Source organism: Oryctolagus cuniculus (assembly GCF_964237555.1).
Source record: "Oryctolagus cuniculus chromosome 16 unlocalized genomic scaffold, mOryCun1.1 SUPER_16_unloc_1, whole genome shotgun sequence".
In the NCBI taxonomy this organism is placed as follows: Eukaryota; Metazoa; Chordata; class Mammalia; order Lagomorpha; family Leporidae; genus Oryctolagus; species Oryctolagus cuniculus.
The window spans coordinates 1639754-1783932 of NW_027208201.1; the positions used below are offsets into that span (position 1 = coordinate 1639754).

Consider the following 144179-nt stretch of genomic DNA (forward strand, 5'->3'; position numbering starts at 1 on the left):
GAGCAAGTCCTACAGTTTATTGGTTGAACTGGAGGCAGCTGGGTAGAAGCTGTTTTCTCCTCTCCCAGCGCCATATTGTGGGAGAGCAGATGCACAGAATAAGTCTTAATTCCAGTAACTTAGTCTAGTCCGAGCTGCTCCCCACAGAGGAGAGCAGATGCATAGAATAAGTCCTAATTCCAGTAACTCAGTCTAGTCCGAGCTGCTCCCCACAGCATTCCAAGTTATAAAGTAATTGATTCAGCTTTACCACCTTATGAACAGCATTCACTTCTCTGTTAAAAAAAAAAGTTTGTTTATTATATATATATATATATGTATGTATGTTAGTGTGTGTGTATATATATATGAAAGGCAGAGGTAGAGAAAGGGGAGAGAAAGAGAGACCTTCCCTCCAGTGCTTCACTCCCCATATGACTGCAGTGGCCCAGCCTTGGGTCAGGCCAAAGCTAGGAGCTTCATCTGAGTCTTCATGATGGGTTTCAGGGGCCCAAACATCTTAAGCCAACTATTGCTGCTTTCCCCATGTCTTTGGCAGGGAGCTGGATCAGAAGTAAAGCAACAGGGCCATTAACTGGTGCCTATTTGGGATGCTGGCATTGTAGGTGGCAATTTGCCACCATTCCAGAACACTTACCCCAATTTATCTCTCTTTTTTAAAAATAATGCTGTGTATAATGTTCTCAGTCAGACTTTATGCTCACAAACACAAACCCCATCTCAGGTAAAGACTCTTACAACTTCATTTCTACTAGTTTCTATATTTTGCTTGTCAACTGGTAGACACTTAAATATTCATATTTTAATAAAATGAATTTACAAGATTGTTTCCTGTTTCATTTTTCCTCCTTTAGAGTTTATAATAAAAAGATTTATTATCTAGTTGGAATTGGCCGGCACCCCAGCTCAATAGGATAATCCTCCACCTGCAGTGCTGGCACACTGGGTTCTAGTCCCGGTCGGAGCACTGGATTCTGTCCCAGTCGCTCCTCTTCCAGTCCAGCTCTCTGCTGTGGCCCAGGAGTGCAGTGGAGGATGGTGCAAGTGGTTGGGCCCTGCACCCGCATGGGAGACGAGGAGAAGCACCTGGCTCCTGGCTTCAGATCAGCGTGGTGCACCGGCCACAGTACACCTGCCACAGTAGCCATTGGGGGGTGAACCAACAGAAAAGGAAGACTTTTCTCTCTGTCTCTCTCACTGTCCACTCTGCCTGTCAAAAAAATATAGTTGTGTCGCTCCCCGTCTTTGTGGAGGAACGACACAGGACCCTGCGCTGTTCTTTTGTCTGCTCGGCCCTCCCCGGGTTTGCTGCTGGTTCTTCCCGGGTTGGCTACCGACCCTTCCACCTCCGTGGAAGGGCAGTTCCCCCTGCCACTTTCCCCACTTCCGCGGGGGAGCGGCACACCACCGGCCGGCTCTCTCGGGGGCTGCTCAGGTGTTCCTTCAGATAGATGTTCCTGGTGCATGTTGTCTCTCTCCTCCTTTATAGTCCTCTTCCACCAATCCCAACTCTGCTACCCACACGCCGAGCATGCTCCTCTCCTCCAATCAGGAGCAAGATCAGCTCCTGCAGGTCATCACTCAAGTTGGCGAGAGGCAGCTGCGTAGAAGTTGTTACTCCCTTCTCAGTGCCATATTGTGGGAGAGCAGATGCATAGAATAAGTCTTAATTCCAGTAACAGTCTAGTCCGAGTTGCTCCCCACAATTCCCCCTTTCTTTTTATTTTTTGGCATTGATACACGCCTGTCTTCTGTGTCTTGTGGCACACACTCTGCTCTGCTTGCTAGAGTTGCCCACAGGTGCTTACAAGCCCTACCAATCAGGCAAACCAAATCTGCGTCCTCTCTTCACCATGTTCTGAGGAGGTTTTTAGGCGCTGATGCGTGCCTGTGTTCGGTGCCCTGCAGTACATGCTCTGCGCTGCTAGAACTGCCTGCAGGTGCTTACAAGCCCTACCAATCAGGCAAACCGAATCCAAGCCTTCTCATTGCCGTATTGTGGGTAGACTTATTGGTGTTGATAACGTGCCTGTCTTCCACCCGCTAGCAGCGGGTAAGCTGCTAGTCGCCAGCAGGTGCTTATCATCTTACTAATCAGGCAGACCGAATCCAAGCTTTCTCATTGCTGTGTTGTGGGGAGGCCTTATTTTTCTCTATTTCTCTATCTCCGGGCATTCCTATCTCTCCTATTTTACTTCTATATGCCAGCATTCCTATTTCTCTCATTTTACTTCTAAACTTCTGTTTCTCTTATCCCTGCTTCCTGGTGCCCGCCCTGAGGCTGCTTCTCAGCGCCTCACCCTGCGGCGGCTTCCTGGCTCTGCGCTCCTCTCATCTGCGCGGCTTCCTGGCTTCGTGCGCACTCTGCGGTCTCTGCGCCCTTTGCGCCCCCACCACGGCCTTCGCGCCAGCCCCGCGTTTCCCTATCTACTTGCGCCCCGTGTGCTCTCTCTGCACGAGGCGGCTTCCGCGAATCACACAGCCTAGCTCACATTTCTGCCACCGGTTGGTTTAGTTTTCAGTCTAAGTTCCCCGGGCTAACCTGACGAAATGCAACCTATAGCTTACGTCTCCGCTCCCAGTTTGGCTTCCCGTCTTTTGCTCCCCGGGCTAATCTGACGGATTCCAACCTGGCTTACATCTCCGCCTCTGGTTTTAGCCTTTCACCTTTTGCTTCCCGGGCTGACTTGAAGAATTCCAACCTGGCTTACGTCTCTGCCTCAGCCTGCCCCCGCGGCTTCATCCTCCCTAACTTTTCTTCCAACAATATTCCCCTCTCATTTCTCCTGGCTTCTCCCCACAGTCCGTATCCGAGTCTAAGTTTCTTCTAGGTTTCACTTTCGCTTTCAATCTCCTAGCTTCCCCACCATAGTCCGTATCCGAGTCTAAATTTCTTCTTGCTTTCACTTTCACTTTCAATCCTAATTTCTTTCCCACAGTCCATATCCGAGTCTATGCCTAGGCTTTCAATAGCTTCTTCCGGCAACTTTTCCATCCGGCTTTTCCCTAGGCTCTTCTAGTCTCTCTCTCCAGTATTTTCCCACTTCTTCCCGCTTCTTCCTTCCTAAGTTTCCTATCCGAGTCAAGACACCATTATGCCGCTCCCCCTCTTCGTGGAGGAACGACACTAAACCCTGCCTAGGCTTCCTATCTGAGTCACGGCACCATTATGTCGCTCCCCCTCTTCACGGAAGAATGACACAGACCCTGCCTAGGCTTCCTATCTGAGTCACGGCACCATTATGTCGCTCCCCGTCTTCGTGGAGGAATGACACAGGACCCTGCACTGTTCTTTTGTCTGCTCGGCCCTCCCCGGGTTTGCTGCTGGTTCTTCCCGGGTTGGCTGCCGACCCTTCTACCTCCATAGAAGGGTGGTTCCCCCTGCCACTTTCCCCACTTCTGCGGGGGAGCGGCACACCGCCAGCTGGCTCTCTCGGGGGCTGCTCAGGTGTTCCTTCAGATAGATGTTCCTGGTGCATGTTGTCTCTCTCCTCCTTTATAGTCCTCTTCCACCAATCCCAACTCTGCTACCCACACGCCGAGCATGCTGCTCTCCTCCAATCAGGAGCAAGATCAGCTCCTGCAGGTCATCACTCAAGCTGGCGAGAGGCAGCTGCATAGAAGTTGTTACTCCCATCTCAGTGCCATATTGTGGGAGAGCAGATGCATAGAATAAGTCTTAATTCCAGTAACAGTCTAGTCCGAGTTGCTCCCCACAAGTTGGAATTTTTTCAGTGCTGTAATTGGTCATGTTAAATCATGTTTCCCTGACTGTTGATGAGCAACTTAATATGTTATCCCTCTTAGTATTTTTTTGGTTTGTTCTACTTAATACATTTAGTTGAATACTGCAATCAATACAAAATTCTTCTTAAGTGCTGAAACTAACTGAAAAGTGATCGCTGTAAAATATATGAGTGGGAATAAGAGAGGGAAGAGATGTGCAATTTGGGACATGCTCAAGCTGACTTACCTCAAATGGTAGAGTTAGAAACATACTGGGGATTCCAATTCAATCCCATCAAAGTGGCATGTACCAATGCCATCTTACTAGTTCCAGTGATCAATTTCTGTTCACAATTGATCGTAATGATAGGACTAAGAACCAAAGAGATCACATAAACAAGACTAGTGTCTGCAAATACTAGCTGATAGAATAAAAAAGGGAGAGAATGAACCAACATGGGAAGTGAGATACACAGCAGACCCATAGAATGGCAAATGTCCTAACAGCACTCTGGCCTCAGAATCAGCCCTTAAGGCATGCAGATCTGGCTGAAAAGCCCATGAGAGTATTTCAGGCATGGAAAGCCAAGACACTCTGGGAAAAAAAAAAAACTAAATAAAAGATCTCCATGAGTGAGAGCCCAGTGGAAAGAATGACTCATCAAAGAAGGAGGTACCTTTCTCTGAAGGGAGGAGAGAAATTCCACTTTGACCATGGCCTTGTCTAAAAATTATCAGAGTCAGTGAACTCAGGGGGCTTCCATAGCCTTGGCAGCTCATGATAAGAGCCTAGGGTGATTACTGAGGCCATAAACAAGAGTGTGGCATTGTTAGGTCAACAACAGGAGTCACTGTGCACTTACTCCTCATGTAGGATTTTTGTCCTTAGTGTGCTGTACATTGAGATGTAATGCTATAACTAGTACTCAAACAGTGTTTTTCACTTTGTGTTTCTATGTGAGAGCAAACTGTTGAAATCTTTACTTAATGTATGCTAAACTGATCTTCTGTATATAAAAAGAATTGAAAATGAATCTTGATGTGAATGGAAGGGGAGAGGGAGTGGATAAGGGGAGGGTTGCAGGTTGGAGGGATGTTATGGAGGGAAGACATTGTAATCCATATTCTGTACTTTGGAAATTTATATTCATTAAATAAAAGTTTAAAAAAGTAAATAAATCATGTTTCATATGTTTACAACATTGTCACAAACCCCTTAATTATGTATCACTTTCAGATTTGAAATGCTGTAATTATTGCACATCAATTTTTTATATGTAGCAGAGTATACAAACTTGTATTCCATTTGCTTATTGCTTTTTATTTTGCCTTTAGGTTTTCTGTTGCCAATTCCAGACTTAAAAAATTGGTTTTTACTTTTGAGGTGAAATTAATACAACAAAAGAGTAACCATTTTAGATTGTACTAATTGCATGCGTGGCATTCACTGTTTTGTGCAACCATCATTTTTGTCAAGTTCTAAAATACTGTCATCCCCAAAATCAACGTCTTTATTCTGTGGTCACTCAATTCCTGCGTCTCACAATCAGACAACCACCCTCTGCTTTGTGTTTCTGGACTTGACAATGCTGAGTGTTCCATACAAATGAAATCCTGCACTGTGCAGACTGGTTTGGTGGCCCTTTTTCACTTAGCATACTGTTTCAAAGCATCATCCAAATTATAGTACGTATGCATTATGTTCATGACAAACTATTATTTCTTTGAATTGATTCATTGAATTTTTAAAAGATTTAGCTTTTTATTTGAAAGGAAGAGTTGGAGCAATACAGAGAGAGAGCTTATATTCATTGGTTCACTCCAAATGGCTACTGTGGCTGGAGTTGACCCAATTTGAAGCCAGGAGCCTCTTCTGGGTCTCTCGAGTGGGTGCAGGGTTCCAAGGACATGGTCAATCCTGTGATGCTTTCCAAAGCACCTTTGCAGGAGCTAGAAGGGAAGTGGAGTAGCTGGGACCTGAACTGGTACCCGTATGAAATGCTGGTGCTGCAAGTGGCAGCTTTACCTGCTACACCGCAGCACTGGCCCCTAATTCATTGAATTTTGTTTCAGAGATAGAACATGATTTGTCACAAACTTTGACTGTTTGGAATAGACAACTGTGAACACTGATGTACAAGGGGTTGTTTGTTTATTTTCAGTTATGTTGATTTTACTCCTAGGAGTGGAATGGTTTGATTATGTATGAATTACTTTTTAAAAAAGCTTTATTTATTTGAAAGAGTTACAGAGAGAAGAAGGAGAGGGAGGGGGAGGGAGAGGGAGAGTTCTTCCATCTGCTGGTTCACTCCCCACAAACTAACAGCTGGAGATGGGCTGATGCAAAACCAGGATCCAGGAGTCTTCTCCTGGTCTTCCATGCTTGTCTAGGGGACCAAGGACTTGAGCCATCTTGTACTGATTTCCCAGGCCACAGAAGACAGCTGGATCATAAGTAGAGCAACCAGGATTTGAACTGCTGCCCATATGGGCTGCTGATGCTGTTGACCAGGGCTTTAACCCAATACGATACAGCACAGGCTCTGATGAGCATGCTTTGTAATGCTTTTTGGTCTCATTTTTATCTATGCAAAAATGTCCATTCAATTTGTATCCCCATTATGTTGATTCTGTTTGTATTTTTGTTGTTCCTATCTGCTTTTTTTATGAGTGATTTTCTTTCTTTTTTTAACTTTTATTTAATGAATATAAATTTCCAAAGTACAGCTTATGGATTACAATGCCTTCCCCCCCATAAAGTCCCTCCCACCCGCAACCCTCCCCTTATCCACTCCCTCTCCCCTTCCATTCACATCAAGATTCATTTTCAATTTTTTTATATACAGAAGATCAGTTTAGCATACATTAAGTAAAGATTTCAACAATTTGCTCCCACATAGAAACACAAAGTGAAAAATACTGTTTGAGTACTAGTTATAGCATTACATCTCAATGTACAGCACACTAAGGACAAAGATCCTACATGAGGAGTAAGTGCACAGTGACTCCTGTTGTTGACTTAACAATTCGCCACTCTTGTTTATGGCCTCATGGGCTTTTCAGCCATATCCGAATGCCTTAAGGGCTGATTCTGAGGCCAGAGTGCTGTTTAGGACATCTGCCATTCTAAGGGTCTGCTGTGTTTCTCACTTCCCATGTTGGATCATTCTCTCGTTTTTTCATTCTATCAGCTAGTATTTGCAGACACTAGTCTTGTTTATGTGATCTCTTTGGTTCTTAGTCCTATCATTATGATCAATTGTGAACAGAATTTGATCACTTGGACTAGTGAGATGGTATTGGTACATGCCACCTCGATTGGATTGAATTCAAATCCCCTGGTATGTTTCTAACTCTACCGTTTGAGGTAAGTCAGCTTGAGCATGTCCCAAATTGCACATCTCTTCCCTCTCTTATTCCCACTCATATATTTTTTTTAACTTTTATTTAATGAATATACGTTTCCAAACTACGAATAATGGATTACTATGGCTTCCCCCCCATACCGTCCCTCCCACCCACAACCCTCCCCTTTCCCACTCCCTCTCCCCTTCCATTCACATCAAGATTCATTTTCGATTATCTTAATATACAGAAGATCAGCTTAGTATACATTAAGTAAGGATTTCAACAGTTTGCTCCCACACAGAAACATAAAGTGAAAAATAATAGATGATTTTTTTTAATGATGATGAAATCAGATCAGACCTATTGTCATGTTTAATCCCAGTGAGAGTCAAGTTGGGAGTTGATAGTTTCTTTTCTTTTCTTTTCTTTTTTTTTTTTTTTTTTTTTTTTTTTTACAGAGGATCAGTTTAGTATACATTAAGTAAAGATTTCAACAGTTTGCACCCCCATAGAAACACAAAGTGAAATATATTATTTGAGTACTCGTTATAGCATTAAATCTCAATGCACAGCACATTAAGGACAGAGATCCTACATGAGGAGTAAGTGCACAGTGACTCCTGTTGTTGACTTTACCAATTTACACTCCTGTCTATGGCATCAGTAATCTCCCTATGCTCCAGTCATGAGTTTCCAAGGCTATGGAAGCCCTCTGAGTTCTCCGACTCTTATCTTGTTTAGACAAGGTCATAGTCAAAGTGGAGGTTCTCTCCTCCCTTCAGAGAAAGGTACCTCCTTCTTTGAAGACCTGTTCTTTCCACTGAGATCTCACTCACAGAGATCTTTTGCCAGAGTGTCTTGGATTTCCATGCCTAAAATACTCTCATGGGCTTTTCAGCCAGATCCGAATATCTTTAGGGCTGATTCTGAGGCCAGAGTGCTATTTAGGACATCTGCCATTCTATGAGTCTGCTGAGTATCTCACTTCCCATGTTGGATCACTCTCCCCTTTATTTATTCTATCGGTTAGTGTTAGCAGGTACTAGACTTGCTTATGTGCTCCCTTTGACTCTTAGTCCTTTCATTATGATCAGTTGCGAACTGAAATTGATCACTTGGACTAGTGAGATGGCATTGGTACATGCCACCTTGATGGGATTAAATTGGAGTCCCCTGGTATGTTTCTAACTCTACCATTTGGGGCAAGTCAGCTTGAGCATGTCCCAAATTATATATCTCTTCCCTCTCTTATTCCTACTCTTATGTTTAACAGGGATCACATTTCAGTTAAATTTCAACACTTAAGAATAACTGTGTATTAATTACAGAATTAAACCAGTCATATTAAGTAGAACAGACAAAAAAACTACTAAGAGGGATAATGTATTAAGTTGTTCATTAACAGTCAGGGCTATGCTGATCAAGTCACCGTTTCCCATAGTGTCCATTTCACTTCAACAGGTTTCCTTTTTGGTGTTCAGTCAGTTGTCACCGATCAGGGAGAACATATGGTATTTGTCCCTTTGGGACTGGCTTACTTCACTCAGCATGATGTGTTCCAGATTCCTCCATTTTGTTGCAAATGACTGGATTTCATTGTTTCTTACTGCAGTATAGTATTCTAAAGAGTACATATCCCATAATTTCTTTATCCAGTCTACCGTTGATGGGCATTTAGGTTGGTTCCAGGTCTTAGCTATTGTGAATTGAGCTGCAATTAACATTAGGCTGCAGACCGTTTTTTTGTTTGCCAATTTAAATTCCTTTGGGTAAATTCCAAGGAGTGGGATGGCTGGGTCGAACGGTAGGGTTATCTTCAGGTTTCTGAGGAATCTCCAGACTGACTTCCATAGTGGCTTGACCAGTTTGCATTCCCACCAACAGTGGGTGAGTGTCCCTTTTTCCCCACATCCTCACCAGCATCTGTTGTTGGTAGATTTCTGAATGTGAGCCATTCTAACCGGGGTGAGGTGGAACCTCATTGTGGTTTTGATTTGCATTTCTCTGATTGCTAATGACCTTGAACATTTTTTCATGTGCCTGTTGGCCATTTGGATTTCCTCTTTTGAAAAATGTCTATTGAGGTCCTTGGCCCATGTCTTAAGTGGGTTGTTGGTTTTGTTTTTGTGGAGTTTCTTGATCTCTTTGTAGATTCTGGTTATTAACCCTTTATCTGTTGCATAGTTTGCAAATATTTTTTCCCATTCTGACGGTTGTCTCTTCACTCTCCTGACTGTTTCTTTTGCAGTACAGAAACTTCTCAATTTGATGCAATCCCAAATGTTAATTTTGGCTTTGACTGCCTGTGCCTCCCGGGTCTTTTCCAGATACTCTTTGCCTGTGCCAATATCTTGAAGGTTTCTCCAATGTTCTCTAGTAACTTGATGGTGTCAGGTCGTAGATTTAGGTCTTTAATCCATGTTGAGTGGATTTTTGTGTAAGGTGTAAGGTAGGGGTCTTGCTTCATGATTCTGCACGTGGAAATCCAATTTTCCCAGCACCATTTATTGAATAGACTGTCCTTGCTCAAGGAATTAGTTTTAGATCCTTGATCAAATATAAGTTGGCTGTAGATGTTTGGGTTGATTTCTGGTATTTCAATTCTTTTCCATTGGTCTATCCATCTGTTTCTGTACCAGTACCATGCTGTTTTGATTGCAACTGCCCTGTAGTATGTCCTGAAATCTGGTATTGTGATGCCTCCGGCTTTGTTTTTGTTGTACAAGATTGCTTTAGCTATTCGAGGTCTCTTGCACCTCCATATAAATTTCAGCACCAATTTTTCCAGATCTGAGAAGAAGGTCTTCGGTATCTTGATTGGTATTGCATTGAATCTATAAATTGCTTTTGGGAGAATGGACATTTTGATGATATTGATTCTTCCAATCCATGAGCATGGAAGATTTTTCCATTTCTTGGTATCCTCTTCTATTTCTTTCTTTAAGGTTTTGTAATTTTCATCGTAGAGATCTTTAACGTCCTTGGTTAAGTTTATTCCAAGGTATTTGATTGTTTTTGTAGCTATTGTGAATGGGATTGATCTTAGAAGTTCTTCCTCAGCCATGGCATTGTCTGTGTATACAAAGGCTGTTGATTTTTGTGCATTGATTTTATACCCTGCTACTTTGCCAAACTCTTCTATGAGTTCCAATAGTCTCTTAGTAGAGTTCTTCGGATCCCCTAAATAAAGAATCATGTCATCTGCAAAGAGGGATAGTTTGAGTTCTTCCTTCCCAATTTGTATCCCTTTAATTTCTTTTTCTTGCCTAATAGCTCTGGCTAGAACCTCCAGAACTATATTGAATAGCAGTGGTGAGAGTGGACATCCCTGTCTGGTCCCAGATCTCAGTGGAAATGCTTCCAACTTTTCCCCATTCAATAGGATGTTGGCTGTGGGTTTTTCATAGATTGCTTTGATTGTATTGAGGAATGTTCCTTCCAAACCCAGTTTGCTTAGAGTTTTCATCATGAACGGCTGTTGTATTTTATCAAATGCTTTCTTGGCATCTATTGAGATAATCATATGGTTTTTCTTCTGCAGTCTGTTAATGTGGTGTATCACATTGATTGTCTTGCGCACATTAAACCATCCCTGCATACCAGGGATAAATCCCACTTGGTCTGGGTGGATGATCTTTCTGATGTGTTGTTGCATTCTATTGGTGAGAATTTTATTGAGGATTTTTGCATCTATGTTCATCAGGGATATTGGTCTGTAATTCTCTTTCAGTGCTGCATCTTTTTCCGGCTTAGGAATTAAGGTGATGCTGGCTTCATAGAAAGAATTTGGGAGGACTCCCTCTTCTTCGATTGTTCTGAATAGTTTGAGAAGAATTGGAGTTAGTTCTTCTTTAAATGTCTGGTAGAATTCAGCAGTGAATCCATCTGGTCCTGGGCTTTTCTTTGTTGGGAGGGCCTTTATTACTGTTTCAATTTCTGTCTCAGTTATGGGTCTGTTTAGGTTTTCGATGTCTTCCTGGTTCAATTTAGGTAGGTTGCATGTGTCCAGGAATCTATCCATTTCTGATAGGTTTCCCTGTTTGCTGGCATACAAGTCCTTGTAGTAATTTCTGATGATTCTTTTTATTTCTGTGGTTTCTGTTGTTACATTTCCTTTTTCATCTCTGATTTTATTGATTTGGGTCTTTTCTCTTCTTTTTTTAGTTAGTTGGGCCAATGGGGTGTCAAATTTGTTTATTTTTCCAAACAACCAGCTCCTCGTTTGGCTGATTTTTTGTAATGTTTTTCTTGATTCATTCCTGTTGATTTCTTCTCTGATTTTAATTATTTCTCTTCTCCTACTAGATTTGGGTCTGGTTTGCTGTAGGTTTTCTAGATCCTTGAGGTGAATAGAAAGCTCATCTATTTGGTGCCTTTCCAATTTCTTGATGTAGGCACCTATTGATATAAACTTTCCTCTTAACACTGCTTTTGCTGCGTCCCATAAGTTTTGGTATGTTGTGCTGTTATCCTCATTTACTTCCAGAAAGTTTTTGATTTCTCTTTTGATTTCTTCTATGACCCATTGTTCATTCAGGAGCATGTTGTACAATCTCCATGTGTTTGCGTATGCTCTAGGGATTCCTGAGTTGTTCATTTCCAACTTCATTCCTTTATGGTCTGAGAAGCTGCATGGTATGATTCTAATTCTTTTGAATTTGCTGAGACTTGCTTTATGGCCTAGTATGTGGTCAATCCTAGAGAAGGTTCCATGTACTACTGAGAAGAATGTATAATCTTTAGCTGTAGGATTGAAATTTCTGTATATATCTGTTAGATCCATTTGGGCTATAGTGTCGTTTAAATCTACTGTATCCTTGTTGATCTTCTGTCCTATTGATCTGTCTATTTCTGAGAGTGGAGTATTGAAGTCCCCCAGTACTATTGTATTGGGGTCTAAGTCTCCCTTTAAGTCCGTTAACAAATCTTTTAGATAAACCGGTGCCCTGTAGTTAGGTGCATATACATTGATAATTGTTATATCTTCCTGTTGAATTGATCCCTTAATCATTATGTAGTGTCCCTCTTTGTCTCTCTTAACAGTTTTTGTGGTAAAGTTTATGGTGTCTGATATTAAGATGGCTACGCCTGCTCTTTTTTCATTTCTGTTGGCATGGTATATCTTTTTCCAGCCTTTCACTTTCAGTCTGTATGGATCTTTGTTGGAAAGATGTGTTTCTTGTAAGCAGCAAATAGATGGGTTTTGTTTTTTAACCAAATCAGCCAAACGGTGTCTTTTAACTGGACAGTTCAGGCCATTCACGTTCAATATGACTATTGATAAGTGGTAACTTTGCCCTGCCATTTGCCAAAGATAAGTTCTAATATATGCTTTGAATTCCCTATGATCTTTTGCTGTGAGCTTTCCTTCCTTGGTTTCCTTCCTTTACCTTCTTTCATATTGATGACCGTGTTTCTTTGTTTCTGTGTGTAACACATCTTTAAGCATCTTTTGCAGGGCTGGACGAGTGGCAACAAATTCTTTCAATTTCTGTTTGTTATGAAAAGTCTTTATTTCACCTTCATTCACAAATGATAGCTTTGCAGGATATAATATTCTGGGCTGGCAGTTGTTCTCTCTTAGTACCTGGGCTATATCTCGCCATTCCCTCCTAGCTTGTAGAGTTTCTGATGAGAAGTCAGCTGTGAGTCTGATTAGAGATCCTCTGAGAGTAATCTGACGTTTCTCTCTTGCACATTTTAGGATCTTTTCTTTATGTTTCACTGTGGAGAGTTTAATTACAACTTGTCGTGGTGAGGGTCTCTTTTGGTCGTGTTTATTAGGGGTTCTGTGAGCTTCCTGTACTAGGATTTCTCTGTCCTTCTCCAAACCTGGGAAATTTTCTTCTAATATCTCACTAAAAAGGCCTTCTAATCCTTTCTCCCTCTCCATGCCTTCAGGAACTCCTAGAACCCGAATGTTGGGTTTTTTAATAGTATCCTGAAGATTCCCGACAATATGTTTTAGATTTCTAATTTCCTCGTCTTTTCTTTGGTCTGACTGTATCCTTTCCTGTTCTCTGTCTTCTAAGTCCGATATTCTCTCTTCTGCTTCTCCCATTCTGTTTGTAAGGCTCTCTATTGTGTTTTTCATTTGATCTATTGAATTCTTCACTTCAGTCACTATCCCAGTTTCCTGTTGTACTAGTTGTTTCATTTCATTTTGATTCCTCCTTAATATTTCATTTTCACGAGAGAGATTTTCTATCTTGTCCATTAAGGATTTCTGTAGTTCAAGAATTTGTTTTTGAGAACTTCTTAATGTTCTTATCAATTTTTTGAGATCTGCTTCTTGCATTTCTTCTATGTCATCATCCTCATAATCTTGAATTGGGGTGTCTTTTTCATTTGAGGGCTTCATGGTGACTTCCTTGTTTTTATTACCTTGGTTTTTGCGTTTGTTATTTGTCATATTGGAGATATTTGGTTTCTTCACTGTGGTGCTTTTTCTTGTTATACTATGACTCTAGATTAAGTGGACTATCTGTTTTTGATGGAGCCTTAGGGCTTGAGATGGGTGTGGCCTGAGAGCTCTGTTTGGTGTTCCAAAGGTGACACTCCCAGGTTAGGCGTGGTAAACCTCTCTCTCTCTCTTTCTCTTTCTTTTTTTTGATTCAAAAGGGAAGTTATTCTGCACAGCTGAACGAAGTTGGAGGTAGTTAGCAGGCAAATGATATACCCACAGGAGCCAGAGATCAGAAGCTCTTTCCCAAGGACCACACAGGGAATCTGTTCGGCCCTTAGAGTGGGCTCAAATTCTCCTTCAGTCTCCCACTGGGTTGCCAAAGTTACGGAATTGTAGCGTCTCTGGAGAGTGCTCACGTGAATTCCGTGAGTTCTCTCCCCCACCGTCTCTTTTTTCACAGTCTCAGTTCAGTAGCACCACAAATTTACTAGGTCCTAATCTCCTGTTAATTCGCCCCACCCAGAGTCAGGTTTTACTGCTAGGCTCAGGGCCGGTGCAGACCTGAGGTCGCTCTGCTTATGACGTATGTCCAAGATGGTGCCTGCTCTTTGTCTTGCTCGCCCTTGAGAGGTGAGCGGAGAGAGAGAAACCCGTGTCCGTACCAGTCACCTTTTTTTTTTTTTCCCTCTCTCTCTCTTCCAGTTAGCTTGGTGAAGTCCCCCCCCACCCCGGGGGTCGTTCCCTCTAGTCTCCTCTCTCCGCTTGCCTCCCGGTGTCTCGGGTTATTGAGGTTCGGCTCACCTCGCGTTCCAGCGCTGGTGTGTTGAGTCTGCCGCTGGTGTCCCGAACTGTGGGCTCCCACGCTCTCCACGCAGGTCTGCTCCGCTTCCAGCGCCGATGTGTGGACTCGGAGCCCTGGACGTCCCAAGTCTCCCCGCTGTTGCACTCCCCTTCGAGCACTTGCGCGCAGACCCTGCAGCTTGCGCAGCTCAGTCCCGCGGCTCGGTCCTGCGGCTCGGCTTTCGCACGCGGTGGGCGACCAAGTTCTTCCAGTAGGTCCTCCGATTCACGCCCACTGGTTCCAGAAGAGTTTTGTCTGCAATATTTTCCTGGTTCTTTTTTCTGAGGCTACCGTAACTCCCCTTTTATTAAACTAAATTTTCCCGGACTATCGGTGCGCGCCCTCACTATTCCGCCATCTTGGCTCCGCCCTCCCTCATATATTTTACAGCGATCACTTTTCAGTTAAGTTTCAGCACTTAAGAAGAATTTTGTATTGATTACAGTATTCAACCAAAAGTATTAAGTAGAATAAACAAAAAAAAAATACTAAGAGGGATAACATATTAAGTTGCTCATCAACAGTCAGGGTGAGGGCTGATCAAGTCACCGTTTCTCATACTGTTCATTTCACTTTAACAGGTTTCCTTTTTGGTGCTCAGTTCTTTGTCACCTATCAGGGAGAACAAGTGGTATTTGTCCCTTTGGGATTGGTTTATTTCACTCAGCATAATGTTTTCCAAGTTCCTAACAGGGATCATTTTTCTATTAAAATTTAAACACCTAAGAATAATTGTGTGTTAGTTACAGAGTTCCACCAATGTTACTAGAACAAAAAAAAAATACTAAAATGGATAAAGTATTACATTGTACATCAACCATCAGGACAAGAGCTGATCAAGTCACTGTTTCTCATACAGTTCATTTCACTTTGATACTAGACACTTACCTGGAGGATTTGCAGCCATATTCTTCCATTTTCTATTGAGTCTTTGCTCTTTCTTGGTTCTGTCCTTTCTTGTACACATGTTTTTAATTTTGGTCAAACCCTGTTCACCTTTTCTTCTATGGTTTCTTGTGCTTTTCCTATTGTATCATAGGATACATTATTTTATCCAGAGCCATGAAGAACTACACTTTTTTCTTCTAAGTATTATTAAAAATGTTTGAATTTTCATTCAGGCTGTTGAATCAACATGAGTTAAATTTTGGGTAAGGCATGAGGTAGGGTAAATCTCATTGTTTTGAGAGTTTGTGTCAAGGGCTGTTGCCACGGCTCATTAGGCTAATCCTCTGCATGCAGCACTGGTACCCTTGGTTCTAGTCCCAGTTGTGGTGCCAGATTCTGTCCTGGTTGCTCCTATTCCAGTCCAGCTTTCTGCTGTGGCCTGGGAAGGCAGTGGAGGATGGCCCAAGTCCTTGGGCCCTGCACCCACATGAGAGACCAGGAGGAAGCCCCTGGCTCCTGGCTTTGGATCAGCGCAGCACACCAGCCGTAGTGGCAATTTGAGGGGTAAACCAATGGAAGGAAGACCTTTCTCTCTGTCTCTCTCACTGTCTACCTCTGCCTGTCAAAAAAAAAAAAGAGTTTGTGTCAAATAAACCAGCTCTACATTTTTAGAGTTCATATTAAATGAGCCAGGTCTGCATTTTCAGAGAGTGTTAATGTATTTTTTCTGTAATATCCTTAGGTTAGATGCAGAATCATAGAACAAATTCTTGTTAGAATGTTTATAAATGGCAAAAGTAGCAAACTACCAAGTTGTATTTTATTCAGAGTAAATAAGATTCAGCATGACTGGAACATGGAAAATGTACTGCTGTTGGGGTGAGACATGATGCAGACAGTTAACAGAAAACCAGTATTGTAGACTTTGCATACCAGCATAACCCATTTGGAATTCTGAGATTGGTAATGGTAAATGGTGACATGCTAGAACCACCTTTGTGTTGTGGATTTTCTTTTTTTTTCTATTTGATAAGACATTAATTTTACAATGTACTTACAGTGCTGTATTCTTTTGTTTTGAAATGTATTGAGCTTGACAAGATTGTCCAGTGTAGAGATAGTTGGAGTCAGTGCTGTCCATGCACATTGGGTATAAGTTAAGTTCATGTGTGCCTTCCATGTGCACAGATAGAAAATGCTGCACTTACCAACTTCAGCCTCCACATGCTTTTATTTTAAGAAATGTTCTTTCCAATAACCCAAATGTTAAAAAAACTGGTCTTCAATAGGAATTCTTGATGTCTCAAATAGAAAACAATCATCGAATTTTGTGGAGATGTTGCTAAAATTCCCTTCAGACAGATGTACAATCCCAGATTCTATAAACCCATATGCAACTTTGTCTATAGATTTCACTGAGAAAAAACTGGAATTCTACATTTGAATCATTACAAGCTATAAATAATAGTACATTAAATGCAAAGAAACTAGAAGATAAAAATGGTAAATATCAAAGGTAATATTGATTCTAGTAAAGAAGCAAAATTGCTTAAACCCTAGAAGATTGATCAAGAATAAAGAGTTTTTTTTTTAATTTTACATAATATGTATAACCTTCAAACTACAATATTAATACATGCCTATCGGTTGGAAATAGCAGTTTCTTAGGCTACCGGTTTTAACATAAAACCAGCTTACACATATGAAAAGCTAAAATGGGCCTATTCACCATTATAGCATGAATCTCTTTCTTCCAGAACATTTTTTGTTGAAACTTCAGTATCATGGAAAATTAAAATAACACCCCAAACATTCAATATTCACGAATAACATTAAAATCAAATATACAAAGTCACTTAATACTGTTAAATAAAACAACAAACTGCAAGATTTCCTGAATGGAAATAGTAGGACTTCTGAATGTTTTATGGTGAATATCTTTGGGAAAATGGCAGGGCAAAGTTACTACTTATCAATAGTCACATTGAACATTAATGGCCTGAACTGTCCAGTTAAAAGACACAGATTGGCTGAATGGGTTAAGGCACAATACCCATCTATTTGCTTCTTACAAAAAACACATCTTTCCAACAAAGATGTATACAGACTGAAAGTAAAAGGCTGGAAAAACATATACCATGCCAACAGAAATGAAAAAAAAAAGAGAGGGCATATCCATCTTAATATCAGACAAAATAAACTTAAAAAAAACAGTTAAGAGAGACAAAAGGGGCATTATATAATGACTAAGAGATCAATTCAACAGGAAGATATAATGGATATCAATGTATATGCACCTAATTACATGGCACTGGTTTATTTAAAGGATTTGTTAAAGGACTTAAAGAGAGACTTAGACTCCAATACAATAGTACTGGGGGACTTCAATACTCCATTCTCAGAAATAGACAGATCAACAGGACAGAAGATCAATAAGGAGACAGTAGATTTAAATGACTCTATAGCCTAAATGGGTCTAACAGATATCTACAGAACTTTTCATCCTACACATAAAGAATTTACATTCTTCTCAGCAGATCATGGAACCTACTCTAGGATTGACCACACCTTAGGCCATAAAGCAAGACGCAGCAAATTCAATAGAATTAGAATCATACGATGCAGCTTCTCAGACCGTAGGGGAATGAAGTTGGAAATTAGCAACTCAGGAATCCCTAGAGCATATGCAAACACATGGAGATTGAACAACATGCTCCTGAATGAACACTGAGTCATAGAAGTAATCAAAAGAGAAATAAAAAAAAATTCTGGAAGTAAATGAGGATGACAGCACAACATACCAAATCTTATGGGACGCAGCAAAAGCAGTATTAAGAGGAAAGTTTATATCAATAGGTGCCTACATCAAGAAATTGGAAAGGCACCAAATAAATGAGCTTTCAATGCATCTCAAGGATCTAGAAAAACTGCAGCAAACCAGACCCAAATCTAGTAGGAGAAGAGAAATAATTAAAATCAGAGAAAAAATCAACAGGATTGAATCAAAAAAATTACAAAATATTAGCCAAACGAGGAGCTATTTTTTGAAAAAATACACAAAATTGACACCCCATTGGCCCAACTAACTAAAAAAAAAAGAAAAGACCCAAATGGATAAAATCAGAGATGAAAAAGGAAACATAAAAACAGACACAACAGAAATAAAAAGAATCATCAGAAATTACTACAAGGACTTGTATGCCAGCAAACAGGGAAATCCATAAGAAATGGATAGATTCCTGGACACATCCAACCTACCTAAATTGAACAGGAAGACATAGAAAACCTAAACAGACCCATAACTGAGACAGAAATTGAAACAGTAATAAGGGCCCTCCCAACAAAGAAAAGCCCAGGACCAGATGGATTCACTGTTGAATTCTACCAGACATTTAAAGAAGAACTGAATCCAATTCTTCTCAAACGCAAACTATTCAGAACAATCAAAAAAGAGGGAATCCTCCCAAATTCTTTCCATGAAGCCAGCATCACCATAATTCCTAAGCTGGAAAAAGATGCAGCATTGAAGAAAATTACAGACTAATTTCCTTGATGAACATAGACACAAAAATCCTCAATAAAATTACGGCCAAGAGAATGCAACAACAGATCAGAAAGATCATCCACCCAAACCAAGTGGGATTTATCCCTGTTATGCAGGGATGGTTCAATGTGCGCAAAACAATCAATGTGATACACCACATTAACAGACTGCAGAAGAAAAAACATATGATTATCTCAATAGATGCAGAGAAAACATTTGATAAAATACAACAGCCGTTCATGATGAAAACTCTAAGTAAACTGGGTATAGAAGGAACATTCCTCAATACAATCAAAGCGATTTATGAAAAACCCATGTCCAGCATCCTATTAAATGGGGAAAAGTTGGAAGCATTTCCACTGAGATCTGGTACCAGACAGGGATGTCCACTCTCACCACTGCTATTCAACATAGTACTGGAAGTTTTAGCCAGAGCCATTAGGCAAGAAAAAGCAATTAAAGGGATACAAATTGGGAAGGAAGAACTCAAACTATCCCTCTTTGCAGATGACATGATTCTTTATTTAGGGGATCCGAAGAACTCTACTAAGAGACTATTGGAATTCACGGAAGAGTTTGGCAAAGTAGCAGGATATAAAATCAATGCAGAAAAATCAACAGCCTTTGTATATACAGGCAATGTCATGGCTGAGAAAGAACTTCTGAGATCGATCCCATTCACAATAGCTACAAAAACAACCAAATACCTTGGAATAAACTTAACCAAGAATGTCAAAGACCTCTATGATGAAAATTACAAGATCTTAAAGAAAGAAATAGAAGAAGATACCAAGAAATGGAAAAATCTTCCATACTCATGGATTGGAAGAATCAATATCATCAAAATCTCCATTCTCCCAAAAGCACTTTATAGATTCAATGTGATACCAATCAAAATACCATAAGCCGTACTTTAGAAAATTATATTCATTAAATAAAAGTTTTAAAAAAGTGTAAATGTCACATGCATTGCAACTGTAATATATAAATTTCTGTTCTTATGAAGTAAATGTTTACATAGTTTAGATTAATTGTCATTAAAAGGACAACAAACTTTAAGAAATGAAAAAAATACCCAAGACATTCTTCTCAGATCTGGAAAAAAATGATGCTGAAATTCATATGGGGCACAGGAGACCTCCAATAGCTAAAGCAATCTTGTACAACAAAAACAAAGCCGGAGGCATCACAATACCAGATTTCAGGACATACTACAGGGCAGTTGTTATCAAAAAGGCATGGTACTGGTACAGAAACAGATGGATAGAACAATGGAACAAAATAGAAACACCAGAAATCAACCCAAACATCTACAGCCAACTTATATTTGATCAAAGATCCAAAACCAATCCCTGGAGTAAGGAGAGTCTATTCAATAAATGGTGCTGGTAAAATTGGATTTCCATGTGCAGAAGCATGAAGCAAGACCCCTACCTTTCACCTTACACAAAAATCCACTCAGCATGGATCAGACTTCAATCTATGAACCAACACCATCAAATTATTAGAGAAATTTGGAGAAACCCTGCACGATATAGGTACTGACAATGTCTTCTTGGAAAAGACCCCAGAAGCACAGGGAGTCAAAGCCAAAATTACCATTTGAAATTGAATCAAATTGAGAAGTTTCTGTACCGCAAAAGAAATAGTCAGGAAAGTGAAGAAGCAACGGACAGAATGGGAAACATATTTGCAAACTATGCAACAGATAAAGGGTTAATAACCAGAATCTACAAAAGAGATTAAAAAACTCCATAACATCAAAACAAACAACCCACTTAAGAGATGGGCCAAGGACCTCAATAGACATTTTTCAAAAGAGGAAATCCAAATGGCCAACAGACACATGAAAAAAATGTTCAGGATCACTATCAATCAGGGAAATGCAAATCAAAACCACAATGAGATTTCACCTCACCCCAGTTAGAATGGCTCACATACAGAAATCTACCAACAACAGATGCTGGTAGGGATGTGGGGAAAGAAGAGACACTAACCTACTGTTGGTGGGAATGCAAACTGGTAAAGCCACTATGGAAATCAGTCTGGAGATTCCTCAGAAACGTGAATATAACCCTACCATACAACCCAGCCATCCCACTCCTTGGAATTTACCCAAAGGAAATTAAATGGCAAACAAACAAGCTGTCTGCACATTAAGGTTTATTGCAGCTCAATTTACAATAGCTAAGACCTGGATTCAAACTAATTGCCCATCAACAGTAGATTTGATAAAGAAATTATGGGACATATACTCTATAGAATGCTATGTAGCAGTAAAAAACAAATGAACAATGGAATTCCTTCATTTGCAACAAAATGAAGGAATCTGGAAAACATCATGCTGAATGAAATAAGCCAGTCCCAAAGGAACAAATATCATATGTTCTCCCTGATCAGTGATAACAAACCCAGCACCAAAAAGGAAACCTGTTGAAGTAAAATGGACACTATGAGAAACAGTGATTTGATCAGCCCTTATCTTGACTGTTGATGCAAATGTAATACTTTATCCCTTTTAGTATATTTTTTGTCCTAGTACTATTGGTTGAACTCTGTAATTAACACACAGTTATTCTTAGGTGTTTAAATTTTTACTGAAAAGTGACCCCTGTTAAATATAAGAGTGGGAATAAAAGAGGGAAGAGATGTACAATCTGGGACAGGCTCAATTGGACTTGCCTCAAATGGTGGATTTAGAAACGTGCCAGGGGATTCCAATAGAATCCCATCAAGGTGGCATGTACCAATGCCATTACCCTAGTCCACCTGATGAATTTCAGTTCACAATTGATCACACTGATAGGTTTAAGAGTCAAAGGGATCACACAAAGAAGACTAGTGTCTGCTAATGCTAACTGATAGAATCAAAAAGGGAGAGAACGATCCAACATGGGAAGCAGGATACACAGCAGACTCATAGAATGGCAGATGTCCTAAACAGCACTCTGGCCTCAGAATCAGCCCTTAAGGCATTCGGATCTGGCTGAAAAGCCCATGAGAGTATTTTAGGCATGGAAAGCCAAGACACTCTGGGAAGAAAAAGATGACCTAAATAAAAGATCTCTGCAAGTGAGATACCAGAGGAAAGAATGGGGCCATCAAAGGAGGAGGTACCTTTCTCTGAAGGGAGGAGAGAACTTCCACTTTGACTATGACCCTGTTGGAATAAGATTGAAGTCAATGAATTCAGAAGGCTTCCATAGCCTTGGCAACTTATGACTAGAGCCTAGGGAGATTACTGACGCCATAAACAAGAGTGTCAAATTGATAAGTCAACAACAGGTGTCACTGTGTACTTACTTGTCATGTGGGATCTGCCCTTAATGCATTGTCCAATGTGAAGTAATGCTATAACTAGTACTCAAACAGTATTTTACACTTTGTGTTTCTCTGTGGGTGAAAACTGATGAAATCTTTACTTAATATATACTAAATCGATCTTCTGTATATAAAGATAATTGAAAATGAATCTTGATGTGAATGGAAGGGGAGAGGGAGTGGGAAAGGGGAGGCTGGCACATGGGAGGGACATATGGGGGGAAGCCATTGTAATCCATAAGCTGTACTTTGGAAATTTATATTCATTAAATAAAAGTTAAAAAAAGAAAAATTGGAGATTTTCTTAGTCTAAAAGTATAATCTAAAGAGGAAGTACACAGAGATTTTAGTGGCCATATTTTCATTGTTCTAAGTAGAGAGGAGGAAATGCAAAAGGAAAAAGGGAGCTTCTTGGACATTTGTGTCAGAAGAATTATAATCTACAATTTCTCAAACTGTGGGAGATTATTAGGAAAATGGAATATTCTAGTCTTCCATCACTTTCAAGCCTGGTTAACAACTTTCAAGGTTGAGATTATACATTATGGCTATTGTCTTATGCTGCATGCCATTTTCTCTCCCCTTGTAGCTGACCTTTGGGCATTTTGAGTCTGTCCTCTGTGACCATTCAGTTTTCATTCTCTCATTCAGATGACATTGAAGAACACACCTCTGACACTTGCATGGTCTCCTAGATGCTTCATTTCAGCCCAGTTGATCACCTGAGAGGTATTCAATTTATTTCAGATTTCAAAGTTAGAGATATACAAGAATGGCATCTGTGTAGCCTTTGTGGCATTGATCCCAGTGACCAAGAAGACAAATTATGCAACAGCCTGGCCATGTCATATACTGATCAGGACATCATCATCAAATGTGGTTAATCTTTGCTTTGAAAGCAAATGTCTGATAGTCATGAGTTTTCAAACATGAGAACACTTAATGGCATGGAAAATCTGGGTCCCCATCTCCCAGTGGGATTTTGACAACAGTGAAACACATTTCCTGCTCCACTCATTCCATTTCCTGCCCATGCCGTTCCATTTTCTGTTCCACTCATTTGCTGGTTTTGAAACTTTATAGAAAGCTAACCCCTCCACATATCCAGAATACATTTACCTCACTAGATTCTGGTTGACGTTTCTCCTTGCTCAGTTTCTGGGGGTATCCTGCAACACCTTAATTTTTTTTTTACTTTTTTCACTTTCTGTTATTTATCTTTTTGCTTAAGGTATACAGACTTCATGTAAAAAACTATTATTGGGCTGGTTTTGTGGCTTAACAGGTAAAGCCTCTGCCTCTAGTGCCAGCCTCCCATATGGACACTGGTTCCAGCTCTGGCTGTTCCATTTCCAATCCAGGTCTGCTATTGTCTTGGTAAGCAGAAGAAGATGGCCCAAAAACTTGGGAACCTGCACCTCATTGGAGACCTGGAAGAAGCTCCTGGCTCCTGCATTTGATTGGCTCAACTCTGGCCATTGTGGCCATTTGGAGATTGATCCAGGGGATGGAAGACACTTTCTTTCTCTCTCTCTCTCTCTATCTTTCTGTTACTCTGCCTTTCAAATGTGATCTTTAAAAACAAAAACTATTGTAGCCAATGAAGCAGATTGAGGTGCTATCTCTGTGTGGCTTTGAATACTATTCCAAGTTCATTGATGATTAGCATCCTTGGTAAGGTCTTTTCATCATCTATTTGTATAGGAATGTCTGTTTAATTCCTCAACACATTCTTGATGATATTTTTATTGTTCCTTCTGCTTTTTAAAATGTAAGTTGTAAAATGTTTCTGGAAGGATATGTAGCCATATTTCCCATTTTTCAGGTGTTTGATTCTTGAGAGCTCTCCTTCCAGTTATGCATGCAGTAGCTCAGGGCACTGTAGTCTAATCTCCCCTCCCTTCCTAAGCTGATGCTTTCTCCGGCTCTTGGCTGCTGGGATTCTGTGTTGTGTCCTTGATCGTAATGCACATCTGCACCTTCCACACTGATTCACAGCATTCTTCTTCCTTCCATAGAATTTCCACTGCAATTTTCACTCTAACTCTCCCCTGAGAATGTATTCCTTCCACTTTTACTTTTACTGTTTACACCTAGCCTAGAACAGTAAGCCCTTTCCTATTCAACCATCTTGGACTCTTCCCAGTAATCAGCAATATTAGTCCTAGGTTAGATGGATAATGGTAGAAACAGATTCTTGGTAGATTTCCATATGTGGCAAAACTAGCAAAGTTCATGTTCTGTTATATTCAGACAAGCTACATAAGATTCTGTATGGCTGGACGATGGATGATGTGGAGCTTCTTGGTTGGGACAAAATACAGAAAGGATAACAAAAATGCACTATTGTAGGCTTTACATACCAGCGTATTTAATTTGGTGCTACTGAGAATTTATATGGTCAGTGCTGACATGCTAGATCACCTCTGTGATGTGGATTTCCTTAACTTTTTTCTGCTTGCTATGACATTAATCCTACAACATGCTTATATTTATTTCTACATTTGATTTGAAGTGTGTTGAGCCTGAGAAGACAGTCTAGGACAGAGTCCATTGGGGGCAATGTTCATGATGCAGAATGAGTGTAAGCTTTGTGTGTGTTCCCTGTACACACAGAGAACTCTGTACCTACCAACTCAAAAATCCACATTTTTATTTTTCAAAATTGCTTTACAGTAAGCTAGATGTTATTGGACTTTAATAGCAATTATAAAAAGTCTCAAATAGAAAAATATCCACTTCTAAGGGTGTGTTGGTAAAATTCAATTAAGACAGAAATGTATAATCTCAGATTCTATATACTTTTTTGCAAATATAATATATACTTTCCTATAAAAAACTGAAGTTCTACATTTGGAGAATTCACAACAAACTATAAAAAAAAACTCATCAAATTGAGCATTAAGAATGTAGAAGATAAAAGTGGTAAATATGAGAGAAATATTTAAGCAAAAAAATGATGAATCTGTGTGGGTGCTATTTTTTTAACTTTTATTTAGCAAATATAAATTTCCAAAATACAACTTTGGATTATATTGCCCTCCCCCATAACCAGCCTCCAACACACAACCATCCCATCTTCCACTCCCTCTCCCATCCCATTCACATCCAGATTCATTTTCAATTATCTTTATATACAGAAGATCAATTTAGTATATACTAAGTAAAGATTTGAACACTTTGCACCCACACAGAAACACAAAGTATAAAGTACTGTTTGAGTACTAGTTATACCGTGAATTCACATAGTACAACATATTAAGGACAGAGATCCTACTTGGGGAGTAAGTGCACAGTGACTCCTGTTGTTGATTTAATAATTGACACTCTTAATTATGATGTCAGTAATCACCCGAGGCTCTTGTCATGAGCTGCCAAGGCTTAAGAATCCTCATGAGTTCACGAACTCCTATCTTATTTATACAAAGCCATAGTAAAAGTGGAAGTTCTCTCCTTCCTTCAGAGAAAGGTACCTCCTTCTTTGATGGCCCATTCTTTCCACTGGGATCTCACTCGCAGAGAACTTTCATTTAGGTCATTTTTTTTTTTTGCCAAAGTGTCTTGGCTTTCCATGCCTGAAATACTCTCATGGGACTTTTAGCCAGATCTGAATGCCTTAAGGCTGATTCTGAGGCTAGAGTGTTGTTTAGGAAACTGCCATTCTATGAGTCTGCTGTGTATCCCGCTTCCCATGTTGGGTCGTTCTCTCCTTTTTAGTTCTATCAGTTAATATTAGCAGACACTAGTCTTGTTTATGTGATCCCTTTGACTCTTAGTCCTATCATTATGATAAATTATGAACTGAAACTGATCACTTGGACTAGTGAGATGGCATTGTTAAATGCCACCTTGATGGGACTGAATTGGAATCCTCTGGAATGTTTTGAACTCTACCATTATGGGCAAGTCTGAGTGAGTATGTGCCAAACTGTATATCTCCTCCTTCTCGTATTATCATTCTTATTCCCTCTTTTCAGTTAAATTTAACCATCTAAAAATAATTGTGTGTTAATTAAGGAGTTCATACAATGGTATTAAGTAGAACAAAAAAATACTACAAGGAATAAAGTAATAAGTTGTTCCTTGACAATCAGGACAAGGGCTGATAACACCACTGTTTCTCATAGTATCCATTTCACTCCAAAAGTTTTCCTTTCAGTTGCAGAGCTAGTTTTCACCAATCAGGGAGAATATATGATATTTGTCCTTTGGGACTGGCTTATTTCACTCAGCATGATGTTTTCCAGATTCCTTTCCATTTTGTTGCAAATGACTGGATTTCATTGTTTTTATACTGCTGTATAGTATTCTATAGAGTACATGTCCCATAATTTCTTTATCCAATCTACTGTTGATGGGCAATTATTTTGATTCCACGTCTTAGCTATTGTGAATTGAGCTGCAATAAACATTGAGGTGCAGACAGCTCTTTTATTTGCCAATTTCATTTCCTTTGGGTAAATTCCAAGGAGTGGGATGGCTGGGTTGTATGGTAGGGTTATATTCAGATTTGTGAGGAATCTCCAACTGACTTCCATAGTGGCTTGACCAGTTTGCATTCCCACCAACAGTGGGTGAGTGTCCCTTTTTCCCCACATCCTCGCCAGCATTTGTTGTTGGTAGATTTCTGAATGTGAGCCATTTTACCTGGGGTGAGGTGAAACCTCATTGTGGTTTTGATTTGCAATTCCCTGATGGCTAGTGATCCTGAACATTTTTTTCATGTGTCTGTTGGCCATTTGGATTTCCTGTTTTGAAAAATGTCTATTGAGGTCCTTGGCCCATCTGGTAGGGTTTCTACAATGTTCTCTAATAATTTGATGGTGTTGGTTCATAGACTTATGTCTTTGATCCATGTTGAGTGCATTTTTGTGTAAGGTGAAAGGTAGGGGTCTTGCTTCATGCTTCTGCACATGGAAATCCAATTTTACCAGCACCATTTATTGAATAGACTCTCCTTACTCCAGGGATTGGTTTTGGATCTTTGATCAAATATAAGTTGGCTGTAGATGTTTGGGTTGATTTCTGGTGTTTCAATTCTGTTCCATTGTTCTATCCATCTGTTTCTGTGCCAGTACCATGCCTTTTTGATAACAACTGCCCTGTAGTATATCCTGAAATCTGCTATTGTGATGCCTCCGGCTTTGTTTTTGTTGTACAAGATTGCTTTAGCTATTCGAGGTCTCCTGTGCCCCATATGAATTTCAGCATCATTTTTTCCAGATCTGAGAAGAATGTCTTTTGTATTTTGATTGGTATCACATTGAATCTATAAATTGCTTTTGGGAGAATGGAGATTTTGATGATATTGATTCTTCCAATCCATGAGCATGGAAGGTTTTTCCATTTTTGGTATCTTCTTCTATTTCTTTCATTAAGATCTTGTAATTTTCATCACAGAGGTCTTTGACATTCTTGGTTAAGTTTATTCCAAGGTATTCGGTTGTTTTTGTAGCTATTGTGAATGGGATCGATCTTAGAAGTTCTTTCTCAGCCATGACATTGCCTGTATATACAAAGGCTGTTGATTTTTCTGCATTGATTTTATATCCTGCTACTTTGCCAAACTCTTCTGTGAGTTCCGATAGTCTCTTAGTAGAGTTCTTTGGATCCCCTAAATAAAGAATCATATCATCTGCAAAGAGGGATAGTTTGAGTTCTTCCTTCCCCATTTGTATCCCTTTAATTACATTTTCTTGCCTACTAGCTCTGGCTAAAACTTCCAGAACTATATTGAATAGCAGTGGTGAGAGTGTACATCCCTGTCTGCTACCAGATCTCAGTGGAAATGCTTTCAACTTTTCTCCATTCAATAGGATGCTGGTCATGGGTTTTTCATAAATTGGTTTGACTGTATTGAGGAATGTTTCTTTCATACCCAGTTTGCTTAGAGTTTGCTTCATGAAAGGGTGTTGAATTTTATCAAATGCTTTCTCTGCATCTATTGAGATAATCATATGGTTTTTCTTCTGCAATGGGTTAATGTGGTGTATCACATTGATTGTTTTGCACACATTGAACCACCCCTGCATACCAGGGATAAATCCCACTTGGTCTGGGTGGATGATCTTTCTGATCTCTTGTTGCATTCTATTGGCCAGAATTTTATTGAGGTCTTTTGTGTCTATGTTCGTCAAGGAAATTGGTCTGTAATTCTCTTTCTCTGCTGCATAGTTTTCAGGTTTAGAAATTTAGCTGATGCTGGATTCATAGAAATAATTAGGAGGATTCCTCCCTTTATTGTTTTGAATAGTTTGGGAAGATTTGGAGTTAGTTCTTTAAATGTCTGGTAGAATTCAATAGTGAATACATCTGTTCCTAGGCTTTTCCTTATTGGGAGGGACTTTCTATTAATTCAATTTCTGACTTGGCTGTGGGTCTTTTTAGGTTTTCTGTGACTTGATGGTTCAATTTAGGTAGGTTGGATGTGTCCAGAAAGCTATCCATTTTTTTTATAGATTCCCCAGTGTGCTGGTATACAACTCTTTGTGGATTTTCTGATGACTCTTTTTATTTCTCTGGAGTCTGTTGTCATATTCTTTTTTTCATCTCTGATTGTATTGATTTGGCTCTTCTCTCTCCTTTTTTTGCTTAGTTGAGCCAATGTTGTGTCAATTTTGTTTATTTTTTTCAAAAAACCAGCTCTTCATTTAGCTAATCTTTTGTAATTTTTTTATTCAATTCTGTTGATTTCTCTATACTTTCAATTATTTCTGTTTTCCTACTAGTTTTGGGTTTTGTTTGCTGTAGTTTTTATAGTCCTTGATTTGCATTGATAGCTTTTTTTTAACTTTTATTTAATGAATATAAATTTCCAAAGTACGATTTATGGATTACAATGGCTTCCCCCCCATACCGTCCCTCCCACCCACAACCCTCCCTTTTCCCACTCACTCTCCCCTTCCATTCACATCAAGATTTATTTTCAATTGCATTGACAGCTCTTTAATTGGGTGCCTTTCCAATTTCTTTATGTAGGCACCTATTGCTATAAACTTTCCTCTCAAAACTGCTTTAGCTGTATCCCATAATTTCTGAAATGTTGTGTTTGCTTTCAGAAAGTTTTTTATTTCTCTTTTGATTTCTTCTATGACCCACTGTTCATTCTTGAGCATTTTGTTTAGTCTCCATGTGTTTGCATATGCTCTAGTAATTCCTGAGTTGCTAATTTCCAGCTTAAATCCATTGTGCTCTGATAAGGTGCATGGTATGATTTCGATTCTTTTGAATTTGCTGAGACTTGCTTTATGGCTTAGTATGTGGTCAATCCTAGAAAAAGTTCCATGCATTGCCGAAGAATGTGTATTCTTCAAGTGTAGGATGACAAGTTATGTAGATATCTATTGGATCCATTTGGTGTAAAGTGTCGATTAAATCTGCTGTTTTCTTGTTGATTTTCTGTCTGGTTGATCTGTCAATTGCTGAAAGTGGAGTATTGAAGTCTGCCAATACTATTGTATTGGAGTCTAAGTCTCTCTTTAAGTCCCTTCATATATCTTTGAAATAGCCCAGTGCCCTGTAATTAGGTGCATATACATTTATAATAGTTACATCTTCCTGTTGAATTGATCCCCTAATCATTATATATAATTATATAGTGCCCCTCTTTGTCTCCTGTAACAGTTTTTCTGTTAAGGTCCATTTTGTCTGATATTAAGATGGCTACATGAGCTATTTTTGGTTTCTGTTGGAATGGAATATCTTTTTCCGACCTTTCACTTTCAGTCTGCATGCTCCTTTGTTGGAAAGATGTGTTTCTTCTAAGCAGCAAATAGATAGTTTTTATTTTTTAATCCATTCAGCTAGTCTGTGTCATTTAACTGGAGAGTTGAGGCCATTTTCATTCAGTGTGCTTATTGATAAATAGTGACTTTGCCTTGCCATTTTGCAAAGATACTTCTAATATATACTTTGAACTTCCTGTGATATTTTATTAGAGTTTTTCTTCCTTTTTCTTCTTTCATACTGATGACCGTGTTTCTGCGTGTAACATATCTGTAAGCATCTTTTGCAGGCTGAATGAGTGGTAAGAAATTCTTTCAATTTCTGTTTGCTATGAAAGGTCTGTATTTCACCTTCATTCACAAATGAGAGCTTGGCAAGATATAATATTCTGGGATGGCAGGTTTTTTCTCTTAGTACTTGGAATATATCTCACCCTTCCCTCCTAGCCTGTAGGGTTTCTGATTAGAAGTCTGCTGTGAGTCTAATTGGAGATCCTCTGATAGTAATCTGGTGTTTCTCTCATGCACGTTTTAGAATCTTTTCTCTATGTTTCACTGTGGTGAGTTTGATTACAATGTGTTGTGGTGGGGATCTCTTTCGGTCATGTTTATTGGGGGTTTTATGAGCTTCCTGTGTTTGGATGTCTCTGTCCTTCTCCAAATATGGGAAATTTTCTGCTAGTATCTCACTAAAAAGGCCTTCTAATTCTTTATCTCCATGCCTTCAGGAACTCCAAGAACTCGAATGTTGGGTTCTTTAATAGTATCCTGTATATTCCTAACAATATTTTTTATATTTCTAATTTCCTCATCTTGGTCTGACTGTATACTTTCCTGTGCTCTGTCTTCTAAGTCCAATATTCTCTTTTCCACCTTACTTATTCTATTTTTAAGGCTCTCAACTGTGTTTTTTATTTGTCCTATTGAACTCGTTATTTCATTTTGATTTCTCTTCATTTTCTCAATTTCATGTTCTGTTGAATTCTTCATTTCTTTTTATTTATTCCTTAACATTTTGTTTTAATGAGAGAGATTTTCTTTCATGTCCTACATGGATTTCAGTATATCGTGTGTTTGCATTTGATTACTTCTAAGTATTCTTATCATAAATTTTTTGAAATCCATATCTTGTATTTCTTCTCTCTCATCATCTTCATAATCTTGTTCTTAAGTGTCATGTTCTTTTGGGAGAATCATGTTGTCTTCTTTTTTTCTTTCTTTTTTTTTTTTTGGATCATTGCTTTTGTTCAGCATTTGTGGAGATATTCATTGGTTTCTTCTTCTTTTGTGATTTTCACTGTGGTAGCTTTTCTCATTGTACTATAACTCTGGAGAGAAATGGACTATCTGCTTTCACTGAATCTCTAGAGGCTTGTGGTGAGTGTTGCCAGAGAGCTTTGTTCAGTTCTTCATGGTTATGGTGTGCCTAAGATGACACACTCAGATGTGGCATGGTTAATCTTTTTTTTAATCAGAAGGGAAGTAATTCTCCTCAGCTGAATTGTTATCCTTGATGGCGATCAGTGCCTGAGCACTATCCCCAGTTGGTATAATATTTTTCTGCTCTATCCTAAGGACCATACAAATGATCTGTTCAGTCCTCAGTGTAAGTTCAGATTCCTCTGCAATGTCTCTCACCAGGTAGCCAGGGCCACCCAAGCTTGTGGTGCCTCCCACTGAGACTGCTCCAAGTCTCATCCACAGCATGAGTTCTCCCACATAATCACAGTTTTTTGTTTGTTTGTTTTTCGCAGTCTCTGTTCAGAAGTTTCACACATTCAGTAGGTCTTAGTCTCCTGTTATTATTCCCATATTTCTGCTCAGCTGATTTCTGGGTGCAGATACTAGCTGGTGCAGCTGTTATGTATGTCCAAAATGGTTCCCATTCTATTGGCTCATACACCTTATGTGATTGGAGAGAGAAACATGTCTGTGCCCTTTTATTTTTTCTCTCCTCTAGTAAGGCTGGCGTTCTTTTTCTCACAGGGCTTCAAGCATCATTCCGTCTAGGCTCTTCCTACCACATTTCTGCCAGTGTCTCAGCTACTGTGGACTCATCTCACCTCACTTTGCAGTGCTAGTGTGGAGGCTCTCGGCTGCTGGTGTCCTGAGCTGTGGGCACACATGCCCTCCACATAGGTCTACCATGTCTCTCTAATTTCAGAAGAGCTTCCTCTGCTGTTTTTCCCCTAATTCTTCCCTGAGACTACATTATCTCCACTTTTATTAAACTATCTTCTCCTGGACTAGATCAGTAAGCTCTCTCCCTATTCTGCCAGCTTGGAACTGCCAATGGTCAAAATTACTCAGTTTTCTCCTCTGACAGATTTTGTGTTTGAACTATGCATCTGTGTTTTAGTTGAGTGTCTGTTCCTTCAGTCAATGCCTACTGGAATATATTGGGTAGTGTCACAGAGCTCTGTCAGTGCACAAAGTGTGGCAAGAGCTCAGTGGAGTGCAGTAGATCTCCTCTTTTAAGCAGGAAGGAGGGTTTGATCACCCCTGTTGGCATAATCAAAACCTCACTTCCTCTCTTCCAAGGTGGAAAATGCCCTGGGTTAGCCCACAGTGGGTGTAGCACTCACCTGCACTGCCACAAGAACTGCATAAAGGATCTGTGCAGTCCTCATGTGAACATGATCCCCACTATCATGACCCACTCCAGAAGTCATGGAGTTCTGAGCCTTTGGCACCACACTCAGTGATTGCTTAGATATCCAGTTACAGTCTGTGCCCTAACATGTAGTCACAGGATTCCCACAGTCTCTGCACACAAGTCTCTCATGGTCATGGGTGCAAAGGATCTGCTGCACGCTTTTATCCTGTCCCATCCAAGGAGTGGAAGAGATGTTCCCAGAGCCAGCTGCCTGTGGGTGCTGCACCTTGGCACTTTGAGCCCTGAGCCTCTGGTAGGTAGAGTCTGGGAACACCTCACAATTCCACCTGAGTACCCAACCCCTCTCAGTCCTCCCAGCTAGACTGAAAATCAATGGGAAATGTGGATTTTTCCCTCTAGTAAAATCCCTGGATCACACGTATGCACAAGAGACAATACAGCCATTACTCATTTGAAAATGGCATCTTTCCCTGCGTGTTGCTTAGCACACACAATAGCTACCATAGCTGCTACTGATTTCAGAATAGTGGCTTTTCCCCATCCATTGCCACATGAGTGTACCCAAGCTTATACAGCCACTACTTCGGTCAATATGGTGCTTTCTCCCAGCTGGTTGCCAGGTGCCATTGTTGGGTGATGGGGAGACATAAATGTGCCCATTTTTGCTGTGTTAAGGGGGGGTACACTGTCCTTGTTTGAACTCCAAGCCGCATTCACACCAAGCTGTCACTCCAGCTGTATCACCTATGGCATGGGTACCCACAGTGTGTTCTCACCTTGCTCTCTAAAGCTATTGCTTCCTCCAGCTCTTAGCTGCAGGGGTCATGTCCTTGATGCATCTGCACCTTCCATGTGGATCCATGACATCTTTCTTCCTGCTATAGAATTTCCCCTGCAGGTTTCTCTCTAACTCTTATTGTGTAAATGCCCTTCCTCCACTTTTTGCTACTGTTTCTTCCTAGCACAAAGCGGTATGTCCTTTCCCTATTCCACCATCATAAGAATCTCAAATATTTAAATACTTTTTTAGAAAACCACAATGAGAGATCATGCTGTTCCACTTGGAATGATTATAACAAAAACACAATAAGAATGGGAATAGCAGAGGTCGGAGGAAGAAGGGTGAGAGTACAGTGGGGAAGAATCACTATGTTTCTAAATTTGTTAAAAATGAATCTAGCATGTGATGGGAGAGGGAGTGGAGGTGCAATGGTTTTGGAGGTAGGAATTTATATTTATATGAAATGCATGAAGTGTGTATACCTGTGTATACCTTTGTCTTCCTGGCCACCAAAGCTGCCTGGCTCATCTTGGATAGGGGATGTCTCCTTGTTGGCACCTGACAGTTTGGCTTTGGTGGCCAGGAGGACAAGGGTGATCCAGCCCCTGAGGTGAGGTCCTCCTTCATACCACAAACCTTGTCCCTGAGGAACTCCATCAGCAAGATCATGTTGGAAACAGGCAGCAAGACCATAGGGGATGAGTGTAAGTGTGTCTCACAAGATCACCTCTACTTGCTACTCCATTGTGGACTCACTGTCTCAGAGGGACAGTCCATCCCAGAGAGCAGAGACCTTGAGGGAACCTTGCTGAGCAAGAGCCTGGGAGCCTGTAAGAGAAGATGTTGCACCTGGAGACAATGCTCAGGAAGCTACAGGAGAACATACAGAAGAAACTGACAGGGATGCCCTGGAGGAGAAGGTGCAGAGACAGAGGCACAACCATCAGAGGCTGCAGGCTTAATCAGAGAGCGCAGACATCCTCCTGCTCCTGGACACCAAGCAGCCATGGACCTGCCTAGGCCCCACCAGCCCTGGGCCTTCCCCAGGAACCCCTCCCTGTGCTGATCTGCATCTAAGCAGCATTGCACTCCCTGGCCTCTAGTTTAGTGGCAAAGTTGCTGCACCCATCCTAGTTTGTAAATATTCTGCGTGGAAGAGGGGACTTCAAAGAGTAAGGAAGCCACTGACAAAAAAAAACACACCAAAGGTCAACCAACATGGGGTTACCCATCTCAGGTAGTGGACTCAATAGTGCACACACTCAGATGTGTGTACCTAGTATGCATAGTAAGTAATGTGTGCCTTCCTACCAGTTATGGCCCTAGGTTTCTGGGCCCCAGGAAGAGGAAATACAGAGTCACAAGGGCTGAAAACTACACTGCAGAAAAGTTGTGCTCTGAGCATTTTAGGCATGGAAAGCCAAGACACTGTGGCAAAAAATGAGATACATGAAAGATCTCTGTGAGGGAGATCCTAATGGAAAGAAGGGACCATCAAAGAAGGAGGTACCTTTCCCTGAAGGGAAGAGGGAACTTCCACTTTGATTATGGCCTGGTCTAAATGATGTCTGCATTTGTGGACTCAAGAGGCTTCCATAGCCTTGGCAGTTCATACCAAGAGCCTCAGGTGATCACTGACCTCATAAACAAGAGTGTCAATTGTTAAATCAGCAACAGGATTCACTGTGCACTTGCTCCCCATGAAGGACCTCTGTCCTCAATGAGTTGTACTATGAGAATTAACTGTAGAACTAGTCTTCAAATGATACTTTATACTTTGTGTGTCTGTGTGGGTGCAAACTGTTAAAATCTTTACTTAGTATGTACTAAGCTGATCTTCTGTATATAACGATAATTGAAAATGAATCTAGCATGTGATGGGAGAGGGAGTGGAGGTGCAATGGTTTTGGAGGTGGGAGTGTGGGTATGTGGGGAAGAACCATTTGCTACAATCCAAAGTTGTACTTATGAAATTTACATTTATTAAGTTGTGCTCTGAAGCAGAATGTGTTAGATGCTAGTCATTCTGCCCACATTGAGCGAGATGGAAGTGTAAGGGACCCCCCCACATTTTGCTATCATCCCCATCTTTCTCTTATTTCCTAACCTTGTCCTCCTGATTTTGATAAGGAGTTAAGGATTGGATTGGATTTTTGGGAGCAATGATAAGGATTGGATTTTTGGGAGCACTACTATACATCTCCTTTTTTGGCCCAAGTTCTCATCCCACTTTTTATCACCAACAATCAGTCCAGGAGAATTCCCTCTCTGGCGTCTCCCTCTCTCCACACTAATGAAAGGGGCAGAGCAACTTTTGTTACCTCATATTTATGCAGAGATATAAGTGATGTCAAAGGGCTTTAGAAAATGAGTTAGCTTGGAGCCAGCACCGTGGTGCAGTAGGTTAATCATCTGCATGAGCTGACGGCATCCCATATGGGTGCCAGTTACTGTCCTGGCTGCTCCTCTTCCAATCAAGCTCTCTGCTATGGCCTGGGAAAGCATTGGAAGATGGCCCAAGTCCTTGGGCCCCTGTACCCAGTGGGAGACCTGGAAGAAGGTCCTGGCTCCTTGCTCCTGGCTTCTGATTGGCATAGCTCTGGCCATTGCAGCAATTTGGGGAGTGAACCAATGGAAGGAAGACCTTTCTCTCTGTCTCTCCCTCTCATTGTCTATAATTCTACCTCTCAAATAAATAAAGAAAATCTTTTAAAAAAATAAAAGAGAATGAGTTAGCTGAACTGGGGAACTGGTGTATTCTCACATCTCCTGATTTCTACATCACACCTCAGTTCTAGGTGCCAACATTCTAATGGTATCCATGGCCTTTCATCACTCTGCCTATGATAGGCCAAGGTACATGTTACCCCAAGAAAAAGGACTATATCATATAGAGCCATTTCTTCTCTGTCCTATTTCCCCTGATTACTTTTGAACGTATACCATGGAACCATTTCCCTGATGGGTGGGGCTACTCACTGCCCAGGTGGGTGGGGCATGTTTATATCATAAGGGACACTGTGACACAGGCTGGCCTGTAAAAGCAGCTGTAGTCCTGGACCCTTACCAGTCACTGGTTCTAATTGCTAGGAGCCTCTCCTAAAAACATGACAGGTAAGCCTCAATAATTCTTGCCTCCCAATGCCATCTTCCCCTTTATTCCTTATCTTCCCTCCAGCCTGACCCTCCTGATCCTGTAGCCCGGCCCATGTGTCTGGTCCTCCACCCCAGCCTGACCCTACTAGCTCTGTGTTTGAGCCTTACCATCCTGCTTTTCCATACTGGCCTCATCCTCCTCCGGGCCCTCCACTCCAGCCCAACTATCCAAGTCAGCCATACCATTGTTACTTTTCTTCTGTCCCTTTACACCAGGCAAAAACCCCAGATCCTGCATCTTGGACTCACCCTCCTCCTAGAGCCCTCCCCATATCCAACTTTCTTTTTCTCCCCCTGGACCCTCCTCTGGGTTCAGTATTTGAGCCTTTTCCTTCTCCTGCTCCTCCATACTGGCCCTACTCTCCCTCTGATCATCCTGCACCCCAGCCAGGTCCTGCTCCTGCTCCTGCACTTCCTGCTCATACTCCTGGGCTTCCACATAAGGCTCATCCTACTATGAAGTCCTCACTCAAACCTCATCCCCCTTCTCATCCTAAACACCAACCTTGCCTTTCTTCTGTCTCTGAACAGAAGCCCCACCCACCTTATTCAGGAAAATGCAGTCTTCCGTTGAGTGATTAAAAACTGCATGTCCCTTGGACAAGTCATAGCTGCAAGGATAGGCAATCTGTTTCCATTGTTATTGAGTCAGCAAGTTGTCCTGTGATTGAGCTGTCCTGAAGCTTTTAGTTTTCTTCTGGCATCTTTGTCCCAGAACTGACAAAACAGGCCCCACAGTTGAAAGGGCACCAAAACTAAGATGGATTGAAATTCCATTTACTCCATAGAGAACCTGAGGCACTGGAGTGCTGATTCCATTGGATAGATGACATTTAGATATGCAGTTATCTTTGGCTGGATTTACAATATTGATATAATGATTAGCAACTCTCCATGCAATAGTTCCCAGGGCAAAACCAGTTGGCTTGTTCTGTTTGTTTATAAAAGTAGCCACATGTCAAGTCTGATGTTTCAGTGGAGTTTTCAAGTCCCCTGAATTCAGAAGGTTGATTCTCTTATTGATAGTCAGCCTGTCTCCACAGTTGCTACCATGGTCATACTGTATCAAATCTGTACAGGAAATCTCTTCAGAGTGTTGCAACATCATCATAGGATTTGATAAACAGGCATCCCAATACTTGAGTCTCATCCAAGCAATTGGTCATCACACATCACACAACTGTAGACTGGGGCTTTGATGAAATGTTTGCTTCCAACAGGAGTATCATGCTATGCAATCTGTAGCACTTGGTTGCTATTGAGGTCCTAAATTTTGACACTGCTATATCAAAATGCAACACACTGATGTGTGTGTGTGTGTGCGTGTGTGTGTATACACCTCCAAAATCTTTTTCAGCAGATTGGCTTACATGAGGTCTTGTCAGCAGGTAACTACTTCCTGCTTCTGCCACACAACCCAAGCCCTGTTCTGGTGGTATCCAGAAGTGGCCCAGTGGCAGAGTCAAATCTGAGGTGCTGGGTCAGGTGAGTTCAGAGCTAGAATGGGACAGAGAATGGAATGGGACCCTCAGTCACAGAGTAAGGTCATGACAGGAGGTATTTTCAGTAAAACAGTGCACAAAATATATGCCACTAGGGATACAGAAGACAGAATGTTTTTTTTTAATGCCTATTTGTTTACATTTCCTTGAAACACCAACCAACAATGAGGTAGAGAAAGAGACAGAGAGAGTTCCAGCTGCCAGTTTTCTCCCCCAAAGTACAACAACTAGGGCCAAGCCTGGCTGAAGCCAGTAGCCTGGAACAATGTAGAGTATGCAGGTGGCCCATTTGCTCTATTCTTTCTAGCTGAGTATACTAATATTATTATAATAAATGCTCTCTCAGAGACATCCTATTTTTAGGCTCATTTCATAGCCACCCTAATCCAGAAATGTTTATAATTAATTTTGCTGTAAAAATCCTCCTACTAACAATGTCATTCCTATGAATTTGAGCATCCTACCCTCAATTTCATTATGAGCAACTCATACAACTCCTATGAAAAAGTTTCCTACCTCTTACAATAGCTCTATGCATATGACACATCTCCATACCCATTATACTTTCAAGCATTCCCCCTCACATATAGAAATATGTCTGACAAAAGAGTTACTTTAATAGAGTAAATAATAGAGGTTTAAGCCCTCTTATTTCTAGAACTATAGGCCTTCAACCAACACCTAAGAACTCAAAATTCTTCATGCTACCTGATACACCAAATTCTATAGTAAGGTCAGCTAAATAAGCTATCAGGCCCACACCCCGAAAATGTTGGTTTATATCCTTCCCATACTAATTAACCCCCTAGTCCTAACTATTATTCTAGTCACCCTGTTCCTAGGCACAATAATTACAGTATTTAGCACCCCCTGATTAACCATATAAATTGGCCTAGAAATAAATATATTAGCCATTATTCCAATTTTAATTAACAAAGCCCCACCATGATCAACAGAAGGTGCAACTAAGTATTTCTTAACACAAGCCACAGCATCAATAATCTTAATAATAGTAATTACACTTAACATTCTTGACTCTGGCCAATGAACAATAATCCACAAAATCACTTTACCCCAATCTTAATTATATTAGCATTAATCATTAAATTAGGAATAGCTCCCTTTCACTTCTGAGTCCCAGAAGTAACCCAAGGGGTCCCCCTAAGCACTTGGGCCATCTTCTGCTGATCTTCCCAGGCCATTAGTGGGGAGTTAGATTGGATGTTGAGTAAGCTGGTTCAAGAACTAGTGCCCATATGGAATGCTGGCATCTCAGGCAGCAGCCTTCCCCATGACACCATAATGCCAGCCCTTCATTTCACCACTTTGTATTTTAAATAAATATAAATCTAATAAATCGATCTTCTGTATATAAAGATAATTTAAAATGAATCTTGATGTGAATGGAATGAGAGAGGGAGCAGGAGATGGGAGGGTTGCAGGTGGGAGGGAAGTTTTGGGGGTAAAAGCCATTGTAATCCATAAGCTGTACTTTGGAAATCTATATTTACTAAATAAAAGTTAAAAATATATATATATATATGAAATCTAAAAAAACAAAAAAAAAAAAAAAAAAAAAAATCAGGACTCATTCTTCTTACATGACAAAAACTAGCACCCCTATCTGTCCTTTACCAAATCTCACCATCAATCGACTCAACCATAACAATGTTAGTAGCCATCCTATAAATTATAGTCGGTGGCTGAGGAGGGCTTAACCAAACCCAGCTCCACAAAATCTTAGCCTACTCCTCAATTGCCCACATGGGATGAATGGTAGCCATTATTACATTTAATCCAAATACTATAATTCTAAATCTAATTACTTATATTCTATTAAAATTCCCATATTCATAATATTTATACATCACACAAGCACAACTACCCTTTCACTATCACAAATATGAAATAAAACCCCACTAATAGTTTCAGCCATCCTAATTACCTTAATATCACTAGGAGGCCTACCCCCACTAACAGGCTTTATCCCTAAGTGAATAGAGCTAACAAAAAATGGCAATATCATCATACCCACCACAATGGCTATATAAGCACTTCTAAATTTATACTTCTATTTACGACTCATCTACTCTTCCTCACTGACAATATTCCCAACAACCAACAACTTAAAAACAAAATGGCAATTCAAATCAATGAAACACATACTATTTATAGCCCCCACTAATCATTTTATAAACAATATTTCTTCCCCTCACACCAATATTTTCAGTACTAAGCTAAACTTAGAAGGATTTTATGTTACACAGACCCAGAGCCTTCAAAGCTCTAAGCAAGTAAATTATATTTAACTCCTGCTTAAAGACTGCAAATTAACTTCACATCTTCTAAATGCAAATCAGGTGCTTTAATTAAGCTAAGTCCCCCTAGATTGGTGGGATCCAACCCCACGAAATTTTAGTTAACAGCTAAATACCCTAGTCAACTGGCTTCAATCTCCTCCTGCCATAAGGAAAAAAAAAAAAAAAAAGGCGGGAGAAGCCCCTGCAGAATAGAAGCTGCTTCTTTGAATTTGCAATTCAACATGAAAATTTCACCTCAGGGCTTGGTAAAGAGGGCTCAACCTCTGTCTTTAGATTTACAGTCTAATGCTTACTCAGCCATTTTACCAATGCTTCTGTTTATTAACCGATGATTATTCTCTACCAACCATAAAGACATCGGAACTCTCTATCTCCTATTTGGAGCCTGAGCTGGAATGGTAAGAACAGCCTTTAGTCTGTTAATTTGAGCAGAATTAGGCCAACCAGGAACTTTACTTAGAGACGACCAAATTTATCATGTAATCATCACTGCACATGCCTTTGTAATAATTTTCTTCATAGTGATACCTATTTCAGAAACGGGTTAGTCCCACTAATAACTCGATATAGCTTTCCCCCATATAAACAATATAAGCTTTTGACTCCTCCCACCATCCTTTCTTCTTCTGTTAGCTTCATCAATAGTAGAAGCCGGTGCAGGTACTGGCTGAACTGTTTACCCACCACTAGCGGGTAACAGCCCATGCAGGAGCCTCGGATGATCTAACTATGTTCTCTCTTCACTTGGCTGGGGTGTCCTCTACTCTAGGGGCCATTAATTTTATTGCAACTATCATCAATCTAAAACCCCCTGCTATATCTCAGCATCAAACCCCCTTATTCGTATGATCTGTTCTCATAACAGCCATTCTTCTTCTTTCCCTGCCAGTTCTAGCCGCTGGCATTACAATACTCTTAATGGACCAAAATCTACACACAACGTTTTTTGACCCTGTAGGAGGAGGAGACCCTATCCTCTATCAACACTTATTTTGATTCTTCAGACACCCTGAAGTATATATTCTTATCCTTCCAGGATTTGGAATAATTTCTCATATTGTAACATATTTTTCTGGCAAAAAAGAACCATTTGGCTACATGGGAATAGTGTGGGCTATGATATCAATTGGTTTCCTTGGGTTTATCGTTTGAGCTCACCACATATTCACAGTAGGAATGGATGTGGATACACAAGCCTATTTCACATCAGCTACTATAATTATTGCCATTCCTATGGGAGTAAAGGTATTTATTTGATTAGCAACTCTACATGGTGGAAATATTAAGTGATCCCCAGCCATATTTTGAGCTCTGGGGTTTATTTTCTTATTTACAGTAGGTGGCCTTACAGGAATTGTACTAGCCAACTCTTCCCTAGATATTGTTCTCCAAAGTGGTAGCCCACTTCCACCATGTCTTATCCACAGGAGCTGTATTTCCCATTTGGGGGGGGGGGTGATTCACTCATTGATTCCCTCTGTTCTCAGGCTACACTCTGGACCCTACTTGGGCCAAAATCCACTTCACTATAATATTTGTAGGAGTGAACTTAACTTTCTTCCCTCAACACTTCCTTGGACTCTCTGGCATGCCCCGATGATATTCCTATTACCCAGATGCCTATACAATGTGAAACACTGTTTCATCAATGGGCTCCTTCATCTCCCTCACTGCTGTAATTGTAATAATTTTCATAATCTGGGATGCCTTTGCCTCAAAGCGAGAGGTAGAAACTATTGAGTTAACCACTACAAATCTAGAGTGACTTCACGGATGTCCACCCCCATATCATACATTCGAAGAGCCTGCTTACATAAAAGCCTAGGCCAAGAAAGGAAGGAATTGAACCCCCTAAGACTGGTTTCAAGCCAGCTGCATAACCATTCTGACTTTCTCAATAAGATATTAGTAAAACTAATAATAATGAGAATATGAACAGGAAAAGATCATGCTCTCTATATTGTTGCATAATAAGATCATTATAAAATGGATATCAATGTTTTGACAGAAGGGAAACAGTCTAGATTTGTGTGTGTTTGGGTATGTGTGTGTGTGTGTGCACATGTGTGTGTGCATGCATGTATGTGTGCTCATGTTGACAGTAGGCAGAGGGGTTTTGGGATATGGGTACCTAACTTGAAGATAAGGTAACTTGTGCAAATCATTTATAGCCCATTATTGATGCATGTGAGTATCAGCAATAAAGCAGGTCCCACCTGTGTGGTATGAGGGAAAGGTATTCTGTGGTGGGGCCCAAGGTGGGCAGCTCTACAACATAGAGGCTAACATGACACCAGGCTTATGTCACACAGAAGGCTACATTATAGTCCCCAAAGACAAGACTGATGGGTGAGATATCGGGGTAGAAGGTTAATAAAGAGAAGTATGTGGGTGCAGCAGAGTGTAGAATATGTTTTGAAAGATTTCATGTGAGCTCATGTAAGCAAATATTGGGAAGCTGTCCTCAAATCAGGTTTAAAGGAGGCATCCCGTGGAGCTGTACTCAATGCATAGAATCAGAGTTGTTCCATACAATGCATGTTTCAAGTGCATTCCTCCCTGATATAAGTACGTCCTGAACTATACTTGTTCTTCACAATTGTGTGAGGAAAGAAACAAGTGGAGTATATAGTGAGAAAGGACACACATGAGTTGATGTTTCATAGAAGTTGTACTGGTACTAGCATTAAAATAACCTCTTTTTAAACATATTTATTTCATAAAGAGAACAGATTTCACATAGTTCATATATACAATTTTTTTTTTACTTTTTTTTTAACTTTTATTTAATGAATATACGTTTCCAAAGTACGAATAACGGATTACTATGGCTTCCCCCCCATACCGTCCCTCCCACCCACAACCCTCCCCTTTCCCACTCCCTCTCCCCTTCCATTCACATCAAGATTCATTTTCGATTATCTTAATATACAGAAGATCAGCTTAGTATACATTAAGTAAGGATTTCAACAGTTTGCTCCCACACAGAAACATAAAGTGAAAAATAATAGATGATTTTTTTTAATGATGATGAAATCAGATCAGACTTATTGTCATGTTTAATCCCAGTGAGAGTCAAGTTGGGAGTTGATAGTTTTTCTTTTCTTTTCTTTTTTTTTTTTTTTACAGAGGATCAGTTTAGTATGCATTAAGTAAAGATTTCAACAGTTTGCACCCCCATAGAAACACAAAGTGAAATATATTATTTGAGTACTCGTTATAGCATTAAATCTCAATGCACAGCACATTAAGGACAGAGATCCTACATGAGGAGTAAGTGCACAGTGACTCCTGTTGTTGACTTTACCAATTTACACTCCTGTCTATGGCATCAGTAATCTCCCTATGCTCCAGTCATGAGTTTCCAAGGCTATGGAAGCCCTCTGAGTTCTCCGACTCTTATCTTGTTTAGACATATAGACATATATACAATTTTAAACCTGCAATGATTCTTCCCACTTTCACTGACTCCTGCTTTCCTCCTTCCTTCCTCCTGTCTTTTTCCTTTCAATATTATTTAGTTTTTAAAGCAAGAGTTAGGAAGAGAGAGAGAAAGAGAGATCTGCCATTTAATGGGTCATTTCCCCGATGGCCACGATGGCCAGGCTGGGCCATGCCAAATGCAGGAGCCAGGAGTTTCATCCAGGTCCCCCACATGGGCTATCACAGTCCAAACACTTGAGCTAATCTCTGCTGGTTTTCCCAGGCCTTTAGCAGTTGTTGCACACAGGACATAAACCAGAACCCATATGTGATGCTGGTGGCCACACAACACTGAACCCCATACATTCAATTCACTTCATGCTCATCAGTTTAATTCTGCACTAATTAAGAATTCAACAAGAAAAATACAAAGACCACTGTTGCACAAAAGTAGATAAGGATTATTAAAAAATTATCAAATATAAAGCTGTCAGTTTCACTCATATACATTAAAATAGGGGGTACAGATGGCCCTTTCATATGCTGATTTAATTTCCTTTGGATAAATTTCCAAGGGTGCAATGACTGGGTCAAATGGTAGATCTATATTCAGATTTTTGAAGAATCCCCATGCTGTCTTCCACAATGGCTGTACTAGTATACATTCCCACCAACAGTGGACTAGGTACCTTTTCTCCCACATATTCACAAGCACTTTTTCTTTTTCCTTTTAAGTTTTGGTTGATAGCCATTCTAACTTAGGTGATAAAAAATTGCTTGTTTCATTGAGTACAGCTCCATGGGATGCCTCCTTTAAACCTGATTTGAGGACAGCTTCACAATATTTGCTTCCATGAGCTCACATGAAATTTTATCTGCATTTCCATGATGGTCATTTGTCCATGTGTCTGTTGTATTTCATCCTTTGAAAAATGCCTTTTCATTTCCTTTGCCCATTTATTCACTGGGTTATTTGTTTTGTTGTGGTTCAGTTTCATTTTTTTTCTTTCTTTCATTTTTTTTTTGACAGGCAGAGTGGATAGTGAGAGAGACAGAGAGAAAGGTCTTCCTTTTGCCGTTGGTTCACCCTCCAATGGCCAGCACGGCTGGCGTGCCGTGGCCGGCACACCACGCTAATCCGAAGGCAGGAGCCAGGTGCTTCTCCTGGTCTCCCATGCGGGTGCAGGGTCCAAGCACTTGGGCCATCCTCCACTGCCTTCCTGGGCCACAGCAGAGAGCTGGCCTGGAAGAGGGGCAACTGCGAAAGAATCTGGCGCCCCTACCTGGACTAGAACCCTGTGGTCCGGTGCTGCTAGGTGGAGGATTAGCTTATTGAGCCGCGGTGCCAGCCTGGTTCAGTTTCTTGAGCTCCTTATATGTTTTATGTCTTAATTGGTTATCAGGAGGATAGTTTGTAAATATTTTCTACCATTCAGCCTGATTCCTTTTCTCTTTGTCGAGTGTTTCCTTTGCTGTTCATAAACTTCCTAGCTCAAGCTAAGAAGTTTAGAGCTTCTTCTGGGTCTCACACGTGGGTGCAGGGGACCAAGGACTTGGGTGATCTTCTATTGCTTTCCCAGGTACATTAGCAGGGAGCTGGTTCAGAAGTGAAGCAGCTCAGTCTCCAACCTGTGTGCATATGGGATGCTAGCATCACAGGCAGAGGTTTAACCTGCTACACTACAATGTTGATGTCATCTATTTGTCTTTTGTAATTCATCCTTTGAAAAATGCCTATTTATGTCCTTTACCCAATTCTTCACTGGATTGATTGTTTTGTGTATACTTAGTTTCATGGGGTCCTTATTACTCCTACATACTAATCCTTTATTAGCTGATTAGTTTGCAGATATTTTCTCCCCTTCTATCAGTTGTTTCTTCATGTTGCTGTTTCCTTTGCTGTTCAAAAGCTCCTTAGTTTGATGTAACCCCATTAGCTTATTTTCCTTTTATTACCTGTGTGTCTGGCTTCATGATGACATAGAACACGGCTTTTAATGTGACAGATTGAAAACAAATCTACATTTTGTGTGTGTGCTACATGCATGCATGTTGACAATAGGCAAATAGGTTTTGGAAGGTTTTCAACATGGAGAAATTTCTGACTCTTTCTCACATCTTTTATAGGAAATGAATGATGAAGGTGAATGCTACCAATGAAGCACCTAGCAACCTGTATGGTATGAAGGAAATGCATTCTGAGGTGATAAAAAGGTGTTCCATTGTGCGACACAGAGATTGGAAAGCTGCAGTACATACATAAGATGAAGCATTCAAACAGAACTGAGAAGTAAGATATTGGTGGTCAAGATTGTATAAAGGAAAGTATGAGTGGTGGCGTAGGGTTCAAGTGAATTTTGGAAATTTCATGTGAGCTCATGTAAGCAGACACTGGGAAGACATTCCCTGAAACAGGTAAGATCTGGGCCATGGCTCCAGGACACAAAGAATTAGGAGGTTGTTCCATACAGTGAATGTGTTCAACAGTATTCCTCCTGATGTAAGGGAATCCTGAAATATGCTTGTACTGTACAGGTGAGTGAGAGGATGAAACATTTGAAAGCTGGGGCCAGTTGCTTCCTTTGAGGCAGATGTACAAGTGCTTGTGTTAAAATGAGAGGATATGTGACTGAATTAAGTTCACAAATAGATAAACAGGAAAATGGAGAGCTTTATCTACTTATGTATTGATAGGCTTGTTTATTTGATTAGCTAGAAACATATTGGCATTGAATTTTATTTCTGCAGGGCCACCTTGTGCTCCCATGGAGATCCCTTCCATTATTCTTGAATGTTTCAGTTCACCCACTCTTGACTTGGAGCTGTCTACTGCTCTTAAGCCCAGGTCTTTCTTCCTTTCAGTCATGGTCAATACTGCCCTCAGGCATTAGAGGGTGCCTGAGGCAAAGGGTGGATTTGCACATGCCTGCAAGAATGCAGTGAATGCACCTAAGGGGGTTGAGGATGGGTCCAAGGGCTCCTTATTGTGGAACCTCTCAGGTCAGCTCCTCCATAATGACATCTGAGGTTCACAGAGACCTACACATCAGCCATAATGAGTGCCCGCACATTGATCTTCACACAAAGTCAGGAGCCTCAGCACTGTGAGCACAGGTTTCCCATGAGAGGACAGAGGCAGGAACCATGTCCTGTACAGGAATATGGGTCATGTGCATGAAGAATGAGAAGCCCCAACCTGCCTTGCTTCTTTGGTGCAGAATATGGGGCTATGGGGCTTTATGTGTGCTGCTCCCAAGGGCTGAGCTGCAGAGGAGCCAAGTGTGTTTGTGCCACTGCCCCATGTCAACTCCTCACTGCTCTGCAGCTCAACAGGCCCTACCAGGTTCTATCCCAAGTTGTGAGACCTGGAGAGGAGTGGGGATGGGTGAGTGGAATGTTCCCTGGGGAATCATGAGTAGGGAGAATCCTTCTAGCTTCTTCCCCACCATTTTGGTGAAACCTAGTAATCCTGCAGTGTAAAATAAATCTAATGTACCTTGTCTCCCTTGGGCTGGAAATTTACATCTTAACTTGCACAGTATATTGTGGAATATTTTTATTCTGGAATAGGAAGTCTTACCTCACTGAGACTCCAGCATTTGAAGAGGGAGTTAATTTGTTTGTTTTCCTTGTTCTTCAACCCTCAGAATCACATTGATATCTTACAGATACAGGAAGACAGTTGGGATGCACTCTGGAATGTCTTACCTAGTAGACCTGGGGGTGGCCATGGCATTCAGCTCCACATGTATTGAGTAGGAGCCTCTGCCCAATTCTGCTTCCTTGTGTTTTTGGATTTCCATTCTTAATTTACTAAAAATTCAAGTTCTTTGATTTGAAATACCTTTTTCAGTCTTCAAAAAAAAAAAACACATAAGAGTTTCTACCACAAAACATCAATGTATTTTTAAAAAGTATCATTTGGATTACTTTGCAAAATGTGTTTGAGCAGAAAACCCTAGAATTTTTGCCTGAAGCAACAACAGTCATAGCACAAGAGCCATTGTAATAGGAGAGATTTGTGTGTAGGTCACCATCAAACTAGGGCAATTTAAGGTTGGAATCCCAGATAAATGCTGAGTCATGGAGAAGAAAATGAAAACCTCAAATGAGATCATCCCATGACCATGAGAAACCAACACGGTTCTTAAATGGAGGAAAAGACTGTGATAAAAACACAGGTACTTCACAAGTGAAAAAATCATGCAAGGAGAATTTTCAACTTATCTCACACAGAAAGCAACATAGATAATAAAAATATACTTGAAAAGCCAGTTTATAATTTGATATGTTGGAAACATAAAATCCTGTGCCCCAGAATTCAAAGATGTGTCTTCCTGACAGGCACAAATTGAGTGTGAACAAGCCATCAACATGTAATAGTTCATCATGACCAAATATGCAGGGCACTTGAAATACAAGGGGTACCTGTAGTCTAACCTTGAGGAAGTTCTGTGTCAGTGCCTGTAGAAATGCATGATATTTTTCCTTGGCCTGCAAGACTAGTTGCATGCAGGTCTGGAGAAAATATTCAGAGAATATGACCTATTTGGAGTTAGAACTGCTACCAATAGTAATTATTTATTTGAAAATACTTTTCAGATTTCCATATAAAATAGATTACAGCCATTCAGCTTCACCAGGTAAAGTGCCTTTTGATCTACAGTGCTTTGAGGCTCCCCAGTGAGTGTTTATGACATCCAAATGTTCTGCATTTTCATGATTCTCCTTCTTTCAGACTCTGAATTTGAGGACATCAGCTGGAGCCCCTCTCTTTTGCCCAGTGTGGCTCTGGGATTTTGCCTCTGTTGTGTCATGCACAGTGAGATAAGGACAGGAAGAGTCCCCTCATCTGGCTTTCAGGACTGGACAAAGACATCCCACATTACAGCTGAAGGAGAGTGATACCTCTACTGTAGGAGTACTCTCAAGAGCAAGAATTTCTGCTCATATTGGGACACCCCTGTATTCTAAAAATTACCACAGATGAAATTAGGTAAGAAGGGGAGAGAGAAAACTCACATTCATTCAGGTGATCTTCTCAGGTACACAAGAAGATGGTACACAAAGTGTCAGTTTTGTCCCTATAGATTACATTTTAGGTGTTCAACTAATAACCACAACTCAGAAACCATATGATATTTATATTTTTGTGACTGGATAATTTCACTAGACATAATGATTTCCAGTTGCATGGTATTTTGATTGGTTTGCAAGGAATCCATAAATTGCATTCAGTAGTATGGATATATTGATGATATTGATTCTTCCAATCCATTAACATGAAATATGTTTCCATTTTTTATGCATTCTTCTATTTCTTTCTTTAATGTTTTGTAATTTTCATCATAGACATCTTTAATGTCCTTTTTTTATTCCAAGGTATTTAAATTTTTGTAGTTACTGTAAATGGAATTGATCTTAGAAGTTCTTTCTCAGCCGTGGGGCTGTTTGTGTATACAAAGGCTACTGATTTTGTGTGTTGATTGTATATTCTGCAATTTTACCAAACTCTTTTGTGAACTCCAGTCATCTCTTTGTGGAGTATTTTGGGTTCCTTATAGGGATAGTTTGGATTCTTCCTTCCCTATTTCTATCCATTTGATTTCTTTTTCTTGCCTGATGGCTCTGGCTAAAACTTTTAGGACTATATTAAATAGCAAGGGTGCGAGTGGGCATCCTTGTCTGGTTACAGTTCTTAATAGGTATGCATGCAATTTTTCCCCATTCAGTAGGTTATTGGAAGTGGGTTTGTTATAAATTGCTTTGATTATGTTGAGTGTTCCTTCTATATCCAATTGCTTAAGGTTTTTTTTTTTATTTTTTATTTTTATTTTTTTTGACAGGCAGAGTGGACAGTGAGAGAGAGAGACAGAGAGAAAGGTCTTCCTTTTGCCGTTGGTTCACCCTCCAATGGCCGCCGTGGCCGGCGCGCTGCGGCCGGCGCACCGCGCTGATCCGATGGCAGGAGCCAGGAACCAGGTGCTTTTCCTGGTCTCCCATGGGGTGCAGGGCCCAAGCACCTGGGCCATCCTCCACTGCACTCCTGGGCCACAGCAGAGGGCTGGCCTGGAAGAGGGGCAACCGGGACAGAATCCGGCGCCCCAACCAGGACTAGAACCCGGTGTGCCGGCGCCGCTAGGCGGAGGATTAGCCTAGTGAGCCGCGGCGCCGGCCCAATTGCTTAAGGTTTTCATCATAAAGGGGTGCTGAGTTTTGTCAAAGGCTTTCTCTGCATCTATGGAGATAATGATGTGGTTTTGGATTTCACTTTGTTAATGTGGCATATCACATTTATTGATGTTTGGATGTGGAACCATCCCTGCATACGAGAAATACATCCCCTTTGGTCTAGGAGAATAATCTTTCTGATGTGTTGTTGGATTCGGGTGGCTAGTATTTTGCCTACGTTTATTGTGTCTATGTACATCAGGGATATTGATCTACAGTTATTTTTCAAATTGGTGCACAAAATCTAATTCAGTTTATTAGCCCATGAATTACTAGTGATAGTAATTAGCATAACTGCAGAAAAATATTTAATAAAATAAACAGAGATCTGTGATTTATAAACAAAGAAATAAAACAACCCATTAAATGCAAAAACGAATGCTTTTGTGTCCTAAAGGGTATATTAAGATTGCTTAAGAAATGTGGAAATTGTGAGAAGGTTGGAAACAAAGTTGAAGCAAGAATGCTGTACACTACAACTTGTACTAGAGGCCCTCAGGGGGCTCTGCTCTGTGCATATTATTTTTTTAAAATTATTCTTTAATTCATTTGAAAAACAGAGTTACAGGGAGGCAGAGAAACAGAGAGAGGAGTCTCCATATGCTGGTTTATTCCGAAGATGGCCGCAATGGCTGGAGCTCTGCAAATCTGAAGCCAGGAGCATCTTCTGGGTCTCTCAGGCAGATGCAAGGACCCAAGTGCTTGGGCCATCTTTCGCTGCTTCCCAGACCATAGCAGAGAGCTGGAATGGAGGCAGAACAGCTAATACTGGAACCAGCACCTATATTTGATACCGATGCCATAGAGAGTGGGTTAATCTACCATGCCACTGCTCTGGCCCTTGATCCTCTTCTGTTCCACCTCTCTGCTGATGGCCTGGAAAACCAGTGGAGCCAAGAGCTTGAGCCCCTTTACCCACTTGGGAGATTGGGAAGAAACCCCTGACTCCTGGCTATAGATTGGCTCATCTCTGGCTGTTGTGGCCATGTAGGGTGTGAACCAGCAGATGGAAGAGTTCCCACTGTCTCCATGTCATTCTTCCTCTATCTGTAACATGGTGATTCAAATGAATTAAATCAATATCTCAATCAATCAATAATCTTTCATTACAAATAGTGTGAGCCTTGGGCAGCTTTTAGGCCATGAGAGTAGGGAGCGAATCGCACCATTAAAGTAACGGTTGAGGGACGCTGCTATCTAGTGTTGAAAGAGAAGTGTGGGGAGCAACTGGGAGCAACTCGGACTAGACTAAGTTACTAGAATTAGGACTTATTCTATGCATCTGCTCTCCCACAATATGGCGCTGAGAAGGGAGAAACAGCTTCTACACAGCTGCCTCCAGTTCAACCAATAAACTGTAGGACTTACTCCTGATTGGAGGAGAACAGCGTACTCGGCGTGTGGGTAGCAGAGTTGGGATTGGCGGAAGAGGACTATAAAGGAGGAGAGAGACAACATGCACCAGGAACATCTAAGGGGAACATCTATCTGAGGGAACACCTGTGCAGCCCCCGAGAGAGCCAGCCGGCGGTGTGCCACTCTCCTGCGGAAGTGGGGAAAGTAGCTAGGGGGAACCGCCCTTCCACGGAGGTGGAAGGGACGGTAGCCAACCCGGGAAGAATCAGCAGCAAAACCGGGGAGGGCCGAGCAGACAAAAGAACAGCGCAGGGTCCTGTGTCGTTCCTCCACGAAGACAGGGAACGACAGAGAAGATGCAGCAAGAATCGGCCATGTACAAAGGCAGAGTAGCCTTCACCATGCATGGAATGCTCTAGATCATCACTTCCTGAACTCAAGAAACCATGGACAGTGAAGTTATAGTGTTACAAATGACACAGACTAATGTATTGTTTGAAGCATCATGAATAGGTTCAAAGAATTGGTCTTAGGGCTTTGTTAGGAGAAGAAGACAATATACACAACAGTATGTAATATAAAATAGGGGGATGAAGTAATAGCAGCCTGTCTCACATGAGGAAGATGGGCATAATTAATTGCAAGTAATTTCTGTATCATCTCTTCAAAAAGAGAAAACGATAAGTTGCCTAATCAACTCTGTCAGTTATTCTAGAAGGTCCTTGTGAATCAGAAATAACTGAACGTGGGATGATGTTACTGTATGTCTTTCACCTGATATGGATAAGTTAGTGAAGTGCTCAAATCACCAGTATGCCAACAAAGAGTGAGAACAGTGCTTCCACAAAAAAGTGACCTTTCTATCTTTTGAAGATCCCCTGGGGATGACCCTGGTCTGCACAGCTCTGTGCTTCTCTGTCCTCACCGCTGTTGTTCTTGGGGTCTTTGTGAAGCACTGAGACACTCCCATAGTCATGGCCAACAATCGTTGTCTCACCTACATCCTGCTCATTACTCTCATCTTCTGCTTACTCTGTTTGCTGTTCACTGGTTGTCCCAACACAACCACCAGTGTCCTCCAGCAGACCACGTTAGGATTGGTGTTCACCATGGCTGTTTCCACTGTCCTGGCCAAAATTATCACTGTGCTTCTGGCCTTCAAGGTCACTGCCCCAGGGAGAAGGATGAAACACTGGCTGCTATCAGGGGCACCTAACTCCATTATTCCCATCTGCTTCCTGATCCAACTGTCTCTCTGTGCCATCTGGCTTAGGACTTCTCCTCCCTTTATCAACACAGATGCTCACTCTGAGCATGGCCACATCATCCTGGTGTGCAAGAAGGGCTCAGTCACTGCCTTCTACTGTGTCCTGGGTTTCCTGTTCTCCTTAGCCCTGGCCAGCATCACTGTGGCTTTCCTAGCCAGGAATCTGCCTGACACATTCAATGAAGCCAAGTTCCTGACATTCAGCATGCTGGTGTTCTGCAGTGTCTGGGTGACCTTCCTGCCTGTCTACCAGAGCACCAAGGGGAAGGTCATGGTGGCTGTGGAGGTCTTCTCCATCTTGGCCTCCAGTGCGGGGCTCCTGGGCTGCATCTCTGTCCCCAAGTGCTACATTATTCTCTTCAGACCTGAGAAGAATACTTTGAAAGTAATAAGATATAGAATAGTTTCCAAGGAAACATGTTTTCTCAGGAGTAGCTCTTAAGACTCTCTCAGTTTTCAATGGTTAGAAACTAATATTTATAAAAACGATTTTGCATTCTGATGTTATAACTTGCAGAATGTAGCCCCCTTATGAACAATTTATTCTTCACTTAATGCATTTTTGTTCTGAAGCACTGATTCACAGAATCAGTGTTAGAGTGGGGGAAGCTTTCTATCTGGTGATAGACTCTGAAGATATCTGCAGTGGCCCAGTGCTGGTTCATACCAAACCTAAGAGATTAATTCAGCTGTCCATGTGAGAATCAGGGACTTAGGCCATCTTCCACTGCATTTTCTGGATCATTAACCGTGAACTGGATTGTAAGTGGAAGAGCCAGGATATGAACCGGCACCCACATGTGATGGTAGGGTTACAGGTGGTGATTATATCCACTACACCCCCACACTGGCCCCAATCCTCCTCTCTTCTTAAAAATAATACTGTGTAAAAATCTTAGTCTGGGTTTTATGTTCACACACAAAAACCCATCTCATATAGAGGCCCTCCTTTAAAGTTTCATTTATGTATTTTCATTTTTAACTGGTCAACATTGTAATATTCATATTTGAATAAAATAAGTTTCTTCCAAGGTATTTGATTATTTTTATGGCTATTGTGAATGGGATTGATCTTAGCAGTTCTTTCTCAGCTGTGGCATTGCCTCTGTATACAAAGGCTGTTGGTTTTTGTGCACTGATTTTATATCTTGCTACTTTGCCAAACTCTTCAATGAGTTCCAATTATCTTAGTAGAGTTCTTCCAAAGTTTTTTCCCTTTAATTTCTTTGTCTTGCCTAATGGCTCTGGCTAAAACTTCCAGTACTATGTTGAATAGCATTGGTGAGAGTGGATATCTCTGTCTGGTACCAGATCTCAGTGGAAATGCTTCCAACATTTCCCTATTCAATAGGATGCTGGCCGTGGGTTTTTCATAAATCGCTTTGATTATATTGAGGAATGTTCCTTCTATACCCTGTTTACTTAGATTCTCATCATGAAAGGGTATTGTATCTTATTGAATGATTTCTCTGCATCTATTGAGATAATCATATGGGTTTTCTTCTGCAGTCTGTTAAAGTGGTGAATCACATTGATTGATTTGCGAATGTTGAACCATCCCTGCAGACCAGGAATAAATCCCACTTGGTCTGGGTGGATGATTTTTCTGATGTGTTGTTGCATTCTATTGGCCAGAATTTTATTGAGGATTTTTGCATCTATGTTCATCAGAGATATTGGTCTCTAATTTTCTTTCAATGCTGCATCTTTTTCTGAGTTAGGGATTAAGGTGATGCTGGTTTAATAGAAAGAAATTGGGAGGATTCCCTCTTTTTAGATTGTTCTGAATAGTTTGAGAAGAATTGGAGTTAGTTCTTCTTTAAATGTCTGGTAAAAAAATAAGTTATACATTCATTTGCTGTTTTTATTCATTCATTAGAGTCTAAATTCAGCTTTATAACATCGAGTATTTTCAGTGCAACCATTAGACATGTTAAATCATTTTAGTGTGTATAATGCATTGTCCAGAAACTGATTAACTGTGTATCATTTCACATAGTTTTGAATTGATGTAATAATTACACACCAAGTTTTCACTATATGTAGGTAGAAGGATTCTGCAAACTTATTTTCCATCTTTTCATTTCCGTTTTTTATTGACTTTGGCTTTAGATTTGCTTTCGCCAATATCAGGTAAAAAAAAGTAATTTTTACATCTTGACCTGAAAATAATTCAGCAGAAAGTGACAATTTTAAAGTGAACTAATGACATTTAGACCTTTCACACTCCTTTGCAACCATCATCTATGTCATATTTTAAAGTATTTTCATCACTACAAATCAAGTTCCTTATCCATTAATGGTCACTCTCCATTCCTTCTCTTGCCAGTCTCACAACCACCAATCTGTTTCTGTTTGCATGCATTAAATGGTCCTAAGTGTTTTGTATAAGTTAAATATTGGACTCTGTGGATTTAGATGACCTTTACTTTTACATGCTGTTTTCAAGAAGCATCCACATTATGCAGGAATCTACATTTTTCATGGCAAACTGATAATTCATTGTATTAATCCCATTAGTTTTGTGTCTCTAGTTAACCATTTACTGACTTGTGCGTTGTTTTCAACTTTGGTTATTTGCAGAAAAACACTGATGTACAAGAGATGTTTGCATATTTTCTAATTTTTAGTGTACCCTAGATGTGGAATGTTTTGTTCCTAGAGGAATTTTATGTTCAATTTGCTAAGGAGGTGACATACCATTGGTGTTGTAACTTTCTCACTATCATGATTTTGAAGGTTCCAAATTCCCATGGAATCTCCATCACATGAACAATTTTGAAATTTATTGTAGCCCTGGAGTGGATGTGATGTGGAGTCTCCTTCTGGTGTGGAATGGTTTCTCCATATTTATTGCTTGTTAGTATCCTTTGTAATGCCCTCTGGTCATATATTTATCTATGCAGAAATGTCCATCATATCCTATTCCCATTGTTCATGGATTACTTATATTTTGTTGTTACTTCTGCTTTTTTAAAAACATATTTTGTTGTGTGTACGTTACTCAATGTGTTTATATTTCAAATTTTAGTTGAGGTATACAAGTCTCATATATATATGAACTTCATATATATCTCTGTAAGGAACACAGAGATACTTCTCACCTAACCCTCCCTCCTGTCCAGAATCTCATGGTTTTCTTTTTCTCTCTCTTATTCCTACTCTGATTTTTGCAAAGAACTATTTTCTAGTTTACTTTATTCTCATGAGATTTACCCTACTGTGTGTGGAGTGTTCTACAAATGGTATGAAGAAAACAACACTATTTCTCCGAGAAATAGACAAAGGCTATAAACAAACATGGAATCTCAAATTGTCAATTTCACTCAAATACATTACATTTTAAGTACTTGTTATAACAGAGAAGAGAACACATATAGTACATGTCTTTTTTGATACCGGCTTATTTCTCTTAGTATCATGATTTCCAGTTGCATCAATGTTGCAAAATCAAGATTTGTTTGCTGCTGATTAATATTCCTGGAGTATATATATATATCATAGTTTATTTATCCAGTCATCAGTTGATGGATATCTGGGCTGATTCTATATCTTAGCTATTTTAAATCAAGTTGCAATGAACATGGGAGTACAGATGACCATTTTGCATGATGATTTCATTTTATTTGAGTAAATTCCTAGGAGTCAGTTGGCTGGGTCATGTATCAGATCTATTTTCAGTCTTGGAGATTTCCTTTCTGTCTTCCACAAAGACTGCAACAGTTCATATTCCCACTAACTGTGGATTAGTGTAATTTTTCCCCAAATCCTCTCCCACATAGGTTGGTTGTTGATTTTTCTATGAGAGCCATTCTGACGGGAGAGGTGAAACATGACTGTGGTTTTGATTTCATTTCCCTGATGGCTAGTGGTCCTGAGCATGTTTTCAAGTACCTTTCACCATTTCAGTTTATTGCTTTTTTTTTTTAAATATGTGTCAAAGCCATTTCCAATTACTTACTGTATGTTTAGTTTCTTTCTTTTGAGTTCCTTTGAGTCTTACAGGGAACTGGATCAGATGTGGAGCAACCAGGACTCGAGCTGTTAATATAAGGGATGCCAGTACTGCAGGTGGAAACTTAACATACTACACCACAGCCCAGCTCCAGTTTTCATTATTCTTAAAAGATAAGTGAAGAAGCACCAGATTCTCCATTGATTTGTATCACATTTTGAAAGCCTTTTCCCCAATTGAGGCATTTAAATTGCAAATGTCCCCTGCTTGAGTCTAGCTCCAGCAAGTCCAAGGGTTCCTGAAGTGGTGGGAGGTGTCAGTGTAGGAATAAATGAGAGACACACTCACAGCAAGGCTGATGGCATGGCCCTGGCTCTCGATCACTAGACTGTATTTTTATATCATAAATCACATAATGATTCTTTCTTATTACAATAACAAGTCTGTTTTCTACTTTCTTAGAACCATTGACCTTGTATTTTATGTTGCCTCTAGATTCTTTGTCTACTTCTAGTTACAATTTTTAAATATATACCCTCTTTTGCACTTCTTACTGTAGCTATTCAATTTCTTTATTGTACCTATCTAAAGTTTCACTTAGGTCTATTCCACAGTTTTGGCATCCTAACCATTATTGTATTTGTAGCACACATTGAATTAAAACTTTAATAACATTTATCTTTATTCAGAGGGATGTGTATACCTGGGAGCCTGTAGCATTTTAATTCTTTTCCACAAACAGCTCAACTTTGCGTAAAGCATTAACTCCTTCTCCTACACTAACATTCTGCTTGATGAAAATTCTGCAAAGTAAAGTCATTTTGGGGATTATGAGTCTAAGCATTCTTCTCTAAAAATAGGAATATAGCAATGATTAGTGGTACCACTAGGAAGCTCCAGCTCTCTTATGCAGAGTGTAGTTCTCAACAAACCTAAAACCACCAAGAGGACCTTGTAAGCCAGCTGAAGTTGCTGTGGCTTCACCAGTCCCCATCGACTCCAACACAGTAGTCAGTTCCTCATAGAATTACTTCTTTCTCCCCAAAACCTCCAACAGTGTCTGCAGCTCCTATACCCTGAGAAGCACTTGGGTGGGAAATGTCATAACTTTATGGGGTTGTCTCTGAACATAGGAACACTTGCTGAGTCACACTCAATTGTGTATGAGTAGCCATTAGCAGGTGCATCTTCTAATATCAGATCGGTTGATATCTAAAAGTGCTTGCATTTTAAAACTGTGTGCATATGTGTGTGTATGTTTATATTGTTATTTTGATTATGTTTAGGAAATACAGAAGATCATTTCCTCCATGTGTTCAGTAGATGATGACCAAATCACATGTGTCTATGTTCTTAAGTTATTTTACAGTTTTGATTAACACTTAACAGTATTGTGATATTTTAGTCTATGTATGTAACATGTTAGAGTACCTCAAAAAATTTCACAGAAAATGGAAGGATCTTAGACAATTGAACTGTATTAATTCAGGTGCTTAATAAAGGCAAGACACTGGGGGTGCCTGGATGAAAAATCTGTTTATTATAACACTATTAGGCTTTCTGTTTTACCACAGTTGGAATTTATAAAATATCTGAGCAGAACATTAGAATTGGCTTATATGTTTCCAACCCCTCTAGCTATCCTCCATGTACAACATCTTGTGAAAGTCCATAGTAGGGTATATATGAGAATTGCTGAGCCACTGTTGATGCATCCCTTTGCCTAAAGTTTGCAGTTTACCTTGGGTTTGCTTTTTTGTTGCACAATGCACAGGTTTTGAAGTGGAATAATCATATGTAATCTCCATGACTGTATCCTACACAGTATTGCTAGAACCACTTGCAATCCAGAGATGTAGATATTTGTAGGGTGTGAACCTGCCCTTAGTGATTGTAGGTGTGGGAATAGAGATAATTTCCACCTGATTTCTCACTTTAGGGTGAAAAAAAGAGACTTTCTCACCTAAGTCCCATGTTCTCATAAGGACATAAATGAGAAGTACCTATGGCTGTATGTGTAAATCTTTGTGGAATTAGTGTGGATGTTAGAACATTGGGGAAAGGTGTCACACATGGATATATGGCCGCCAAGATACATTGAAGTTGATGTACTGTTTAGGAGTGTCTGATTTGAGAGTGATGAGTGGTGCCACAGTACTTGGGCAAACCTGTACTTGTGGGTGTCTGTGTGCACAGGATTACTATGAAATCTGTGCGAAACAAGGAGATGTTCTGTGGCTGCCCTGTATGCAAGGTGTCTGTCTGACACTACCCCTCCTTCTTTTGTCCTTTGGGGAGTCTGATGCTGGAATGCTCCTGGTTACCTCCTGACTGAGACTGGCCCTTCTAGACTCTGACCTGACAAGTCCCATTGCACTCTGTGATGCTGTCTATTTCCATTATCCAAAGGGTCATGATCTGTGTATCAAATCTAACAGCAATACCTCTCTGAGAGCTTGCTAACCATAGAATTTTATGACATCAAAGCACCTGGGGGTGTAAAGGATCAGCCAAAAATATGTTTTCCATCTTTTATTTTTCACATGTATATGAGGCTTCAGCTGCTGAGCCCTGTGGAATAAAAGGTTCCCGACTATAGGGAAGGGGAGGAGGCTTGGCAGAGAGGTGTCAGATGGAAGAGCATGAGAATGGTTTTTCCATTCTAGTAGAATAACACACAAATGTGCACACACACACAAACACACAGAAACTCAATATGTGTATGGACTCTTGAGCACACAGACAAAAAACACAGAGACTTTTGAGGTCAAATTAGGAGTCTTCATTAGCCAGCTAGTGACTGCCCTTTCACAGAGTAAGTCTGGAGAAGAATGCCCCGAGTTGCAGAAGTTGGGGGGGGGTATAAGACAGAAACTACATTTATTGGCCTTGACCACTATCAAGCAGGCAAGCAAGCAGAAATGCAGAAGCAAGAAATGTGCTAGTTACAGCCAGGAACAGACTGATATCTATAACTTGTTTCTCACAAAGGAATAGTCCCTGCTCTGAAGCAACCAAGGAAGATAACCTAGAACACCTCAGGCAGGCTATATCCTGTGGGAAAACCTTAAACTTAAAACCAGCCTGTCACAAGGACCTGCCTGACTCTGAAGGTTCCACCACAATTGAGTTCTAGGGTTTTGCACAGATTTCTAGAATGCTCCCTTTGCTTTTTCACATTCCCCTGCTGTAGGTTCCCTTCCTTGTGTGTTGGCTGGACAATAGTTTGTGCTTTTTTGACATGCAAAACAGTCTTCATAAGGATGGAGAAATGGTGGTTGCTGCTTCCCCCCCCCATTTATAGATACATCACTACAGAAGTGTCAATAATCCCATATTCATATACCAAGGGTAATGGCCTTTGCTTTATTCATATTTCCTTAGTTGCCCTGTTAGTTACTTCCTGATGATTCTGCAAATGTTTAGATAAATGACGCCTGTGTCCCTGGACTGTCCATGACTTACCCCTCATAGTAATTGATGATAAATTATTTGAGGCTCATGATGACATTTGTTTTTGGCCTATCTCTGAATTGTGGGATGAGAGACTGTGTCTCCTCATAGAAGAAAATAGAAGGTATTTCCTCCTCTTCTTGTCCTCCATTCTCCAGTTTATCAGGTCAAAAATCCATCATGGCTCAGCAAAGCTGTGTCTCCCAACCCATGCCCTGAAATACACATCCTTATGATTACTTGAGCTCTTGTACATGTGCTGATGAACTTTTCTGCTAGGCACTATATTTGGGGGTCTATAAGAATGCATTTTTTCAAAAAATCCCTATGGAAATTAAAATATAGGCCATGAAAGAAAATGTTTCACTCCATAAGATTAACATTTTTGTGTTTAGACAGCTAACTAAATATGAAGGTATTTCAAAAGTAAGGCTATCCTGCCTCTTCATCTCTTGTATTTTCCTTCCATAGTAAAATATGATAAATATCTTTCTTCCATGTAACTACCTTTATGATTAGTTCAGGCCTAAAGATCTCTTTTTGGTCTAGCATAATTTTATTCTCAAACCAATTTTTGAAAGTCCCTGACTTTCTAACTGGATTCTCTTTAATAATCCAGTTAGTAGGAATACAGTACATAGATCTTTGATAGAAGATAGATATTAGGGCATCGATCTTCACATTATGATTAAAGCCAATGAATTCTGAGAATCCATTATCATGGACCATATAATTGGTGCAATCAAGCAATACATGTGATACAGTATTTTAGGAATATGTCCACAGAACCCTCCAGAACTATGATGATGGATACCAGCCAGTTATAACAATATTATTCCCTTCACATTGATGATCTTAATGGGTGGCCTGAGTTGGTATCTGCAAATAGTGTCTCATTGATATTTTGATTTATTAGTAATTATTGAGTCGCACACATGTGTATTCATTATGTGAAGAATCTATTCTATTCTGACTTGCCATGTTTCCTTTTTCTGTTTTAAATTAGGACTGTTTATATTTTAAGTAGATACATATAGGCATTTATTTTTTATGTGGAAGCATCATTTACCCCTTTATTGTACAAGATTTAGACATGGGAAATTAAATCCAAAATTAGATATAAAGAAAAATAGATAAACCCTGCACAATCATATTCCTCAGAGGCAATAATTATAAAATGTGATTTCAGAGTATGCTGTACACAAATATGCTTTTCTTGGGTCTTCTGGGGTCCGATGGAATCCCTTACATTTAAACCAGAAAAATATTGGTGCTGCCGAACCACATTCACGTTGTCTTTGCAGTGTAACAATGGTGGGTGTTAGGGAGTCTTTTTTTGCTCCTCTGCACAGGTCTTGGTTCATTCAACGGATTAGGGCTACCCTACAACACTAAGAGTGCATCCAAGGATGATGATGGCTTGAAATTTTTTATAAATATTTATTTATTTATTTATTTGAAAATCAGAGTTATGCAGAGAGAGGAGAAACAGAGACACAGAGAGAGGTCTTCCATCCATTGGTTCACTCCCAAATTTGCCGCAATGGCTGGAGTTGCACCAATCCAAAGCCAGGAACTTCTGGGTATCCCAAATGGGTGTGGGGGTTAAAGAACTTGGGCCATTTTTGCTGCTTCACAGGCCATAGCAGAGAGATGGATAGGAAGTGGAGCAGACAGGCCTTGAACAGGTGCCCTTATGGAATGCCATCACTTCAGACCTGGGCGTTAACCTGCTGTGCCACAGTGCTGGCCCCAATGCATTTGAATTTTTCCATAGAACTTTGCTAAATACCACTTAGGGAGAACCTTGGGGCTCTTCATTAATGTTTTATTAGATTATATTTATTTATATATTTGAGAGACAAAGAGAGAGACACACAGAGAAAGAGAGAGAGAGAGAGAATTTTGCATCCATTGATTCACTTCATAAATGGCCAATAAGACTAGAGCTGGGCAGCTCCAAAGCCAGGAGCCAGGAGCCAGGAGCTTCTTTTGTGTCTCCCACTTGAGTATAGGGACCCAAGCACTTGGCCACCCTGCACTGCTTTCCCTGGTTATATAGCAGGGAGCTATATAAGAAGAGGAGCAGCTGCACATGAATCGGTGCTCACGTAGGATGCTGGCACCTCAGGTACAGGCTTACACTAGTGCACCACAGTGCAGCCTCCAGGGATCTTTATGGTATGGCTCTGGGATTGCTACCTTCTCAGCATCTCTGGGTGTTTGCAGAGGCCTTCATGTGTACTGCAACTAGCCCCTAGATTGAGGCTTGAGCCAAGTCAAGAGCTGGTAATCTTTACTTAATGTATACTAAACTGATCCTCTGAAAAAAAAAGAAAAAAAAAAAAAGAAATTATCAACTCCCAACTTGACTCTCACTGGGATTAAACATGACAATAGGTCTGATCTGATGTCATCCTCATTTAAAAAAAAATCATCTATTATTTTTCACTTTATGTTTCTGTGTGGGAACAAACTGTTGAAATCCTTACTTAATGTATACTAAGCTGATCTTCTATATATTAAGAGAATCGAAAATGAATCTTGATGTGAATGGAAGGGCAGAGGGAGTGGGAAAGGGGAGGGTTGTGGGTGGGAGGGACGGTATGTGGGGGAAGCCATTGTAATCCATAAATCGTACTTTGGAAATTTATATTCATTAAATAAAAGTTAAAAAAAAAAGGCTCAAGTGAGGATTCTCAGGCAACAGCAGAGGCAGGAGCTTCATCCTGCACAGGAGCCCTCAGTGGTTTCAAGTGCCGTTGACCTTGCCTCTTCCAGTCCAGAGTGAGGTATGCTTGTTACATGGGGCTTTCTGATGTAGCAGCATAGCCCCTGACCCTTGGGAGAGAGCTGCTTCCTTCTCCCCACCTCCTCTCAACTCCTCACAGCTCTGCCACCCAGGGACAGCCCCAGAGAGAGCCCCTAGGCCTATGGAAAGCTGTGGAAACATCCCTGATGAATCCTCATGGGAATTCTATGGGCCAGTGATAGTGTGGCTTCATGGTTTGGTCAGATCCAATTTCCTTATGAAGTAAACTCATTTTTCTTAACTTTTCACCACTAAGTTCAGAAAGTTTCACTTAAGTGTACTTGATGTTAGAGAATTTGTAATTGTACAAGTATCCTAAATTCAGAATAGCAATTCCTGTTCATTCACTCCCCAATGTAAGATGAGAAGCTTAATTCACTTTTTCCTCTGTCTTTATTCTGCCTGTCCAGTTTATGTGATTATAATATGATCATTTTAATCTTGCTGGCACTAAAATTTCATTTGCAGCCTATGGTGGTTTGTATTTTGCATTTTGTGAGTGGCACATAAACAAAATATTTACACAATGACTGTACTCTGTTTTTACACTGATAGTCTTAATTTAGTCTTTCATAATAAAGTCTTTCATAGTCTAATATTTAGTTAAACAGTGCTTTCAGATCTTACCTGGCATCAGAATTAGCCAGATGGGTGTACTGAAACAGTAGGAGTGCTTGTTGATAGATGCTCTGCCTTCACCTTCAGTAGTGTTTGTGGAGGTCAGAGGATGAGCACCAGCACCTGGCAGTGATATGATATGGCAGTGGTGGGGATGGGTTCCCTGGGGAATCATGAAGAGGGAGAGTCCTCCTGGCTTCTTCCCCACCATTTTGGTGAAACCTAGTAATCATGAAATGTAAAATGATTCTAATGTACATTGTCTCCCTTGGGCTGGAAATTTACATCTTACTTGAACAGTATATTGTAGAATTTTTTTTATTTGGGAATAGAAATATGACCTCACTGAATCTCCAGCATTTGATGAGGAAGTTAATGTGTTTGCTCTCCTTGTTCTGACAATCCAGTTGATCTAATATGGTGTGATCTTCCTAATCCCAATAATTTGAGACTTTGAGTTTTCCTTTTAGGTAGTTTGTATGTTATACTTTTTGAAGGACTCATGAAGAGAAATTATTTAGACAATGCCTGAAGTCTTTGTGTATGTTAATATCCTAGGTTTTTCCTAAATTTGAATGTCTTCAAATAAATCTTGCCTCAGAATCATGTTGAGAACTTACTGTAACAGGGAGATTATTGGGATGTACTCTGATGTCTTACCTGGTAGATCTGGGGATGGCCAGTGGTGTTCAGCTCAACACAGGGTAAATAGGAGCTTCTGCCCAATTCTGCTTCCCTGTGTTTTTGGATTTCCCTTCTTCATCTAATACAAATGCAAGTTCATTGATTTGAAATTCCCTTCTGTTCTCAAAGAAAGCATGAGAATTACTGCCAGAAAACACCAAGGACTTTCAAATAGTATAATTTAGATTACTTTGCTAAATTAGCTAGAGGAGAAAATCCCAGGAACAAAGGAAGTGGATTGAAAATAGTTGAATATTTTTGCATGTCCCCATCAAACTGGAACAAATTAATGTAGGAATCCCAGATAAACTAGGAGAAAAGGATAAGAACATGAAATCACTCAACATGAGATCATCCCATTACCAGGAGAAATTGACATATATAATCTATCTGGGTGTTAAATTTCTTGAAATTTTTGCATAATTGTTTCATTACACACATTTCCCATGAACTTTCGGAAGATGTCTCATTGCGTGATGTTCATCCTCTCCATTCCCAACCTTTGTTCAGTGAACTGTGTGCATTCATATTGACACTTCTTTTAGTTTCCACACATTAGGGAGAATAGAAGATACTTGCTCTCTGATTTAGATTTACTTTTCTTGTGTAACTGAATATACACCAAGTTTCTTCATTGTATTTGTAATGAATCTAGCTCATCAAGGCATTCTATTTTCATTGTACGCAAGTTACTGAACTTTGATTGTATTTTGTGCCTATTCTGCATCTCACTTTGCATGTGCCACTATTCAAAATCTCCCTAATGGCATCAGAGCAGTGGTAGGCAATGGAAAATTTGTTTTGCTTAAAATATTAGGCACCGCATTTAAAGCAATTTGAGTTTAGGAAACTTTAGAATGAGTTCTCTTAATTGCCCTCTCCTCTCCCTCCTTATTAGATTTACTCCATTAGCAATATCTCACACTGATATGCAAGCACAAATGATTAGTCAGTGCTGCTCATCATCATTCCCTACATGACATGCTATTCATTGTGTTTACTTTCATGTTGTTCATTCTGTGGGTTTGGCAAAGGTTTAACAGTACGTAGCTTCCCTGATGGTTTCCTACATAATAGTCCGGAAAGTCACTTGCATTCAAGAAGTACAGGTGTCTGCAGATATCATCCTGTCCTTGGTGTTTGCGGAGGTGAGAATAAATACATAACTTCTGGCTGGTATTGTCTGCTTTTTAGTAAAAAGTGAGAAGTACTCAAGTATTCCCTAGTTCTCATGAGAGCATTGACCAGGGGTGTAGGTGCCTAAGCAGTCATCATATGATTATCACGGTTGACAGCAATGTGGAAAGCTTTCCTTTTTTACAAATGAATATGTGGTGATCTGACATACAGAATGGGAACTTCCAAATTCAGGGTGATTACTGGTTCCATAGTGATTGAAAACCACATGTCCTAGTGGGTATCTCTGTAAACAGGATTGGTTTGGGGTCTCTGTGGCATCAAGGCAATGTCTGCTACCCAGGACACTGTTTGTGGGAAGCTGACCCTTTGCTCTCTGGATCTTTGGAATGTGTGATCCTAGAGTGTTCTTGTTTGAAACCTGAATGAGTTGGGCCATCTCAGAAACTTGCCTAATGCCTCCCTTTGAGGCCCCTGATGCAATCAAAGAATATAATTGCAAAAAGTTCATGGAGAGGTTTTTTTGACAAAGCCCATGCAACAAATTTTACTAACAGGAATTTCTCCCTTGAGTCTTTGTATCCATGGACAAGGAGAAAATCCTGGCACCTGGGGTGGAGAAGATCATCCACAAACATGTTTTTCTTTTCGTGTTATTCATCAGAACAGAAAACCTCAGCTGCAGAGCCTCAGGGCAGATAACTTTCAGGTTCCCCCATGGATTGCTGGACAGCTGGTGGAAAGAAGTCAAATGGAGCAGTAATAAAATGGCTTGATTCAGGCAAATATATAATAATAATTATATTTTAATAGTGAATTGCACTTGTGAACTTTAATGCTTCTAATCTTCAAAATGTAGGATGTGTCCCGGATTCTATCTTTTTCTGAACAAAAGTACAGACATCCCAGAAGGGGGATCATTCTGCTTCTGCCCCTCTTTAGTATATTTTCTTTTAGAGATAAGTGTAAATGTTACACATATAAATATATAATAATTTCATGCTACAGAATATTGTAACTTGTAGGACAGAATAATTGTTTCCTTCACACCTGTTTATGAAGGTGCTAACTTTCTGGTTTCTACTGTAATGCTACAAGAAGTAGGATTCCATTGCATAGATCTTCAATAGAAGTAGATATTATGTCATAGATCATTGCATTATCATTAAAGCCAAATGATTTGAAAAGTATAGTTTGTGCCACCAAGATGATGCTACTGATTATGTATTTTAGGCATTTGTCCAAAGATCTCTCCAAGAAATAATCTAATGGATAATAGCTTGGTATTGTAATATTATTCTCTTCACATATAAAGTGTCCTAATTTGATATGTGCACATGACATCCCATTTATGAAATATTTACTTATTATTAGTAGTACAATTCCCCATTGTTATGCATGCAGCACATCATTTCAGTGTACCCTGAAATGATGGAGACCAGGAGATAGCAAATTTCCAGTTTCAAGAGTAGATTCTATGAATAGTACCCAGGTTCCCCCATGATGAATGCCATGCAAACTGGAGATCATAATCAAATATCAGCAAATCCAGGAGAAAATACCTATGTTGATGACACTAGGAAAATAACTCATATTGAACTAAAAATAGATTTAGACACCATATACTCCAATGTTATACTGACCAAATCTAGAATATATAATAATTGCTGAAAAATTGTTCTTAGCAATAAGGAACACAGCATAAAACAGATCAAAAGGGCAACTCTCAGAATTGCCTAGAGTGACAATTAGCTTTCTAGATCTTTTGATTCCAGTGGGGGAGCAGGAGGAAGAAATTAGAAGAGAAATAGATGGAGGTGTAGAAGAATGAGGAGAAGACCAGCAACATATGTAGTAGAAAACTGAGTATTATTTGATACTTTTCACAAGGATTTTCAAATTTCCTCATTCTACAAAGCATGAATGAGGAATTTGGATAATAAATATTAATACAAGCTATATATTTATATATAAAAACAGTATAGAGAGGTAGAACAACTGTATATATGGTATAGAACACTTATATGTAAATATAGAAAGAGGCAATATTTATATCATATACACACATACATATTATACAATAACAGGAATGAAGAAATGAAAAACTGTCACTTCCTCTGGAGCACACAGTGTCCATTAACAAGCAGTGAACATGACGTGGTATACTCATCAATACTCAACACCCAGTGCATCTAATATAAATACAAAGGGCTCCTCATTTTCATTCTTTGAGAAATATCAGATCCCAGAAAATAGAAATCCATTGTGTTCTTTGCATGGAAGGCTATTTATGCTGAATTCTGTAACAAAAATTGAATGAAAAAGGCCTGTTTGGAGTAAATACTGATACCAATGCTGATGATTTACTTTAACATATGCTTAGTTTTCCAAATAAAGGATTATCTGTCTTAATTTTAGGCACCATGGGTCTCATAGTCCAGTGTTTCAAGTCCACCCTGTGAGTGTTTCAGGCTTCTCTAAAGTGTTCTTCCCTTTTCACTGTTCTCCTTCTTTCGAGTTCTGAATCTGATTTCGTTTTCCTGGTTTGTGATGGTGGTTGATGGGCAAGTTTTATGGGGAAGAGTTTTTTCTGGATGAAGTCCAGACTTCCATCTACCAGTCTCAATAGTCTGACATCTTCTCTCTTTCTAATCACATAGCCTTCAGTTGAGTTACTCTCTCTTCCCATTACAAACTGCACCCTTAGAAGTATATGATTACTGTTTCAAGAAGAATTTGATGATGTAATAATGTAAAGAATCATTGTGGTTTGTGAATATAAGAAACATCTATAGAGGTAGTGCTAAAGAGATGTGCCATTCCTTTGTTCATGTGTTCATTAACAAGTTGAATCCATTTCCTATATTTGCAAGAAATGTAGAGAGGGCATTCCAGAGCATATTGTAATATTTACTTTAGATATCAAATATAATAAGTTAGTAGATGTTGCCAGAAATGAATTAAATTGATGAGGTAGGCATACAAAAAGATCATGTTCTTTGGCTGCGTGGACAGCCATGTGATAACATGCCCAAGACTTTATGATGTAATAGCAGAGCATATTTTCAGAATCATTTAGACTAGAAGACCAGGATTAAGGTAGTAGCAGCTTTGATTCTTGTGAGGGTGTGTCCTGCAGCAAATACGACCGTCTTCACACTCTATCCTCAGGAGGTGTAAAAAGAATGATTGGAACTCAGGAATTTTGGCCAGAACAGTGCAATTGTAACAGTTATGGGAGTAGAATTGATGATAATCTGGATTGGAGGCTTTTCCCTTTAGGATCCGTGTGCCTTTCCTGCAGGTTTCAGTCCAAAAACTACCAGTATGTTCTGGCCTTGGTTTTTGCTATTGAGGGAATCAAGAACTCCCACCTTTTACCCAAAGTGACCTTGGGATTTGATCTCTATAATGTCATGCACAGTGGTGTGATGGTGATGGATAATCCCTTCATCTGGCTTGTGGGCCAGAAAGGGACATTCCTAATTACATGTGTAGGAAACAGCAAGTCTGTAGCAGTAATTTCAGGAATGAATATTGGTGTCCAAATAGTGGCACTGCTGGAACACTACAAAATTTCACAGATGAGTGTGTATGGGAAATAGAGGGAAAAAGCACATTACCTTATGTACCTTACTCAGTGCCCAAAACTGAAATGACTGACACCTTAAGCTTTAGTCATAGTGTGTAATCTAAAGAGCAGGCATGCAGAGATTTGGAGGAGTCACCACATTTGCTCTGATGCTGAGGTATCACAGGTGAAGTGAAAATGGAAACATTTTCCTCAACCTCTGAGCTAAACTCATGGTTGAGGAAGTTCTTATGTAGTGGGAGGTGATAAAAATGAAATATTCAATTTTCTGTGACACTTTCACCATTTGCTTAATTCCCTTCAGGAATAATACTGTACACTATGGCAATAACCGTACACAGATTTCTTGCATTTTCCCCTAGCTGACTCTTGGGTCTTTTAAACCTCTTCTGAGTGACAGTGGTCAGTTTCCATCCCTCTATCAGATTGCCCCCATGGGATGCCAGGTATTGCCCACATGGGATGCCAGCACTGGTCCCAGTATCTTTTACTTGGGGAGTTTAGGCCATTTGCATTCAAGGTTACTATTGATAAGTTAGGACTTGCCTCTTCACTGGAGACACTCCTGTTGTAACCATTCCTGTTGTTTGCCTTAGATTTCCTTTGTAGTTTTATTGGGGGATTTTCTGCCTTCATATTCCTGCATAATGATGGCTATCTTTCTGTGTTTCTGTGTATCCCATCTATAAGCATTTTTGTAAGCCTCCGTGAGTGGTGACAAATTTTTTCAATTTCTCTTGTTGTGGAAGGTCTTTATTTCACCTTCATTCATAAATTAGAGGTTTGCACAGTACAGTATTCAGGGTTGACAGTTTTGTTTTAAGATATGGACTATGTCTCACCATTCTCTCTGAACCTGTATTGTTTCTGATGAGAAGTCAGCTGTGAATGTAACTGGATATCCCCTGAAAGTAATCTGATGTTTCTATCTTGCAGGATTTAGATTTTTTTAAATGTTTTACATTAAAAATTTGACTACAGTGTGTTGTGGTGAATATATTTTCTGGTCATGTCTATAAGGAGTTCTATGTTCCTAGTGTATGTGAATGTCCCTTTTTCCTAATTGGGGAAAGTTTCTGTAATTATTTCAGTGAATCAACTTTCTAATCCATTTTCTCTTTGCATACCTTCAGGAATCTCTAAGACCCAACATGGGGTCATTTGATAGTATCCCATACATCTCCAACACTTTTTTTTTTATTTTAAAGCTTTTATTCAATGGATGCAATTTTCATAGGTACAACTTTAAGATTATAGTGGTTCCTCTCCCATACCCACTCTCCCTTTCCAACTTCCATCCTACCTCCTACTCCCTCTCCCATCCCATTCCTTAAGATTCATTTTTAATAAGAGCAAGTCTATACTAAGGAAAGATTTCAACAGTTTGCACACATACACACATACAATGTAAAAGTACTGTTTGAAAACAACAATTTTGCAGTTCATTCTTACAGTACAACTCATTGAGGACAGAGGTCCTACATGGGGAATAAGTACACAGTGACTCTTGTTGTTGATTTAACAATTGACACTCTTATTTATGATATCAGTGATCACCCAAGGCTCTTGTCATGAGCTGCCAAGGCTATGGAAGACTTTTGTGACCACAAACTCTGTCAGTAATTCGACAAGGCCATAATCAAAGTGGAAGTTCTCTGGTTACAGTGTGTGTGTACAAAGAAAGTTGAAGGGTTTCTGCACAGATGTAAGAAATACTAATAGCAGAATATAATCACTAAATGGTGCTACATTGAAGAATACAGAAGGCCGGCGCTGTGGCTCAATAGGCTAATCCTCCACCTAGCAGCGCCAGCACACCGGGTTTTAGTCCCAGTCGGGGCGCTGGATTCTTTCCCGGTTGCCCCTCTTCCAGGCCAGCTCTCTGCTGTGGCCAGGGAGTACAGTGGAGGATGGCCCAAGTGCTTGGGCCCTGCACCCCAGCACGGCAGCCATGGTGGCCATTGGAGGGTGAACCAATGGCAAAAGGACGACCTTTCTCTCTGTCTCTCTCTCTCACTATCCACTCTGCCTGTCCAAAAAAAGAAAGAATACAAAAGAAATTCAAAGATTTAGAGGGAAATATTATGAAGCATATTAAGAAATATATTAAAAATCCAAATATACTCATGGTTATTAAAATAATTCCCAACAGTTTTATTGTGGTAAACAATTTTCAGATTTGCATATTATCCAAAAATAAGGACATTGAACTTATTGGAAATGAAGATATAAAAGTGGAATTGTTTTAAAATGATAATGGGATTGTGTAATTAAGTCAGTGTATCAGTAATTGATTAAGTAGTGCTTGAATACAAGATTAAACACAGAGAAAAGTTATTTTCACTTCGCAGTTCTGGAAAATGAAGCTTTCCTTTAGAATGACTTCATCCACATCCTACCATAGAGAGTTATGCTTCACAGAGATAGCTGGATGCTTTCTCTGTACCTAAAATTCGCAAACTTCCAATCCATGATATTAAGAGTGGCATAGCAGGTTAAGCCTCTGCCTGATGCAGGCATCCCAAATGGCACCAGTTTCAGTCCCAGCTGCTTCACTTCAAGTCCTGTTATCTGCAGATGCTTGGGTTTTTGGGCCCACACCCACTTGGGAAATCAAGAAGAACCTCCTGGTTACTGGTTTCAGATCAGCCCAGCTCCAGCCATTGCAGTCTTTTGGGGTATGAACGACCAGGTGAAAGATTTTCTCTCCCTTTCTCTTCCTCTCTCTCTTTTTCCTTTCCTCTCCTCCTCCCCCTGTCACTCTTCCTCTTCTTTCCTCCTTCTACTTCTCCTATTTCTGTAACTCTGCCTTTCAAGTAATTGAAAATAAATAAGCCGGCGCCACAGCTCACTAGGCTAATCCTCTGCCTTACGGTGCCGGCACACCAGGTTCTAGTCCCGGTCGGGGTGCTGGATTCTGTCCCAGTTGCCCCTCTTCCAGGCCAGCTCTCTGCTGTGGCCAGGGAGTGCAGTGGAGGATGGCCCAAGTCCTTGGGCCCTGCACCTCATGGGAGACCAGGAGAAACACCTGGCTCCTGCCATCGGATCAGCCCGGTGCGCCGGCTGCAGCACGCCAGACATGGTGGCCATTGGAGGGTGAACCAACGGCAAAGGAAGACCTTTCTATCTGTCTCTCTCTCTCACTGTCCACTCTGCCTGTCAAAAAATTAAAAATAAATAAATAAATAAACTAACTTTCATTAAAAACCAACACAAGGAACCTTGACCTGTTGAATAGGTCATGATATTATTGAGTGAATAGCACTCTTAAAACAAGGGCTGCTGCTTGCTCTTGTTCAAAGTGAGGACACAGCAAGTATGTGTCATGTATAAGGGCAGAGTAGTCCTCACCACACATGGAATCCTCTGGTACCTTGACCATCACTTCCCAATCCTAAGAAATCTTGAAGAATGAGTTTGTGGTGTTAAAATGACACAGGTTAAGATATACTTTTAAAGCAACATGAAGAGGTTCAGAGAGTAGGCCTTAGGGCTCTGTTATTAGAAAAAGAGAATGTACTCATCAGAAAGGTACTTAGAGAGAGTAATAACTGACTAATATGAGGTAGATGGACATGATTTTTTTATTTTTATTTTTAATAAATTTTATTTATTTGAGAACAGAGTAACAGACAGTAGAGGGGGAGACAGATAGAAAGGTTTCCGTCTGTAGGTTTACTCCCCAAATGGCCACAATTACCAGAGCAGTGCTTATTCAAAGCCAGGGGCTAGGCATTTTTTCCCATCTCCACAGGGGTTCAGGGGCTCAAGGACTGGCGCCATACTCTCCTGCTTTCCCAGGCCATAGCAGAGAGCTAGATTGGAAGAGCAGTCAGGGCTAGAATTGGCACCCACAAGGGATTAACCTACTGAGCCACTAGCCTGCCCCTGAAAAGCATAAATAATGCCTAAAACTTTCATAGATGTCATTTTTATATGTTGTCATCAACAACAAATAAGGAGTATTTGCCTAAACTAGCTCAGTTGGGTATTTTAGAAGGTCCTTGTAAATCAGAAATAACTGAACGGGGGATGATGTTACTGTAAATTTCTCACCAGATATGGATCAGTGTGTGAAGTGTCTGGATCATCAGTATGCCAGCGCAGAGCATGACCGCTGCCTGCACAAAGCTGTGGCCTTCTTGGCTTATGAAGACCCATTAGGAATGACCCTGGTCTGCACAGCTCTGTGTTTTTCTGTCCTCACCGCTGGGGTTCTTGGTGTCTTTGTGAAGCACCGAGACACTCCAATAGTCAAGGCCAACAATCGTTGTCTCAGCTACATCCTGCTCATTGCCCTCTTCTGCTTCCTCTGTTCCTTACTCTTCATTGGTCATCCCAATACAGCCACCTGTGTCCTCCAGCAAACCATATTTGGTGTTGTGTTCACCATGTCTGTTTCCACTGTCCTGGCCAAAACTACCACTGTGGTTCTGGCCTTCAAGGTCACTTCCCCAGGAGAAGGATGAGACAGTGGCTGCTATCAGGGGTACCTAACTCCATTATTCCCATCTGCTCCCTGATCCAACTGGCTCTCTGTGCCATCTGGCTTGGGACTTCTCCTCCCTTTATTGACACAGATGCACACTCAGAGCATGGCCACATCATCCTGGTGTGCAACAAGGGCTCAGTCACTGCCTTCTACTGTGTCCTGGGCTACCTGGGCTCCTTGGCCATGGCCAGCTTCACTGTGGCTTTCCTAGCCAGGAATCTGCCTGACACATTCAATGAAGCCAAGTTCCTGACATTCAGCATGCTGGTGTTCTGCAGTGTCTGGGTGACCTTCCTGCCTGTCTACCGCAGCACCAAGGGGAAGGTCATGGTGGCTGTGGAGGTCTTCTCCATCTTGGCCTCTGGTGCGGGGCTCCTGGGCTGCATCTTTGTCCCCAAGTGCTACATTATTCCCCTAAGACCTGAGAAGAATGCTTTGAAAGGATTAATGGATCGGATACTTTCCAAGGAAATGGATCTTCTGAAGAGTAGCTCTTAAGGCTCTCGCAGTTTTCCATGGTTAGAAACTAAAATTCAAAAAACTGGTTTTGCATTCTGATGTTATAAAATAACTTGCAGAATGTAACTGACTTATGAACAATTTATACTTCTCTTAAAATGTTTTTTTTTTTCTGAAGGACCAATTCACAGAAAAGAAAGGGAGAGTGGGACAAACCTGCCATCTGCTGATAGATGCTGAAGATGTCTAAGTGGCCCAGCGTTGGTTCTGAAGAGAAGCCTTTGAGGCTCTCTCAGTTTCAAGGATTTGAAACTAGTATTTACAAAACTGATTTTGCATTCTGATGCTATAAAATAACTTGAACATTGTAATCACCTTATGAACATCTTACATTTCTCTTAGAAACTTTTAATTCTCATACACTGAATAACAAAACAGAGCTATAGTGGGAAAATCCATCTGGTGATATACTCTGAAGATATCCATAGTGGTGCAGTGCTGGTTCAGGCCAAAGAAAGGAGCTCAGTTAGGTTTCCATGTGGGTGTCAGGGACTGCAAGAGGCCATCTTCCACTGCTTTTTCTGGATCATCAGCAGGGAGCTGGATTGCAAGTGGACAACCGGGACATGGCCTGGCACCCACATAGGATGTCGGGGTTACAGGTGAAGGTTATATCCACTACACCCCAACACAGGCTGCAATCATCCTCTCTTCTTCAAAATAATACTGTGTACAAATTTCTTAGCCTGGGTTTTAAGTTCACAAATAAAACCCATCTCAGATAAAGGCTCCTTGAATCTTTTCATTTCTGCATTTTCATTGTCAACTGGGCAACTTCATAATATTCATATTTTAATAAAATGAGTTACATGTTTATTTGCTGTTTTCATTCATTCAGGGTCTGTATTAACTTCAGATTTATAATATACTTGGAATATTTTCATGTAACCATTGGACATGTTAAATCATTTTAATATGTATATGCATTATCCAGGAAATTCTTAATTATGATATCATTTCATATAGATTTGAAATGATGTGATAATCACACACCAAGTTTTCATTATAGGAAGAACTGATTCTGCAAGCTTCTTTTCCATCTGCTCATTTCTGCTTATTATCAATTTGGCTTTAGATTTACTTTTGCCAATACCAGACATAAGAAAGCGATTTTTATATCTTCTTCAGCAGAAAATATTAAACAAAAAGTAGCAATTTTAAAGTGAAGTAATGGCATTTGGACCATTCACTTTCTTGTGCAACTGTTATCTCTGTCATATTTTAAAAATATTTCCTTTTCTACAAATCAGGTTCCTTATCCATTAATGGTCACTCTCAGTTCCTTCTCTTGTAAGTCACACAACCACCAGTCTGTTTCTGTTTCCATGGATTTAATGTCCTGAGTGTTTTGTATAAATTAAATATTAGACTCTGTGGATTTAGGTGACCTTTGATTTTGCATGGTGTTTTCAAGGAGCATTCACATCATTGCGGGTATCTACATTTTTCATGACAAACTGATAATTCCTTGTAGTAATTCATTGAGTTTTGTGTGTCCAGTTAACCATACACTGACTTGTGTGTTATTTTTCACTTTGGCTGTTTGGAGACACACACTGATGTACAAGAGATTTTTGCCTATTTTCTAATTTTGGAGTGTACCATTAGGTGTGGGATGTTTTGGTCATCAATGAATTTTATGTTGAATTTGCTAAGGAGGTGACAACTGTCTTCCATACCATATGTGTTGTAACTTTCTAGCATGGTTTCAAGATTCCAAATTCCCTATGGCATCTCTGACACCTGAAAACTTTGAAAGTTTTTATAGCCAGTTAGTGTTTGTGAAGTAGAGGCTCCTTCTGGTGTGGAACGGCTTGTCCATACTTAGTACTGATTAGCATCATTTGTAATGTCCTTTGGTCATTTATTTATCTGTGCAGAAATATCCATCATATTATATTCCCATTGTTCATGAATTATATTTTGTTGTTACTTCTGCTTTCTAAAAATATATTTTCTTGTTTGTAAGTTACTCAATTTGTTTATATTTCAAATTTTACTTGATGTATACAAGTTTCATGAATATCATATATACAGTTTTAGATCACAGAGATACTTCCCACCTATTCATTCATCCTGTCCACAAAAAATCTGAAGCTTCTTTTTTAAAAAAGATTTATTTATTTTATTTGAAAGAGTTAAACAGAGAAAGGAGAGGCAGAGAGAGAGAGAGGTCTTCCATCTGATGATTCACTCCCCAATTGGCTGCAATGGCCAGAGCTGTGCCGATCCAAAGCCAGGAGCTCCTTCCAGGTCTCCCATGATTTGGGCCATCCTCCACTGCCTTCCCAGGCCACACAGAGAGCCAGACAGGAATTGGAACAAATGAGTCTCAAACTGGTGCCCATATAGGATGCTGGCACTTCAGACCAGGGTGTTATCCCACTGCTCCACAGTGCCAACCCCAATCTTATTCTTCTTCCTCCTCCCTCTCCTATCGCCACTCTTAATTTTTGCAAAGAACTGTTTTCTGGTTTACTTTATACTCAAGAGATTAACCTTACCATATGTAATGTGTTCTACAAATGGTATGAAGAAACCAACACTATTCCTCAAAATAAAGACAAAGGCTATAAAAAAAAAAACATGGAATCTCAAATTGTCAATTTTAATCAAACATTACATTTAGGCACTTATTATGATGGATAAGAGAATACATATGGTTTATGTCTGTTGTTGATACTGGCTGATTTCTCTTAAGTATCATGGTTTTCAGCTGCATCAATTTTGTTGTGATAGACAGGATTTCTTTTCTTTTTTTTTTCTGCTGATTAATATTCTTAGAGTATATATACCATGGTTTCTTTATCCAGTCAGCTATTGATGGATATCTGGGTTGATTCCATTTCTTAGCTATTTTGAATTGAGCTGCAATGAATGGGGGTATAGATGACCCTTTTTCGTGCTGATTTCATTTTGTTTGAGTAGATTCCTAGGAATCAGTTGGATGGGTCATATGGCAGATCTATTTTCAGCTCTCATAGGTTTCTATACTGTGTTTCACAATGACTGAATCAGTTTACATTCCCACAACCTGTGGATGAGGGTACATTTTCCTTCAAATCCTCTCCAGCACAGGTTGTTTGTTGATTTCTGTAGGAGAGACATTCAGACAGGTGAGGTGAAATCAACCTAAATGCCCATCAATGGAAGAATGGATAAAGAAACTATGGATATGAACTCTATAGAATACTGCAAAGTGGTAAAAGCAAAAAATGAAATCTGGTTATTTGCAACAAAATGGAGGAATCTGGAAAACATCATGCTGAGTGAAATAAGCCAGTCCCAAAGGGACAAATATCCTATGTTCTCCCTGATCTGTGACAACTAACTGAACACCTAAAAGGAAACCTGTAGAAGTGAAACTGACACTAGGAGAAGCAATGACTTGATTAGTGCTTTGAGGAACAGTTTACTATTTTATTCTTTTTAGTATTTCCTTTTTCTACTTAATACCATTGGTTGAACTCTTGAATTAACATTGAATTATCCTTAGGTGTTTAAAGTTAACTGAAAATTGAACCCTGTTAAAATAAGAGTGGGAGGGGCCAAACCTGTGGTGCAGCAGGTTAATGCCATGGCCTGAAGTGTCAGTATCCCACATGGGTGCCGGTTCAAGTCCCAGCTGCTCTTCTTTGGATCCATCTCTATTCTATGGCCTGGGATAGCAGTAGAAGATGGCCCAAGTTGTTGGGCCCCTGCACCCAAGTGGGAGACCTGGAAGAAGCTCCTGTCTCTTGGCTTCCAATTGGTGCAGCCCCGGCTGTTGCGGCCATCTGGGAAGTGATCCAGTGGGTGGAAATGCTTTCTATCTGTCTCTACCTCTCTCTGTAACTCTGTCTTTCAAATAAATAAAATAAGCCTTTCAAAAAGAATAAGAGTGAGAATAAGAGATGGAGGAGATATACAGTTTGGCACATCCTCCCTAGGACTTATCCCTAAGGGTAAAGCTAAAAATGTGTCATGGGACTCAAAATCACATTAAGTTGGCAGATATAAACACCGTCTTACTAGTTAAAGTGATCAGTTTAAGTTCATAATTGATCATAAATATAGGATTAAGTGTCAAAGGATCACATAAATAAGACCAGTGTCTGCTAATAATAATTGATAGAATTAAAAAGGAGAGAACAATCCAACATAGGATGCTGGATACACAGGAGAATCATAGTATTATAAATGCCCTAAACAGCACTTTGGCCTCAGAATCAGCCCTTAAGGCATTTGGATTTGGCTGTAAAGCCTATGAGAGGCATGGGGGCATGGAAAGCCAAGACACTGTAGCCAAAAAAAAAAAAGCCTACAGGAAAGATCTCTGTCAGTGAGATCCCAGTGTAAATAATGGGCCATCAAAGAGGGAAGTACCTTTTTCTGAAGGGAGGAGGGATCTTCCCCTTTAATTATGGCCTTGTCTAAATAAGGTTGGAGTTTGTGAACTGAAGAGGCTTCCAGGGGCTGGTGCCGTGGCTCACTTAGTTAATCCTGCGCTGTGGCACTGACATCAAATATGGGCACCAGGTTCTAGTCCCAGTTGCTCCTCTTCCAGTCGAGCTCTCTGCTCTGGCCCCGGAAGGCAGTGGAGGATGGCCAAAAGTGCTTGAGTTTTTGCACCCACATGGGAGACCAGGAAGAAGCAGCTGGCTCCTGGCTTCAGATCGGCATAGTTCCGGCCACAGCAGCCATTTGTGGGGTGAACAAACAGAAGGAAGACATTTCTCTCTGCCTCTCTCTCTCTCACTGTCTAACTCTATTCATAAAAAAAAAAATAGGCTCCAAAGCCTTGGCAGCTCATGACAAAAACCTTAGGTGATTACTGACATCATAAACAAGAGTGTCAATTGTTAAATCAATAACAGGAGTTACTGTACACTTGCTCCTATATAGGACCTCTGTGTTGTACTATGAGAATTAACAGTAAAACTAATCTTCAAACAGGACTTTATACTTTGTGTGTCTGTGTGGGTGCAAACTGTTGTAATTTTACTTAGTATAGAGTTGATCTTCTGTATATAAAGATAATAAAATGAATCTGAGTGAATAATGGGATGGGAGAGGGATAAAGAAATGGATGGTATGCCGGTGGGAGGGTTGTTATGGGAGGAAGAACCACTGTAATCCAAAAGCGGTACTTTTGAAATTTACATTTGTTAAATAAAAGTTTTCTATAAAAAAAGAATGTATAAGATATGTGATCAATATGAAAGAAATAGTTAAGCAAAAAAATGATGAATAGATCTGGGTGCCAAATTTTTTGAAATTCATGCATAATGTTTCATAACACACATTTTCAATACATTTTCAAAGCCTTCTCATTGCATGGAATTCATCCTTTCCAGTCCCAGCCTTTGTTCAGTGAATCTTGTGCATTCAGATTGACTCTACTTTAGTTTCTACACATTAGAGAGAACGGGAGATGTTTGCTCTCTGATTTAGATTTACTTTTCTTGTTTAACTGAATAGACAACAAGTTTTGTCATTGTACTGGTAATAAATCTAACTCATTAAGACATTATATTTTCAATTTTATGCAAGTCAGTGAATTTTGTGTGTTTTGTCCCTATACTTCATCTCAATTTGCATGAGCCCATATTCAAAATCTCACTAATGGCATCAGAGCAGTGACTAGGCAATGGAGAATGTGTTTTGCTTAAAATATTAGAGAACTCATTGATAGAAGTTTGAGTTTAGGAAACTTCTGAGTGGAATAACAGAGTTCTCTTCCATGCTCTCTTGTTTACCTCCTCATTAGATTTACTCCATTAGTGATACCTCACACTGATATGCAAGCACAAATGATGAGTCAGTGTTGATCATCTTTATTGCTTACAAGACATGCTATCCATTTTGTTCAGTTGTGTTGTGCAGTCTCTTGGTTTTGCAAAGTGTTAAAGGTATGTAGCTGCTCTGATGGTGTCCTACATGAGTACTTAAAGTCGCTTACACTCAAGAAGTACAAGTATCTGTATGCATCATCCTGCCCTTGGTGTTTGTCGTGGTGGGAATAAAGTGATGACTTCCAGCTAGTATTGTCTGCCTTATAGTAAAAAGTGAGAAGTTCTCAAATAGTCCCTAGTGCTCATGAGAGTATTAACCAAGGTTTTAGTGTGAAAACAGATTACCATGAGATTACCATGGTTAACAGCAATGTGGAAGGGTTTCATATTTTACAACTGAAGATGTGATGATTTGACATACAGAATGAAACTCCTGAATTCAGGGTGATTACTGGTTCCACAGTGCTTGAGAATCAGAAGGTCTATTGGGTATCTTTGTAAACAGGATCTGCTTTGGGTCTGTGTGGTATCAAGGCAATGTGTGGCTCCCCAGAACATGGGGTCTGGAGGCTTCCCTATTGTTCTTTGCGTCTTTGAAGTGTGTTACACTGGATTTTTCTGGTCTGAAAACTTTCTGAGAAACTCACCTGATGCCTCTCTTCATGCCCTCTGATGCAATCCAAGTACATAATTGCCAAAGTTCATGGAGAGGTTTATTGACAAAGCTCATGGACCAAATGTAACTAATAGAATTTATGCCCTTGAGTCTTTGTACCCATGGACTTGGAGGAAATACTTGCATCTGGGGTGAAGAGGATGATTCACACACATGTTTTCCTTCTTGTGTTTTTCATCAGGACAGAAGCCCTGAGCTGCACAGCCTCAGGGTAGTAAGGGTTCCAGATTCCCACATGGACAAATGGACAGATGGTAGAAAGAAATCAGATTGAGCAGTATTAAAATGGCTTGATTCGAGGAATCACACACACACACACACACATGCTATTTGTATGCACATGCATGACCCTTCAAGTTCCACTATGGTTGTGTCCTAGGGTTTTCACAGACTTTGAAGATGTTTCCTTTGATTTTTCTGTTGCTCTTTTTGCAACTGTGTCTCCTTGTGACTTGTCATGATGATCGGAACTGCCTTTTCCAGATGGAACGGAGTTATTACAAGGATGGAGATATTGAGATCGGTGCTTTTTTCCCCATTTATATATACCTTGTGGACAGAATGATTAATATTTTCAAAAAACATCTCACATTCAAAGGGTAAGTTCTCTTTGCCATAATCATTTTCCTTGATTTACATAATAGATGCTTGCTATTGGGTCTGCAGATGCATAGACACATGCATTGTGCGTCCCTGCCCTTTCCATTTCTGTCCCACCTAAAATGTTCTGATAATTAACTTGGGGCATGTGGAAGACATTTCTTTCTGCCTGGCACATTGAATTGTTCAGGGAAATGTTATCTCATCATAGGAGAAAGGAGAGTCTGGTTGGGATCTTCTTGTCCTTCGCTGTCCACGTTCATCAGCTCAGGGGCCTATTGTGCCTCAGTAGCAGGTTCTTACAGAACCCATGCACTGAAATGAACAACCCTGAGTTACATGAGCTCTTCCACATGTGCTCACAAACTTTTCTGCTACATATTAGATTTGGGGCCATGAGCTCACTTCATTTCTTCTACAGTCAAAAAGAAGAAAAGATATTCAAGAAAGTAAGATTTTACTAGGTAAAACTAACCTCAGGCCACAAGTATAATAATAATTGTATGTTAATGATGAATATACCCATGAGAATTGTAATGGTTGGAATCTACACATTCAGGATGCACCCCTGATTCTTTTTCTGGAAAAATACATTTCAGAAGAGGGATTATTCTGCTTCTGCACATCTTTAAGATACAGTCTACCTGTAGCTAAATATAAATGTTTCATATATATTTATATATGAATATTTCATGCCTCCAGAATATAGTATCTTGTAGGTCAGTGAAATTGTTTTCCTCACATCTGTTTATTTTGGTGCTAATTTCTAATTGGTTTCTACTGTAAGCTATAAAAGTAGGTTGATGATACATAGATCTTTGATAGAAGGTAGATATTAGGACATATATCATTGCAGTATCATTAAAGCCAATGGAATTTAGAACTATAGTTGGTGCCACAAAGGTGAAACAACTGATCAAGTATTTTAGGCATTTGTCCTAAGTTCTATCCAGAAAAAATCTAATGAATACCAGCTTGGTATAATGATATTATTCACTTCACATTATTTTTATGAATTTGCCTATTTTGATAGTGCACATGACATCCCAATTATGAAATATTTATTTATTATTAGTAGTGGTATTTCCAATGGTTATGCATGCAGTACATCATTTACGTGTACCCTAAATGATGGAGACCAGAAGAGTGTAAATTTCCCATAGTAGGAATAGAGTTTATGAATAGAGCCCAGGTTCCTCCAAGATGTATACCGTGCCAAATGGAGATCATAACCAAATCTTAGCAAACCCAGGAGAAAATGCCTGTGTTAATGATACATGGGAATACAATATAAGATTCAACAACTTTAGAATGCCCAATAATTATTTATAAACTGTTCTTAGAGATAAGAAACACAACATAAAACAGATTGAAAAGGCAACTCTCACAAATGCCCAGTGTGTCCAAAAACCTTTTAGAGCTTTTATACCAATGGCAGCGGGAATAAGAAATGAGAGGTTAAGGAATTGATGGAAATATAAAGAATGAGGAGGGGAACAGAGAAATATGAACTACAAAATGGAATATTATTTGATACTCTTAGCAAGGATTTTTAAAGTTCTTCATTATATACAAAGTATGAGTGAAATATTTGAATAACAAATATTTATAGAAATGAGATTTATACAAAACAATAGATATTGAGCAACTCTTTACATGGTAATGGATATCTATATATAAATATATAGGCAGAATATGTATATAATATGCATGCATACATACATATTATGTTGCAACATGAACCAAGAAAAGAAAGACTGTCACTTCCTCTGGAGCACACAGTGACCCTTAATATCAGTGTACATGACCTAGTCTATTCATAATGACTCAACACACAGTAAATCTGAAATACATACAAGGGGCTCCTCATTTACACACTTTGTGAAATGTCAGAACCTGGAAAGTAGAAATGCATCATGTTCTTTGCATGGAAGGATATTTATGTTTGGTTCTGTAGGGAAAATTGGGTGAATAAGGCCAGTTTGGAGTATATACTTATACCACTGATAATGATTTACTTTAATATATACCTAGTGTTCAAAACAAATGCATGACTGTCTTAGTTGTAAAGCATTACAAATCCAACCGGGGAGTGTTTCAGGCTTTTCTAAAGTGTTCCTCCCTTTTCACTGATTTCCTTCTTTCAAGCTCTGAATCTTATTTCATTTTCCTGGCTTGTGATGGTGGTTGATGGGTGAGTTTGTTGGGGAAGAGATTTTCCAGGATATATCCAGACTTACATCTACCATTCTCAGTGCTTTGACGTCATCCTTCTATGTGATCACATAGCCTTCAGTTGAGTTACTCTCTTTTCCCATTACAACCTGCAGCCTTATGATCATAGGACTCCTATTTCAAGAAGCATATAATGATGTGATAAGATGAAGCATCATTGTAGTTTCCGAATATAGGAATATTTGTAGAGGCAGTGCTAAAGATGCACCTTTCCTTGTCAAGTTTTCTTTGAAACTTGAATGTTCTTTCTAGGTGTGCATAAACATTCGAAATGGCATTCCAGAGCATATTATAGTATTTCGATATCAAATATAAAAACTTAGAAGACGTAGTTGTTGCCAGAGATGATTTAAATTGATAGGTTTATATTAAAAATAAGATCATTTTCTTTGGCTGCATGGACAGCCATGTGATAACATGCCAAAGACATTATAATGTAAAAGCAGATCTTATTTTCAGAATCATTTAGGCTGGGAGACTGAGATCAAGGGAGTAGCAGCTATGGTTCTGGTGAGGACATGTGTCCTGCAAATGCAACACTCTTAATACACTGTCCTCAGCAAATGTGCAGATAATCCTTAGGACATATGAATCTTTGGCCAAGACCAATCCATCTGTTTCAGTTATTAGAGTAGAATTGATGATAATCTGGATTTGAGGCTTCTCCCTTAAAGATCCTTGTGCATTTCATGCAGATTTCAGTCCAAAAACTACCAGTATGCTCTGGCCTTGGTTTTTGCTATTGAGGAGATCAACAAGAACCCCCAGCTTTTACCCAACGTGACCTTGGGATTTGATCTCTATAATGTCATGCACAGTGACATGATGGTGCTGCAGAATCCCTTCATCTGGCTTGCAGGACTGGAAGAGGATGTTCCTAATTACACGTGTAGGAAACAGAGCAAGTCTGTAGCTGTAATATCAGGAACAAGCATTGCTGTCCAAGTAGGGACACTGCTGGAACTCTACAAAATTCCACAGGTGAGTGTGTAAGTGAAAGAGAGGGATAAAACACATCACCTGAGGTGCCTGACTTAGACCCAAAAATTTAAGTGACAGAACCAAATACACTTGCCACAGCTTGTGATCAAAAGCAAAGGCGTATAGAGATTAGGTGGATTAGCCACATATTATCAGAAGCTGAGTGTTGGCAAGTGAAAATGAGAAATGTTTTCCTTAATCTGTGAATGTAATGTCTCAGGAACTAGGATGTTTTCATGCAAGGTGGATGAGAAAAATGAAATATTCTAAAATCTTCTGATGCTTCCATCATCTGCTTAATTTCTTCAGGAATAAGATAGTACACTATGGCAATATACTTACACATATTTCTTGCATTTTCCCTTAGCTGACAATTGGGTCTTTTGAACCACTTCTGAGTGACAGTGGTCAGTTTTCTTCCCTCTATCAGATGGCCCCCAAAGACACTTCTCTGGCCCGTGGCATAGTCTCCTTGATGCTTCATTTCAGCTGGACCTGGGTGGGTTTGGCCATCTCAGACCTCCCAAAAGGTATTCAGTTTATGTCCAATTTGAAAGTAGAGCTGCAGAAGAATGGCATCTGTGTGGACTTTGTGGAATTGATTCCAGTTACTGAGGAGTCTCGTATGTCACTCCAGAATAGGTTTCATATCCAGATCCTAAAATCATCAGCAAATGTGGTGATTCTTTTCTGTGACACTGATTCCCTCATAGGAATCAGTTTTCCAACATGGGAACGTGTAATGACATGGAAAGTCTGGGTCACCACCTCACAATGGGATTTTGCCAGCGATGAGCGTCATATTCTGCTCCACTCATTCCATGGGACTCTCATTTTTTCACACCACCATAGTGAGATCTCTGGTTTCAAAAACTTTCTTCGGACAGCTAACCCTTCCAAATACCCAGAAGACATTTACCTCTTAAGATTCTGGTCATCGGTTTTTGATTGCTCAGTTACTGGGGCATCCTGCAAAACCTTAAAAAACTGTCCACTGAATACCTCCTTGGAATCATTGACATGGCATAATTTTGATATGAGCATGAGTGATGGGAGTTACAACATATATAATGCTGTGTATGCTGTGGCCCACAGCATACATGAGATGCTTCTACAATTGTTAGAAATGCAGCCAGGGAACAAGGGGGAAAAGGTGGCATTTTCTCCCTGGCAGGTAATTTGGTTTCCATTGCATGACATGTACTCCTGAAGTGATCCCTTTAACAGCTTCTGCCGGTGTTCAAACCAAGTAGCTTGGGATCCTTTCTCCAATCACGAGATATATATGAGCCTCTGCTTGTAATTTGTCATAAGACACAGGGTTCCATTGACAAGTGGGAAGGTAACTTGGATAAGCTTCAGTGCTGTGTCTTAAAAAGTACTCTCCCATCCTGTCAATTTAATTATGACTTGTGAATACCTAGACTGTGTCATTCCATTTTCTGTCTCAACAGTAAAAAAAATATTGCTTTTTAGTGTCAAATGTTGTTGAGTATGTTCAGCCACAATGTACATAAGACATCTCATTAAATTGCATATTTTTTATCCTGGTAACTGTACTACAGATGGTTGTCCTAGGTACACTGAGAAAATAAGTGAGTGTTAGTAGCATGGACTCCACAGTTGGAAATGATCAGAATCTCACAGTTAGATCTTTTTGATTGCCCTAGTTTTTAGATGAAAATGAGTGAAATCATACTTACTTTGATGTAGTTCTCATCATGTTTTAGTTTTAATTCATTGGGTGGCTATAAAAAGTTCCCTTTGTTTATTTGTGATTACAAACAAAAGGCTTTCTTTAAACTGGGTTTGATGTGTTATTGCTTGGGCAGTCTTCATGTGAATATAATGTATTTTTTCAGTTGCACCCGTTTCTCAAGAACCTCCAATTTACCAATCCTGTGGGTGACCTAGTGAATTTGAATCACTTGAGGAATTTGGAAGCTGAATATGACATTCTCAACTTTTGGAATTTTCCATATGGTGTTGTTCATAAGGTTAAAGTAGAACAGTTTTCCCCTTATGCCTCACAGAGCCAGAAGTTGTCTCTCTCTGAGAATTCGATAGAGTGGGCTACAGGAATTACAGAGGTAAGTTGCACCTGATCATAAGGTTCACAATGCACATTGTTACCCACAATTCATATGGGGATTTGTGCCACTTGGCTTATTAAAAACACACTTAGAGACATTAAACTACACCCCTTCCAATCTAAATACTTTCTTATGTTTTTAGTGTCTGAGGTTGGACAGTACACGCACTTGTTCCTCCACATGTTTTGAATCTATTTATTTATTTAGAAAATAAACTTGCATGCCATCATTGTGTCAGAAATAGGTATTTACAGTTTAAGTGAACAGGTTGTGCAGGACTTGAAAACACTACATGGAACATAAGCAATAGTCCCATCTCTGACCAACACACATCTGATTTTTCTCAGACTCCACACTCAGTATGCAGTGAGAGTTGTAGCCCTGGATTCAGGAAAACCCCTCTGGAAGGAAAGCCTACCTGTTGTTTTGATTGCACACCTTGTCCTGAGAATGAGATTTCCAATCAGACAGGTAAGTCAGTGCCAGCCTCATGGAGAAGTTAACACCTGTTTCTTAAAATAGTCCTCTTCTCCATGGAAAGAAAAGGATGTGGAGTATGACTGCTCAGAAGATTCTTTTCACCTTCTGGTAGAAGTTAAACCTTATATTCAGTAATAACCCTTAAAATGATAAAAGTTTGCACACTATACTTTACTGCATGTAGTATTTGCAAAATCATTTAGGTAAATTCACGTCTGTGTTCCTTGTACATGAATAGATAAAATGCTTTCACCTAATTCAAGTATAGCATGCTTGGAGTGAGAAAGCACAACTCTCATCAAACTGTGTGTAATTTGAAAAACTGTATTAGAAATTATACAGTATATCATGCTGAGGATAATACTCATCAGATATCATAAACGAGCTAACCTTAGCCTTTGAGCAAAATCATTGTGTATCAAAATATAAATCTTCAGGAACAGTATTATGCTTACACTCATACACACTCATGAGTAAAATTTATTTTGAAAGAATACAGGCTGACTTCCATGGTAAAAAGTATGCATATCAAGGTACATCAATGACAGCAAATTCAACACAAGCCCTTGAAGATAGGATGTGGACATTATAAGGAAACTGAAGTAAATAAAAATTGGAAGAGCTTACAGTTGGTGATCATAAAACAAGTAATATTCATGAACCTCAACCAGTTGGAACAGTACTAAAAACAAGATTACAATGTCTGTGTGGGTTACACAAAGAGAGCTGAAGAGATCTCTGCACAGATATGAAAGATACTAATACTAGAACATGTGAATCGTTTAATGGTGATAGATTGAAGAATATAGAAGAAATTCAGAAATTTCCAGATAGAAACATTATAAAAACTTTGAGAAATATTTGAAAAATCCAAGTAACCTCATAGTTATTAAAATAATTCCCAATACTTTTATTGTGATAAACACCTTTATCAAATGTTCACATAGGAAAGGAACTCTTTCTCAACTACTGTACAGAATAGGAAAAATTCTGTTTCTTCTACAGGAACATCTTAACTTGTTTGATCAAATACTGCCAGATATTTCAGCAATTCAGAAATTGTAAGACACTGTTGTTGAAATAAATTCACACATAGAAATTTTAAACAATGTAAACCCAACAGTATTTTTAAATAGGTTACATCATGCCCAATGTCTTGCATAAAGTGTAATTCAGTTTATAATCCTTGAAAAATAGTAATAAGAATTAGCATTTCTGAAGAAAAACATTTAATAAATTTAAGTGATCTAAGAATTATAAAAAAAGAACAAAACAACACAAAATGCCAAAAAGGAGGATCAGTTTTCAATCCTAAAGTGTATTTTAGAATGCTAAAAAACATGGAAGTTATGGCTGAAGATTGGATACAAAGTTGAATAAAGAATGCAACTTCTGCAAGAAATTACCCATTGGTCTGTTTGTGCATACAATAAAAATGAAAGCCATTCAACTTATTATAGAGGAAGATTTAAAATGGCATCATTTTCAACTGATATTGGGATGATGTAATACAATCAAAAATCAGTAATTGAGTTAAGTAGTGCTGGAATACTAGATTAAATACAAAAAGAGATATTTTTGCTTATCAATTCTGGAAAACAAAGCTCTGAAAGATGAGTACATGTAATGTCTCAAAAGTATGAACTATCCAAAAATAAGACCACCTAAACTTTGGAAGACATCTGCAAGTTGTGACAACTGACATTGATGGAGAAATGTATGGAAAAAGAAGGGGATACTGGCAGAGATGGAGATAAAATTCATGTTCAAGAATCAAAAGGCAGCAAAGTGGAAATATGCCGGTAGGGTTCAAGGTGATCTCCAGACTGACTTTGATTACAGGCAGCATTCCAGTGTGTTCCTTGGTGGAAATCTGCTCAAGGGTGGCATCTTATCCAGAAGTTATCAAGTGCACAACTCTTCTGTGTTTCTCTAGAGCTTGATCATCTGTTTTCTAATGGTGATCTCTCAATCAGTGCTTGCCCATAGAATGACTATCCAGATGCTACCTTAGAGAGATGTGGTTTAGTGAGATCGTTGTGTGCTTTCTGTGCACCCAAAATTCACAAAGTAAATCTCCCAGTGCATGACACTAAGAGTGGGAACCTGGGGCCAGTGCTACATCATAGTAGTTGAAGCCTCTGACTGGCATGCCAGCATCCCAGTTGGGCAGCAGTTCCAGTCTCAGCTGCTTCACTTCCAATGCAGCTCTCTGCTGATGATTAGTAAAGCAATAGAAGACATCCCAAGTTTCTGAGTCCACAGCATGTAGGAGACCCAGAAGAAGCTCCCATTTATTGCCTTAAGACAGCCTAGTTCCATTTATTGCCATCATTTGGGGTGTGAATCACTGGTGGAAGATGTCTTTCTTTCTCTTTTCCACTCTTTTCCTTTCTCCCTCTCTTTTTCTCCCTGCCCTCCTGTCCTTCTCTCTCTCCCTCTCCCTCTCTCTCCCTCATACTTCTCTGCCTCCTTCTGAAACTCTGCATTTCCATTAAATTATAAATAAATAAAAACACTCATTAGAAATAAAGACTGGGGCCCTTTGGTCATTGATTAGGCAATGAGAGTACAGAGGGAATAACACCAATAAAACAAGGGCTCACTGCAGGCATGGAAAGCCAAGACTCTGGCCAAAAAATAGCCTACATGGAGGATCTCTGTGAGACCCCAGTGGAAAGAAATGATCGTCAAAGAAGGATATACTCTTCTCAGAAGGGAGGAGAGAACATCCACTTTGCTTATGGCAGTGTCCAAGTGCTGATGGAGTCTATGGTTACAGAGGACTTCCATAGCCTTGGCAGCCCATGGCAAGAGCCTTGGGTGATCACTGATATCATACGTACGCGTGTTAATTGTTAAAGGAACAACGAAGTCACTGTGCATTTATTCCCCATTTAGGAACTCCATCCATAATGAGTTGAACTGTGAGAATCGACTACAATTTTTTCTCAAACTGTACTCTATATGTAGTGTGTCTGTGTGGATGCAAACTATTGAAATCTATATGTTATATGGAGTTGGTCCTCTGTATATAAAATCAAATAAAAATGTAACATAATGAAGAAGTAGATGGGAGAGGGTGAGGGAGGTGGGATGAGAGTTGGGATGGGAGGGTGGGTTTAGGGGAAAGAAACACAATATTTCTAAAGTTCTATGAAAAAAATGCATTTGTTGAATAAAAACTTTAAAATAAAAAAATTATGAAAAAATGCAATCACTACATAAAAACTTAAGAAAACAAGGAGTGCTGCTTGCTCTTGTTGAAAGTGAGGATGCAGCAAGCATGTGCTAAACATAAAGGTCACAGTAGTCTTTATAATACATGGAAACCTCTGGAATCTTGATCACCACTTCCCAGTGTGGAGAAACCATGAAGAATGAATTTGTGGTGTTAAAATGATACAGGCAAAAAAGGCAGGATTTAAAGCACCAGGAGTAGTTTCAGAGAGTAGCCTGTAGGGCTTTGTTAGGAGAAAAAGAATATGTACTCATCAGTATGTAAGGTAGTTAGAGAGATGAAGTAATAACTTTGGCTAACATGAGGAAGATGGGCATGAATAATGGCCAATAATTTCCTCGATGTTATTTTATATGCTATTTCAACATCAAGTAAGGGCTATTTGCCTAAACTAGCTATGTCCATTATTCCAGAAGGTCCTTGTGAATCAGAAATAACTGAACTCAGGATGATGTTCTTGTACGCTTCTTGCCAGATATGGACCAGTGCATGAAGTGTCTGGATCATCAGTATGCCAGCACAGAGCGAAACCAGTGCTTCCACAAAAAAGTGACGTTTCTGTCTTTTGAAGATCCCCTGGGGATGACCCTCGTCTGCACAGCTCTGTGCTTCTCTGTCCTCACTGCTGTGGTTCTTGGGGTCTTTGTGAAGCACCGAGACACTCCCATAGTCAAGGCCAACAATCGTTGTCTCAGCTACATCCTGCTCATTGCCCTCATCTTCTGCTTCCTCTGCTCCTTACTGTTTATTGGTCATCCCAACACAACCACCTGTGTCCTCCAGCAGACCACGTTTGGAGTGGTGTTCACCGTGGCTGTTTCCACTGTGCTGGCCAAAACTATCACTGTGCTTCTGGCCTTCAAGGTCACTGCCCCAGGGAGAAGGATGAGACACTGGCTGCTATCAGGGGTACCTAACTCCATTATTCCCATCTGCTCCCTCATCCAACTGGCTCTCTGTGCCATCTGGCTTGGGACTTCTCCTCCCTTTATTGACACAGATGCACACTCTGAGCATGGCCACATCATCCTGGTGTGCAACTAGGGCTCCATCACTGCCTTCTACTGTGTCCTGGGCTACCTGGGCTCCTTGGCCCTGCTGAGCTTCACTGTGGCTTTCCTAGCCAGGAATCTGCCTGACACCTTCAATGAAGCCAAGTTCCTGACATTCAGCATGCTGGTGTTCTGCAGTGTCTGGGTGACCTTCTTGCCTGTCTACCACAGCACCAAGGGGAAGGTCATGGTGGCTGTGGAGGTCTTCTCCATCTTGGCCTCCAGCGTGGGGCTCCTGGGCTGCATCTTTGTCCCCAAGTGCTACATTATTCTCTTCAGACCTGAGAAGAATGCTTTGAAAGGATTAAGGGATAGAATAATTTCTAAGGAAACAGATGTTCTCAGGAGTAGTTCTTAGGCTCTCTCAGTTTTTATTGGTCAGAATCTAAAATTATAAAACTGATTTTGCATTCTGATATTAAAAAATCACTTGCATAATGTACCCTCCTTATGAACAGTTTATACTTATCTTAATATGTTTTTGTTCTGAAGGACCAATTTACAGAAAATGAAGATAGTGAGTGGGAGAAACCTTCCATGTGATAGTGGCATCTGAAGATATCTGTAGTGGCCCAGTGCTGGTTCATGCCAAAGCAAGGAGATTAATTCAGGTTTCCAAGTGAGTGTCAGGGACAGAAAGGCTTAGGCCATCTTCCAAAGCATTTTCTAGATCTTAACAAAAAGCTGGGTTGCAAGTGAGTGGACAAAACATGAACTGGCATCAACATGGGATGTCGGGGTTATAGGTGCTACTTATAGCCACTATACCCCCATGCTGGACCCATTCCTTCTCTCTTCAAAATAATACTGTGAACTAATTTCTTAGTCTGGGTTTTATGTTCATAAGCACAAAACCAATCTCAGCTAAAGGCTCCCCTTGAAACTTTTCATTTCTTTTCAATCCTGTATTTTCAATGTCAACTCATTGACATTGTCATATTCATATTTTAATAAAATGAGTTACACGTTTCTTTGCTGTTTTTATTCATGCATTAGAGTCTAAATTAAAATAAGCTTATTAATATAGTTGAAATATTTTGGCACAATCTTTAGACATGTTAAATCATTGCAATGTGTAATTCATTGTCAAGTAAATGCTGAATTATATATCATTTCATATGAATTTAAAATGATGTGATAATCACACACCAAGTTTTCATTATATGTAGAAGTGATTCTGTAAACTACTTTTCCATCTGTTCATTGCTATTTATTATCAATCTGGCTTTGATTTACTTTTTCCAATACCAGACATAAGAAAGTGATTTTTGATGTAATCTAATTGTGAATATTGGTTTTGACTTCCTGTACCTCTGGGGTCTATTCCAAGAAATCTTTACCTGTGCCTATATCTTGCAGGGTTTCTTTGATGCCCTCTAATAATTTCAAAGTGCCGGGTCATAGTGAGTGGATTTTTGTGTAAGATATAAGGTAGGGGTCTTGCTTCATGCTTCTGCATGGGTAATCCATTTTTCCAGCACTATTTGTTGAATGGACTGTCCTTTCTTCAGGAATTTGTTTTAGCTCCTTGATGAAATATAAATAGGCTGTAGATGTTTGGGTAGATTTCTGGTGTTTCCATTCTGTTCCATTGTTCTACCCATCCATTTTGATACCAGGCTGTTTTGATTATAGATCCACTGCACTAAGTCTTGAAATCTGCTATTATGGTGCCTCTGGCTTTGTTTTTGTTGTACAAGATTGCTTTAGCTATTTGATGTCTCCTGTGCTTCCATATGAATTTCAGCATCATTTTTTCAAGATCTGAGAAGAATTTCTTTGGCATTTTGATTGGTATTGCACTGAATCTATAAATTGCTTTTGGGAGAATGGAGATTTTGATGATATTGATTCTTCCAATCCATGTACATGGAGGATTTTTCCATTTTTTTGTATCCTCTTCTATTTCTTTCTTTAAGATTTTATAATTCTCTGGCCAGCACTATGGCTCAATAGGCTAATCTTCCACCTGCGGCTCTGGCACACCAAGTTCTAGTCCCAGTCGTAGCGCCGGATTCTGTTCCAGTTGCACCTCTTCCAGGCCAGCTCTCTGCTATGGCCCGGGAGTGCAGTGGAGGATGGTCCAAGTGTTTTGGCCCTGCACCCACATGGGAGACCAGGAGAAGCACCTGGCTCCTGGCTTCAGAACAGCGCAGTGCTACGGCTGCAGCGCGCTGGCCGCAGCGGCCATTGGAGGGTGAACCAACCGCAAAAAGGAAGACCTTTCTCTCTGTCTCTCTCTCTCTCTCACTGTCCACACTGCCTGTCAAAAAAAAAAGATTTTATAATTCTCATTGTAGAGATCTTTGATGTCCTTTGTTAAGTTTATTCCAAGGTATTTGATTGTTTTTGTAGCTATTGTGAATGGGATTGATCATATAATTTCTTTCTCAGCCATGGCATTGCCTGTCTATACAAAGGCTGTTGATTTTTGTGCATTGATTTTATATCCTACTACTTTGATAAACTCTTCTATGAGTTCCAATAGTCTCTTAATAGAGTTCTTTGGATCCCCTAAATAAAGTCATATCATCTGTGAAGAGGGATAATTGGACTTCTTCCTTTGCAATTTGTACCCCTTGAATTTCTTTTTCTTGACTAATGGCTGTGGATAAAAATTCCAGAACTATATTGAATAGCAGTGGTGAGAGTGGGCATCCCTGTCTGGTACCAGATCTCAGTGGAAATTATTCCAACTTTTCCCCATTCAATAAGGTTCTGGCTGTGGGTTTTTCATAAATTGCTTTGATTGTGTTGAGGAATGTTCATTCCACACCCAATTTGCTTAGAGTTTTCATCATGAAAACTTTAGCTAAGTTTTCATCATGAAAGGGTGTTGTGTTTTATCAAATGCTTTCTCTACATCTATTGAGATAATCATATATTTTTTCTTCTGCAGCTTGTTAATGTGGTGTATCACATTGATTGATTTGCAAAAGTTGAAACATCCCATTTTTATATTGTAAGTCGAATAATGATTCTTTCTTTTTACAATAACCAGTCTGCTGTCCATTTTCTTAGAACTATTGACCTGGTGTTTTAAGTTGTTTCTAGATTCTATCTAGACACACATGGCATATGTCTTTTCTGATACTGGATCATTTCTTTAAGTATCATGGATTCCAGTTGCATCAATGTTGTTGCAAAAGAGAGGATTCTTTTTTTTCTCCTACTGATCAACATTCTTAGAGAACATATGCCAGGATTTCTTTTTTTTTACTTTTATTTAATGAATATAAATTTCCAAAGTACGGCTTATGGATTACAATGGCTTCCCCCCATAACGTCCCTCCCACCTGTAACCCTCCCCATTCCCACTCCCTCTCCCCTTCCATTCACGTGAGGATTCATTTTCGAATCTCTTTATATACAGAAGATCAGTTTAGCATACATTAAGTAAAGATTTCAACAGTTTGCTCCCACACAGAAACATAAAGTGAAAAATAATAGATGATTTTTTAAATGATGATGAAATCAGATCAGACCTATTGTCATGTTTAATCCCAGTGAGAGTCAAGTTGGGAATTGATAATTTCTTTTTTTTTTTACAGAAGATCAGTTTAGTATACATTAAGTAAAGATTTCAACAGTTTGTACCCCCATAGAAACACAAAGTGAAATATACTGTTTGAGTACTCATTATAGCATTAAGTCTCAATGTACAACACATTAAGGACAGAGATCCTACATGAGGAGTAAGTGCAGTGACTCCTGTTGTTGACTTAACAAATTAACACTCCTGTTTATGGCATCAGTAATCTCCCTATGCACCAGTCGTGTGTTTCCAAGGCTATGGAAGCCCCTTGAGTTCTCCGACTCTTATCTTGTTTCGACAAGGTCATACTCAAAGTGGAGGTTCTCTCCTATATTCAGAGAAAGGTACCTCCTTCTTTGAAGACCTGTTCTTTCCTCTGGGATCTCACTCACAGAGATCTTTCATTTAGGTGTTTTTGTTTGTTTGTTTGTTTGTTTTTTTGTGTGTGTTTTTTTGCCAGAGTGTCTTGCTTTCCATGCCTGAAATACTCTCTTGGGCTTTTCAGCCAGATTGGAATGCCTTTAGGGCTGATTCTGAGGCCAGAGTGCTGTTTAGGACATCCACAATTCTATGAGTCTGCTGAGTATCTCGCTTCCCATGTAGGATCACTCTCCCCTTTATTTATTCTATCAGTTAGTATTAGCAGGTACTAGACTTGTTTATGTACTCCCTTTGACTCTTAGTCCTTTCATTATGATCAGTTGTGAACTAAAATTGATCACTTGGACTAGTGAGATGGCATTGGTACATGCCACCTCGATGGGATTAAATTAGAGTCCCCTGGTATGTTTCCAGCTCTACCATTTGGGGCAAGTGAGCTTGAGTATGTCCCAAATTGTACATCTCTTCCCTCTCTTATTCCCACTCTTATGTTTAACAGGGATCACATTTCAGTTAAATTTCAACACTTAAAATAACTGTATATTAATTACAGAATTAAACCAGTCATATTAAGTAGAACAGACAAAAAAAAAACTACTAAGAGGGATAATGTATTAAGTTGTTCTTTAACAGTCAGGGCTATGCTGATCAAGGATTTCTTTATCCAGTCATCAGTTGATGAATGTCTGGGTTGATTCCATATCTTAGCTATTTTGAATTGAGCTGCAATGAACTTGGGGGTGCAGATGACCCCTTTTCATGCTGATTTCATTTAGTTTGGGTAACTTTCTAGGAGTCAGTTGGCTTGGTCTCATGGCAGATCTATTTTCTTTCTCAGAAATTTCCATACTGTATTCCACAATGACTGCATCAGTTTACATTTTCACCAAATGTGGATTAGCCTACCTTTTTTCCTGAGTCCTCTGCAGAATAGGTTGTTAGTTGATTTCTGTATGAGAGCCATTCTGATGGCTAAGGTGAAACCTGATGGTGGTTTTGATTTCATTTCCCTAATGGCTAGCAGTCCTGAGAATTTTTAAGTGACTTTGGCCTTTTCAATTTCTTCTTTTTGAAAAATGCATGATGAAGGTGTTTCCCATTACTTATCTGGATGTTTAGTTTTTTTGTTGTTGTTGTTGAGTTTGTTGAGTTCCTTTCACCCTTACAGGGTTCTTGGTGTAGAACAAGGGGGGACTTGTGGGATGCCAGCACTCAAGGTGGAAACTTAACATACTCTACCACAGCCCAGCTCCAGTTTCCATTATTCTTAAAGATAAGTGGAGAAGCACCAGATCACGTGGATTCTAATCATGTTCTGATAGCCTTTACCCCAATAGAGGTTTCTTAAATTAAATGTCCCCATCCTCTCCAGTACAGTTATCAGTTTTTCTTAGAATTACTTCTTTCTCCCCAAAACCTCCATCAGTGTCTTCAGCAGTTATAGTCTGAGAAGCACTTTAGTGGGAGTTATCATAACTTTATGTGGCTGTCTCAGAACATAGCAACACTTCCTGAGTCATACTCAATTGTGTATGAATAGCCATTAGCATGTGTGTCTTCTAATATCCAAGTCAATTGGTATCTGAGTCCTTGCATTTTACAATTGTGTGTGTATGTGTGTGTGTGTAAAGGCAAGGTCACTGGAATTGACATTCTATATTTTTGCATGTAAAAACGAATTCCCGAGTTAATGTGCCAATGATATCTCATTATAATTCTATCATCCATAGCTAGATCATATGTTTATGTATTTTCTGAGTAGCATATTCCATGCTGACTTACCTTTCATGAGTTGTCTGTTGTATGATAGGCTTGTTTATTTCATTAAAATGAAACACGTTGGCATTCAGTTTTAAATTCAATGTGAAATTGGCCTGTTTTCAGTTACTGTTCCATAGTATCCTTAAGGCAAATAAATCTAAGCACTTATAAAGGAGAAAGGAAAACCAACTGCAATCCCATTGCTCAGAGGCAGCTCCTATCTAAGTAGTCTTTCAGACTTCCTGTACACACACATGTTTATTTCTGCAGGGCCATCTGGTGTTCCCATGGAGATCGTTTCCATTACATGGATGTTTCAGTTCACCCAGTCTTGACTTGGAGCTGTTTACTGCTATTATGCCCAGGTCTCCCTTCCTTTCAGTCAGGTCAATACCGACCACAACACTAGAGGGCGCCTGAGGCCAAGGATGGATTTGAACATTCCTGCAAGAATGCAGTGATGCAACTGAGGTGATTTGGGGTGGGTATAGGGCTCTTTCTTGTAGAACCTCTCAAGTCAGCTCCTCCAGAGTAACACCTGAAATTCGCAGAGAGCCACACATCAGCCATAATGAATACCCCCACATCGATCTGCAGCCAAAGTCAGGAGGCTCAGCACTGTGAGCACAAGTTTCTCATGAGAGGACAGAGGCAGGAACCATGTCCTGTACAGGAATATGGGTCATGTGTCACGAGGAATGAGAAAAGGCCCCAACCCACCTTGCTCTTTTGGTGCAGAATATGAGGATATGGGTCTTTACGTGTGCGACCCCTGATGGCCGAGCTGCAGAGGAGCAAAGTGTGTTCCCGCCACTACCCCCTGTTGGCTCCTCACTGCTCTGCAGCTCAACAGGCCCTTCCAGGCTCTGTGCCAGGTTGTGAGACCTGGAGAGGAGCTGGGTTGGTGACTCTGAGGGTTCTCCTGGGGAATTGTGAGGAGGGAGAGTCCTTCTGGTTTCTTCCCCACTGTTTTGGTGAAACCTAGTAATCCTGTAATGTAAAATAATTCTAATGCACCTTGTATCCCTTGGGCCAGGAATTTATATCTTACTTGAACAGTATATTATGGAAGTTTTAAATTCTGGAATAGGAAGTCTTACCTCACTGAGATGCCAACTTTTTAAGAGGAGGGTAATTTTGTTTGTTTCCTTGTTTCTGCAACCCTCAGAATCACCTTGAACACTTACTGAAACAGGGAGACTGCTGGGATGCACTCTGTGATGCCTTATCTGGTAGACCTGGGGGTGTGTGGCATTCAGCTCCACATGCGGTGACTAGGAGCCTCTCCCAATTCTGCTTCCTTGTGTTTTGGATTTCCCTTATTCCTCATTAAATAAAAATGCAAGTTTATTGATCTGAAATTTCCTTCTCTTTCTTCTCAAATAAAGCATGAGAGTTTCTACAACAAAACATCAAGGTCTTTCAAACAATATTATTCTGATTCGTTTGCTGAATTTGCTTGAGAAGAAAATCCCAGAAAGAAGGGTAGTGGATTGTTAACACTTGTCCATTTTTGCATGAACCAGCAACAGACAAACGCCAAGAGCCATCCAAATAGGAAAAGATTTGTGTGTAGGTCACCATCAAGCTGGGGCAAATTAATGTGGAATCCCAGATAAACACTGAGTCTGAAGAAGAACATGAAATCATTCAACATGGGGTCATCCCATGATCAGGAGAAACCAACATGGTTCTTAAGTGGAGGAGAAGACCGTGATAAGAACACAGGTACTTCACAGGTGAAAAATCATTCAATAAGGACCTTATAAAGCAGCCTTATTAGACACATGGAAGAAAAATAGGCCATTGTTGATGACAGCAGAATAAAACAACATTGAATTTAAAATAACTGCTTTAGACTCTAAACTCCCAACTGTTAGATTTCCCAGCATCAGAATATCTCTTACTACTGATTACCTGTTCAAAGAGATAAAGGATGGAATTATATAATGTATCCACATGCAAACTGTCTGCAAAAGCCTGTTTGGCAGAGATCATATATAGCTTTATAAAGAAGAGGAGGTGGAGGATGAGGATGAGGAGATGAAGAGGGCAGAGGGATTAGAGAAACACTAGAAAATGACAAAGGAGAAGAGGAAGAATAGAGACATGAGAAAATATTTTTTTTCTTTTTTAAAATATTAATATATTAATTTATTTATGAAAGAGTTTCACAGAGAGAGGAGAGGCAGAGAGAGAGAGAGAGACAGAGACAGAGAGAGAGAGTACTTCCATCTAATGGTTCACTCCCCAGTTGGCTGTAATGGCCGGACCTGCATCATTCTGAAGCCAGGATCCAAGAGCTTCTTTCAGGTCTCCCATGCAGTTGCAGGGAACCAAGGACTCGGGCCATGTGCTGCTGCTTTCCCAGGCCATAGCTGAGAGCTAGATCAGAAGTGGAGGAGCTGGATCTCCAACCACTGCCCTTATGGGATGCCAGCACTTCAGGCCAGGGTGTTAGCCCACTGCACCACAGCGCCAGCCCCAGAAAATATATTTTTCTTAGAAGGAGGATTTTCAACGCATCTCACCCAGAAAACAACATAGGTAATACAAAGATGCTTGAAAAATCAAGTGCACAATTGGATTTGTTGGAAACACATAAAACCCTGTACCCAATAATTGAAAGATGCCTCTTTCTGTCTGGCACACAGTGGGCATGAACAAGCCATCAACATGAAGCAGACAGTTCATCATGACTGAATACGCGGGACACTTGAAATACAAGGGGCATCTGCGTTCCCTCCTTGAGGAAGTTTTCTGTCAGTGCCTGTAGAAATGTGTGGTGTTTTTTCTTGGCCTGCAAGTCTATCTGCATGCAGGTCTCAAGGAACGATTCAGAGAATAAGACCTATTTGGCATTAGAACTGCTACCAATAAGCATTATTTATATGAACATACTTTTCAGATTTCCATAGAAAAATAAATAGCAGCCACCTTGATGGGATTGAAAGGGAATCCCCTGGCACATTTCTAACTCTACTGTTTGGGACAAGTCCGATTGAGCATGTGCAAAACTATACATCTCATCCCTCTCTTATTCCCACTCATATTTAACAGAGATCACTTTTCAGTTAAATTTAAACACCTAAGAATAATTGTGTGTTAATTAAATAGTTCAACCAATGGTATTAAGTAGAACAAAAATAATAATAGCAATAAAACGGTATGCTGTTCCTCGAAAGTTAGGACAAGGGCTGATCAAGCCACTGTTTCTCACAGTGTCCATTTCACTTCACCAGTTTTCCTTTTTGGTGCTAGGTTAGTTATCCCCCATCAGGGAGAACATATGATATGTGTCCCTTTGTGACTGGTTCATTTCCCTCAGCATGATGTTTTCCAGATTCCTGCATTTTGTTGCAAATCACTGAATTTCATTTTATTACTGCTGTATAGTATTGTATAGATTTCAAATCCCATAATTTCTTTATCCCATCTGCTGTTGATGGAAATGGAAAGCCAAGACACTCTGGCAAAACAAAAAAGACCTAAATGAAAGATCTCTGTGAATGAGAACCCAGTGGAAAGAACAGGCCATCAAAGAAGGAGGTACCTTTTTATGAAGGGAGGAGAGAACTTCCACTTTGACCATGGCCTTGTCTAAATAAGATTGGAGTTGGCAAATTCACAAGGCTTCCATAGCCTTGGCAACTCATGACAGGAGCCTAGGGTGATTACTGATGTCATAAATAAGAGTGTCAATTGTTAAGTCAAAAACAGGAATCACTGTGCACTTACTCCCCATGTAGGATCTCTGTCCTTAATGTGCTTTACTATATGAATTAATGGTATAAGTAGTACTCAAACAGTACTTTACACTTTGTATTTCTGTGTGGGTGCAAACTGTTGAAAACTACTCAATATATACTAAATTGATCTGTATATAAAGATAATTGAAAATGAATCTTGATGTGAATGGGATGGGAGAGGGAGCAGGAGATGGGAGGGGAGTTGCGGGGGGAGACACTGTGACCCAAAAGTTATACTTTGGAAATTTATATCTATTAAATAAAAGTTAAAAAAAAAAGAAAAATAGATCACAGCCATTAAACTTCACTAGGTGGCATGCTTTTGATCTATAGTACTTGACATTCCCCCAATAAATGATTCTGACATCTTCTAAATGTTCTACATTTTCATGATTCTCTTTCCTTTAAGCTTTAAACTTGAGTTAGTTTCCTGATTTGGGATGGAAGCTGATGCTCAGGTTTGATAAGGAGGAAGCTTGAGTTATAAATGCCAAGTCTTGCACTCCACCATTCTCCACACTTAGATATCCTGCCTCTGCTGGCCCCTTAGCCTTCAGGTGAGGTAACCAATCCCATGACCTTGTGCTGAGTCATGTTCATGTTGATGCTGTTTTGGGAATCATTTAATGGTATGCCAATATAAATAACCATTTTTGGTCATGAGTAGAACATGTGCAAAAACCAAGACTGATTTCTATTCCATTAATTTTGCTTTCCCTTGAAAATCAGTTTCTTTTCCTCATGGTTCATGGGATTTAGACAAAATATTCCAGAGCCTTTCTGCCATTTGCTAAAAATACAAAATCCAAGGACTTGGGAGAGCCAGCTGTTGACACAAATGAAATTAACCTGCATTCTTCCCCATTTCATTGTTGTGTTAGTCACCTAGAGTTTCCACATAACAACATACCATGACTTTGTGACTTAACAACAGGAATTTATTTTTTAGAATTGCTGAGGCTGGGAAGACCAGGATCAAGATACATGAGGTTGGTGTCTGTGAAAGACACATTTCCTGCCTCAAGGAGAGACATTTTTCCTTTCCTATTCTCACTATCTTCACCAGTTAGAGAGATGTAGCAATCTCACTGCACAATCTCATATTGAAAATTTCTAAGAAAGTAGTTAGGTAAGTCATAAAAAATTGTACTTACCTCCCAGAAACCACATCAAATATGATCGTACTAAAGAGCAGTATCTCAGCCTATGCATATTAGCAGAGATCATTCATTCTATAGAGGTTATCACATTGGAGTTGATAATAATCATGGTTGGAGACATTTCCCTAAGGATCCCTATGCCCTTCTTGCATGTTTCAATCCTAGATAGAATAGTGCTCTTGGTGCCCTTCTCTTTAGCATCTGTCCATAATGTATTCTCTCTCTCCCTCGGCAGACTGTGTTTCCACCGTTAAAAGGAGGTGGCAGAATACTTTGTTTTTCCCCATTTGTAGGGCTTGGGTCTGAGTGAGCAATCACTCTACATCTTACCCTGTCATCTAGACCCTCCACCACTGCCAGAGGTCAAACCAAGCTCCTTAGGATGACAATGCAGCCTATTTGCATGAGTTCATTTCTAAGAGGAACAGAGAAGTGTTCTTTCCACAGCATCTTGAGACTGTTTCCATCAAGTGTACAATTCCTAATGTCCCTATAGAAACTGTTATGTACACCTCATGTACTGTACAATAAATTAAAAATGTTATCACAAAAATTAAAAAGGACAAGCATCAGGGATGGAGAGGAAGGGAGGGAGGGAGGGAGGAAGTGAGAAGTATCATATTAGAATTTTATCGATAAACTATATTAAATTCGTTCTCTTTATATTAATAAAAATAAGTAGTAAAATGAAAACAATTCAGGGGAGGCTGAGTCAAATTTGATGAAATGAATCTTGGCCAGGGCAGAAGGCAGGGTTTCCTAGGGTGCTGGAGAGGGCGCTTGTCTCTCATCATAGCCACAGTGAACCTCCTGCTCTTCTTGTCCTCTGATTTTCTGTCCCCAGCTCAGGGGCCCGAGGTGCCTGGGCCAGTGTTTCTCTCCAGACCCATGTGCTGGATGCCCTATCCATGCCGGAAGTGCATATATTTGAAGCTACACAAGGTCCTCCTGTTCACACCAAGTTATCTAATAGCTAGAAGCCTTTATGGGCCCATGAGAATGCGTTACCTTATAATTCAGATAGGGAAACAGAAGGATTTTTACAGGGAGGATGTTTCCATGTGCAGAATTAATATATTTGTCTTTTTAGTTCAATACTTTTGTGAAATGAAATTTTCAATTTGTCTTTATTGGAGAAAGAGGCCTACCTAAGTGTAAATGCCTCAGTTCCACAAAATCATCACATCACCCTGATCTTATGCTTTCTATTTCTTCATGTAAATATTAAAACATGACAAGTGGGATCACATAATTATATCTTATACCTATTATTATTTTACTTTGTAGGGTTAGCATAATTTTAGTTTCTCACCAATTTTTGGGTGTTTCTAAATTTTCTAATTGCATTCCTAGTTTGTGGTACTGCAATTAGCAGTACTATAGTTAGGTATTTTATATGAGAAGCAGAGAGACAGAGAAGGAAATCATCCATCTGCTGGTTCACTCCCCAAATTGCCAACACAGTGAGATCTGGGCCAGGCCAAATGAAGGAACCAGAAATTCCATCCAGGTCTCCCATGGGCATGGGTGGCAGGGAACCAAATGTTTGAGCCAACACCTACTTTCTCCCAGTGTGTGCCTTGGAAGGAAACTAGATACTGAAGTAGAGCAAACTGGAACCAAGGCACTCCAATCTGGGATGTGGGTATCTCAATATTGTCCTAATTACTTTGATAAACACCTGCTCCAATAGAAAGATCTTTGATAGAAGATCGATTATAACAAAGAGATCTACAGTATAATTTGAAAACTAATGAATTTCTAAGATGGAAACTAGCTCAGTACATTGCTATTTATATTTAGTTTTACTTTATTATACATGGATAAATTAGAATTTTATATTTTTAGAAAGTAAAATTGACCACACTGTGGAGAACAATTAAGTCAAGTTAATTAATCTGCAACAATTTTCACTGGTTGCAGTCAGAGTTATCTATATTGTAAAGCACTTAGAGGAATATAGTCTAAGAACCCCCTAGCCCTGGCCCTGGCCCTGACCCAGGGAAATATCCTGTTTCAAAAACTATACAGAAGAGAATTACCACTTCATGTTTACTTTTTTAAAAGATTTTATTTATCGGAAAGGCAGAGTTACAGAGAGGCAGATGCAGAGAGAGAAAGAGATCTTCCATCTGCTGCCTCACTCCCAAAATGGCTACAATGGTCAAAGCTGGTCTGATCTGAAGCCAAGATCCTGGAGCTTCCTCCAGGTCTCCCACATGTGTGCAGGGGCTGAAAGACTTGGGCCATCCTCCACTGTTATCCCATGCCATAGCAGAAAGCCAGATCAGAAGTGGACCCGCCGGGACTTGAACCGGCACCATATGTGACGCTGGCACTACAGATGGCTGCTTTACCTGTTATGCCATAGTTTCAGTCCCTCATGTTTACTTTTTTTTTTTGACAAACAGAGTGGACAGTGAGAGAGGGAGACAGAGAGAAATGTGTTCCTTTTCCGTTGGTTCAACCCCCAATGGTCACTGCAGCTGGTGTACTGCGACTGGCGTAATGCACTGATCCAAAGCCAGGAGCCAGGTGCTTTTCCTGGTCTCCCACACGGGTGCAGTGCCCAAGGACTTGGGCCATCCTCCACTGCCTTCCCAGGCCACAGCAGAGAGATGGACTGGAAGAGGAGCAACCGGGACAGAATCCAGCACCCCAACCGGGACTAGAACCTGGTGTGCTAGCGCCGCAGTTGGAGGATTAGCCTATTGAGCCGTGGCTCCGGCACTCATGTATACTTTTAAAAGAGGGATTTATTCCTCGTTGTCCATGTACAAATTGTTTCTCATTGTTTATATTAGTATTTTTTATGGATAGATAGGTATAGATAGGTTGATCATATGTATACCTCATGTCTTCATATATTATTTGATTTCTTGTTCTTTTTATCTTAATTTTAACTTGTTATTTCCCTTTTAAAGAACTTTGGGCAAAGTTATTATAAAGTTTCTGCTTATCTTAAATATTATTGAGTGTGGGATCTTTACAGTAGAAATAAACACGAACTTTAAAGAATTGTAAAATGTAAAAATCTTGTGTCCTCTACTTTCTCCCTTTTTTTATTTTCAGGTAGTTTATTTAATGAATATAATTTTCCAAAGTACAGCTTATGGATTACAATGGCTCCCCCACATTACGTTCCTCCCACCCGCAACCCTCCCCTTTCCCACTCCCTCTCCCCTTCCATTCACATCAAGATTCATTTTCTATTCTCTTTATATACAGAAGAGCACTTTAGCATACATTAAGTAAAGATTTCAACAGTTTGCTCCCAAACAGAAACATAAAGTGAAAAATACTGTTTGAGTACTAGTTATAGCATTAAATCTCAATGTACAGCACACTAAGGACAGAGATCCTACATGAGGAGTAAGTGCACAGTGACTCCTGTTGTTGACTTAACAAATTGACACTCTTGTTTATGGCATCAGTAATCACCCTAGGCTCTTGTCATGAGCTGCCAAGGCTATGGAAGCCCTCTGAGTTCTCCGACTCTGATCATATTTAGACAAGACCATGGTCAAAGTGGAAGTTCTCTCCTCCCTTCAGAGAAAGGCACCTCCTTCTTTGATGACCCGTTCTTTCCACTGGGATCTCACTCGCAGAGATCTTTCAGTTAGTTTTTTTTTTTCCCAGAGTGTTTTGGCTTTCCATGCCTGAAATACTCTCATGGGCTTTTCAGCCAGATCTGCATGCCTTAAGGGCTGATTCTGAGGCCAGAGTGCTGTTTAGGACATCTGCCATTCTATGGTTCTGCTGTGTATCTCACTTCCAATGTTGGATACTTCTCTCCCTTTTTTATTCTATCACCTAGTATTTGCAGACACTAGTCTTGTTTATGTGATCCCTTTGGTTCTTAGTCCTATCATTATGATCAACTGTGAACAGAAATTGATCGCTGGGACTAGTGAGATGGCATTGGTACATGCCACCTCTATGGGATTGAATTGGAATCCCCTGGTATGTTTCTAACTCTATCGTTTGAGGTAAGTCAGCTTGAGCATGTTCCAAATTTCACATCCCTTCCCTCTCTTGTTCCCACTCTTATATTTAACAGCGATCACTTTTCAGTTAAGTTTCAGCACTTAAGAAGACTTGTGCATTGATTACAGTATTCAACCGAAGTATTAAGTCGAACAAACAAAAAAAAAAAAACTAAGACGGATAACATATCAAGTTGTTCATCAACAGGGCTATGCTGATCAAGTCACCGTTTCTCATAGTGTTCATTTCACTTTAACAGGTTTCCTTTTTGGTGCTCAGTTAGTTGTCACCTATCAAGGAGAACAAGTGGTATTTGTCCTTTGGGGATTGGCTTATTTCACTCAGCATAATGTTTTCCAAATTCCTAACAGGGATCACTTTTCAGTTAAAATTTAAACTCCTAAGAATAATTGTGTGTTAATTACAGAGTTCAACCAATGGTACTAGAACAAAAAAAGTACTAAAATGGATAAAGTATTACATTGTACATCAACCATCAGGACAAGAGCTGATCAAGTCACTGTTTCTTATAGTGTCCATTTCACTTCAACAGGTTTCCCCTTTGGTGCTCAGTTAGTTGTCGCTGATCAGGGAGAACATATGATATTTGTCCCCTTGGGACTGGCTTAATTCACTCAGCATAATGTTTTCCAGATTCCTTCATCTTGTTGCAAATGACTGGGTTTCCTTGTTTTTGACTGCTGTATAGTATTCTATAGAGTACATGTCCCATAATTTCTTTATCCAGTCTACTGTTGATGGGCATTTGGGTTGATTCCAGGTCTTAGCTATTGTGAATTGAGCTGCAATAAACATTGAGGTGCAGACAGCTCTTTTGTTTGCCAATTTTTTTTTCCTTTGGGTAAATTCCAAGGAGTGGGATGGCTGGGTTGTATGGTAGGGTTATATTCAGGTTTCTGAGGAATCTCCAGACTGACTTCCATAGTGGCTTGACCAGTTTGCATTCCCACCAACAGTGGGTTAGTGTCCCTTTTTCCCCACATCCTCACCAGCATCTGTTTTGCTAGATTTCTGATTGTGAGCCATTCTAACTGGGGTGAGGTGAAACCTCATTGTGGTTTTGATTTGCATTTCCCTGATTGCTAGTGATCTTGAACATTTTTTCATGTGCCTGTTGGCCATTTGGATTTCCTCTTTTGAAAAATGTCTATTGAGGTCCTTGGCCCATATCTTAAGTGGGTTGTTTGTTTTGATGTTGTGGAGTTTCTTGATCTCTTTGTAGATTCTGGTTATCAACCCTTTATCTGTTGCATAGTTTGCAAATATTTTTTTTCCATTTTCTTGGGTGCCTCTTCACTATCCTGACTGTGTCATTTGCAGTACAGAAACTTCTCAATTTGATGCAATCCCAAATGTTAATTTTGGCTTTGACTGCCTGTGCTTCTGGGGTGTTTTCCAAGAAGTCATTGCCGGTACCTATATCTTGCAGGGTTTTCTGGAACCATTGCCAATCTGTTTAAAATGTTGCACATAAGAAGTCATTGCTGTTGTTTTCTTCCCCTTGGAAAGTTGTATTCTCCCCTTATGATTATTCTGAATAATAGTCACTAATTTTCTGAGCTCTTTAAAATTTGAGTGTCAGTAAAGTAACTGGTATTAAAGTAAAAAGAAATGGTATTATACCCCTAAACCTGCAGGCATTTAATGTACTCACCTCAGAATATAAAGAAATATAGAAATGGACAGACCACATAAAAGCAAAGATGCAGTTAAAGGCAAACACCAAACTGAAAACTTCATAAATGATGTATTTGGAAAGAATCTTACAAACTTTCAGGCCACAGCAGTCATTGAATTGGATTTGAGGCCATTCATGTTTGGAGCCTTTTCCCTAAGGACTCCTGTGCCCTGTATGCAGGTTGGAGTCTAAGACCTATCAGCATGTTCTGGTTTTGGTTTTCACCACTGAAGTGATCAACAGGAGCCCATATCTTCTACCCAATGTTTCTGGGATATGATATCTTCAGTGTCCTACACAGTAATCAAAGGATGTTACAGACTCCCTTCCTTTGGTTCTCAGGGATGGTTGAGAGCATCCCGAATTACACTTATCGAAGAGAGAGCAGTTCTGCAACAGTACTGAAAGGGACAATGTGGGCAACTTCTGCCCAAATTGGGACACTGCTGGGACTCTACAAGTTTCCACAGGTGAGCGGGGTGTCATGAGGAGAGAGAGCTGTTTTTGGCTGATGCCAATCTCTGGTGCTTTGAAGGGTGAGAGGAGGAGACTGGATTTAAGCATCTGTTAAAGTACATAATCTCAAAGGGCAAATACTCCGGAAACTGGTGGAAAAGCCATATTTTCTTTTTGAAATACAGGAAGAGAGAGAGAGAGAGAGAGAGAGAGAGAGAGAGAAGACAGAGTTTTTTCCTGGAACTATTATATTGTTAATTTTTCCCTAGAATATTCTAAAGCAGTGAGGATGACTAGAAAAAGAAATTATTAGTTAAATGAAAGTTGAAAAAATAAATCTATCAATGGAATCTGAAAAAAAGAAAGTATTTGTGAACATAACGGTTAATCTTTAAATTAAAAAAAAATCATACAATATAACCAGTTATTGCCAATGAAAGAATTCTATTGCATTTTGATCATGTAACTTTAGTTCAGCTATAAATGTTAATAAAAACCAATATGTCTCCCCCAAAAAAAGAAAAATAAAAATAAATGATTGATTGTTTCTTTCCTATGACCAGTTTTTTTTTCTTACTTTTATTTAACAATAGGACACATACCATTCTATGAGTCTGCTGTGTATTCTGCTTCAAGTGTTGCATCGTTCTCTCCTTTTAAATTCTATCAGTTAGTATTAGCAGACACTAGTCCTGTTTATGTGATCCCTTTGACTCTTAATCCTATCATTATGATGAATTGTGAACTGAAACTGATCACTTGGACTAGTGAGATGGCATTGGTACATGCCACCTTGATGGGATTGCATTGGAATCCCCTGGCACATTTCTAACTCTACCATTTGGGGCAAGTCTGATTGAGCATGCCCCAAATTGTACATCTCCTCCCTCTCTTATTCCCACACTTCTATTTAACAGGGATCACGTTTCAGTTAAATTTAAACACCTAAGAATAATTGTTAATTAAAGAGTTATGACCAGCTTTTTAAAGAGACTTATTTATTTATTTGCAAGTCAGAGTTAAACAGAGAGGGGAGAGACAGGGAATGAGAGAGAGAGAGGGAGAGAGAGAAATTCTTTAATCCAATGCTTCACTCCCCAATTGGCTGCAATGGCTAGAGCTGCACTGATCTGAAGCTAGGAGCCAGGAGCTTCTTCTGATCTCCCACGTGAGTGCAGGGGCCCAAGGACTTAGGCCATCTTCTGCTGCTTTCCTGGGCCATAGCAGAAAGCTGGATTGGAAGTGGAGCAGCCAAGTCTTGAACCAGCACCCATATGTGTTGGCACTTGAGGCCAGTGCATTAACCTGCTGCACCACAGCTCCAGCCCCCTCTGACCAGCTTTTGATTAACGCCTGTCAGAACTGAGATTATGATTTTTGGAAAGCCTGTTCCTCATGTTGCTTCATATTTTATTTTCCCTTTAGCTAACTTTCGGCCCTTTTGATCCTATTCTGAGTGACAATGGCAATTTTCCTCCCTTCTATCAGATGGCTCCCAAGGAAATGACTCTGGTGCATGGCATGGTGTCTCTGATGCTTCATTTCGGTTGGACATGGGTGGGGCTGGCCATCTCAGACGATGAGAAAGGTATGCAATTTCTCTCAGAATTGAGAGCCGAGATGGACAGGAATGGAGTTTGTGTAGCCTTTTTGAAAATTATCCCTGTTTCTGTGTTGATGTATTACTCAAGAACCTCATTGTATCAATGGCAGATCGTGAAATCATCAGCAAATGTTGTTATTATTTTTGGTGACAATGAATCTTTTTTAGGCCTGACCTTTGGAAAGAGGGAACATATAATGATGTGGAAAGTGTTGGTCACAACTTCATAATGGGATATCACCACTGGGAGGAGACATTGCCTACTTGACTCATTCCATGGGGCACTCATTTTCTCACATCACCATGGTGAAATTTCTGGTTTCACAGATTTTATCCGAATAGCCAATCCATCCAGATACCCAGAGGACCCTTTCCTTGCTGACCTGTGGTTGCCATATTTTAATTGCTCAATTTCTAAACTTGACTGTAAAGCTTTGGAGAACTGTCCACCCAGTGCATCCTTGGAATGGTTGCCTTGGCACCATTTTGACATGACCATGACAGAAGAGAGTTACAATAATACAATGCTGTGTGTGCTGTGGCTCATGCCATACATGAGATGATTCTTCAACAAGTAGAAATGTCACCAGGAGGAAATGGAAAAGGACTGGTGTTTTCTCCTTGGCAGGTAATGGCTCTGCCATTGGATGGTACATACTGTCACTTGTTGCCAAGATGTTTTAAGCAAACCAGGTCATTTATAATCCTTCTCCAAAAGCATTGGGGAATATGACTGTATGTATTGCCCAGGACATAAATGTAGACTTGGTATAAGTGATTGTCAAGAGCATGGAGCCAAGTGGGCAAGCAGAAAGGCATTGTGAATTTGACTGATGCTTTGTTTTATATAAGGCCTCAACAGCCTGCCCTTCTACTGCCTTCTATAGAAGAAATCTAGAGGTTTCCTGTGAAGTTCTTTTAAAAATTTTTCAGAGAACGGATTTCAGATATTTCATAGAGTTCTGAAAAGATAACCGTACTTTCCTCGCAACAGGAAGAGGATTAGTTCTTTAAGTTCATAAAAGATGTTGAGCCTTATCATATAATGTAACTAAGCAGAAACCAGTCACTGATAACCTCGCTTTGCAGATTGATGTCCTGGATACTTCAGTAGGAAAATGGTGTGGGTTTGACTCAACAGCTGAGATTTGTCTGAGCAGTCAGCCTCCTTACTGTGTAGGTGTGCATGTTTGGGAGTTTTCTGTTGATTCTTACTGATATTTTAGAAACATTATGATTAGTTTTCTGGGGCCTTTCATTTCTGTTACTCCCTTGTGTGCCTGTAATACGTTGACATCTTCAGCAAGGCATTTCAAATGATAAGAGATTTTCAGTAATTTAGGCTTTGTGTCTGAACCCTGGGATGCCCTTTAGCATCAGATGATCCATCTTTTTTAGCTGCACCCTTTTCTGAAGAACCTCCAGTTTAACAATCCTACTGGTGACACAGTGAATTTCAATCAGGGACACAAATTGAATGGAGAGCATGACATTCTCAACTATTGGAATTTCCCAGATGGTGTTGGAATTAAGGTGAAAGTAGGGAAGTTTTCTCCATATGCTCCACATGGTAAACACCTGTCTTTATATGAAAATTTGATAGACTGGGCACAAAAATTGAACAGGTGTATTGGAACTAATAATAATTCTTTGCACTACTAATAAATAACCAATCTTTAAAAAAAAGATTTACTGGGGCCAGTGTTGTGGCATAGTGGGTAAAGCTGCCATCTGTAGTGCCAAGCATCCCATATGGGTGCTGGTTCAAGTCCCAGCTGCTCCACTTCTGATCCAGCTCTCTGTTATGGCCTGGGGAAGCAGTAGAAGATGTCCCAAGTCCTTGGACCCCTGCACCCATGTGGGAGACTGGGAAGAAGCTCCTGGCTCCTGGCTTTGGATCAGCCTAGCTCCAGCCCTTGCACCATCTGGGGAGTTAACCAGTGGATGGAAGACCTGTCTCTGCCTCTGCCTCTCTCTAACTCTGCCTTTCAAATAAATAAATAAGATTAGTAAATAAAATAATAAGATATTTTTAAAATATCTTTTAAAAAGATTTATTTATTTGAGAAGCAGAGTTAGAGACAGAAAGAGGGAGAGACAGAGGGAGGTCTTCCATCCAGTGGTTCACTCCCCAATTGGCCACAAATGCCAGAGCTGGGTCTACTTGAAGGCAGGAACCAGGAGCTTCTTCCATGTTTCCCACGTAGGTGCAGGGTCCCAAGGACTTGGGCCAACATCCACTGCTTCCCCAGGCCATTTTCAGGGAGCTTGATTGGAAGAGGAGCAGCAGGGATGTGAACTGGCACCCATATTGGATGCCGATGCTGCAGGCAGAGGCTTAACCTACTATGCTACATCACTAGCCCCAAATGATTAATCTTGTTGTGGAGGTTTCTGTTTACTCATAGCACACTAAATGGCTATTTATGCCATTTAACAATACACCTTCCCAACTAAGAGATTTTTCTTACTGTATTTCTGCTGGATATGAAGGGAATACAGCTGTTCAATAATATTTCTCAATTCTCATACATTTCACAGCATACAATAAACATGGCATTCAGTCCATAAAATTGGATGTAGATGTACGTGCAAGTTAAGTTTATTTTGATTTCAGTATTGTAAAACACCCTAGTTGGTAGAAGAATGGGTGGTACTCTCAGTAGTGACCAACACATATCTGATTGTCCTCAGCCTCCCCAGTCCATATGCAGTGCGAATTGTAGCCCTGGATTCAGGAAGACCCCTTGAGAGGGAATGGCTGCCTGTTGTTTTGATTGTACTCCATGCCAAGAGAATGAGATTTCCAATCAGACAGATAAGTGTACCTATTTGGAGAAATTCCTCATTTCTATTTCAATCTCCCCCATCCATCCAAGGAAGTGGAAAGGGCCCAGAGGAGAACTGCAGAGACAAGGATCTCCACTTGTAAGTTAATAAGGAAATTATTATAATAAATATTTACCCTATTATGTTAGTCTGCATCAGCCTTGAACAAGACAGGCAGATATAAACAAATCTATCTTCTGGTCCAGTTCCAAAATGTCTGCAGTGGCCAGGGCTGGACCATTCCTGGAATCAGGAGCTGAGAACTGAGTCCAGAGCTCTCATGTGTGTGTTAGGAACCCTGCCACTTCAGTCTTCACCCCTGCCTTCTAGGGTCCTCAATGACAGGAAACTGGAACAGGAGCCATATCTGGGAATCAAACTGGTTACTTAAATGTGGGACATGTGTGCCTTCACCAATAGTCTAAACATTCACTCAGTGACATATTTGTTTTTCAGGCATTATTTTACACATACAGCAGACATTAGTGTCTTTATAAAACTCCTCTTGACCACCGCTCAGTCTCCTAAGTTCCATCTTCATCATGGAGTGAACACAGGTATTATATGTATCTACTTTTCATTTAGTGTGAAACTACATTTAGATCACATTGAAGACATAAATACTACAAGTCCTTATTTTCCCAGGACCTGGCACTGTTTTTCAGTGGAGCAGGTGCTTATAAAGGTTGTGTTTGATTTACTGGTATGTATTACTGATGTGTAAAACATGTTTATGATATACCATATTCTGAGTGAGGAGACTGTATTTCATACTCTTCTCTAGTTCACAGGTAAGAAAAAAAAAAATAGAGGGAGTTGGCAAGATAGCGGAATAGGAAGGGAGCACACTGATAGTCCGGGGAGAGAGAGTTTAATAAAAATGGAGATACTGCAGGTTCAAGGAAGAGTAGGGGAAGAAACAGCAGAAGAAAGTCTTCCAGAACAAGTGATTCACAGTGGACCTGCGTGGAGAGTGTGGGAGCCCACAGTTCGGGACACCAGTGGCAGACTCAACACACCAGCGCTGGAACGCGAGGTGAGCCGAACCTCAATAGCCCGAGACACCAGCAGTCAAGCGGAAAGAGGAGACTAGAGGGAACGACCCCAGGGGGAAAAGTTCACCAGGCTAACTAGAAGAGGAGAGAGAGAAAAAAAGTGACTCATATGGACACGGGTTTCTCTCTCTCCGCTCACCTCTCAAGGGCGAGCAAGACAAAGAGCAGGCGCCATCTTGGACATACGTCATAAGTAGAGCGACCTCAGGTCTGCACCAGCCCTGAGTCTAGCAGAAAAACCCGACTCTGGGCGGGGTGAATTAACAGGAGATTAGGACCTAGTGAATTTGTGGTGCTACTGAACTGAGACTGTGAAAAAAGAGACGGTGGGGGAGAGAACTCACAGAATTCATGTGAGTACTCTCCAGAGACGCTACAATTCGGTAACTTTGGCAACCCAGTGGGAGACTGAAGGACAATTTGAGCCCACTCTGAGGGCAGAACAGATTCCCTGTGTGGTCCTTATGAAAGAGCTTCCCATCTCTAGCTCCTGTGGGTATATCATTTGCCTGCTAACTACCTCCAACTTCGTTCAGCTGTGCAGAATTACTTCCCTTTTGAATCAAAAAGAAAGAGAGAGAGGGAGAGAGATTTACTATGCCTAACCTGGGAGTGTCACCTTTGGCACACCAAACAGAGCTCTCAGGCCACATCCATCTAAAGCCTCTAAGGCTCCATCAAAAACCGACAGTCCACTTAATCTAGAGTCATAGTATAACAAGAAAAAGCACCACAGTGAAGAAACCAAATATCTCCAATATGCCAAATAACAAACGCAAAAACCGAGGTAATAAAAACAAGGAAGTCACTCTGACGCCCCTAAATGAAAAAAACACACCAATTCAAGATTATGAAGATGATGAGATAGAAGAAATGCAAGAAACAGATCTCAAAAAATTGATAAGAACATTAAGAAGTTCTCAAAAACAAATTCTTGAACTACAGAAATCCTTAATGGACAAGATAGAAAATCTCTCTTGTGAAAATGAAATCTTAAGGAGGAATCAAAATGAAATGACACAACTAGTAGAACAGGAAACTGTGATAGTGATGAGAAATCATAATGAAGTGAAGAATTCAATAGATCAAATGACAAACACGTTAGAGAACCTTACAAAGAGAATGGGTGAAGCAGAAGAGAGAATATCGGACTTAGAAGATAGAGAACATGAAAGGATACCGTCAGACCAAAGAAAAGAAGAGGAAATTAGAAATCTAAAGCATATTGTCGGGAATCTTCAGGATACTATTAAAAAAAACAATATTCGGGTTCTAGGAGTTCCTGAAGGCATGGAGAGAGATAAAGGATTAGAAGGCCTTTTTAGTGAGATATTAGCAGAAAATTTCCCAGGTTTGGAGAAGGACAGAAATCCTAGTACAGGAAGCTCACAGAACCCCTAATAAACACGACCAAAAGAGATCCCCACCACTAAACGTTGTAATTCAACTCACCACAGTGAAACATAAAGAAAAGATCCTAAAATGTGCAAGAAAGAAACGTCAGATTACTCTCAGAGGATCTCCAATCAGACACACAGCAGACTTCTCATCAGAAACCCTACAGGCTAGGAGGGAATGGCGAGATATAGCCCAGGTAATAAGAGAGAACAACTGCCAGCCCAGAATATCATATCCTGCAAAGCTCTCATTTGTGAATGAAGGTGAAATAAAGACCTTTCACAGCAAACAGAAATTGAAAAACTTTGTTGCCACTCGTCCAGCCCTGCAAAAGATGCTTAAAGATGTGTTGCACACAGAAACACAGAAACACGGTCATCAATATGAAAGAAAGTAAAGGAAGGAAACCTCACAGCAAAAGATCACAGGGAATTCAAAGCATATATTAGAAAATATCTTTGGCAAATGGCAGGGCAAAGTTACTACTTATCATTAGTCACATTGAACATTAATGGCCTGAACTGTCCAGTTAAAAGACACTGATTGGCTGATTGGGTTAAGGAACAAAACCCATCTATTTGCTGCTTACAAGAAACACGTCTTTCCAACAAAGATGCATACAGACTGAAAGTGAAAGGCTGGAAAAAGGTATACCATGCCAACAGAAATGAAAAAAGACCGGGCATAGCCATCTCAATATCGGACAACATAAACTTTACCACAAAAACTGTTAAGAGAGACAAAGAGGCACACTATATAATGACTAAGGGATCAATTCAACAGGAAGATATAACAATTATCAATGCATATGCACCTAACTACAGGGCACCGGTTTATCTAAAAGATTTGTTAAGGGACTTAAAGGGAGACTTAGACCCCAATACAATAGTACTGGGTGACTTCAATAGTCCACTCTCAGAAATAGACAGATCAACAGGACAGAAGATCAACAAGGATACAGTAGATTTAAACAACACTATAGCCCAAATGGATCTAACAGATATCTACAGAATTCTCAATCCTACAGCTAAAGATTTTACATTCTTCTCAGCAGTACATGGAATCTTCTCTAGGACTGACCACATACTGGGCCATAAAGCAAGTCTCAGCAAATTCAAAAGACTTAGAATCATACCATGCAGCTTCTCAGACCATAGGGAAATGAAGTTGGAAATTAGCAACTCAGGAATCCCTAGAGCATACACAAACACATGGAGATTGAACAACATGCTCCTGAATGAACAATGGATCATTGAAGAAATTAAAAGAGAAATCAAAAATTTTCTGGAAGTAAATGAAGATAACAGCACAGCATACCAAAACTTATGGGTTGCAGCAAATGCAGTGCTAAGAGGAAAGTTTATATCAATAGGTGCCTACATCAAGAAATTGGAAAGGCACCAAATAGAGGAGCTTTCAATTCACCTCAAGGATCTAGAAAACCTACAGCAAACCAGAACCAAATCTAGTAGGAGAAGAGAAATAATTAAAATCAGAGAAGAAATCAACAGGATTGAATCCAAAAAAACATTACAAAAAATCAGCCAAACGAGGAGCTGGTTTTTTGAAAAAATAAACAAAATTGACACCCCATTGGCCCAACTAACTAAAAAAAGAAGAGAAAAGACCCAAATCAATAAAATCAGAGATGAAAAAGGAAACGTAACCACAAACACCACAGAAATGAAAAGAATCATCAGATACTACTACAAGGACTTGTATGCCAGCAAACAGGGAAACCTATCAGAAATGGATAGATTCCTGGACACATGCAACCTAACTAAATTGAACCAGGAAAATATTGAAGACCTAAACAGACCCATAACTGAGTCAGAAATTGAAACAGTAATAAAGGCCCTTCCAACAAAGAAAAGCCCAGGACCAGATGGATTCACTGCTGGATTCTACCAGACATTTAAAGAAGAACTAACTCCAATTATTCTCAAACTATTCAGAGCAATCAAAAAAGAGGGAGTCCTCCCAGATTCTTTCTATGAAGCCAGCATCACCTTAATTCCTAAGCCGGAAAATGATGCGGCATTGAAAGAGAATTACAGACTAATATCCTTGATGAACATAGATGCAAAAATCCTCAATAAAATTCTCACCAATAGAATGCAACAACACATCAGAAAAATCATCCACCCAGACCAAGTGGGATTCATCCCTGGTATGCAGGGGTGGTTTAATGTGCGCAAAACAATCAATGTGATACACCACATTAATAGACTGCAGAAGAAAAACCATATGATTATCTCAATAGATGCCGAGAAAGCATTTGATAAAATACAACACCCTTTCATGATGAAGACTCGAAGCAAACTGGAAGCATTTCCACTGAGATCTGGTACCAGACAGGGATGCCCACTCTCACCACTGCTATTCAATATAGTTCTGGAAGTTCTAGCCAGAGCTATTAGGCAAGAAAAAGAAATTAAAGGGATACAAATTGGGAAGGAAGAAGTCAAACTATCCCTCTTTGTAGATGATATGATTCTTTATTTAGGAGATCCAAAGAATTCTACTAAGAGTCTATAGGAACTCATAGAAGATTTTGGCAATGTAGCATGGTATTAAATCAATGCACAAAAACCAACTGCCTTTGTATACACAAGCAATGCCATGGCTGATGAAGAACTTCTAAGATCAATCCCATTCACAATAGCTACAAAAACAATCAAATACCTTGGAATAAACTTAACCAAGGACGTTCAAGATCTCTACGATGAAAATTACAAAACCTTAAAGAAAGAAATAGAAGAGGATACCAAGAAATGGAAAAATCTTTCATGCTCATGGATTGGAAAAATCAATATCATCAAAATGTCCATTCTCCCAAAAGCAATTTATAGATTCAATGCAATACCAATCAAGATACCAAAGACATTCTTCGCAGATCTAGAAAAATTAATGATACTGAAATTCATATGGAAGCACAAGAGACCTCGAATAGCTAAAGCAATCTTGTACAACCAAAACAAAGCCGGAGGCATCACAATACCAGATTTCAGGACATACTACAGGGCAGTTGCAATCAAAACAGCATGGTACTTGTACAGAAACAGATGGATAGACCAATGGAACATAAATGAAACACCAGAAATCAACCCAAACATCTACAGCCAACTTATATTTGATCAAGGATCTAAAAACAATTCCTGGAGCAAGGACAGTCCATTCAATAAATCATGCTGGGAAAACTGGATTTCCACGTGCAGAATCATGAAGCAAGACCCCTACCTTACACCTTACACAAAATCCGCTCAACATGGGTTAAAGACCTACATCTAAGACCCAACACCAGCAAATTATTAGAGAACATTGGAGAAACCCTTCAATTATTGGCACAGGCAAAGACTTCCTGGAAAAGACCCTGGAGGTGCAGGCAGTCAAAGCCAAAATTTACTCATGGGATTGCATCAAATTGAGAAGTTTCTGTACTGCAAAAGAATCTGTCAGGAGAGTGAAGTGACAACTGAGAGAATGGGAAAAAATATTTGAAACTATGCAACAGATAAATGGTTGATAACCAGAATCTACAAAGAGATCAAGAAACTACAACATCAAAAAAAAAAACCCACTTAAGAGATGGGCCAAGGACCTCAATAGACATTTTTCAAAAGAGGAAATCCAAATGGCCAACAGGCACATGAAAAAATGTTCAAGATCACTAGCAACCAGGGAAATGCAAATCAAAACCACAATGAGGTTTCACCTCACCCCGATGAGAATGGCTCACATTCAGAAATCTACCAACAACAGATGCTGGTGAGGATGTGGGGAAAAAGGTACTCTAACCCACTGTTGGTGGGAATGCAAACTGGTCAAGCCACTATGGAAGTCAGTCTGGAGATTCCTCAGAAACCTGAATATAACCCTACCATACAACCCAGCCATCCCACTCCTTGGAATTTACCCAAAGGAAATGAAATTGGCAAACAAAAATGCTGTCTGCACATTAATGTTTATTGCAGCTCAATTCACAATAGCTAAGACCTGGAACCAACCTAAATTCCCATCAACATTAGACTGGATAAAGAAATTATGGGATATGTACTCTTTAGAATACTATACAGCAGTAAAAAACAATGAAAGCGGTCATTTGCAAAAAGATGGAGGAATCTGGAACACATCATGCTGAGTGAAATAAGCCAGTCCCAAAGGAACAAATATATGTTCTCCCTGATTGGTGAAAACTGACTAAACACCAAAAAGGAAACCTGTTGAAGTGAAATGGACACTATGAGGAATGGTGACTTGATCAGCCACGGCCCTGACTGTTGATAAACAACTTAATACGTTGTCCCTCTTAGTATTTTTTTGTCTGTTCTACTTAATAAAATTGGTTTAATTCTGTAATTAATACACAGTTATTCTTAAGTGTTGAAACTTAACTGAAAAGTGATCCCTGTTAAATATAAGAGAGGGAAGAGATTTGCAATTTGGGACATGCTCAAGCTGACTTGCCCCAAATGGTAGAGTTAGAAACATAACAGGGGATTCCAATTCAATCCCATCAAGGTGGCATGTAACAATGCCATCTCACTAGTCCAAGTGATCAATTACTATTCACAATTGATCATAATGAAAGGACTAAGAGTCAAAGGGATCACATAAACAAGACTAGTGTCTGCTAATACTAACCGATAGAATAAAAAAGGGAGAGAACGATCCAACATGGGAAGCAAGATACACAGCAGACTCATAGAATGACAGATATCCTAAACAGCACTCTGGCCTCAGAATCAGCCCTAAAGGCATTCGGATCTGGCTGAAATGCCCATGAGAGTATTTCAGGCATGGAAAGCCAAGACACTCTGGCAAAAAAATGACCTAAATGAAAGATCTCTGCGAGTGAGATCCCAGTGGAAAGAACAGGTCTTCAAAGAAGGAGGTAGCTTTCTCCGAAGGGAGGAGAGAACCTCCATTTTGACTATGACCTTGTCTAAATAAGATAAGAGTCGGTGAACTCAAAAGGCTTCCATAGCCTTGCCCACCCATGACTGGAGCAATGGGAGATTACTCATGCCTTAAACAGGAGTGTCAATTTGTTAAGTCAACAACAGGAGTCAATGTGCACTTACTCCTCATGTAGGATCTCTGCCCTTAATGTGCGGTACATTGTGATTTAATGCTATAATGAGTACTCAAACAGTATTTTTCACTTTGTGTTTCTATGTGTGTGTAAACTGTTGAAATCTTTACTTAATATATGCTAAACTGATCTTCTGTATATAAAGAGAATTGAAAATGAATCTTGACATGAATGGAAGGGGAGAGAGAGCGGGAAAGGGGATGGTTTCGGGAAGGAGGGAAGTCATTGGGGGGGGGAGCCATTCTAATCCATAAGCTGTACTTTGGAAATTTATATTCATTAAATAAAAGTTTAAAAAAAAGAGGTTTGCAGAGTATAGTATTCTGGGTTGACAGTTTTTGTTTAAGATTTGTACTATGTCTTGCCATTCTCTCTGAACCTGTATTGTTTCTGATGAGAAGTCAGCTGTGAATGTAATTGGATATTTCCTGAAAGTAATCTGAAGTTTCTGTACATTTTTATGTATTTTTTTATTTGAAAGTTTTCCTAATCTCTACATCCTGGAGCAGATGACCTTCACAAGTTTGAGAAGTGCCCGTGTTTTTTTTTTTTTTTATTTTTATTTTTTTTGACAGGCAGAGTGGACAGTAAGAGAGACAGAGAGAAAGGTCTTCCTTTTCCGTTGGTTCACCCCCCAGTGCCTCTGTGGCCAGCGCAGCTGATCCAAAGACAAGAGCCAGGTGCTTCTCCTGGTCTCCCATGTCTGTGCTGGGCCCAAGCACTTGAGCCATCCTCCACTGCACTCCTGGGCCACAGCAGAGAGCTGGACAGGAAGAGGAGTGACCGGGACAGAATCCGGCACCCAGACCTGGACTAAAACCCTGGTTGTAGGTGCCGCAGGTGGAGGATTAGCCTAGTGAGCTGCGGCGCCGACCTGAAGTTTCTCTATTGCAGGTTTTAGAATTTTTTTTTAATTTTTTACATTGAAAATTTGACTCCATCAAAGGGATCACACAAACAAGACTAGTGTCTGCGAATACTAACTGATAGAATAAAAAAAGGGAGAGAATGATCTAACATGGGAAGCAGGATACACAGCAGACTCATAGAATGGCAGTTATCCTAAACAGCACTCCAGCCTCAGAATCAGCCATTAAGGCATTAAGTCTGGCTGAAGAGCCCATGAGAGTATTTTAGGCATGGAAAGCCAAGACACTCTGGGAAAAAAAAAAAAAAAAAAACTAAATGAAAGATATCTGCAAGTGAGATCCCAATAGAAAGAGCAGACCATCAAAGAAGGAGGTACCTTTCTCTGAAGGGAGGAGAGAACTTCCACTTTGACTATGACCTTGTCTAAATAAGATAAGAGTCGGTGAACTCAAAAGGCTTCCATAGCCTTGGCAACTCATGACAAGAGCTTAGGGTGATTATTGATGCCATAAACAAGAGTGTCAATTTTTTAAGTCAACAACAGGAGTCACTGTGTACTTGCTGCTCATGTGGGATCTCTGTCCTTAATGTGTTGTACAATGTGAATTAATGCTATTACTAGTACTCAAACAGTATTTTACACTTCATGTTCTGTGTGGGTGCAAACTGATGAAATCTTTACTTAATATATACTAAATCGATCTTCTATATATAAAGATATTTGAAAATAAATCTTGATGTGAATGGAAGGGGAGAGGGAGCGGGTGATGGGAGGGTTGCAGGTGGGAGGGAAGTTATGGGAGGGGAAGCCATTGTAATCTATAAACTACTTTGGAAAATTATATTTACTAAATAAAAGTGTTTTTAATTAAAAAAAGAAAATTTGACTCCAGTGTGTTGTGGTGAATATTTTTTCTGGTCACCTCTATAAGGAGTTCAATGTTCCTAGTATACTTGATTGTCCCTTTCTCCAAATTGGGGAAGGTTTCTGTAATTGTTTCAGTGAATCAGCTTTCTAATCCATTTTCTCTTTGCATACCTTCAGGAAATTCTAAGACCCAACATGGGGTCATTTGATAGTATCCCATACATCTCCACTATTTTTTTTTATTTTAAAGCTTTTATTTAATGGATGCAATTTTCATAGGTACAACTTTAAGATTATAGTGGTTCCCCTCCCATACACACTCTCCCTTTCCAACTTCCATCCTACCTCCTACTCCCTCTCACATCCCATTCTTTAGAATTCATTTTTAATTAATTTTATATACAGAAGAGCAACTCTATACTAAGTACAGATCTCAACAGTTTGCACTCATACACACATACAATGTAAAAGTACTGTTTGAAAACAACAATTTTGCAGTTAATTCTCATAGTACAACTCATTCAGGACAGAGGTCCTACTTGGGGAGTAAGTGCACAGTAACTCCTGTTGTTGATTTAACAATTGACACTCTTATTTATGATATCAATGATCACCTGAGGCTCTTGTCATGAGCTGCCAAGACTATGGAAGCCTTTGTGACTACAAACACCGTCAATATTTAGACAAGGCCATAGTCAAATTGGAAGTTCTCTCCTCCCTTCACAAAAAAGTATATCCTTTTTTGATGGCCTCTTCTTTCCAGTGGGGTCTCATTCACAGAGATCCTTCATTTAGGATATTTTTGCCACAGTGTCTTAGCTTTCCATGCCTGCATTGCTTTCATGGGCTTTCAGCCATATGAAATACCTTAAGGGCTGATTCTGAGGTTAGAGTGTTACTTTAAGTCTGCTGTCCAACACTCTTTTTAATATTTCTAATTTCTCCTTTTTTTGTATGACTAAAAAACTTCCACAGACTTGTCTTCTAGCTCAGATATTCTTTTCTACCTTATCAAATCTATTGTTAAGGCTTTCCACTGTATTTTTTTATTTGACTTACTGAATTTTCATTTGTAAATTTTCATTCATGAATTTGCTTCTCATTGTTTCTGTGTAATCTTATAATTAAGCTTTTGAATTCCATTTCAGGCATTTCAACAATTTTCTCATCTTCACATTCTAATATTGAAACATTGCTGTCTTCCTTTGTGGTCTGGCATGTTTCTTCCTTATTCTTGTTTCTTGAATTTCTGCATTTATTTTTAGGCATTTGTGAAAATACATGATTTTTTTTCCTCTGATGGCTTTTGTTTTTGGACTAAGTCTCTTTGGCTTAGTGAAGTGTCTGCTCTTTCAGGAATACCAAGAGGCATGTGCTGGTTGTGTCCAGTGCTCCAGGCCAGACTCACACCAAGCTATTCTCCCAGCTCTATTGCCAGTAGCACATGCTTCTGCTCTCTGAAATAACCTAACTCTCCAACGCTAACACTCTCAGGATGTTGGCTTCTGGGGTCTTGTGTTATGTCCCTGCTTGTGTTGTGTGTCTGTACCCTTTAAGTAGGTCCACAGCATCCCACTTCCTCCTGTAGAATTTGCACTGCAACAGTATCCCTATCTCTCCCCTGAGAAAGTACTCTCTCTACTTTTTTTTTAGAAAACTATCTTCCCCTAGCCTAGAGCAGTAACCCATAAAGGGGGCTTTAAAGGCTCTACATTATTCTCATTATATCTGAGAAGAACTCTTTGGAAGGATTAAGGGATAGAATAGTTTCCCAGGCAACAGATGTTCTAAAGAGTAGCTCTTAAGACTCTCACTTTCTATGATTTGAAACTAAAATTTGTAAACCTGATTGTGCATTCTAATGTTATAAAGTAACTTATAAATTTAACCTCCTCTGAAGAACTTTCAGGTTTCTTAAAAAATTTGTTTATTCTGAAGGGCAGATTACAGAAAAGAGAGAGATAAATCTTCCATCTGGTGATTCCCTCTGAAGATTTCTGCAATGGCCCAGTGCTGGTTCAGGCCAAAGCAAGGAGCTTCATCTGGGCGTCCAGGTGGGTGGCAGGGGACCAAACACTTAGACCATCTTCCACTGATTTTCCCAGGTTAGAAATGCAGAAGCCAGAACATGAACTGGCACCCATAGTGGATGTTGCTGTTACATGTGGTGATTATACTCATTATAACACCATGCCGACTCCAGTTCATGTCTTTTTCTTTTTAAAGATTTATTTTATTTATTTGAAAGACAGGGTTACAGAGAGAGGTAGAGACACAGAGAGGTCTTCCATTTGCTGGCTTATGCCCTAGATGGCTGCAATGGCTGGAGCTTTGCCAATCCAAAGCCAGGAGCCAGGAGCTTCTTCCCAGTCTCCCATGTGGGTGCAGGGGCTCCAGGACTTGGGACATCTACTGCTTTCCCAGGCCATAGCATAGAGCTGCATCGCAAGAGGAGCCTCTGCCTGTGGTGCTGGTGTCCCATATGGGTATTGATTTGAATCCTGGCTGCTTCACTTCTTATCCAGCTCCCTTCTAATGGCCCAAGAAATCAGTGGAAGGTGGCCCAAGTCCTTGGGCCCCTGCACCTACATGGGTGACCTGAAAGAAGCTCCTGGCTGCTGGCTTCAAATTGGCCCACCTATGGCTATTGTGGCCATTTGGGCATGAACCAGTGGATTGAAGATCACTCTTTCTGTCTCTCCCTATCTCTGTAACTCTCTTAAATAAATAAATGAATGTTTAGAAAAGAAATACTTTAACCTTACAAATATAATATGAATAATCTTTCAGTGTATTTTAAAAACTAGATGAAGTTTACAGTTTCTCAGTAAAAGTTAATAAACTCCCAAAGTTTCCCAAAAGGGAATGAAAAATTCCAATTTTTATAGAAAACATATTTAATAACTATAAATTTTGAAAGTATGAATTTTGGATCATAATGGTTCTTCCCCCCATATCCACCCTCCCACCCCCAAACCATTCCATCTCCTTCTCCCTCTCCCATCCCATTCTTCATTAAGATTCATTTTTAATTATCTTTATATACAGGAGACTAACTCTATACTAAGTAAAGATTTCAACAGTTTGCATCCACACAGACACATAAGGTACTGTTTGAGAACTAGTTTTACTGTTAGTTCTCATAGTACAACAAGTTAAGGACAGAGATACTGTTTGGGGAGTAAGTGCTCAGTGACTCCTATTGTTGATTTAACAATTGACACTCTTATTTCTGTCAGTAATCACCCGAGGCTCTTGTCATGAGTTGCCAAGGCTATGGAAGCCTCTTGTGTTTGCCAACTCCAATCTTATTTAGACAAGGTCATAGTCAAAGTGGAAGTTCTCTCCTCCCTTCAGAGAAAGGTACCTCCTTCTTTGATGGCCTATTCTTTCCCCGAGGATCTCACTCATAGAGATCTTCATTTAGGTCATTTTTTGCCACAGTGTCTTGGCTTGCCATGCCTGAATACTCTCATGGGCTTTCAGCCTCACTCTCTCAATGGTGGAGTGAGTGATTGACTATAATGAGAGGACAGTCCACTCTCTTCTTGTCCTTCAATCTCCTTATTCTTTAAAAAAAAAGTTCTTGGGGCAGGCATTGTGATGTAGCAGGTAAAGCTACTGCCTGCACTGCTGACATCCCATATGGATGTCAGTTCATGTACTGCCTGCTCCACTTCAATCCAGCTCTCCGCTGTGGCCTGGGACAGCAGTAGAAGATGGCCCAGGTCCTTGGGCTCCTGCACCCGCATGGGAGTCCTGGCTCTGGCTTTGGATCAGCGTCCGCATGGGAGACCCGAAGGAAGTTCCTGGCTCCTGGCTTCAGATCAGTGCAGCTCCAGCCATTGTAATCAATTGGAGAGTGAGCCAGCAGATAGAAGACCTTTCTCTCTGCCTCTCCTTCTCTCCCTGTGTAGCTCTGACTTTCAAATAAATAACTGAATCTTTAAAAAAAGTTCTTAAATTTTATTCAAAAGTCTGAGTTAATGAGAAAGAGGGAGAGACAGAGAAGGAGAGTTCTACTGTCAATTCACTCCCGTGCTGTCTGTAGTGGCCAGCACTGGGCCAGACAAATGCCAGGGACTTCATCTGAGTCTCACATGTGGGTGACAGGGGCTGAAACACTTGGGTCATCTTTCACTGCTTTTTCCAGGCCACTAGTAGGGAGCTTAATTGGAAGTGTCACAGCTGGCACACAGACTGGTGCCCATTTGGAATGTTGGCATCACGGGCAGCAACTTTACCCACTGCACCACAATTGCAGCCTCAGTCTCCTTGTTCTTAAGCAGAGTAGTCTCCTGTGCCTTAGCAAAGGGCTCTCTCCAAGCCTATGCACTGCAACAGTTGCAGGTAGGTAAGCTTTTCTGCATGTGTTGCCCTACTTTCTGCAAAGTACAGTGGTATGTGAGAATTGTTTATATCTTCTAAAATCATCTAGAAATAAAATAAAAGAATTTCCCAAAAAGAAGATGTGTTACTGAATAAGGCTAATACATGTCTTCATACCACCACCTGTGCAAAATCTAATGCTCCATAGATTTTTATGATGGATGTAGCCCAGGTGCACATTAATGGTTCACATGTACAAATTTCAAGGTGTGGCCCATATCTTTTTCTACACATAATTACAAAAATATTTCAAAAGTGGAATTAACCTCTTTCCAACCCTCTTTAACATATTTTCCTTCCATAGCAAAATATCATAAATATTTCTCTATGTAAAGAGTTATATGATGATTTCAGGCCTACAGAGTAGTATATCCTGTGTTATATGATGATTTCAGGCCTACAGAGTAGTATATCCTGTAGGTCTAGTAAAATTTGATACATACATCATTTTTTCAAGGATGCCAATTTTTGGATTGGCTTCTCCTTGCAGGTTACATGAAATAGGAGCAGAGTATATATTTAAAAAAAAATTAAGTCTAGGAAAACATACAACTAAATCTTTTTTAAGAAGATTTATTTATTTTATTTGAAAGGCAGAGTTACAGAAAGGCAGAGGCAGAGGCAGTATGAGTGTGTGTGTGTGTGAGAGAGAGAGAGAGAGAGAGAGAGAGTTAGTTAACCATCTGCTGGTTAACTCCCCAAATGGCCAAAATGGCTGGAGTTGTGCTGATCCAAAGCCAGGAGCTAGGTGATTGTTCTGGGTCTCCCACACAGGTGCAGGGGCCCACACACTTGAGTCATCTTCTACTACTTTTCCAGGCCATAGCAGGGACCTTGATCGGAGATGGAGCAGCTGAGTCTCAAACCAGCACCCATATAGGATGCTTGCAGTATAGCCGGTGGTTTTACTCGCTACACCACAGCGCTGGCCCTGAGTATATAGATCTTGATGGAAGATACATATTAGTATATAGATCTTTTCATCATCACTAAAGCAAACATATCCTGAGAAATGCAATGTGTGGATGTAAGGCAAAGCATATGATAATGGTTGTTAGGTGCAATGTTCATAGAACCCTCTGGAAATATACTAATTGATACTACCTGGGGATAACAATGCTATTCCCTTCACATTGATCTTTTTATACAATGTCCTGACTTGACATGCAAATGGTATCTCCTTGATGATATATTATTTAGTATTGTTAGTTGGGTTGTTAGTGTTTATGCATTATCTGAAGAATATATTCTTCCGTGCATTACCTCGCATCATTTTTCACATTTACCACAGGCCTGTACGTATTTTTAAATGAAAACATACATTTATTTTGTTTTCCGTGTGGAATTCATTTTCCTGCCTTTGTGGTGCAAGTAGTAGGCACAGGGCAACTAAATCCAAATTGATAGATTTGTAGAGGAAAACCACCACGATCCTACTGTTGAGGTGCTCCCAACACAGTCTTTTGTCAGAGGTGTCCTGCTCAGCTTCACCTCTTCAGGGGCCCCGCAGCGGTGCCGAGGAGCCCCCTGAGTGAAATGGGACAAATGTCGCCAGCTGAGGGCAACGTTCCTGCAGTTCTGATCTCTGCCTCAGCCAGGCCTGTCCCTGCCTTTCTGCCTTTCCGTCGGGGTCAGTGCCGTCCACAGCTGCCAGAGGGCGCCCATGGTGCTGGGTTGGAATCTGGCCCCGCGACTGCGTGAAGGCGCCCAAAGGGGCCCCCCAGGGACTCTTTGCTGAGGAGCCTCTCAAGTTGGCGCCTCCCTGCCATGCTGGGAGTTTGCAGATATCCACACACCGGCCATCAGTAGCTCCTCGTTTGGGTCTTCAGCCAACGCCAGAAGGCCTGGGAGGTGCTGAAGTCTTCTCATGAGAGAGAAGGGAGGCGGGAAATGAATCCAAAGCAGTTGGCTGAGGCGCTGGGAAATGGCGGCGCTGCCCCATTGGTCTCCTCTGGTCTCCAGGCTGCATCATGGGGTCCTCGGTCCTAGCCGGGCTGGCCCAGCCGCGGGGAGGGAGCTGTGTTTGCCTCACCGCCGCCTCTCAGTTCCTGAGACCTGTATCAGTCATTTGATAATGTCCCATAAGTTTCCAACACTTAATTTTTCCATTTTATTCCTTTTTTTTCCTCACCGAAAAATTTCAAAGTTTTGTGTTCCAGATCAGGTGTACTTTCTATTTCTTCATCAAGATTATTTTTAAGGCATTTTACCGTATTTTTTGTTATAATTAATTCGTTTGATGGGTGAGTGTTGTGGCGTAGTGAGATAAGCCACTGTATGTGACATGAGAGTCTCATGTGGGTGCCACTCTAAGTCTCAGTTGTTCCACTTTCCATCCAGCAGATGGAAGATCATTCCCTTGCTCTCTATGTCTGCCTTTCAAATAAATAAATAATTTTTTAAGACATACATTCCTTTCATGAAAATAGCTAAACTTTTGTATCCATATCTGACCACATGATTACAAGACAAAATTGACAGACTGTTTCCTTTCCTGAATGAAATTCACATATCCTATTCCATCTCCAGATATGTTCTATAAATAGTGTATACCATGACCAAATTAGGTTCATGTAGTCTACATCAGTGAACTTACTTCCTAAATGAACAGAACCACTTCAGTCATGGAAAAACATGACATGCATGTATTTAGCAGATGCTTAAATCAAGTTAACATTTTTATTTCCTTACACATGTTTTAGAAAGATTTTTTACATTTACTTATGTGAGAGGCAGAGTTACAGACAGAAAGAGGAAGAAACAGGGACAACGGTCTTCCATCCACGATTCCACCCCCAAATGGTTGCAGTAGTTGCAGCAAAGCAGATTCGAAGTCAGAAGCTGGAGCTTCCCTGAGTCTCCCACACAAGCTCAGGGGCACAAGCACTTGGGCCATCCTCCACTGCCTTCCCAGGCTGTAAGCAAGGATCTAGAATGGAAGAGGAGCAGCTGGAGCAAGAGTGGGTGACCATATGGAGTGCTGGTGCCACAGGAGGAGAACTAGCCCACTATGCCACAGTGCCAACCCCTTTGAAACACATATATTAAGTTCTGATGAACACTTAGTAATCGTGCTGTGATATTTCAGTCGATGTGTAGAGTGTGTACAGAGGACATCAGAAACTATGGAAATGGATATTAATGATGAGTGTATCTGGGTGCAAAGTATTTTGAAATCTGTGAGTAATTTTTCATAATACCTAGTATCCATGAATTTTCTGAATAATCCCTATGTGCATGCAGTTCATCCTCTCCCTTCCAAGCATTTGCTCAGTGCATCGTGTGCATTCAGATCAACTCTACAGTTTCTAACATTAGCAAGAACAGGTGATACTCACTCTCTGATTTAGAATTACTTTTATTCAACTGAATAGATAATATTTTTATTCATTGTATTAGTGATCTAAATCATGTTTTCATGACATTATCTTTTCACTTTTATGGAAGTTGTTGAATTCTGTTATGTATTTTGTGTCTATCCTACATCTCTATTTGCACTAGACACTATTCAAATGCTCAGTAATGGCATTGCCTAGGTGATGGAAAACGTTTGGCTTAAAATTATTAGACATGTCATTTACAGCAGTTTGAGTTGAGAAAAATTGTGACTAGAATAGTCACATATTCCCTCCTGTCTCCCTCTTTGTTAGATTGTTCTCCATTAGCAACATCTCATACTGGTATGCTAGGTAGCATAAATGATTAATCAATATTGATTATTGTTTTTGCCTACAGAACATAGTATACATTGTGTTCGCCACAGGTTTTGAGAAAGGTTTCACAGTATGTAGCTGCCATGCTTATGTCCTACATAGTAGTACTGAAAATCGCTTGCATTAAAGAATGAAGGTATCCTCAGGCACCATTCTGCCCTTGGTATTTATGGTGGTGGGAATAAAGTCACTTCTAGAGGTCATTTTTTGCTTTCCATTAAAAAGGGAGAGTTCCTCAAGTAGTCCATAGTTCTCATAAGAGCATAAATCAAGACTGTAGGTGCAAGAACGAATGTTAGCATGGGTAACAGCAGTTTGGAAACTTTTCATGTTTTAGAACTGAAGGAGCAATGATTTGATATATTGATTGGGAACCTCAGAATTCAGGGTGATTACTGGTTCCACAGTAATTAAAACCCACACACACTTGTCTTTTTCTTAATTTTTATTTAATGAATGCATTTTTACATAGATACAACTTAAGGAATATAGTGGTTCTTTACCCCATACCTCCTCCCCCACAGCTCCCATCCCATCTCCCTCTGCCACTTCCATCTCCTTCTTCATTATGGTGCATTTTTGTATGACTTTATATACAGAGGACCAACTCCATGCTAATCACAGACTTCAACAATTTGCACCCACACTCACACACAACATATAGAATACAGTTTGGGGATGAGTACTCAATCAGTATATTTCACTTTGTGTTTCTACGGGGGTGCAAACTGTTGAAATCTTTACTTAATGTATACTAAACTGATCTTCTGTAAAAAAAAAAAAAGAAATTAGCAATTCCCAACTTGACTCTCACTGGGATTAAACATGACAATAGGTCTGATCTGATTTCATCATCATTTAAAAAATCATCTATTATTTTTCACTTTATGTTTCTGTGTGGGAGCAAACTGTTGAAATCTTTACTTAATGTATGCTAAACTGATCTTCTGTATATAAAGAGAAATGAAATGAATTTTGATGTGAATGGAAGGGGAGAGGGAGTGGGAAAGGGGAGGGTTGTGGGTGGGAGGGACGTTATGGGGGGGGGAAACAATTGTAATCCATAAGCTGTACTTTGGAAATTTATATTCATTAAATAAAAATTAAAATAAAACAAATGCAAAAAAATAATACAGTTTGGGGAGAGAATTTGCAGTCGATTCCCATATTATACTTCAATAGGAACGGGGGTCCTACATGGGGAGCAAGTGCACAGTAACTACCTTTCCTTAAAAAAATAACACTCTTTGATCCAACATGGGAAGGGAGATACTCAGCAGACTCATAGAATGGTGGATGTCCTAAACAGAACTCTGGCCTCAGAATCAGCCCTAAAGGCATTCCGATCTGGCTGAAAAGCCCATGAGAGTATTTCAGGCATGAAAAGCCAAGACACTCTGGCAAAAAAAAAAAAAAAAGCCCTAAATGAAAGATCTCTGTGGGTGAGATCCCAGTAGAAAGAACAGGTCTTCAAAGAAGGAGGTACCTTTCTCTGAAGGGAGGAGAGAACCTCCACTTTGACTATGACCTTGTCTACACAAGATAAGAGTCAGAGAACTCAAGGGGCTTCCATAGCCTTGGAAACTCATGACTGGAGCATAGGGAGATTACTGATGCCATAGATAGGAGTGTCAATTTGTAAAGTCAACAACAGGAGTCACTGTGCACTTACTCCTCATGGAGGATCTCTGTCCTTAATGTGCTGTACATTGAGGCTTAATGCTATAACGAGTACTCAAACAGTATATTTCACTTTGTGTTTCTACGGGGGTGCAAACGGTTGAAATCTTTACTTAATGTATACTAAACTGATCTTCTGTTAAAAAAAAAAAGAAGAAATTAGCAATTCCCAACTTGACTCTCACTGGGATTAAACATGACAATAGGTCTGATCTGATTTCATCATCATTTAAAAAATCATCTATTATTTTTCACTTTATGTTTCTGTGTGGGAGCAAACTGTTGAAATCTTTACTTAATGTATGCTAAACTGATCTTCTGTATATAAAGAGAATTGAAAATGAATCCTCATGTGAATGGAAGGGGAGAGGGAGTGGGAAAGGGGAGGGTTGCGGTTGGGAGGGACGTTATGGGGGGGAAGCCATTGTAATCCATAAGCCGTTCTTTGGAAATTTATATTCATTAAATAAAAGTTAAAAAAAAGAAAAAATAACACTCTTTTTATGACATCAGTGATCATCTGAGGCTCTTGCCATGGGCTGCCAAGGCTATGGAAGCCTTTTGTGATCATAGACTCCATCGGTCTTTGGAAACAGCCATAAGCACAGTGGATGTTCTCTCCTCCCTTCAGAGAAGAATGTCTCCTTCTTTGACGACACTATCTTTCCTATGAGGTCTCACAGAGATCCTCCATGCAGGATATTTTTCGTCATAGAGTCTTGGCTTTTCATGCCTCAAATGCTCTCGCAGGCCTTTCAGCCTGACCAGGAAGCCTTAAAGGTTAATTCTGATGTCAGAGTGTTATTCACTGCGAATGTCATCCTAGGACTCTGCTGACCCACACGTACTTGTATCTCTGTAAACAGGATTGGTTTGGGGTCTGCGTACATTAAGGCTGTGTATGCTGCCATGAACCCTGGGTGTGGGAGGATGCTGCCTTCCTCTTTGGGCCTTTGGAGTGTGTGATACTGGATTTTTCTTGTCTGAATCCTGAGATGGGCCATCACAGACCTTCACCTGATGTCTCCCATAGTGTTTCTGTGGTAATCCACATGCACAATTGGAAAAAGTTTTCATGGAGAGTTTATTGACAATGCCTTTGGACCACATGTAACTAGTAGGAGTTCCTCACTTGGGTCTTTGTATTCATGAACTTGTAGGTAATTATGCCCCTGAGGGTGAAGAGGATGTTTTCCAAACATATTTTCCTTAATTTTCAGCTGGACAGCAGACCTCAGCTGCATAGCCTCAGGGCAGAAAGTGTTCCAGAAACCCTGTGGATGGATGGACAGCTTGTTGAAAGAAGTCAGGTGGAGCCATATTAAAGTAGCTTTGATTCAGTCACAAACACATATGATGAGAGCATACTCCACACAGGCACACACACCCAGACATATGCTGCATGTATACTCCTGCCTAGTGCTGCATGTTCCACTGCCATTGTGTCCTAGGGATTTTCACAAACTTCTAAGATGTTTGCTTTGATATTTCTGTTGCTCTTTCTGCAGGTATTTTTCCTTGCGACTTATCATGATGATCCCAACTGCTTTCTCAAGGTGGAATGCAGTTTTTACAAGGATGGGGATACTGTGATTGCTGCATTTTTCCCCATTTACACATATCTCACTGATACATTCATGAATGTTTTCAAAAAGAATCTCATATGTGAAGGGTAAGTTCTCTTGGTTTTAATCATTTTTCCTTGATTTACATATTAGCTTTTTATATGGTCTGCAGATGGTTGGAAAAATGTGCTCTGTGTCCCTGCCTTGTCCATCTTTTGTCCCTCCTAGAAACTGCTGATAATTAATTTGGGGAATGATGAAGACATTTTCTTTTTTCCTGGCACCTGAATGGTTCAGGAAAAGGTTGTCTCATCAGAGGAGGAGAGGAGAGTCTCATTGGTGTTCTTCCTGTCCCCCCGTCCATGTTCATCAGCTCAGGGACCTATTGTGCTCATCAGAAGACTTTCATAACCAGTGCACTGGAATGAATGAGAAACCTGGGTTACCATGAGCTCTTCCACATGTGCTCACAAACTTTTCTGCTATGTACTAGATTTGGGGCCATGAGAATGCTTTATTTCACCTACAGTCCTGAAGAAGAAAGAATACATAAGAAAGTAAAATTTTACCAGTTAATAGTAATCATAGGGCAACACCTCTGCAAAAATATAATATTAAATATATTTTTAATGGTAAATGTGACCCATGTGAACTCTAATGGTTCCAAAATACAAAATTCAGGTTGAGTTCCTGCACCTTTATTTATCTAGACAAAAATAGACATTTAATAAGGAGGATTATTTTTTCTATCCCTCCTTAATAGGTTTTCTTTTTCTAGCTAAATATAAATGTTTCACACACAGACACACACACAAACACATCAAAATTTCATGCCTACAGAATATTGTATCTGGTAGGAAGGCATAATTATTCTTTGAACATCTTTTTTGAAAACTGCTAATTTTCTTCTTTTTTTAAACTTTTATTTAATGAATATAAATTTCCAAAGTACAGCTTATGGATTATAATGGCTTCCCCTCCCATAACTTCCCTCCCACCTGCAACCCTCCACTTTCCTTTCCTTCCCCCCTTCCATTCACATCAAGATTCATTTTCAATTCTCTTTATATACAAAAGAACAGTTTAGCATATATTAAGTAAAGATTTCAACAGTTTACACCCACATAGAAACACAAAGTGAAAAATACTGTTTGAGTACTAGTTATAGCATTAAATCACAAAGTACCGCACATTAAGGACAGAGATCCTACATGAGGAGTAAGTGCACAGTGACTCCTGTTGTTGACTTAACAAATTGACACTCTTGTTTATGGCATCAATAATCACTCTAAGCTCTTGCCACGAGTGGGCAAGGCTATGGAAGCCTTTTGAGTTCACCGAATTTGAACATTATTAGACAAGGTCGTACACAGAGTGGAATTTCTCTCCTCCCTTCAGAGAAAGGTACCTCCTTCTTTGAAGACCTGTTCTTTCCACTGGGATCTCACTCACAGAGATCTTTCATTTAGGTTTTTTTTTTTTTTTTTTTTTTTTTTTTTTTTTTTTTTTTTTTTTTTTTTTGCCAGAGTGTCTTGGCTTTCCATGCCTGAAATACTCTCATGGGCTTTTCAGCCAGCTCCTCATGCCTTAACGGCTGATTCTGAGGCCAGAGTGCTGTTTAGGACATCTGCCATTCTACGGGTCTGCTGTGTATCTCGCTTCCCATGTTGGATCCTTCTCTCCCTTTTTTTATTCTATCAGTTAGTATTTGCAGACACTAGTCTTGTTTATGTGATCCCTTTGCCTCTTAGTCCTATCATTATGATCAGTTGTGAATAGAAATTGATCACTTGGACTAGTGAGATGGCATTGGTACATGCCACCTTGATGGGACTGAGTTGGAATCCCCTGGTATGTTTCTAACTCTACCGTTTGGGGCAAGTCAGCTTGAGCATGTCCCAAATTGCACATCTCTTCCCTCTCTTATTCCTACTCTTATATTTAACAGGGATCACTTTTCAGTTAAGTTTCAAAACTTAAGAATAACTGTGTAGTGATTACAGTATTCAACCAAAAGTATTAAGTAGAACAAACAGAAAAATACTAAGAGGGGTAACGTATTAACTTGTTCATCAACAGTCAGGGCAAGGGCTAATCAAGTAACCGTTTCTCATAGTGTTCCTTTCACTTTAACAGGTTTCCTTTTCGGTGCCCGGTTAGTTGTCATGGATCAGGGAGAACATATGATATTTTCCCTTTGGGATTGGCTTATTTCACTCAGCATAATGTTTTCAAATTCCTAACAGGGATCACTTTTCAGTTAAAATTTAAACACCTAAGAATAATTGTGTGTTAATTACAGAGTTCAACCAATAGTACTAGAACAAAAAAATACTAAAATGGATAACGTATTACATTGTACATCAACCGTCAGGACAAGAGCTGATCAAGTCACCATTTCTCATAGTGTTCATTTCACTTCAACATGTTTCCCCTTTGGTGCTCAGTTAGTTGTAGCTGATCAGGGAGAATATATGATATTTGTCCCCTTGGGACTGGCTTTATTCACTCAGCATAATGTTTTCCAGATTCCTTCATCTTGTTGCAAATGACTGGATTTCATTGTTTTTGACTGCTGTATAGTATTCTATAGAGTACATGTCCCATAATTTCTTTATCCAGTCTACTGTTGATGGGCATTTGGGTTGGTTACAGGTCTTAGCTATTGTGAATTGAGCTGCAATAAACATTATGGTGCAGGCAGCTTTGTTGTTAGCCGATTTCATTTCCTTTGGGTAAATTCCAAGGAGTGGGATGGCTGGGTTGAATGGCAGGGTTATCTTCAGGTTTCTGAGGAATCTCCAGACTGACTTCCATAGTGGCTTAACCAGTTTGCATTCCCACCAACAGTGGGTTAGTGTCCCTTTTTCCCCACATTCTCGCCAGCATGCACTGTTTGTACATGTCTGTATTTGAGCCATTCTAACCAGGGTGAGGTGAAACCTCATTGTGGTTTTATTTTCATTTCCCTGATTGCTAGTGACCTTGAACATTTTTTCATGTGCCTGTTGGCCATTGGGATTTCCTCTTTTGAAACTGTCTATTGAGGTCCTTGGCCCATCTCTTAAGTGGACTGTTGTCCTGTTGTTGTGGAGTTTCTTGATCTCTTTGTAGATTCTGGTTATCAACCCTATATCTGTTGCATAGTTTGCAAATACTTTTTCCCATTCTGTCAGTTGACTCTTCACTTTCCTGACTGTTTCTTTTGCAGTACAGAAAGTTCTCAATTTGATGCAATCCCAAATGTTAATTTTGGCTTTGACTGCCTGTGCCTCCCGGGTCTTTTCCAAGAAGTTTTTGTCAGTACCTATATCTTGCAGGGTTTTTCAAATGCTCTCTAATAATTTGATGGTGTCAGGTCATAGATTTAGGTCTTTAATCCATGTTGAGTGAATTTTTGTGTAAGGTGAAAGGTAGGGGTCTTGCTTCATGATTCTGCACGTGGAAATCCAATTTTCCCAGCAATATTTATTGAAAAGACTGTCCTTTCTTCAGGGATTGGTTTTGTATTCTTGACCAAATATAAGTGGGCTGTAGTTTTTTGGATTGATTTCTGGTGTTTCATTCTGTTCCATTGGTCTATCCATCTGTTTCTGTACCAGTACCATGCTGTTTTGATTACAACTGCCCTGTAGTATGTCCTGAAATCTGGTATTGTGATGCCTCCGGCTTTGTTTTTGTTGTACAAGATTGCTTTAGCTATTCGAGGTCTCCTGTGTCTCCACATGAATTTCAGCATCATTTTTTCCATATCTGAGAAGAAGGTCTTTGGTATCTTGATTGGTATTGCATTGAATCTATAAATTGCTTTTGGGAGAATGGGCTTTTTAATGATATTGATTCTTCCAATCCATGAGCATGGAAGATTTTTCCATTTCTTGGTATCCTCTTCTATGTCTTTCTTTAAGGTTTTGTAATTTTCATCGTAGAGTTCTTTAATGTCCTTGGTTAAGTTGATTCCAAGGTATTTGATTGTTTTTGTTGTTATTGTGAAAGGGATTGATCTTAGCAGTTCTTTCTCAGTCATGGCATTGCTTGTGTGTACAAAGACTGTTGATTTTTGTGCATTGATTTTATATCCTGCCATTTTGCCAAACTCTTCTATGAGTTCCAATAGTCTCTTAGTAGAGTTCTTTGGGTCCCCTAAATAAAGAATCGTATCATCTACAAAGAGGGATAGTTTGACTAATTCCTCGCCGATTTGTATCCCTTTGATTTCTTTTTCTTGCCTAATAGCTCTGGCTAGAACTTCCAGAACTATATTGAATAGCAGTGGTGAGAGTGGGCATCCCTGTCAGGTACCAGATCTCAGTGGAAATTATTCCAACTTTTCCCCATTCAATAGGATGCTGGCCATGGGATTTTCATAGATTGCTTTGATTATATTGAGGAATGTTCCTTCCAAACCCAATTTGCTTAGTTTTCATCATGAAAGGGTGTTGTATTTTATCAAATGCTTTCTTGTGTCTATTGAGATAATCATATGGTTTTTCTTCTGCAGTCTGTTAATGTGGTGTATCACATGGATTGTTTTGCACACATTGAACCATCCCTGCATACCAGGGATAAATCCCACTTGGTCTGTGTGGATGATTTTTCTGATGTGTTGTTGTATTCTGTTGGCCATAATTTTATTGAGGATTTTTGCATCTATGTACATCCGGGATATTGGTCTGTAATTTTCTTTCAGTGGTGCATCTTTTTCTGGCTTAGGGATTAAGGTGATGCTGGCTTCATAGAAAGAATTTGGGAGGATTCCCTCTTTTTTCAATTGTTCTGAATAGTTTGAGAAGAATTGGAGTTAGTTCTTCTTTCAATGTCTGGTAGAATTCAGCAGTGAAACCATCTGGTCCTGGGTTTTTCTTGTTGGGAAGGACTTTATTACTGTTTCAATTTCTGTCTCAGTTATGGGTCTGTTTAGGTTTTCGATGTCTTCCTGGTTCAATTTAGGTAGGTTGCATGTGTCCAGGAATCTATCCATTTCTGATAGGTTTCCCTGCTTGCTGGCATACAAGTCCTTGTAGTAATTTCTGATGATTCTTTTATTTCTGTGGTGTCTGTTGTTACATTTCCTTTTTCATCTCTGATTTTATTGATTTGGGTCTTTTCTCTTCTTGTTTTAGTTAGTTGGGCCAATGGGTGTCAATTTTGTTTATTTTTTCAAAAAACCAGCTCCTCGTTTGGCTGATTTTTTGTAATTTTTTTCCGATTCAATCCTGTTGATTTCTCCTCTGATTTTAATTACATCTCTCCTACTAGATTTGAGTATGGTTTGCTGCAGATTTTCTAGATCCTTGAGATGCAGTGATAGCTCATCTATTTGGTGCCTTTCCAATTTCTTGATGTAGGCACCTATTGATATGAACTTTCCTCTTAACACTGCTTTTGCTGTGTCCCATAAGTTTTGGTATCTTGTGCTGTTACTCTCATTTACTTCCAGAAAACTTTTGATTTATCTTTTAATTTCTTCTATGACCCATTGTTCATTCAAGAGCATGTTGTTCAGTCTCCATGCGTTTGCATATGCTCTAGGGATTCCTGAGTTTCTAATTTCCAACTTCATTCCCCTATGGTCTGAGAAGCTGCATGGTATGATTCTACGTCTTTTGAATTTGCTGAGACTTGCTTTTTGACCTAGTATGTGATCAATCCTAGAGAAGGTCCCATGTACTGCTGAGAAGAATGTAATTGCGTTCTGTGTAGGATGAAAAGTTCTGTAGATATCTGTTAGATCCATTTGGGCTATGGCGTCATTTAAATCTACTGTATCCTTGTTGATCTTCTGTCCTATTGATCAGTCTATTTCTGAGAGTGGAGTATTGAAGTCCCCCTGGATTATTGTATTGGGGTCTAAGTCTCCCTTTAAGTCCCTTAACAAATCTTTTAAATAAACCGGTGCCCTGTAGTTAGGTGCATATGCATTGATAATCCTTATATCTTCCTGTTGAATTGATCCCTTAATCATGATATAGTGCCGCTCTTTGTCTCTCCTAACAGTTTTTGTGGTAAAGTTTATGTTGTCCGATATTAAGATGGATACTCCTGCTCTTTTTTCATTTCTGTTGGCATGGTATATCTTTTTCCAGCCTTTCACTTTCAGTCTGTATGCATCTTTGTTGGAAAGATATGTTTCTTGTAAGCAGCAAATAGATGGGTTTTGTTCCTTAACCCAGTCAGCCAATCAGTGTCTTTTAACTGGACAGTTCAGGCCATTAACGTTCAATGTGACTTTTGATAAGTAGTAACTTTGCCCTGCCATTTGCCAAAGATATTTTCTAATATATGTTTTGAATTCCCTGTGATCTTTTGCTGTGAGGTTTCCTTCCTTTACCTTCTTTCATATTGATGAACGTGTTTCTGTGTTTCTGTGTGCAACACATCTTTAAGCATCTTTTGCAGGGCTGGACGAGTGGCCACAAAGTCTTTCAATTTCTGTTTGCTATGAAAGGTCTTTATTTCACCTTCATTCACAAATGACAGCTTTGCAGGATATGATATTCTGGGCTGGCAGTTTTTCTCTCTTCGTACCTGGGCTATATCTTGCCATTCCCTCCTAGCTTGTAGGGTTTCTGATGAGAAGTCAGCTGTGAGTCTGATTGGAGATCCTCTGAGAGTAATCTGATGTTTCTCTCTTGCACATTTTAGGATCTTTTCTTTATGTTTCACTGTGGAGAGTTTAATTACAACGTGTCGTGGTGAGGATCTCTTTTGGTCATGTTTATTAGGGGTTCTGTGAGCTTCCTGTACTAGGATGTCTCTGTCCTTCTCCAAACCTGGGAAATTTTCTGCTGGTATCTCACTAAAAAGGCCTTCCAATCCTTTCTCCCTCTCCATGCCTTCAGGAACTCCTAGAACCCGAATGTTGGGTTTTTCAATAGTATCCTGAAGATTCCCCACAATATTTTTTAGATTTCTAATTTCCTCTTCTTTTCTTTGGTTTTACTGTATCCTTTCCTGTGCTCTATCTTCTAAGTCCGATATTCTCTCTTCTGCTTCACCCATTCTCTTTGTAAGTTTCTCTAATGTGTTTGTCATTTGACCTATTGAATTCTTCATTTCATTATGATTTCTCATCACTATCACAATTTCATATTCTACTACTTTTTCATTTCATTTTGATTCCTCCTTAAGATTTCATTTTCATGAGAGAGATTTTCTATCTTGTCCATTAAAGATTTCTGTAGTTCAAGAATTTGTTTTTGAGAACTTCTTAATGTTCTTATCCATTTTTTGAGATCTGCTTCTTGCATTTCTTCTCTCTCATCATCTTCATAATCTTGAATTGGGGTGTCTATTTCATTTGGAGGCATCATAGTATCTTCCTTGTTTTGTTACCTCGGTTTCTGCGTTTGTTGTTTGGCATATTGGAGATATTCTTTGGTTTCCTCAGTGTGGTGTTTTTTCTCATTATACTGTGACTCTAGGTTAAGTGGACTGTCTGCTTTTGACGGATCCTTAGAGGCTGTCATGAGTGTGGCCAAAGAGCTCTGTTTGGTTCTTCAGGGTGAAGGGTCTGCCAAAGGTGACTCACCAGATTGTTCTCTCACTTGCTCACTCTCTCTCTCTTTTTGACTCAGTTGGGAAGGAATTTCACACAGCTGAGTGGAATTGAGGCTAGTTGATGTATGAAATCTGGCTCCTGTGGGTATTCGTCTGCTTACCCCTGGGACCACACAAAGAGTTTATGCAGCCCTCAGTGTGGTCTCAAATTTCTCTGCAGTCTCTCACCAGGTTGCCCAGGTAACCAAGTTTGTGTACTCGGTGAGTTCTCTCGCCACCCCCCTCAGATTCTCACAGTCTCAGTTCGTTAGCTCCACACTTTCACTAGGTCTTATCCTCCTGTTATTTCTCCCCACCAGTGTCTGGTTTTTCTGCTTGGCTAATGGTGGGCGCTGCTTTACATATGTAAAATGGTGCCTGCTGTTTGTCTTGCTCGGCTTTATAAGGTGAGTGCAGAGAGAGGCCAATGTCCGTGCCGGTTCCCCTTATTTATTTATTTTTTTCTCTCCTCCAGTCAGCCTGGTGAACTTTCCCCAGTGGAGTTTCAGGCCTCGTTCCCTGTAGGCTCTTTCTGCCTTTCCCCACCAATGTCTTGGGTTACCGGGGTTTTTGTCTCACCTCCCCTTCCAGTGATGGCACGCAGACTCTGCAGCTCAGCTTCTGTGGCAGCTCAGCGTCCGCGGCTCTGCTTCCACATGGTGGGCGACCTTGATCTCCCCATATGTCCTCCGTGTCACATCCACTAGATCCAGAAGAGTTTCCTCTGCAATTTTTTCCTGAGCCTTTTACTGAGGCTACAGTAACTCCACTTTTATTAAACTATCTTTTCCCGGACTATCAGTGTGCGCCCTCACTATTCAGACATCTTGGCTCTGCCCCCCAGAAAACCTATTTTTGGCACATCTGTTCTACACCCAGGTGCTTTGATGATATCAAAGTCTATGGTTAGCAAGATCCTAGAGACAAACTGCTCTTAGATTTAATCCAAAAACTTTGCTGTTTAATATGACACAAATAGACTGCCTCACAGGGTGCAATGGGAGCTGTCAGGTGAGAACATGGAAGGGCCAGTCTCAGTCAGCACTTAGCCGAGAGCATTCCAGCATCAGACTCCCCAGAGGACAAAAGAGGAAGGGGTCACCTCACACACCCGGTATCCTCATCTCTGGCCTCAAGAATTCTGAAAAATAAATTCCTGATGTTAAGTAAGAAAGTCATGGTATGTTTTTATATGGAAAATCTAGGTGACTAACACAACAATCAAATTAATATGAACACTAATTAATTTTATTTGAGTCAACAGCTGACTCTCTCAAGTCCTTGGATTTTGTATTTGAGCAAATGTCAGAACAGGCTCTGAATATTCTGTCTAAATTGCATGCACCATGAGGAAGAGAAACTGATTTTCAAAGGAAACTATAATAAATTAAATGCAAATTGCTCTTGTTAAGTTTTTGCACATGTTCCATTCATGGGCCAAAATGGTTATTTAAAATAGCACATCATTAAATGATTCCCTGAACAGTGTCAACATGAATACAACTTTGTGCAAGGTCATAGGATTGAAGAATAACTCACCTGAAGGCTCTGTAGCCAGCAGAGACAGGATATCCAATTCTGGAGAATGGTGGAGCACAAGGCTTGGGATCTATAACTGTTAAGCCTCTTTCTTATCAAACCTGAGCATCAGCTCCCATCCTAAATCAGGAAACTAACTCAGATTCAGAACCTGTAAGAGGGAGAATCATGAAATGCAGAACCTCTAGAAGATGTCAGAATCACTTACTGAGGTACTTCAAGTACTGTAGATCAAAAGGCATGGCACCTAGTGAAGCTGAATGGCTGCTATCTCGTTTTCTATGGAAATTTATAAAGTATCTTAAAATAACTAATTACTGCTGGTAGCAGTTCTAACTCCAAATAGGTCTTATTCTCTGAATCTTTCCTCCAGACTTGCATGCAGTTAGACTTGCAGGTGAAGAAAAAACATCATGCATTTCTACAGGCACTTTCACAAAACTTCCTCAAGGAGAGAACAGGCGCCCCTTGTATTTCAATAATCCCATGAATTCAGTCGTGTTGCACTGGCTACTTCATGTTGATGGCTTATTCATGCTTGCTGTGTTCCTAAGAGGAAGAGGAATCTTTCAATTTTGGGACACAGGATTTTATGTTTCCAACATATCACTCTTTTCAAGTATCTTTATATTATGTATGTTGCTTTTTGAGGAGATAAGTTGAAAATCCTCCTTCTAAGCAAAAATGTATTTTCTGATCTATATTGTTCCTATTCCTTTATTTATCATTCTTCCAGTTTTTCTCTAATTGCTCTGTCCTCTTCATCTCCTCCTCCTCCTCTTCTCCATAAAGCTGTGTATGATCTCTACCAAACAGGCTTTGTCTGACAGTTTGCAAAATAATATGATATATAATTCCAGCCTTTATCTCTTCAAACAGATATAAGTATTAAGAAGATATTTTGACACTGGGAAAGCTAACGGTTGGGGGTTTAGTGTCTGAAGCTCTTATTGTAAATTTAATATTGTTTTATTCTGCTGTCATAAAAATAGTCTATTTTTGTTTCACATGTCTAATGAGGCAACTTTATAAGGTCCTTCTTAGTGATTTTTCACCTGTGAAGTACCTGTATTCTTATGAGGATCTTTTCCTCTACTTAAGAATCATGTTGGTTTCTTCTGGACATAGGATGATCCCATGTGGAGTGCTTTCATTTTCTTGACCATACTCATTGATTATCTGGTATTCCCACATTTATGTGCCCCAGTTTGATATAGACCTACACACAAATCTTTTCCTATTAGGATGAATCTTGGCCTTTGTCTGTTTTTGGTTTATGCAAAGATGTTCAAGTGTTTGCAATCCACTTCCTTTATTCCTGGGGTTTTCTCCTCAAGCAAATTCAACAAAGTAATCAGAATTATACTGTTTGAAAGAGCTTGATGCTCTGTGTTAGAAACTCTCATGATTTCTTTGAGAAGAAAGAGAGGGGAATTTCAAATCAGTAACATTGCAGAATTGGGCAGAGGCTCCTACTCACCTCACGTGGGGCTGAACCCCACTGGCCACACACAGATCTACCACATAAGACATCACAGAGTGTATCTCAGCAGTCCCCCTGTTTAAGAATGTTCTCAAGGTGATTTTGAGGTTTGCAGAAACAAGGAAAGAAAAAAAATAACTTTCTCTTCATACACTAGAGTCTCAGTGAGGTAAGACTTCCTATTCCAGAATAAAAACAATCCATAATATACTGTTCAAGTAAGATGTAAATTTCCAGCCCAAGAGAGACAAGGTGCATTAGAATTATTTTCCATTACAGGATTACTAGGTTTCACCAAAATGGTGGGGAAAAAAACAGAAGGACTCTCCTTCCTCACAATTCCCCAGGAGAACCCCCACATTGACTTATCCTGGCTCCTCTCCAGGTCACACAACCTGGCACAGAGCCTGGGAGGCTCATCAAATTGCAGAGCAATGAGGAGCAGATGGAGCATTGACAGGAACACACTTTTCTCCTCTGCAGCTCAGCTTTTGGAGGCCACACTCATAATGCCCCTTATCTTCAGAGTCTGCCCCAAAGAACAAGGCAAGGTGGGACCTCTTCTCATTCCCCATGCCTCATGACCCATATTCCTGCACAGGACATGCTTCCTGCCTCTGTCCTGTCATGAGAAACCTGTACTCACCATGCTGAGGTTCCTGCCTTTGGCTGAAGATCAATGTAGGCGCATTCATGATGGCTGATGTGTGGATCTCTGCAAACTTCAGGTGTTGCTCTGGAGGAGCCGACCCGAGAGGTTCCACAAGAAAGAGCCCTTGGAACCATCCCCTACCCACTCAGGTGCATTCACTGCAGTCTTGCAGGAAAGTTCAAAACCATCCTCTGCCTCAGGCACCCTCTAGTGCCTGAGGGAGGTATTGACCCTGACAAAAAGGAAAAAGACCTAGGAATAAGAGCAATAGACAGCTCCAAGTCAAGACTGGGTGAACTGAAAAGTCCAAGCATAATGGAAGCAATC

The 144179-nt window shown here is 39.9% G+C and overlaps 1 long non-coding RNA gene and 2 pseudogenes across 1 annotated transcript; all 3 read left to right on the forward strand.

The window, feature by feature from the left end:
- Nucleotides 1-36228: 36228 nt before the first annotated feature.
- On the forward strand, nucleotides 36229-91204 carry LOC100352210 (vomeronasal type-2 receptor 116-like; annotated as a pseudogene).
- A 16258-nt stretch (nucleotides 91205-107462) lies between these two features.
- Nucleotides 107463-110839, forward strand: LOC127486338 (vomeronasal type-2 receptor 116-like; annotated as a pseudogene).
- Nucleotides 110840-122457: 11618 nt separating this feature from the next.
- Nucleotides 122458-133097, forward strand: LOC138847767 (uncharacterized). The gene is made up of 3 exons (XR_011385721.1): nucleotides 122458-123346; nucleotides 132295-132384; nucleotides 132583-133097. It is a non-coding gene; the product is annotated as an uncharacterized lncRNA (long non-coding RNA).
- The last annotated feature ends 11082 nt before the right edge of the window (nucleotides 133098-144179 follow it).